Source organism: Phocoena sinus, chromosome 8, assembly GCF_008692025.1.
Source record: "Phocoena sinus isolate mPhoSin1 chromosome 8, mPhoSin1.pri, whole genome shotgun sequence".
In the NCBI taxonomy this organism is placed as follows: domain Eukaryota; kingdom Metazoa; phylum Chordata; class Mammalia; order Artiodactyla; family Phocoenidae; genus Phocoena; species Phocoena sinus.
In genome coordinates, this window is record NC_045770.1 from 87,872,602 (window position 1) to 88,016,780 (window position 144,179).

General features: G+C 40.8%; 2 protein-coding genes and 1 non-coding gene across 5 annotated transcripts; 1 reads left to right on the forward strand and 2 right to left on the reverse strand.

Moving 5' to 3' along the window:
* Positions 1 to 6,835: 6,835 nt before the first annotated feature.
* On the reverse strand, positions 6,836 to 13,661 carry RAG2 (recombination activating 2). Its single transcript, XM_032641667.1, has 2 exons — positions 13,527 to 13,661; positions 6,836 to 9,023 (listed from the first exon to the last, which is right to left on the reverse strand). Exon 2 carries the CDS (start codon positions 8,993 to 8,995, stop codon positions 7,412 to 7,414), a length of 1,584 nt encoding a protein of 527 aa, XP_032497558.1. The 5' UTR covers positions 8,996 to 9,023; positions 13,527 to 13,661; the 3' UTR covers positions 6,836 to 7,411.
* Positions 9,333 to 69,338, forward strand: IFTAP (intraflagellar transport associated protein). 3 transcript variants are annotated; one of them, XM_032641669.1, is made up of 7 exons: positions 9,333 to 9,466; positions 26,492 to 26,646; positions 47,312 to 47,466; positions 48,716 to 48,787; positions 50,085 to 50,145; positions 60,950 to 61,089; positions 69,101 to 69,338. In XM_032641669.1, exons 2-7 carry the CDS (start codon positions 26,505 to 26,507, stop codon positions 69,257 to 69,259), a joined length of 729 nt encoding a protein of 242 aa, XP_032497560.1. In that variant the 5' UTR covers positions 9,333 to 9,466; positions 26,492 to 26,504; the 3' UTR covers positions 69,260 to 69,338. The 3 variants fall into 3 exon arrangements, with proteins under 3 accessions (XP_032497560.1, XP_032497559.1, XP_032497561.1); XM_032641668.1 differs by having other exon boundaries at positions 9,343 to 9,587; XM_032641670.1 differs by lacking the exon at positions 9,333 to 9,466 and adding an exon at positions 9,859 to 9,894.
* Positions 37,165 to 37,272, reverse strand: LOC116758914. Its single transcript, XR_004351297.1, has one exon. It is a non-coding gene; the product is annotated as a U6 spliceosomal RNA (small nuclear RNA).
* Positions 69,339 to 144,179: the final 74,841 nt, after the last annotated feature.

Below are 144,179 nucleotides of genomic sequence, written 5' to 3' on the forward strand. Positions count from 1 at the left end.
TGATAGCTACCACTGACCAAACGGTGTGGTGGACACTTTGCATATGGTTTTCTCATTGGATCCTTTTGGAGTCAGTACCACTATTTTCTTCATGTTATACATGTGGTCCCTGAAGCTTATCTCAGCCAGAAAATGGCAGAACCACGTCTTGGCAATCTTCCCCCTAGTTCTGTCCATCTTACCTTCATACTAGTCTGTCATCTCCACATCATCTGTGAAATATCAAGTAACTTAGTGCCACTTTCTGGAGACTTCCAAGCTCCCTCCTACTCAGAACACAGATTTAGCCCGGCTGCTTCCATGCAACCATACCAGTTTTTTTAATATCGAAATATGTTTGTACTTGTAGGTAGGTAGCCTGTTCCCCAAAGGCCCTGTTCCTGCAGCCCCTCCCCGTCCTCCAGGAACTCAGATCCAGCAACTAACAAGTTAACTTTTGGCACAGCAGGGAGCCTTAAGGACCTGCTCCAGCACCCTCTTTTTTCACTCATTTTTTTAAAAAACTCCTATTATCCTTGCCTTGTACTATTTTTTCCCATCTTTATTGGGGTATTATTGACAAATAAAATTGTATTTATTTAAAGTGATGATTTGATATAAATATACATTGTAAAATACTTTTCGCAATCAAGTTAATTAGCTCATCCAGTGCCTCACACAGTTACCTCTTGTGCGTGCGGTGAGAACACTTAAGATCTACGCTTTTAACAAATTTTAAGTGTACAAGGCAATACAGTGTCATTCATATAGTCACCAAGCTGCACATTAGATCCTCAGAACTTACTCATAACTGAAAGTTTGTACCCTTTGACCAAGTATTGGAACATTAGCCCCTGCATTTGAGAATGAAGCATCTTCTTACACTTTAAGGTCCAGCTAATTTCTATATCATTCCCAATACCCTTTGTAACTACTTCAGCCTATTTTTAAAACAAATATTTATAGGATGTCTTCTATGAGCAGGCAACGTGTGTTTGGCACACACCGGAGATATAGTGGTGAACACAGATGGTTTCTGCTCACAAAGAACTGTGTGGAGGTAGACATTGAATCAACTATAAGCCTAACAAATGCATGACTCCACAGTCTAGTATGTGTTATGAAGGAAAAGTACTAGGTACAATCAAAGTACAGTAAGACAATGGAATTTAAACTGGGGAATCAGAGAAGTGTCTCGGAAGAAGGAACCTTTAATGGAGAGTGGTAGGATGAGTGGGGTGAGGGCAGGTGAGAGGTGATAGACCTGGGTCAACTTAGCCTCTGGGAAGACTGAGGTGGGAGAGTGATTGGAGGTGTTTAGGAACTGAAGGAAGGTCTGTGTGGCAGAAGCAGATAGAGAGCAAGAGGGTGTTGCATGAGTCTAGAGAATCAGGCAGATGCCTCAAAATGTAGGACTCTGTGGTTTGGTGAATCTTACCCCAAGTGCAAATGGAAACCATTGCAGAGTTTGAGGCAGGTAACGGTTGCAATCCATGCCACGCCAGGAGAGGGACACCAGTGAAATGCTTTTGGAAGGTATTACATGTGAAAGGATTTCCAAGATTGAGAAGGTTATGCATATAAATTTAAATGATGGAGTAGCTATTTCAAACATTTTTGACATCGGTCACACACTGCCTGCTAATTCATATGTCTCACTCCCTTAGTTAGGTGACTGTGTCCAACCCTAGGCTGAAGAAGATGCAGGGAGATTCTGCAGAATCCTCAACTTGACAGCCTCACCTGTTCATAAAGTTAGCATTTCTTCCCCTGACATTTTCCCTTCTTTTTCACGGACATTTCTTTTCCTTCCTGGCTTTCAGAATGAGGTATTAGTTCTCTTAGGAATAAGTGGGCTATATTAGATGTTTCCTGACAGAATTAGGTTTGGGAAATGGTAAATTCAAAGACAAAAAGTAATATTCTATACTGGAATGGAATTTGGTGGCATATAAATAATTTGGAATTCTTGGCACTGTGGATTAGAATGACTGCCTGTTCTATCTAAATATACCATGATATCCATTCTAATCTTGTGTGAACTCTTTTCACTAGAAAAGAGAATAATTTTAACCCAAGACCTCACCTCATCTCTTTCTGTGAATTTCACCATACTTTTTGTTCCCAAGTTCTATGAGATGTGATAGTTTGATTGATCAAGATATTTAGAACACAGATTTATTTCCATATCTCATTCTTCATTTATTAAAGACTGGAAAGATAGAAAGACAACTGCAGAAGTGAGTACATTTCAGTTCATATACAGTGAGCTTAATTCAAGAAACATTTTCAGAGCAACTATAATGTAACAGAAACCATGCTTGGTACCAAGGATACAAAGTTGCTTTCTAGGAGCCCACTGCCAAATAGAGAAGGCAGGCATATAAATATCATGTAAGTGGATAAATGCTATGAAGGCAAGCAGTGGGGAAAGTGGGATGACTTGGCCACAAACGTGAGTGCTTTGCTCTGCTTGGGCTGAAGTCTTCACTGAGAACCTCCAGATTGAATCAAATCTTGAAGGATGGTAATCATTCACCAGGGGAAAGGGTTTTCCAGATGGAAGAAGTTCAGCTTTGATGAGGAATCATGTACAAAATGGGTAAGGGGAGAGGACGGATGAGCCTAGAGAATCATCCCATATAATACTGAGGCATTTGGATCTTTTTTCCTCATGGGAGATGGGGAATCACAGGAAAGTTTTCACCAATGTAACGTCATTTTGGGATGATTTCTGTGGTCTCAGAACAGTCAGATGATTGGAGGGGCCATGGTGGAGGCAGGGAGACCAAGTCAGGAGGTTGTTTAAACCGTCTAAGCACAAGATAATACAGACAGGGGCAATGAGTCTGCAGAGCATGGAGCTTTGTTTCTACTTTAACAGGACTCTGTTAGTACCCTTCATTATAACTTCCAGGTACCTGTGACTGTTTCATCTGGTTGTTTAAATATACGCTATAGCAGGTATTGGCTTCGTGCTTACCACATCCATTTCCCTTTTCTGGGCACACAGTTAAACTATGTTTCCCATTTCCCGGCCCCTTTGCATCTAGGTGGGGACATACAACTAGTTTTTGTTTTTTTTGTTTTTTTAATCAGTGGAATGTCAGAGGAAATAATCTATCACTTGCAGGCTGAAACATTTGCACGAGGGTGTGCCTTCTCCATGTTCTTTCTTTTCCTTGTATCTGAAGTCTTCAGGATCCAAGATAAAGATGAAGATGGCAAAGTTGCCAAACAGAAAAAGCCTGATTCCCTGGGACACATCTTGGAGGAATGCCACTCAGATGGATAACTTAATAAGGGAAACCTGCATTGCAACCTGCTTGAGCGAGAAATAAACTTTGTGACAATTTACTGGTGTTTGGGATTTTTTTGGTTAGCACAGCCAGTGTCAATTATCCTGACATACTTATTTTCTTTTTCTCATATATGGGGTCATTCAGAGGTTTGTTGCTTCCATTTATTCTTACATCTCTTGCTTATTCAGTTAGTATAATTTATTCACTCTATTTTACTCTAAATATCTATATCAGTGTTAAGCTAGGCAATGAATAGGTCACTTTGACTGCCCATACTGGAATACAGATGCAACTCACTGAAGAATTTAATTCAGTTCATTTCAATGACAATTTAAGTGCCTATAATATGCCAGGCATTATGCTAAGTACTAGGTATATAGTAATTACAAAGTATCCTATACCTTGGGTTGAACTGTGGAGTTGGGAGAACAGTAGAAACCCCAGATAAGCTTGGGGAAGTCAGGAGCAGAGCGAAGGTGCACCTCACTTTCCTGATAGTGTGGAAGAAGCAAGTGACTTTCAGAGGCGAAACGGTGATGAAGTGGTTTAGCCAGAGAAACTTGGGAAGAGGTTCTGTGACCCAGTAAAGGTGAAAGAGCAGGAAGATGTGCCCAGGAGTGGTACAGAAAACAGACAAGTCCTAGATGGTCTCACAGAGAGAACTGTGGCCACGCTGGGAAAGGAAGGGGCAGAAAGATGTCCTCATCATGTGAGCCCAGAAGGGACCTGAAAGCGGCAGGGGGGGGGGGGGAGAAAGGGAGAGAAGGAGAGAAGGAGAGCGGGAGGGAGAGAGAGAGAGAGAGAGGGAGGGAGAGAGGGAGAGAGGGAGAGAGAGAGTGAGAGCATTCTAGACCTTATAATACCTTGTGGTTAAGGCTGAGGTGCAACCCAGGAGTCATCTTCCAAGCTAACGTCAGGCCAGGTGGGAGTGTGGATGTTGAGAAGCAGCTGGTGCGGCGGGACGATGACCCTAAGTACCAGATACTTCACCCTCACTCGTTCCTGCTCTTGACACCTCAGCATTATATTTCTTCTGGAACTTGGAGAAAAAGTTGGGTGAACACAGAGAGCTCTAAATTTATTAAAGCTAAATTTCCAGCGCACAGTAAAAGGGATGCATAATGTAATGTGAGTTGATTTATAGAAAAATACAGTTTTATTTCTTGTAGCTCTGAGTCTCTAAGCAGAGATTTGCAAGCATTACAGCTATTAAGAAGGTGATGGGGTTCAGAGGAGGCTTCCTGGAGGAGAAGCAGGTGTCTGAACTGGGATGTAAAGAGTGGATAGGAATGGGCCAGATGGACTAGGGTACTGGCAGGTGTTATAAAGTGCAGGAGGGAAGGTGTGTCCTGCAGAAGGAATGGGTTGCCCCAAGGCCCTGAGTACACGTGAAACAACTAGGGCTGCTCACCAGAAATGTTATCAGTTCAGCATTTTTGGAGACTGAGCACAAAGTGTGAAGAGAGTAGTAAAACAGAGAGGTAAGCAGTAGGGGACAGGTCAACATGATAGGAATGAAATTGTATGTGATTTTATTGTACTGATGAAAAACTGGGGCCCCTGCCCTGCTCACCTCTCCATGCTTATGCCACTCCTTGCTCCCCATGTTTACTACGTGCTCTCCAGACCGATGTTCTTTCAGTTCCTCAAACGTGACAAGCTTCATCTCACCCTTTAGACGAACTACTCCTTTTCCACTATGCTTTCCCTCCTCCTAACACATTGAACTCATTTGTAGTTGTAGATGAGTAGAGTCCCTTAAAATAGTCACCCTGGAAAGCCATATACTTATTTATTGATATTATTCTTGTGTAAAGCCTTTTGGGACTTACCTTTAGCACTCATTTGTGAGGCATATCAGAAAACCCATTTTGTTATCTCAGACTTCATTTTTGGGCCTAAAGTGCCAATAATACTGAGAGTTACGCCCTACTAGACTTTGGACATTTGTCTGTTTCCAGAAACCAAATCCATCTCTAACTATTGAGTATCTTCAAAGGAATGAAACATAGGCTCTAACGGTGATTGAAAAGTGAGTCCTAGAAATGTTTTCGGCAAAAGCATTACATCATTGGGATAAGTGAATACTTTTCTAATGTGGTTCATTTGAAAGTTTGCATGTGCTTAGTAGAAAAAAACCCTTATTATCTTAAAATCACATCTGGTGGACTCATTGGTGAGATGACTTAAAAGACCTATTTTTATAAAAATTTATGGTAAGTAAAACCAAAGTACTTGCTCTTGACACACACACACACACACACACACACACACACACACACACACACACACACAACAAAACAGCTATGCTAATGAGATCTGAGCTTGACTGTAGAACCCAGTGAGTTTATAACTGAATCACTCAGATTACCATATGTTGATCTCACTGATTACAAAACAAATATGGGTAATTAATTTTTAGCCACTTGGTCACTGAAGACAAGTCAAGATAAGAGAACGTATATAGTACTTGAGGGAATAACCCTTTTGAAGCCTGTGGAGGCTATCTCAGTTCCAACTTGTGCTACTTTCTACTAACAGATAAAAAATAAAACAGAGAGCTCCTGAGAAAATTAAACAGTATCATTTTGCCTGCAACTGGGTAACTACAAATGTTAATAATTGAAATAAATCAATATAAACAGAAGACATTTTCATATTTTATTAGTTTTATATAGGTGATGGAAACAACAAAAATCAAAACAATGGTACAGCAAATTATTCAAAAGGTATATTCATCAAGCAATTATTCAAAAGATATATTCATCAAGCAATATTACTGAAACAAAGTGAATATGATTTAATTTTTTCACATTAATTTCAATATCTGAAACATGGAACTATTAGCAGAAGAACTTCTGTTCCAGGATTTCATCTCCTGTATGGTTCATATTTCCCCTAAATTTGGCAATAAGAACTTATACACTGTGGACTCTTAGTGAAAACTGATGAATAAGAGGTTATGGTTTAAGCTCTTGGCTAAAGTGAAATACTTTTCCAGAAAAATATTCCAGGAGGGAAGACATTTGTATCTAAGGTCATCTAATTATCAATTGATAATGTGAAGCCTCAAAGTTAACAGTTCTTTTAATTTCAATTCTAGCAAGTATCTAATCGAAACTTAGCAAGCTCACTGATTTTGTAACTTTCATTGGCAGCAAACTCCACATATTAACTAGACTCATAAACACACATACATTTCTTTTTTCTCTTTTAAAATCATCTACCTGTTAACTTTATCAAATTCTCTAAACTTTTATTATTTGGGTAAGTAATCAATATTATTTGGGGAAATAACCTCTCCATGAGATTTATTTGGTGGTTCTTTCTTAGTGCCCTGTTTCGGAGAGCTAAGAAGCAGTGGACTGCCGTTTTCATTAAATCTCTCAAAGAATTGGTTCAAGTGCCTAGCTCTGGTTCATCATCTGTGGACCATATGATGGGGGGGGAATCCTTTGAAGAAAGTGCATGTGGATAGTTTGATAAAATGTAACAAACGATGTAGATTCTTTTTCTCTTCCTTCATGTCAATGGAGATTATTTATTTCTTCCTATCTATCTATCTACCTACCTACCTAGCTCCTCATAGCGTTTTCTGTACATGGGCATAGTCAAGTGGCCATCTTAGAGGTGTACAAAGAACATTTGTGTGGGATACAGGTGATTCAGCTTTAATTTTTGGTCAACTACCAAACTGCTATAGTTCACAAAATAATTCATTTAATTTCGTTGAGTGTTAGTTTTTTTACTGATTAAATTTGTTTTAACTGCTCTATGGATTATCTGTTATCAAAAGTCCTATAAGGGATATAAGCATAGCTCGATTATTATTACTGCTTCTGTGTTTAAGATTCCTTGAATAAAAAATTCAGGTCATAAATTCTCTTTAAGATAACTGAGTAAAATATTTTCAAAATATAGGTTATAGGTCCTGTATAGGTCTAAATACAATGACTGTAGTTAGAATTGTATTATAGGCACTTTTACCTGGCACTTCATTCATATAACTAAAAGAAAACATTAGACATTTTCAATAAACAAAAATAGGAATATAAATTTTATCATTGTTATGATTCTTTAAAATAGGTTTAAAATTTTGATGCACTTGAATCTGAAAGGCTCTTGTTGAACTAATCGAACAACCTTCTAAGAAAGGATTTCTTGGCAGGAGTAATAATTTTCCCAGAACCCTTTTTGTGGAGGGATTTCAGTGGAGGCTTTTTTAAGGGTAGAACTCTTTTGGGGGTTTGCAGTGCTCTTGCTATCTCCACATGCTCGTTGCAATAATATTTGTTGCTTCCTTCTGACAGATGGATGAGTGTGCTTTCTGCCAGATCCATACACTGGGCATGGACCCAATGCCCATCTCCATGAGAGCAGTAAATCATGGCAGGTTTGTTGAGCTCAGTTGAATAAAATGGTACCCAAGTGTTGATATCCACATCACAAGTACGGCAGCATGTAATCCAATAGCCCGTTTCAGACTCATCTTCCTCATCATCTTCATTATAGGTGTCAAATTCATCATCACCATCAAAACTATTTGCTTCTGCACTGAAACAAAATTCTTCTGAGTCTTCAAAAGGAGTGGAGTCCCCGGGGTCTTCCGTTGATGTCTGACTATTTGTGAATGTTTTCTGATCTTCATTCACATCGTCTTCAGCACATTTCAACGTATAGAAATAGAATGCTTCTGAAACAACCTGTTTATTGTCTCCTGGTATGCCGAGGAAAATAGTTCCATTTCCCATGTTGCTTCCAAACCATATCTTGCTGTGCTTAATATCTGGGGTCCAATCTGGGGTTTCCATCTCACGAATTTCCATCTTGTTGTCCTCAAAAGAGATGATGTTGCAGACCATTCTTTTTTGATTTTCAAGCTGATAGCCACCAATGATAACAAATTCATCATTGCTTATTTGAGTCAGGATTGCACTGGAGACAGAGATTCCTCCTGGCATGACTGTGCAGTTCACAGCTGGGCTACCCAGAGGGAGATCAACCCTTATTCTGTATAGGTTGGCAGGGCGGATGTTATTGGCAAGTGAATGGCCTCCTAAAATATAAATGGTATCATTTCTGGCAATGGAGACATGAAAAGATAGCCCATCCTGAAGTTCTGGAAGAACGTATGATGTAGAGCACCCAAATTCAAAATCCACCAAGAAAATATGGGGCAGGCAGTCAGCTACACTGTTCCATTTTTCTGTGGTTCTTTGGGCGGAAGGTATGTATGACCGTCCTCCAAAGAGAACACCCACACTTTTTCCGCGACTATACACCACATCAATGGAATGACCATACCTGCCTTCAGGAACATCTCCTACCAAGTCTTTCTCTGTGCAGCGAAAAGTAACTTTTTTGTTGTTCTTGCAAACAACAGACATGATATAAATCTTATCTGAAAGCTCATTGTTTGGTGTTTTCCCTCCATGGATGATGTACTGATGCTTTTCAGACTCTAAGTTGCCTTTGAATGTGCAAGTGGCTGGGTAACGAAGAGGAGGAAGGTAACAGGAGTCCTTAGAGAAAACTGCAGGCTTCAGTTTGAGATGGTTATGCTTTATATCAAAAAGGAAAACTCCAGTGGGGCAGGACCTTTTGGGCCAGCCTTTTTGGCCAAAGAAGAAAACTTGCCCATCAAAATTCATTAATGAGAAGCCTGGTTGAATTAAGGCTATGTTATTACCGACTGTTACCATTTGTAGTGACATATTTTCTGATCGTGGATAGATCTTTTACCTGAAAGAATTACAAAAATTTTTTTGCCTTACTACATCCCTTCATATAAAATCACTGTGTTTAGATCCCCTCACACGTAAGAAGCATTTTAAGAAAAGAGCTGTCCCACAAGCTCGTAGTGGCCTGAATTCGCAAAATAGCCAAAATTCAGGCAGCTAGGTAAGCAAAGAGAAGCAGAACCTTCCAGCTTAATACCATTCAAGAAGCTGGGACCCGTTTTAGACATGGACTAGCGTCCCTTAGACTTCTGGGAATTGTAGTCCTTTTCCCTTAAAGATTCGCCGCTTGCCAACAGAAAGAACGACATTTCCCAGAAATCCGTTCTCTATGGGATGTGTGGCTACGATAGTTTGTGGCTCCGCGAGAGGAGTCTGTCTGAATAAAGACGCCAAAAATGCGAAGTGACTAGATCGGAGCCAAGACGTAAAACTAGAGAAGAAGAGGTGAGAATGGCTGACGCAGACCCAGCATCCAGGTTACGGGAAAGCTTCGGCACCGGGAGCGGCGTCAGGCTACCCCCGCCCGGGTGTTGTTGGAGCGTCTCCTGGGGACTCTTATTAACAGGTGACCCAGTAGGAAGCAGGGCTGCTTGTGGCTAGAGCGGGGTTGCCTGGAAACCGCAGCCCGAGGAGACTCCCCGCCCAGGTGTTCTCTCGGACTGCTTTGGAGCTTTGGAGCTCGACCCAAAATTGCACCCCCGGGCTTCCCTGGTGGCGCAGTGGTTGAGAGTCCGCCTGCCGATTCAGGGGACGCGGGTTCGTGCCCCCGTCCGGGAGGATCCCACATGCCGCGGAGCGGCTGGGCCCGTGAGCCACGGCCGCTGAGCTAGCGCGTCCGGAGTCTGTGCTCCACAACGGGAGAGGCCACAACAGTGAGAGGCCCGCGTACCGCAAAAAAAAATTGCACCCCCGGGCCTCCTTAGGTTAATGGGGCGGCGGTGTGACAGGGGCACAGAGAATAAAAAGCTATGACTATTTTGCGGAACCGAAAGATTAGTCTCTGAATACCTGGAGTGCAGGGGAGAATTTACCTGATAATGTTTTTTTTTTACCACTCCTGTATTTAGTCATGGAAACACAGTAATGAGACTTTAGCGGGTACCCCGCCAGAGGCTATTTGTTTTCTCAGCTGCTCTTCCTTCGGTTTTTAGAGTTCTTTTAGGGATGCAGAGAAGTTTCCTAAACACCTCTCCTTCTCCCTTCCTCCCCCAGCCCCCACTCCTCCCTCTTTTTGGATAAGAAAATAGAGTTAGTGGCTGTTATTTCAAATCTCTCTTTCCAGCCCCAGAACCTTGGAAGTAATTAGTAATTCTGTTGTAAGCAGGCATTAAGCAAAGAGGTGCCAGAATTATTCAGAATGTAATATTTGTATGATTTTTAAAAACAGGTATTTACTAGATGGAGTAAGCTTGATAAGTTTTAATTTTTTTTTTTTTTGCGGTACGCGGGCCTCTCACTGTTGTGGCCTCTCCCGCTGCGGAGCACTGGCTCCGTACGCGCAGGCTCAGCGGCCATGGCTCACGGGCCCAGCCGCTCTGCGGCATATGGGATCTTCCCTGACTGGGGCACGAACCCGCGTCCCCTGCATTGGCAGGCGGACTCTCAACCACTGCGACACCAGGGGAGCCCGATAAATTTTAATTTTTAGAAAAATAATTACTTACCTTGGAGAGATGTCAGGAGCCTTAATGGGAAATGCACGCCCTGTTTGCAGAGTGAGGTCCTAGGCACTAAAGATTAAAGGAAACAAAATAGCACAGATTCCTTGACTTTTAAGAGTAAATTGTTAATATGCTTCAAAAACAGTATAAAACAGTGTCTAAGAGTATGGGCTCTGAAGGCTGACTGGCTGGATTCAAATCCTGGCTCTGTCACTTTACTGTGTGAACTTGGGCAAGTAATTTAACCTCTTTGTGTCTCAGTTTCCTCATCTGTAAAATGAAATAATGATTTTACCTACCTTACAGGTTGATGTAAGTTGTGATTAGTAAGTTAATACATGCAAAGCACTTTGGACAGGGCTTTATACACTGTAGGTCATAGCTGTGACGATTATGCTTGAACTTATAAAAAGTAAGGTGGTTAATGCAGTTACCTGCCAGTCATGGCAGATGATGTTTATAATGTTGGAGATGATTAGAAGGGCTTCAGGATCTGGGAATCTGGTTAGTGAGTGTAGACTGATAATTTTTTAGACTAGTGAGAATTGGATAAACATATACAACAGAGGAGTTGGTGGTAGGTTCAGTTTAAATAACAGGAAATATTTCATTCTTCTTGTTACCCTTTCTCTAACCCCTCATTAAATATGCAGACTCTGAAGTTGGAATGTCTGAGTCCAAATTTGGGCTCTAAAAGTTATTTGCTGTGTAACTATTTTGGGCAAGTTTTTTGTCTCTTTTTTTTATCTGCAAAATGGGGATAATATTAGTACCTATTCGTTATTTTTGAGAATAAATGGGGTGACACATGTAAATCACATAGCACATATGTGATCATATATGCTGGCACATAAGTATTGAAGAAATGTTAATTGATGCTGTAATTTATTTTTATTCCCCTTGCAAAGGTTCTTTGGACCGTGTGGAGTTTATGGTCAGTCTAATGAGATCTTGGTGGGGCTGTTTGCCTTGAAGATCAGGTGTAATTAATTGCTAATTATTCTCTTCTACTTATGTTTAGCTTACTTGGGAGACTCCTCAAGGTGTGATATTTTAATAATCATCTGTGGGTTATTAAACCAAGTGAGGAACTGGTGAATGAGAAGGATTATTACTAAGGTTATGAAAGCAAGCCTTTTTTTCCTCAGACCATGGTGGTTTGTAGGTTCAGCAACTTGCCTTGCTTATGAAATAACCTGGGCAAGTGTTTGATTTACTCATGGCCTATCCAGGTATACATGAGAGAAGGCATCTGTGCGACTAAGAAAATGCTCTCCACAGGAACTGAAAGGAAGTACTCTTGGCGCTCAGTTTGGTAAAGGAAAACCATACGCGATTACACTCAGCACGACGTGTGATGATTTTTAGAGAGTTGCTCACGTTTGGGCTGAGGGAGCACCAAAGCCTGCTTGTTGTAAACACCTGTGAAGACCGTTATTGGGATAGAAAGCAAGCTCTACAGAGGTAATGGGTCCCAGATCCCAAGGGGTGACCATACAACAAGAACACTTGCTTTTAAATGGAAAATTAAAAATAAAATGTTTTCATTGTAGCCCACTGGCTTCATTTTAAAGTTCATAGGGATTTGGGCTTCTCATAAGTGAAAACACTGTTATTGTAGATTAAACAGAAATATTTTCTTGGGCGAGACATAAGGAATACTACCCCTTTTTGTAGCTTATTTTGGGTCACCAAAGATTTCTGACCTGTTCTCCCTTTGGTGCCCTGCTATTTGGCTCACCTCATAATTTGAGGGCCCTAAAAATAGTGGTAAAATTGATTACTGTTAAGATGAATTACCTCTTCTTGTAACACAGTTCAAGAATCTGTGTATTTAATTTTTAGATTATTCATTTTAAACTATGGCCAGATTACTTATGTATTTAAAGAATGAACAAGAACATTGAAAGTGTTTTCACATTATTTTGCCGTACTTGTTTATTTTGCAGTTTTCCTTTACTAACTTAAATATGTCTTCACAGGAATAGACTATAGTATATTTTCCACGGTTTTACTATGACTCTATTCATCACATCTTGGTTTTTAAATGAGTTTTTAAAAGGTGACACTGGAACTAAAATAATCTACTGAAGTGGTTTTCTTTAAATAGGCCAGATAAACACAGGCAGATTTTGAAAAAAAAGACACTGTTCTTTGACCGAAAGAAGTGTCAAAGTCAACACATTAAAGGTTCTTTTTAAAGGTCAGAAATATAGGACCAATAACTTTATACAAGTCTCCCAACCCCATGCTAACATTCCTCAGCAGGGAGATTTTCATTTATTCACTGTGAAGCTAGGGCATAGTTGAGAATCAAAAAAGGGCTAATGATGTAAGGTCTGGGTTTGTAGTTTCCTGTGTCTGAACTGACACTCTTTTCCTTCCAAAGGAAGCTACTGTACTCAGAAGCATTAAATCTTGCTGATCAGTGTTGCCCGTTTTCCTGATTGCTCCAAAAGAGCAGGTAACCTCGTGTAACTGCAGTCTTTTCGTGTACGAATTAACACTCTCTTGCACGGTTAATCAGGTTTGAGGCATACAATGTTTGATTTTTTTGCTGGCAGTAAAACCAGGATTAGGTCTTCCTTCTGACACTTACGCCAGAGAAGCATTTATGCACTAAGAGTAAAATTTCAACACTGTTGCCACAGAAGTAAAATCCTTGCAGCAGCCTGAGACCAGAAAGCCCCTCTCTTTCCAAATTCTACATCATCCCTTCCCCATCTGGACACCCAGTCCACCTGGAACTAACATACTGCTGAAGGGGGGCATCTTTCCCTTAAAGTTGACAAACGTAGGCTCCCATATTTTAGCTCTGGTAGAAATGAAGTTATTGGACCTACCTGAAGGCCAGGGGCGCAGCTCACCCCTCTCTGAATCTTTGCCGCTAAACCAGGTATTAAATGTCAGCGCTTGGGGAAGATTCACTGACTGCTCACTCTGACCGTGGCCTGCAGAAGGATGACGGTAAAGAGAGTATGTATGTGTGCCTACAGATGTTCCAGTGAACACTGATCTAACGGGAGTAACTGACTGTGACCTTTTTTTTTTTCTTTAGATGGTTAAGGGAGATATCCAACCAGGGTGTACCCTCAAGATTTAACTGTTTCCTTACTGGTGAACAATGGAAACATAATCTATTATCTGTAAAGACCAAAAAAACCACAAAAAACTGGTAAAATCCTGATATATTAAAAACATTTTAGAATGTTTAATATGTTTATTAAATGTTTATTATTTAAACACTTAATAAACATTAATAATATAATAATGTTTATATAATTAATAAACAATAATGTTTATTATTTAAACATTAATATTTAATGTTTAAATAATTAACATTATTTAAAAAATACTGTATGATTCGAATGGGAAATTATTTTTACTAAAGCAGAGACTACTAATACGAATGTCAGTTATTTTGACCGTGAATTGCTCCTCAGTGGTCTCATTTTCTTTAATGCAAGGCTCAGAAGGAGTTCTGATTATGGGAGGCCTAGCACCAACTTTGTGTCAGGGAACTGCTGTGTAATATTGTATAGTGGAATGATTAAGAAAATGGGCTTTACAGTCAAGCTGACCTGGTTTTCTCTGCCAGCTTTGCCATTTTCCAGGTGGAGTCATCTTAATCCTTAAGCCTCTTTTTCCCACCTCTGAAATGGGGATAGAAATATTTACGTCAAAAGATTGTTGCAAAAAGACTGAATGAGATAAAGTCTTTGAAGTGCTCAGCCAAGGAAAATATTCCACAGTGGTCTTAAAAATTATGATAGTAGCCTCCCCATTCCCACTCCAAAGTTTCATAATCAAAGGAAGAATAAACCAAAAGGTTGAGAACAGATGAAAAAGCTGACTTAATTTTTTTTAATGGACCTAAGTTTTTAGAGCAGTTTTAGGTTCGCAGTAAAATTGTGTGGAAGGTACAGAGGGTTCCCATATACCTCGTGCCCCCCACTCACTCATAGCCTCCCTCATTACCAGCATCTCCCACCAGAGGTACATTTGTTACAATCGATGAACCTACATTGACACACTATTATCACCCAAAGTTACATTAACATTCACTCTTGGTGTTGTACATTCGATGGCTTTGGACAAATATATAATGGCATGTATCTACTATTATAGTATCATGCAGAATAATTTCACTGCCCTAAAAATTTTCTGTGCACCACCTGTTTGTTGCTCCCTCCCCTCAATCCATGGTAACCACTGATCTTTTTACTGTTTCCATAGTTTTGCATACTCCAGAATGTCATATAGTTTTCAGATTGGCTTCTTTCACTTAGTAATATACATATAAGTTTCCTCCTAGTCTTTTTATGACTCGATAGCTCATTTCTTTTTAGCTCTGAATAATATTCCATTGTCTGGATATTCCACAGTTTATCTATTGTATTTTCCTACTGAAGGACATCTTGGTTGCTTTCAGGTTTTGGCAATTATGAATAAAGCTGCTGTAAACATCCATGTGCAGGTTTTTGTGTGGACATAAGTTTTCAACTCCTTTGGGTAAATACCAAGGAGCACTACTGATAATTCATATGGTAAGAGGATGTTTAGTTGTGTTAGAAACCTCCAAACTGTCTTCCAAAGTGGCCGTATGATTTTGCATAACCACCACCGATGAATGAGAGTTCATGTTGCCGTACATCCTAGCCAGCAGTCGGTGTTGTCAGTGTTCTGGATTTTGGCCATTCTAATAGGTGTGTAGTAGTTATCTTGTTTTAATTTTCATTTTCCTAATGACATATGATGCGGAGCATCTTTTCATTTGCTTATTTGTCATCTCTATGTCTTCTTTAGTGAGGTGTCTAGTAAGGCGTTTGGTCCATTTTTAATCAAGTTGTTCGCCTTCTTATTATTGTATTTTAGGAGTTCTATGTATATTTTGGATAACGGTTCTTTACCAGATGTGTCTTTTGCAAGTATTCTCTGCTATCGTGTGGCTTTTCTTTTCATTCTCTTGTCAGTGTCTTTTGTTATTTTATTTTTTTATAGTTTTATTTATTTATTCAGGTGCGTTGGGTCTTCATTGCTGTGCACGGGCTTTCTCTAATTGCGGTGAGCGGGGGCTACTCTGTTGTAGCGGGCTTTTTGTGGTGGTTTCTCTTGTTGTGGAGCACGGGCTCTAGGTGTGCAGGCTTCAGTAGTTGCAGCACACAGCCTCAGTAGTTGCAGCACGCGGGCCCTAGAGCTCACGGGCTTCAGTAGTTGTCGCACGTGGGCTTCAGTAGTTGTGGCTCATGGGCTCTAGAGCACAGGCTCAGGAGTTGTGGTACACGGGCTTAGTTGCTCTGTGGCATGTGGGATCTTCCCAGACCAGGGATCGAACCCATGTCCCCTGAATTGGCAGGCAGATTCTTAACCACTGTGCCACCAGGGAAGTCCTGTTAGTGTCTTTTGGAGAGCATAAGTTTTTAATTTTTATGAAGTTCAGCTTATCAATTATTTCCTTCATGGATCGTGCCTTTACTGTTATATCTAAAACGTCATTGCCATACCCAAGGTCATCTAGGTTTTCTTCTATGTTATCTTCTAGGAGTTTTATAATTTTTGTTGTTAACACTTAGGTCTGTGATCCACTCTGAGTTAATTCTTGTGAAGGGTATAAAGTCTGTGTGTAGATTCCTGTTTTTGCATGTGGATGTCCAGTTGTTCCAGAACCCTTTGTTGAAAAGACTGTCTTTGCTCCATTGTATTGCCTTTGCTCCTTGGTCAAAGATCAGTTAGCTATACTTATGTGGGTCTATTTCTGGGTTCTCTGTTCTGTTCCATTGATCTATTTGTATATTCTTTCACCGCTACCACACTGTCTTGATTACTGTAGCTGACCTAATTTTAAACAATTCGTTAAAAACAGTTACATCAAGAAAAATATATACCATTTATTAAGCCCACTTCCTGACCATAAAACTTTTCATTTCTTTGTGCTCTATTCTAATTTTTATCCAAATGTATACATATTTTTACTTAGTTATGATAAGAATGTATTTAAATTTTATCTTTTTAATGTAACATTATTTCATATATACTATGAAATGTATATTTTATTTCCAAAATTTTTAATAGTTGCCTAAAATTCCATTAAGTAAATATATCTGGCCATTCAGTATTGTTGGTCATTTAATCAGGTTCTATGTGGCTTAGATGATAGAATGCAGGGATCAGAGGTAGACAGATTTGGAGTTGGGTCTTAGTTCTGCCACTTACTAGCTGAATGGCCTTTTTGACCTTCAATTTCCTTATCTCTAAAACAGGGACGATACCTGCCTTACTGGGAGGATTAATGGATATAAACTGTCTGTTATAAAGAGTGTACTCAGTAGATCTTGTGTAATGATGATGGTGCCATAAATATATTTGTGTAAGTGAAGGTTTTCATTTTTTGCCAAATTTTAGGATATATTTTCAGGGTTGACTTTTAAAAAACTGACAAGTAGCTCAGTTGTTTGGCTGATTCTTGGCATTTGGAATGTTGGTCCATGCCTTAAAAAAGTGTCATCATCTCTTCTGTTACTTCCATGATGACTTTTTTTTCTTTGTCTGCAAAAGAGTATTGGGTCATTTCTCTAACCTATTTATGGTGTTGTATAATGATTATGGCACTTGAAATTCCAGCATCAGTGACAGCTCTTATAAAATTGACATATTGGTTATCTCCACAGTAAATATAAAGTAAGAAATGCAACCTAGAAACCAGGGGTAGGTTTAGGTAAGTGTTTTAGCCTTTGAATTCTACTAACACCAGAAAACAGGCAGTTTTTTGCTAAATGGGTTAGTTGTCTCCTAAAGAGACTGGAAATTAGCAACATGTTTGGAAATGGATTTTTAAACCCTGAGCCCTTGCCACACATTAAGAGAGCATTAGACTCGCAGTGAGCTCCTTCAGAGCCCCCCGTCTACCAGAGTCCTCAGCACAGAAACTAAATGTGAAGCCATGAACAATATTTATTGAGTATCCACTATGTATAGAGTCATGCGGAGAATTAGGAAAAAAAAATCACAGACTCAGCTCTTGCCCTTAAGGAACACGCATGATAGCAGGATGAAGCAACTTTTTGATTGAGGATAAACATGTTTTACATTCTTTCTATGCTCACCCTTTGTTAAGAGTTCACCAAGAAATCACAGTTATAGGGACAGAGTCAAATTCCTACCGAAATATATGGATTTCTCGTGCCTTAAGTCCAAAGACTATGGACAATTAAAGAATACAAGTCAGTGTCATCACAGAGTAGAATAAGTTTTATTCCACAGAGGAGATAAAAAACTTAGTAATGGGATATACTGACATAGTAATTAAATGAAAAGGAAGCATAATTGGAGAAAAATAGAACGTCAGAGATGGAAGACAGCTTCAAGTCCAGTCCCCTTATACCTACATTCAAACTGCTTAAGGCCAGAAAAGTTAGATAACTTGAAAGGGTAACATAGCTGCAGGGGTGTGTGTACATGGTGGGTGGAGGAGGGCAGGGGAGGAGCACAGTTTTGTGAACTCATGACAGTGTTTCTTAAGAAGTGCAGTGACCTCTCAAGCATTTCCATCCCCATCGTATAAATGGAGAAAAAACTTAAATGACATTGTTGCTCAATGGGTTAGCAAGTGTTTGAAATGAGGTCAGTGGCAGCTTTTCATAGCATTCAAATAGGCATAGACAGGGCTTCCCTGGTGGCGCAGTGGTTGAGAGTCCGCCTGCCGATGCATGGGACACGGGTTCTTGCCCCGGTCCGGGAAGATCCCACATGGCGCGGAGCGGTGGGGCCTGTGAGCCATGGCCGCTGAGACTGCGCGTCCGGAGCCTGTACTCCGCAACGGGAGAGGCCCGCGTACCAAAAAAAAAAAAAAGGCATAGACAATTTTTACTTCTTTAATAAGTGGCTGATTTTTCAGGAAATAATGTAAATAGTGTGGGAAAGGGAGATGTTTGGCTTGTTGAATGAATCCCTTGATAGAAGCCACAACTGAAACTAGCCAAGAGGAGAAAAGAGGAAGGAAAAGGAAACGTATAGAAGGAAGCAATCTACAGTTAGTATGATGGGTTGTCAAGAGAAGAATGTGACAAGGGACTTGTCATTTTTTATTTAAAGTAATGAATTAAATACAGCCACCTGACCAGAATGTTCCGTGATGTAAGGTGGACACTTAGTTGTAAAACAAAATGGAGCAAAATTTCAGAGGTGTTTTACAATGTTGTACTAGAAAGAAAATGCACTTAAAATTTTTATTCTTAGAGAAGGAGGGAATTTGTGTATGTTAATTTCTACCTTTGAGTATAGAAACCATGATGGCAAAAAGAAGTTGTTTTTATGTTGGTGTGTGTGTATGTTATGTGGTGTACATCAAGGCAAAATTGCAAATAAAATGCTGAGAGAAATTGGAAGCTAGGGAAGCGCTGTATTACTTCTTAAGGCCCATTTATTATTCCATGGTCATAGGAATTTAGAATCAAAAATAGCTGAGAAATATATTTTAAAATCTTATTTCTCTTAAGATAACGTCAGATGAAAAGGTCAGCTTTATTTGCAAGATCTGGCATTTCAAAACACTTGGAAATGAATTCCTAAAAGCAGAGTTGATTTAGTTTGGCTGGTCTACACCTGCTCCTAACTAACTGTGCAGGTGTTGCTTTAAAGCAGGCTTTCTGGTTTTGTGAAAGTGCTGTGCACTGTCCATGTGGCCGACAGGCTCCGGAGCTGGAGAAAAAGGGATGATTTTAATTGAGAGTAGATGCCTTTGTGTCACAGTAGTTATGCAGTACAGATAAAATGAGCAATAATGGGACATTGCGTCCCATGGGAAGGTGGGATTACAATTGAGCTAATAAATCTTTTATGATTGAAATCTTATTGCGTGATTATAGAGCTCTAAAGTTAACTTAGAAACTCTACTGCCTTATGGATTCACAGCTTTATCAGGGGCCTTGAAAAAATGTTCACTGAAAAACACTGTTACTGTCTGTAACTCACTGAGGTAGTTGATCACATTTCTGAGGCTAGGAGATCAGTTTTGAATAAGATTGAAATGTGTGTATTGTACATTTTTCTTGATAAAATGTATTAGTCTAGAGGTCAGTTAATATGCTTGTAGGAGTTTTGTTAGGGGGTGAAGGTAGGATATTGACTTGTGATTACACGACTCTTAAATTTTTCAAAAAAGCAAATTAAGAAACAAAAAATGGTAGTGAAAAGGTATCTTTCTGCTTTCAAAAACAATGGATTTTCTGAAATTTGTCTTATGGGTATATCCTTCAGCTTCCATGTCCACAGGTAATTTGCTTTTTAAAAAAACAGTAGGGAGTGAGCAGGGAGAGGCAGTTCTGAATGCTTAACTGTTTGCATTTTTGCAAACAGTTCAACTGTGTAGTTGAAAACAGTCTAATAGTTGACCTGCCTCAGTGAGTCAATGCAGACGTTTCTGGGTTGACTTAAACAGCTTGGAGGAAGAGTATATTTTGGGGAAATAAAATTGATTTTATACAATCTGCTGATGAACAACAGGGCTTAATGAATGATAGCCTCAAGAAACCCCATTGCAGTAACTTGGATGGATGATCAGGAAAGGGGGGAAGCAAATTTTTCAAGAGGAAAGTTTCTGCTCAAACATGTAATTTCATAGATCAGTATTATTCCCATCCTCCAGAGCTTTCTGCAAGAGGAAAACAATCAACACGCCTGAGTTCCAACATTTCTTGGTAAACTTTTACTGGGTGTCTTCTCTTTCTCTTTTCCTTAAGGTGAGATCTTTTGTCAAGGAAAGAGTAAAACAAAGACATGCGTACTTCTGAGACCTCTGCACAGATGACAATACACAACTTCTGTCTTCTAAAGCTTTGTAATCTATGTTCAGCCCTAAGCCTCTCCTGCCTCCCACAAATGCTTTCCATAATATTCACTGCAGAGGCTTGTACCTAGGGGAGTTTATATGGAAGTCCAGAGGCTTATACTGTCAACTTTTTCGGTGATGATGGAGAATTCCATGCTTTTTAACGTACTAAAAAAGGCTTTTTGGGAGAAGCTTATAAATTGGAATGCTGTGTATTCTTAGATGCTAGAATGTATGTCTTTATCTCATCCTGATAAACTGTAAAGGACTTTAGATCCTCTTCTGTTTTTAAGGTGTTTTGTATTTATGCCTTCCTCTTTTCCTTTGTTTTCTTGTTCCTACTGGTAGATGTCTAAAACAATGGTATGTATGCATATGTGTCTGTGTGTGTGTGTGCTTTGTCTCAAGATGTTTTGTATGTTATTGGGGTACAGAATGTGCTTGTAGTCAGATGCATGGATACATCCAACCAGGGTGAGATTGCTGCCTGCTGTTTAAGTTCCTGATGACTTCGTGTATGCCTTACATGTCATAATCAAGAACATCTCATTACTGTTTATGACACGAGAACCACATAATACGCTCATCAGTAGAGTCATTAGTTGACAAAAACCTCACTTACAGTTTCTTTACCAGATTCCTTTATTTGTTCTCTGTGATTGGACTAGATGACCTTTAGGTTTCTCTCAACTCTGAGAATCTTTGGCAATTTCTGTCCTTGGATTTCGTACTCCTTAATATGATCTAAGCGACATAAAAAGTATTATAGGATGCAAAATAGTTGTTGTTCAGTCAAGGCAGAAGCCATCAGTTCACACCGGGTCTCTTCTATCATGTCAATAAATCTATACCCGTACAGTATAATTTGGTCTTTTGAGATTTGTCCATTTTCCAAAGTATAAAAGGAGACCTAGCCTTTGAAGTCTCAAGGTTGATGGTTTCATTCCTCAGGCTAGATGAATTCTTTTTAAAATATCCCATTTTATGTTTCACACAGCAGGAGCTTCTTATTAAGAAGAACTATGAGAATTTGAGAATGTGGGCTTTGATAGCCCCTGCACAACTCTTTAAAAATGTGTTATTATTTATTACTTTCAAGCATTAGTGGTAAACCTCACAATTTAAAAAAACACACACAAACGTTTTTGCAGACGTACACCTTTCTGTGCTGTTAGAAAGCAGGTTACGTACTTTGAGAGGACACTAGCTCAGGGTGACTTGTTTCTTAAGGCTTATCACGCTCGCCTCTGACAGTTGTGTTTTGTTTAGCTAAGTCTCATGAAGCAGGGACCTGAAGATAAGCATCAAAGATATGCTACAGAGGGCTGCCCTGGTGGGACAGTGGTTGAGAGTCCGCGTGCCGATGCAGGGGACACGGGTTCGTGCCCCGGTCCGGGAAGATCCCACATGCCGCGGAGCGGCTGGGTCCGTGAGCCATGGCCGCTGAGCCTGCGCATCCGGAGCCTGTGCTCCGCAACGGGAGAGGCCACAACAGTGAGAGGCCCACGTACCGCAAGAAAAAAAAAAAAGATATGCTACAGCAATGGTGATAATTCCACATACCAAATTTTATAATAATGTCTGTAGAGGAGCAGGTACCCTTTACAGGGACCTTCCTGGGACAGACACCCCCCTCCCCACCCCATGTCCTCTGCCTGCCTCTTGTTTGTAAAAAGGCCCTAGTCTCCTAGATCTTCACTGAGTTCCAAAGAGCAGATTCAAACAGCTACTAACTAGGGAAGTGAGGGAATGTACAAACAAAGGAAGAACAAGCCCAACTTAATTTTTTTCATGATTGTTATCTTAAACCAATTTCTTGATTTATGACCCCAAACTGTTGAGATAATGTCCTGTGGGTTCAACCAGCTGGCCCCAAGTGGACCTGAACTTGATGACACCGGAGGATCAATTAAAAACTGAAACTCCTAAACCATCACGGAGGCTCTGAGTACATAATACAATGTTGCAACCATTGCTTTTCCTCTCTCCTAGAAAAAGTTACAAAAGACAGACGTCCCTGCTATTCTATAGCAATGGAATGAAGGGTTGACAGTGGGGAATTACAGCCATGGCATCAGCTCCTGAATAAAGCAACTTTTCCGTTTGCACCAACACTTGTCTCTCAAGTATTGGTCTTTCCAGCAATGAGCAGTCAAACTTGGGTTCAGTACCAGCCTCATCTAGTTACGTGTCCTTTCAGAGAGCAGGTGACACTAACCGGCTTGAGTGGTCGTTAGTTTCGTTATTTGTTAGAAAGGGGACTCCAGGAAGGTTATGTGACTTTCTTGCTAGCTCCCAGTGACTCAGTAAGAAGAGAGCCGTGTTCCTAAGGAAGCTTGTGGTCTCCCCGTGAAGTTCAGTAGTCCAAGCAGAGCAATACATCCTCCTAGTGGTTCTTCTGGGTGCTGTGACTGTGAAAGTGTTACTTCTGATTTACCAGTGGGCGTTGTTATACATTTAGTTTTAATTATCATCACAATATGCTTTGGGTCTTTTATGTGGAGCTTTAAGCCTTAAAACAAAACACCAAACCAAAACAAAGAATCTTGTTGTCCAAGCATGTGTCTCTCTCTCTCTCTTCCTTTTTCTGTTTTAGAAAAGTACTTTATGGTAAAAACACAAACTAATGTGAAAGGTAACTGACAAAGCATTGCTTCCTTCTAGAAAACCACTAGGATTTGCATAAACCACTTGACTGTCTGGTAAATGATTATCTGCTCTGTCAGTCTCTGGGGACTTTTAACATGAGGTTATTTATATTTTTATAGATAAGGAAAGTTCTAAATTTGAAGGTGGATATCTGTTAAACTCTCTAAACAATGACAGCTTGTAAAACTGGATTTTCCAAAAGTCTTTAAAAAGTCAGTAAAAACATAACCTCTCCTGTATTCTGGTAACCACATGAATAAAATTAAAGGCATTGAAAGATTTTGAATTTGTGCTGTGTACAGCCTGTTGATTGTCTTGCCTTTTAGTAAAACTGAGATGTGTTAAGGCTAAATACTCAAAATACACCAATTTGAGAATTGCAAAGGAAGTTTAAAGGAATTTCTATTATCACCCTTAAAGCACCCACGAGAAGGCATTTATAGCTATATAAAATACAAACTGGCTGCTTCTGTTTGATATTTTGCCTGTAGAAGTAGATTACCTGAGAAGCCTTGAGAAAGAGATTGGTATAATACAGTGTTGGAATCTTGCTGGGATGCACTTCTGGAAGAGCAGGAGTTTTTGTAATTAAGTACACGTCCTACTGATAGTAAAATAATAGCCACCTTTGAATTTATCATTATTTATTATTTAGCAACTGCAAGCGTAATATATTAAACTATGGGTTGCTGAAGCCTGGCGGTATTATAGGTAAATATGCATACACTGTAACTGGTACTTTTTCCTATATCTAATTTTCAGGTACAAATAGCTTGAAACAGTTTCTTTCATTTTGGGTTGGCACATAGCTACACTTTTTTTTTTTTTTTTTTTTTTTTTTTTTTTTTGCTGTACGCGGGCCTCTCACTGTTGTGGCCTCTCCCGTTGCAGAGCACAGGCTCCGGACACGCAGGCTCAGCGGCCATGGCTCACGGGCCCAGCCGCTCCACGGCATGTGGGATCTTCCCGGACCGGGGCACGAACCCGTGTCCCCCACATCGGCAGGTAGACTCTCAACCACTGCGCCACCAGGGAAGCCCAGCTACACTTTTTAATTTCACTTGGACTTCTACAATACCATGTTTTATCTAGGGTTGTAATGCATCACGAATTCTCTGGATTGATCTTTGGGTAATATTAGTACCTTCAGAGTCAAAGGGGTCACAGTCAAAACATGTCTTCATGTAGACAAAGGACAGAATACTAAGACTGATCCATTATCATCATCATCACGGCTAACATTTCTTGAGGTCCCATGTATATTCATCTAATCCTCATAGCGATCTTGGGAGGTTCTTGTAGCTTCGCAATTCCAGTTTAAAACCCTTGGGGTCAGATGTCTTTCAGAATTCAGAAGTTTAAAAAGGTAGTCAGGGTAAATGCCACGTATTACAGAAAATCTCCAGTGGGATCAGGAAAGCACCTCAAAAGCAAGCCCATTAGTATTTTTTCAGGGAAGCATATGAATAGTTATACTATCTAAACGGAATAAATAAAAGTCATAAACACTTTCATATTAATTCAGGTCAGGTCTTGCCACTAGGTGACTTTGGGTATCATCTTATGAATACATTTTTGTTTTATTTTTTTTTTCTGAGCTTTTTGGTAAATACCAAATAAAGTTAATAACAGACACCAGATTTTCACTCTTGTTTTGGAAAAATAGAAGAACCATGGTGTCTATACAGTATCAGAGAACCCCTCCTTTTTATTATCCCCCATGAATTACACTGGGTGCTTAGGCTGTCATTATTCTTCTGCTTTGTGTAGATAGTCATTTTTTCTCAAAGCTGTGTAAGAATCATATTTCACACAGAATGAATGGAATTCAACAAGATGAAATATCACAACTAAAAACAAAGTTCAAACTCTGCAGGGATTGAGGCGTTGTGTCTTAGCTGACAAGCATTTAGTTAGCGAAGCAGTCAATGAATGAGCTGACAATGTGAAGGGGCCACTAGCATGTGAACGTGATCTTCAGGTATAAAGCAGGAGTGTAACATTTGGAACGTGAGAGTTAGTCAAATCTCAGTGTCTCCAGACGATACCTGGAGTCTTGTCTTCATTTCTGGATGGCATATTTTAAAGGGATGCAGGCACTGTGAAATCTTTTCCGGGTAGATTGATCAAAAGGGTGAAAGGACCCAAAGCCATGTCATACAAGGTACAGATATAGTGATTGGGCAGGTTTAGTTGAGTCTTTTGCCAGCTTCTAGCAATATCTGACTATAGTACCTGCTCAAATGCATAATTTTAGCTCAAGACTGATGGACTGCCAGCTCTATGCCACCTCCTAAGCTATGAAAAGACATGGACCCTGCCTTTCACGGGCTCTAAGTCTAACAGAGGACACAGAAATGTATACAACTATTTACAATACAATGTGATAAGTGGAACAGTAGACACCACTTATAGAGAGGCAGCACAGAAATTATGATTTGCTCTTCCTGTGATGATGGGAGATGGGAAGCTAAAGCTTTCAAAGAGAAACTGAATCCTGAACTGGGTTTTGAAAAAGAAATGAAGTGAATGAAATGAGAAGATTGAGAAAGGACATTATAGTCTTGTTCAAATATTTGAAAGGATATCACGGATAAAAAGGATTGAAATTATTCAGTCCCATCCAGGGACTCAGGACCAGTTGGGGTAGGGTACAGGGAGACAGATTTAGGCTCAGTCTTAGAAGGAGGCTTTAATAGAGCTGTCCAAAGGCTTCTTTGGAACATTCAGAGTTCCCAGTGTCTGGATGTCTTAGAGCACAGACAAGTCAGCTGTTCGGCAGCAATAGTACAATAGTATGGAGGGGTATGTGTGTGTCATGCAATGGTTAGAGAAACATAATGAAGTACTTAAGGGCATGGGTTCTAGGATTACACTTCTAGAACTGACACTTCTGCCTACTGGCTCTGTGATCTGAGATAGAATTGTTATGAAGTGCTCGGAATAGCACCTGTTACCTAATACATGCTCAAAAGGAACTAATAAATACTAGCCACTATTGTTGTCTTTGGAAGGGTGGTTGTTTGACATATTCTTTGAAGTTCACCTTACCTTGAAAGATTTTGGGTTTCTAATTGTGTAACTGTGATGATATTCCTGTGAATTCAGAAGATGGAAATGAGGAACTGAAGCAAAAATTGTGTTAGTTAACAGTTTAGCAGTTGAGATAGGAATAAAACTCTGGTCTCTTGAACTAGGGTTTATTGCTCTACTAACTATCTTGACTTGTCCTTTTAGGACCTTGGAATTCTTCTACCTACACATCTGGAGTATTTTTAGGAGAGGCTGGTACCGCACGACTCTCTGTAGCTCATGTTCTTCTTTGTCTTACAGAGAAAGTGGCTTCATGAATAGGAATGCCTGCCAGATACCAGAATTGGAGGTGATGGATGAAGATCGGCATATTGAAGAAGTCTTGGATAAGTTTGTGAATTGTCACGAGCAAACATACGAAGAATTTCTGAGCACTTTCACTCATCTTTCAAAAGGTAAAATGGAGAAGTAAACTTTCTATAGCAGTTGAGACAATGAATTTTATTATAGTTTTATGTCTTTGCTGTCTTTTTCAGAAAGACTATTGAATGAGCATTCATTCATTCTATCTCTTTGATCAGGTAATTCTCATCAGGGTGTTTGCAACTGCTGCATGTAAATACTAACATTTTTATCCAATCAAGAGTTGTATTATGGAGTCAGAGCCATTGAATTTGAGAACTAAAGAGGACTTGAGAAATCATTTAGTAATAATCCCTTCGTTTTATTTTTGAAGAAACACAAGTGCAAAACAGTGGAGGTTTTTAAAAGCATATTGAAAACATTGAAGAAATCTAGCATCGTGTAGGGTGTGGAGTAACACTGCACACTTTGGGATTCTGCCATAGCCACTTTCTGCCTTGGAGGGAGGTCACTGAGTAAAGAGGGGATAGTAATAGTACCTTAAAGGTTGATGAGGGTTATTTGAGATAATCCACCTAAAGCTGTTAGCGTAGCGGCTAGCACGGACTTGCTGAATGAAGGCCAGGCATTAGTAGTGTTGTTGTCGTTGTTGTGATGATGATGAGGCTATGCTTTCTGTAGAATGGAAACAACCTTTTAGACCGGAGTGATAACTAAAACCCTAAAGGCCAAACCCGTGCTGTGTGTTTCTCGTGATGTGTTTGGTTGCCTCGTGCAGTATTGTTGTTTTATTAAGCCAACAGTTATAAGTTGGAAATTTTACATAAAGAACTTGATTTGCTTTTTTATTCTGATTGAGAAGGTCGGTTACCTCTTATTTCCCTGATGGCAGTATCAGCTGGAGTTCAGGAGCCCTTGCCATGTGACCTCCCTCGTTTGACACACTCTCTGGCTCTCACACACTCGAAAAACCTGTGTATACCCTGCCTGCTTCCCTCACTTAAGTGGCTTCTGTAGGCATTGAGTTCTTGCTCTCAATCTTGGTCCTTTCTGGGTCATGGGATCCACATTCGGGAGACTGTTGACTCAGCTCTTAAGCGGGGTCCAGTGTGCATCTGGTCATGACAGTCTCAGGATACCTGACTTCATGATTTGAAGTTATAGTTCATGTATCCTTAAGAAATGTAAAAGAAGGGTAGTTATAAGGAAGAAAAGGAAAAGTGATTCCAACCTGATTCTTTTATTATGCCAGGTAGTGGGAATATCATTATCTATTTTGTTTACACTTAAGGGAAACAGGAAATTTAGGAAATTCTTGTTAACTTGGGCTGTGAATGATCTATTTTGGCATGATATGTGGATCAGATTAATCTTGATAATGGCCAAATCATCTTTTGGTCTATGCGCATGGATTTAGGAAGATGCTTGCTTTCTCTGAGCCTAATGATAGTTCCATGTTTTCCAGAGCCAAACATGGCAGTATGAATGGCTGGGGTAGGGTGTGGAAGCAAGGGTAAAACTGGCAGAATTAATGCATTTCAGTGTGCCCGTGGCATTTTGATAATCCAGATTATATCGGAAATGTATTTGTAAGGTGGACTTTATTTTTGTACTCTGAAAGACTAAGAACTCCTTGCAAGGACTTGGATATTCTAAGGAGGTTATGCTGTTTTTGTTTTTGGGATGAGGGGTCTAATTCTTTTTTCAAATTTCTGTATGCTCATTCCATGCCGAGAGAAACTGTTGCAGATATGGTGACTTCATTTTGAGTTCAGTTTTAGGCCCCAAACTGAGCTGAAATAAATGATGACACAAGTCATGTAAACTGCATCTCCAAGCACACTAGTTTTTTCCCTTTCAAAATGTCCCTAGGCGCCAGTTCACATTATAAACTAATGACCTGAAAAAATTCCTCCTACAGCAAAGGTTTGTGAGTGGAAAAATATGTCTTAAATCAGTAAGTGTCCTTTTCTCCCCCCAGAAACATTTAAATACCTTCTGAAAAGCCAAATAGTACTTAGGGTCAAGCCTAAGAGTTGAATGATAGCCAGCAGAATTGATCAGTTGGTGTGTTCTGTTAGTTCTGTTTGACGGAAGACATGAAAGCTGTTTCTTCAAAGTTTTCTCCTTCTTTCCAGCCCTTCATTTGTCTTAGTGTATTTGGTTGTTTTGCTGATATGAAGTGGAATCTTTTCTGTGTTAAACTGGCTATCACCACATATACTTATGTACATTTCTTTAGTAAGTTTAGTATCTCAAGTACATTACCATTTCCACTGATTGTTCTATTTATTTTTATAATAGTTATATGCCAGAATGTTTATGGGATTCATTTTCTTTCCAAGAGTGTTAAAGGGGTCAGTAATCCTATTAAAAATATTTCCCTGGAAAAAATTAAACTATAGCCTTATTGAAGAAGTTCACATTACTGCTTCAGATGCTTGGAAAACAGTTGGAAACTGTTAATATTGTACCATAACTGTAACTGTAGTACATTTATGTTGACCATGTTTTGCAGTTTTTTGGTTTTTTTTTTCTTTTTTCCAGTACGCGGGCCTCTCACTGTTGTGGCCTCTCCCATTGCGGAGCACAGGCTCCGGACGCGCAGGCTCAGTGGCCATGGCTCACGGGCCCAGCCGCTCCGCGGCATATGGGATCTTCCCTGACCGGGGCACGAACCCGTGTCCCCTGCATCGGCAGGCGGACTCTCAACCGCTGCACCACCAGGGAAGCCCTTGCAGTTTTTTTAAAAAGCAGCTCTGGTTTTAATAATCACAGTGCATAGTTGATGATAACTCCAGTGTTTTGTCAAAATGTTTAAAGAGACATATTACTTATTAGTTTTAAGCAGACATTTATAATTGAATTCTCAATTAGTGTCATCAGTTCAAGAAAGTAAGACCGAGTTTAAGAATTGTATTAGAAAATCAGCATGCAGATTTTGGTTTTGTTCATTATCACTGAAGACATTATATATTTTTTTTTTTGTTGGTACGCGGGCCTCTCACTGTTGTGGCCTCTCCCACTGCGGAGCACAGGCTCTGGACGCGCAGGCTCAGCGGCCATGGCTCACGGGCCTAGCCGCTCCGTGGCATGTGGGATCTTCCCAGACCGGGGCATGAACCCGTGTCCCCTGCATCGGCAGGCAGACTCTCAACCACTGCGCCACCAGGGAAGCCCAAGACATTATATTTTTGACATTATTGTGGATAATGATAAGAGGCTGACTTTCAATCTTTGGTATTTCAGTTTCTTTGTGAATATAATTAATTTATACTAGACTATTTGTCTAAAGGAAAAATGCTTCTTCCTCCTTATCTGTTATGTTTCCATCTTTTTTTAGGTTACAAAAGCACAGATATAAATAATTATACTTGATTTTCTGTTAATGCATTCATTCATTTATTCATTCAGTAATCCTCTGTGTCTTGTTATGATCTGAGTTTCTTGTTTTAGATGCTAAGGATTCAAAAACAATTAAGATATAGTTTGTGTTCTCAAGCACTCATAGTCTCACACACACACGTACACACACGTACACATACACACACACCATTATTGTTATGATTTTGTGCTTCAGGTTAAATGATTAGTTTCCATTAAGGTTGCCAATTTTACCAACTTCAGCTTAAAATGCTTTGGAAATTGAAATGAATCTACTGTGATTTTATGATTAACTCTTAAATAGGACTTCGTGTTTCATTCTTAAAATACCTAGGATCCAGATTCCCTAGAATCCAGATTTACCTGTTTCTATATTACCCCATAATAATAGCTTTTTACTCAACTGCCATATTTATCTCCTTTAACCTATTTTCTTATGTCGAGATCAAAGATCTTGTTTCTGATTTTGATGTGTAATTTTGTTTCTTGTTTTCTTTATGCCGTTCTCATTTCACTTTCAATACTTCGTGCTTTTAGCATTTTATTGTTCTTTCAACATATATTTGAAAAGAAAAAATCCTGTCATCTCAATCTCCCTTTCTCCCTTCACACCTGTTAATATTTGAATTAAATTCCCCCTTAGGTAGAACATTGTGTGTCTGAATGTTCTGGACAAATGGCTATGCCTGTGGCTTTATAATCTGGTGGTGGTCTAGTCTTTGATTGTCCCAAACTCTTAGTTTCAAAACCTCTGAATAGGTTTCAGTTTTTCTTAGGTTTTAATAATCTTAATACTCATGAGAGAGTTTGACCTTCTCTTATTGATAAGCAGCTAACATTTGTTAAGTACTAGGTATTGTGCTTAGCACTTTACCTGGGTCATCTCAATCTTTGTAATTACCTAGTGAATTTCTTTTTTACATTTTTATTTTTTATTTATTTATTTTTTTTTTAAATTTTTTTTTTATTTTTCGGTACGCGGGCCTCTCACTGCTGTGGCCTCTCCCGTTGCGGAGCACAGGCTCCGGACGCGCAGGCTCAGCGGCCATGGTTCACGGGCCTAGCCGCTCCGCGGCATGTGGGATCTTCCCGGACCGGGGCACGAACCCCCATCCCCTGCATCGGCAGGCGGACTCTCAACCACTGTGCCACCAGGGAAGCCCTACATTTTTATTTTTATTATTCTTAACTTACAGATGAGGAAACCAAGGCTTAAGGTTAAGTAAATTGCTGTTATGGACTAAATTGTGTCCCTTCAAAATTTATCTGTTGCAGCCCTAACCAGTAAGGCAACTGTATTTGGAGACAGAGCCTTTTAAGAGGTAATTAAGATTAAATGAGGTCATAAAGGTGGGGTCCTAATTCAGTATGACTGGTGTCCTCATAAGAAGAAACACCAGGGATGCCTGTCCACAGAGAAAACACCATAGGAGGACACAGTGAGAAGGCAGCCATTTGCAAGCTAAGGTGAGGGGCCTCAGGAGAAACCAGACCTGCCTACACCTTGATCTCAGACTTCTAGCCTCCAGAAGTGTGGGAAAATACATTTGTGTTGTTTCAGCCACCTAGTCTGTGGTATTTTGTTATGGCAGCCCTCACAGAATTGCTTAAGGTCATGTAACTAGTTAGTGATGACATTGGATTATGGGCCTAATCATTGTGGCTCCAGAGCCCGTACCCTGAACCATTTTGCTTTTCCACCTTCCATACAGCATCGGGCAGTTCTCAAGGTCTGGGATTCACTGCCATGTGGATAATGTGAGCCATAGGAACGGATGTGCTACCCCAAAACACGTACGCTCTGTACTTCTCCAGAGTGTAAGCTCCATGATGGCTGATTGCTTGGGGGTTTTGTTCACCATTATTATTCTAGTGTCTAAAGCAATGTTTGGTAATGTAGAATAAATCAATGCTTAATAAATATTTGTTGAATAAATGAAACAAAAAGAAAATAAGAGAATGAAGGATGTCAGAAACACAGATAGGAGGGCCTCAGACCAAACCCTTAAGAACATACACATTTAATGGCTAGGCACGGTAAGTAGAGCCCACCAAAGGATGCCCCGATGTCATGATGCCCCGAGTTTGGATTTGATATACTAGCTAACTGGGAACCATAGTAGAATTTCAACACACACACACACACACACACACACACACACACACACACATGCACACTGCAAGTGATTTTGAAAAATAGAGGCAAAGAAGGAGAGAAGCAACTAGAGTCAGGGAGACTAGCTTAGCTAGGAGGCTGAGCAGAAATGCATATATGGTTGCAACAGACTCCACTAGGGCCGTGGAGGAGGAAATGGAAAGGAGATAGGGCGGATGCAAGTGAGAGTGACAGTACTTGGTAACAGGTGACTGACAGAGGATTAGGGAAAAGAAACCAAGATAAGTCACAAGTGTTTTACCTAGAGATCCTGAGGCCCACTGAGGCCAAGTGACTTGTTCAAAGTTCTCATTTCAGGAGCCTTTTGTTTTTTCCCTTACTGAGTGTATGTTCTGTCAAGAGCTCAGGATCTTGGGCTGGGACTTGGTTTACACTTCTGGACTGATACATTTTGAGTTGTCAGTTCAGCCAAAGGAATATCACCACTCACACTTGACAACTTCTGAAAAATGTAATTAAAAATGAAACTGGTGACAGCACATAAAACAGCATGTTTCCTAAGTTGACATATCATTTTGGTCCCCAAAGCTATTTTGAATTTGAACATTAGAAATGCATCTTTAAACTTCCAAAGAGGGACAAAGAGTCTTTTCCCCATCTGAAGAATGAATTAAAAATCTGCTGTAGAAAAATACCGCAGAGAAAAATAGAGAAAGCAGCTGGCCCTCTTACCAATTTCAGAGTAGAAAAGGAATTTCAGTAGAGCATAAAAACAACTTTCTCTCATAAAGAAAACACAACAACAAAAAATAATCCTCGCTGTGCCGCCTTTTGCAGTTGTTTTCTGTCTAGTATTAGATAGAGACCAGCGGGCTTAGCATTGTTTTGACACCCTTGCGACTGGCAGATTGCCTGCTAGCGGAAGTTGGAAACGAACTGACCAGCTTTATGCTTCCAGGTGGCACTTAAGCCACATTTTCTGTGCTGTTGTTATCAGTCATTTAATTCCCTACTGAATATTGAGCGGTGTTTTTAGTTCACAGGCCATTTGCAGTGTCTTTCTGTTTCCTTTTTTACGTTAGCCACATTAAGAAAAAAAGGCAACTTGGGAAACACTTTTGCAAATGTGAGTTTAACAGTAAAGTGCATTATTGAAAATAGCACAGCAAGTAGCAGTAAACTTGCTTTAACTTAAGATATAGACCACTGGAATGTTAAATTCAAGAGAAATTTGTAGAAGGCATCATATGAGGACTTGGTAATAAAAGCAACTAGGCAATTAAAAAAAAACCCCCACCTAATTAACCTGGCGTCCCAGGGGAGAGAATAAGGAAGCAGTTATTGATTGACTTTTTTTTTTTTTGGTATTGTTGAAAAGACTAAAAGGAGAAGAGAAAAAGCTCATGGTTTTATATTGATCATACATTTAGTAGCTATCTATATGTGACTTATTTATCACAGAATAACATCAAATATCACATAGAACACTGAAGGAGAAAAAAGTATTGGAGGAAGTGAACTACTTTATAGCAGAGTCCTTTGGAAGAAGCATCATAGCTGTTTAACCTGTTCTTTCTTTTTGGAGGACCAAACTGTCCCCCAAACTGTCATTAAGCAATTTTCATTTGTTTCTCTATTTCTTTTGTCATCACTAAATCACTTCTCTTCGGGAACAAATTGACAAATTATGAAACACAGAAAACTGCTGGTTCAGTTGCAGAAGGAAATTTCCCCCTCGCAAATTATGATGGATTTTGAGCTGATCAAGCCATTTTGTTTTAGAGATATTACCATAAATCTTCAGCCGCAGTTGTTACAATTCATATTAATTTTACACATGAATATTTGGTCCATAGATAGTCATTTGTCTTCTCTGCTGTAGTTTAGGTGTAATTGGATAAGGAAAGAAAATGTATTTAAGTATTTACAACATTTTGAATTACAATCATTACATTTATTTTCGGCAGTGTTTTTAACACGTATTTTCTTGCAATAAATATCTTTTCTAGTGTGTTTTCTCAGTAAAACACACATAAGATATTACGTGAAGTTTTAAATTTGACTTATGTCCAAATAAATGAATCATTTTATTTCTCTCTTTATAACTTTTCAATACACACACATATACATATATATTATATAGTATATTTTATATGTACATATAAATTAGGTGAACTTTCTTAGGCAAATGGAATTTTGAACTTTTCCAAAACACAAGCAAAGAATTACTGGTAGCCAAAGAAACTTTTAAGATGGTTACTATCAACCTTTAAGTAGCCAATTTAAACAATATTAAGTGCATGCACATTTGTTTCATATGCATTTTTCTTTAATTTTTACTTATTGTTGTCAATATGTTGTTATACTTGATGGAAAAGAGTAAATTACTTGACTTGAAACTGAGGTGGTCATAAGATTGTGTCCTTTGATTCAGTGAATGGGTACATATTCACATCTGGATGGTTTTAGCAAAATGTTCTTTCAGCCATAGAACAATAATATTTTCTTTGAAATGGTCAGCTAAACACAAAGGGATACAAACAGGAAACTTTTTTTTAACCAAACTCATATCTTCCTTATATGAAAATCCAACCACAATCAGTCTAGTATGAGATTTTTTGGTGTCTTTTTTTCCTTCCTATTTGGATTCATTCCAGGTGGGATAGATTGAAGTGAACACTAGTTAGCTTACTCTCTTTGCAGCCCATTGCTCCCTTAGCACAGTGAGGAACCATTGTACCGTTTTCATGTTCTTTCCGGACTTAGCCTACCTTTGCATTAGTTTTTGTAGCGTGTGAATCCCTGATTAGAAAAAAGGGATTGTGAATCAAGTACCATTTTCTCTTTTTTTCCACCTTCTCCAAATTAGGCTTTGTGTGACTTATAGGCAGTCATCTAATTTCGGGGTATTGGGCTTAGTCCCTAATTGTAGTGTCAATCCAGTTCTTGCTAATGCTGAGGTCATTTCTGTATTGACTGTATTTCTGCTATAATTCAGGCATTGAGCTAGAATCTGGGAATACAAGATGAATGAGACAGAACTATGTTGTTCTTATTTATTTCTGTGTGCTGGGTGTTCCAAATGCTCTAGATGTGTGAAGGCACAATAGCAATCTATATGTCTGTAGGCTACGTACAGTTACAGGTTGATTGCTCAGGCAATGCATAAAACAGTATCTAGAATATTGCCTTTGGTTTTCGAGTCTCAATTTTAGATTGAATAAACACTTAATACGAGTTAAGAAAAGAGCAATAAGAATACTTAGAACAGTGGATTTAAAGACTTTTTCTTTTTTTTTACTTCAAGGTTTTTTTATATTCAAGGGATGTCTTGGAGCACTCTGAAAAAAACGAGGGAGTGTGAAAGACATGTATAATTTAAGTCTGTTCTTGCATTGCTCTTATATGCCAATGTACGAGTCCTATATTATTACAGATTTATATAGAAGAGGTTATTCTACCTCATAGAGTTTGAAAACTTCTAGGAAGCATTTATTTATAAAGGAGACAGAAGAAAATTACTCCAGCTTTCTCCAACCTATATGAATAAAAGAGGTTGTCTTGAGTAGATGCGTCTTTGTGTAGGCAGGCAGAAGGGCATGATCTCAAGGTGAAGGGAAATTTCTTAGGTTGGAGGAATTTAGTTTTATGAAGAATTGAGTATACTGCCCTTATATTTCTTATTTTGTTGTGGGCAGGACCAGTGTAATGGAAAGGATGCTTTTCTAATGTAGGGTTCAGAAGACCTGGTCCAGGCATTTATTAACTCTTTGAGACTGCAGTCCTGCCACTTACTCTCTCTGAATCTATAAATCAGGGATAATTCTGTCTGCTTGGTGTCTCATGGTTATGGAGAGAATCAGATGAAATATACATGAAGATACTTGATGAGTTTTAAAGATTTACTCAACTGTTATGACAATGGGGACTATTTATTATTTAAAAGAGGAACATCAAGGTTAAATATTAAAGAAATCTTGATTATACAATATAAAAAATGTAAAATACTATCTACAGTATTTTATATTTTTATAAAATTATATATATTTCAGTATAGTTTTCCACACCTCTTCATTGAAGTAGTTAAAACCAATTATGTATAGTATGTATTGTGTAGTATCTATGTATAGTGTGTATTGTATAGTGTAATACTATACAATGCAGGGAATAATCCTACACTGGCCTCTGGTGGATGGACTAAATAATATGTCTACACATAACCTTCAGGCAAAGGTATTTAGGTGCTTTGACAAAGATGAGGTATCAGAAACTTCTTTTTAATTCTAAATTTTTAGATTCTGCTCCACAGAATCTTTACTTGGGACTCTTACCTTAAGTGTATGTAAAGATCACCTGGGAGATGCTTATTAAAATGCAGCTTCCTGGGGATCAATCCCCCAATTCTGAATTACTAGTTCTAGTGTGCAGCCCAGGAAGCTTGACTTTCAGACCAGCTTTGAGAAACACCCTAAATGAGATTAAGGAGGGGCGAGGGAAGATGGATGAATTCATCAAAATTCTGTGCTTTTGTATATATAATATTTCTCTAGGAATAAGTTCCATAGCTTTCATGAAATTGTCCACACTCTTCACCCAAAGTGTAAGAACAATTATTTTACTTTAAATATAACTTTAGTTTAATGTCATTTTATATTATTTAAAAGATACTTTGACAGTGAAAAAGCATGACATGTTACAGGAATGATTTTTTAATTGAAATATAGTTGATTTACAATGTTGTGTTAATTTCTGCTATACAGCAGAGTGACTCAGTTATACACATATATACGTTCTTTTTATATTCTTTTCCATTATGGTTTATTCCCGGATATTGAGTATAGTTCCCTATGCTATACAGTAGGACCTTGTTGTTTATCCATTCTATATATAGTAGTTTGCATCTACTAACTCCAAACTCCCAGTCCATCCCTCTCCCACCCAACACCCCCTTGGCAACCACAAGTCTGTTCTCTATGTCTGTGAGTCTGTTTCTGTTTCATAGATAGGTTCATTTGTGCCATATTTTAGATTCCACGTGTAAGTGATATCATATGGTGTTTGTCTTTCTCTTTCTGACTTACTTCACTTAGTATGATAATCTCTAGTTTCAAAAAATATGGAACGTTTCACCCATTTGTGTGACATGTTTGTGCAGGGGCCATGCTAAACTTCTCTGTATTGTTCCAATTTTAGTATCTGTGTTACCAAAGCAAAGCACTACAGGAATGGTTTTACTTTGATCTTGCTAATCTCTGATACAGAGGCTAGGATATAATAGCTCACAGAATTTTAGGGTGGGCTTTGGTTCAGCATATATTCTGTCCCAAGTCTGAAGGATTATAGTGCATGTGTCTGCAGGCCAAAGTTACCCAATCACAGGGAAATCTGTCTACTTCTACTGTTGCCAGAAGAGTATCTGAGTATTTTGCCATTAGCGAGTACACAGGAAAGAGACTTGGGAGACCACCTGGGCTATGAAGGCATCTTGTTGCACGTACTTCTAGGAGATGCCCCTCCAATAATTTTGTGCTTTTGGTAACTTTTCTGCTCTGTATTTCATACATGAGGGTACTTTGTAATTTTAAAAAATGTACTCAAGTGTAAAATTTTATGATTGGGGTAACTATGATTTAAAAGAGGGACCTCAAAGTTAAATATTAAAGGAAACATGAATCCAAAATATTAAAAAATGTAAGTGTAAAATATCATATATGTATATGTATATTTTTCTTTGGTATTTCTAGGAAAGACTTCTTAAGGAGGAAGGAGATGCATGTATGTGTTCTCCCTGGGTTGAGCGTTTAAAGAAAATGCTTTTCACCTCTACAAATGAATGTTTATGTTTTTGTTCATGGTAGGAAAATTAGAAAATACAGAGAGGCACCAAAACACATGCATATACACATATACAGCAAAACAAAAAACATACTCTCTCTGCAGCAGTAAAATTTTAACTACTCTGGTCATTCAGAATGAAGATTACATTTCTCATTCTCCCTTGCAGTTGGGTATAGTCATTTGACTAAGTATGTGCCAGTAAGAAGTGAGGGGAACTGATATGTGTAACTTCTGGGTCAAATCCTTAAGAAACGTGCCCTGGACTCTTTTTTTAATTCCATTTCCCCTGGCAGGAACTAGGCAGTCATTAGAGCAACTCCTTAGACCCAAAGGTAGAAGCCATGTGCTGAGAATGGCAGAGCACCCCACCAGCCTGGATCCCTGGGTCATCTCATGGAACAGAGCCTGTCTACCTGCCCTAAACTGTTACATGAGAAATAAAATACTTATTTCAGCTGCTCTATTTTGATGCCTCCTTGATATAGTAGCTTAAACCACGCCTTCACTAGTAACAGAGGGAAATAGACATCCAGGCTTCTTTCTCTTTCTTCATACTCTTGCTTGGAGCAAGGGTGTGGTGGTACTTCATGCTGGATTATGTGGAGAAGGGTCGTGTCTTAGGAACGGCAGAGCAGAAAGATAGGAGGAGCCTGGGTTCTAGGATGACTTTGTGGAGCAGAGCAACCATATTAGCCCTGAATTATCTACACCTGTACTATTGCATGAGTGAGAAATAGACTTCCATCTTGTTTAACTGATTGTTGCTTTGGGTATCTGTTTCATGTAGGCAAACCTATATCTAATTAATAAAGCCGTAATCCCGTGTCTTAGAGATAAACCATGAGTGTATTATATATCCTTCCTGAGTTTTTCTGTTGATTAATTTGTATATATGTATACAATTATTAGTTAAGAATATAGACTCGTTGACAACCAGGATTTGAACCTAAGCTCTGCTACTTCCAAATTAGGTGGTCTTAGGAAAGTTATTTAATATCTCTGAGCTTCAGTTTTATTATCTATAAAATGGATGTAATAGGCTCTACCTCATAGGCTTATTCTTAGGATTAAATAATTATCTATAAAACACATACACATAGATGTTTGTTTATATTAATAGTACCTGAATTATAGTAAGGGCTCAACCTAATAGTTTCATTCATTTATATATTCAGCAAATTTATTATAATTACTTCATAACAGTGTGATCATACTATATACTCTTTTTGTAACTTGCTTTTTCATATAACATTATGTTATGAACATGTTTCCATGTCAATAAATTTGGTTATTTAGCAGTATTTTTCATGACTGCATTGTATGTAATCGTATGGATAGGCCATTATTTATTTAGCCATCCTTTTTGTTGAACACAGGTTATTTCGAATTTTTTGCTTCTATAAATGATGTTATATCGCACGTCCTCATTCATACAGTTAATGCTTGTTGAACACCTAGTATGTGCGAAGTGCTGTTCACATAAGTGAACAGAAGAGACAAAGATCATTATCTTCAGGGAATTTGCAGCCTGTAAGGGGGAGATGGGCAACAAACAATAAACACAACAAATAAGAAAAATATCTGTGTTAGAAAATAGTAATTTCTCTGGGAAAGAAAAAGAATACAGAGCAGAGTATGGAGGATCATGAGTGCTGGTAGCAGGGGTGTCAGGTTGCAATTTTATGTAGGGTGATTTGGTTGGGCCTTCGTGGGAAGGTACAATCTGAGTGAGGATTGGAAGGAAGAGAGGGAGTTAAGCCTGCAGAGACTTGAGGGAAAAGCATTTGAGGCCAAGGGAACAACTAGTGCAGAGGCCTAGTGACAACAGTGCCCGGCCTGGTTGGGGAATAACGAGGAGGCCAGAGTGACCAGAGTGGCCTGAGCAGGGGTGAGAGGAGGAGAAGCTGAGGTCAGGGGTTGTGGAGGTGAGGGTGGGGGATGAAGCATGGATAGCCTTGTAGGTCCTTGTAATGACTTTGGCTGTATTAGTAGTAGTATTAATTTTTGGTAGCTACATTTTTGCACCCTTCTTATTTATGGCCTTTGGATAAATTTTTACACATGGAAATGCTGGTTCAAAGATATGAAAAAATGTAAGGCCTTGATTAAGTAAAAGTTTTCAGGGGAATAGGTGAGACATTTTTGGCTTGGTAGTGAAATCTTTGCCCACATATTTAATTGTTTTTTTGGATACATTCTTAGACATGGAAATGCTGGCTGAAAGATAAGCAGAATGCTTTGCCTTTGAGTGAGTAACAGTTTTAAGGGGATAGATTCTGTTTCTCATAGGCAGAAGTCATGTCCTTTAACTTTCCCAATTCCTAATCCTCCAGCCTAGCGTGGTGCTAATCACACAGTGAGCTCACTGGGTGAAGTGTAGTGTGTCAGTCTACCTTTCAGTCTTAATCATTACATGTCCTTGGGAATGGGGAAACAACATTTTCCCTTTCAGGAATTGTGAATACGTTTCTGATGGAGAGGTCCCTATTCTCCTTAGGCTTACATTTTAGTGGGAAGAGACAGAGCACGGACAATTAAGAAAGGTAATTGCAGATGATTTCAGATACATTTGGAGAAGAAAACAGGATCATGTTTCTAAGGCTGTGACCATATGAGACAATAAGATGATCAGAGTTGTAGCTTCAATTACTATATGCATTTTTCCCCTTGCTGGGGTGTGAAAGGAAGCTGGAACTCTGTGGTTGGCCTTTGTGTTGATTTCAGCATGTCGCGGCACCGCGTGGAATTGGATTAGTGATGGTGGTCTTTGGATCCAACTCAGTATTAGAATCAAGGGGGTACCAAATGTGGAAACAATCCAAATGTCCATTAACTGGTGAATGGAAAAGCAAAATGTGGTCTATCCAGATAATGGAATAATTTTTGACAATAAAAAGGAGTGAAATACTGATATATACTACAACATGGATGACCCTCAAAGATGTCATTCTAAGTAGAGAAGTCAGGTACAAAAGACCATGTATCATATGATTGTATTTATATGGAATGTCTAGGAAAGGCATATCTTTAGCTACAAAAAGTAGATTAGTGGCTGCCTGTGTTTGGCAGTAGGAATGGGGAGTGGCTACAGATGAGTACCTGGGACTTTTGGGGGTGATGGAAATGATCTAAAAATGTAATTGTGGTGATGGTTGGACAACTCTATATATTTATTAAAAATTATTGAATTGTACACTTAAGGGAATTCTATAAATACACCTCACTAAAGCTATGGAGAGGTGGAGCTACTATTCATGGATACCTAGATCCTTACCTGAGTGCTTCACTGGGTGAGCATATGGCCTTGTGACTCCAGGTTTGGCTGAAGAACTAGGAGGATGCTGCTTGTCATAAATATTTCCTATTAAGAAAATAAACCATTTGTGCATAGCCTTGAAATTTTTAAGTAGATAAGGACAGTGATACAAAAAGAAACAAGATCCTACTTTGTGTAGACAGTGTCACCAACAGGTGTCACCCTGTTAGGCATTCTGGGAGCTCAGGGAAGCTGTGCTCAAATACGCTGCATCTGCTCCCACGCTGGACCAGCTCCCTTCTGTGGCCTTGACTAAAGCAGTTGGGAAGGTGAGTTTATCTCATGGGATGATATGTGTGGCCTCTTTGCACCAACATGTAATCCATTTGACAGGTTGCAAGCATGCTGTAATGTCTACTGCCACCATCACAGAGATTGTTTTGTTGTTGTTGTTTTTAAGTTATCTGGGGCATGCCAAATTAAACTAAAAGAATAATACAGATTGCCATGGGAAGATAAGGTGAACATTCTGAGATATCTAGAGGGAGGAAACATAACCACTTGGAGATAGTGTCTTCATTTCTGTTCTAGAAACACAAAAAGAACCCACATTGTGAGCTCTTTTCTCCTTTCTTAAATCCATCGCTGAGGCTCCCTTTACTTCTCACCTGGATTGCCACAGTAGCGCCATACTTTCTAGTATGAAAGTATCTGAACCACTCTGCCGCCTTCCATCCATTTCATCTTAGAGCACAGCTCTAGTTATGACTCCCAAGGGCCTTGGTATAGTACAGGGTTTTTGTCAAGCCCTGCAAATAGCAGCCCTTCCATGCATCGCAGAATATGTGCTCCTGCCTTCCTGGAATACATGGTGGTTCTTCCTCAGGCCCCACGTGTTCCCACCTTGGGAGCTTTGTTTGTGAGTTTTCCCTTTGTGGGATACCTCCTCACAGGGCTCACCTGCTGAAATTGTAGCCATCTTTCAAAGCCCGGCTCAGACTCCCCATTCCTATATGAAGCCTTCTGTGATTCTCCCAAACCAATTGTGATTTCACCCTTCTCTAACTTTGTGCTCCCTTATATCCTCTGCGTTAGTTGTGTTCTATTTGGGTGGTTTGCATACCTGGCTAAACTTCTTAGTTTGTAGACTCCATAAGGGCAGGGACTGGGTCTTACCCATCTTGGGTCACTTTGCACATAGTTGATGCCCATGATACAACCTGTGGGTTGAATAAGTTGCATAACTCAACTACCACTCAGCTTTTCTCCCTGAAAATAAACTTACAGCAACTTTACACTATCCTCGCTTCTTTTTTTCTCTCTGTTACGTGCCTAACACTGGACATTTCAAAATGTCAACTTACTGCTATTGTGTGCCTCGTCTTAGACTTTTGACACACTTTTTTTTTTTTTCTGAGCTAGGGTTGTGCATTTGTGTCTTGGCAGCTGGAGAGCTATGTCTGTGACTAATGAGTCAATTATCATCCAGCCTTGGGGAAAGTACAATTATTCCTGACTGGCCAGGCTAAGGTAATCCTCTCCTCCCTGTGCCCTTTCCAGTGAAGAACAATGAAACAGTTGGAATTCAGACCTCTGCAAAGGGAATTTAGACAAAACATTTGTCTGCTGAATTTAGCTTCTTTGGACTTATTCTGATTTATGATTGATTGGTTTTTAAATTGCTTATTTAATCCTAAGGACTGTCGCTCCAGGGGAGGCCATATACCAAGGAGTATGTGATCAAGAAGCAGTGGAGTGAAGTAGTTTGGCTGGGCAAATGAAGAGCAAATTTTGTCCAGAGCAACATTGCTTTAGGCTAGGAGTATGATATGAAAATCACCCCCCTGACTTTCAAAGTACCCAGTCTTGTTATAAGCATGATTGCTTAACCCCTATGCTCTTGGCAGGAGGTTTTTGGCAACTACCCAGTGTTGCACAGAATTTCCCCCCCATGAATTTTTCTTTCCTATTTAACAACATATTCAGTATCTCTTCACAACTGAGAACATGCTCTTGATTTGTATTTCTGTTGACCATGGTGCAGAAGAACACTCAGGTGTTGCTGGGAGAATTAGGTCATGAATTCTGATGTTGGTTGTGTTGATCTGTGAGAACTTTCCTGTAAAGTGTAGACTTTCTTCTAAGCTCATGGACACTAGTCTGGCCTTTGAATGGATGAATTTGAATTTTTAACCGATTCTCTGAAACTGACCGCTTTCATCTGGAAGATGTACAGTCAATTTACGATTGGTGTTTAATTTATCGAGGCGTCCATAGTTTCAACCTTTTGCAGGAGTGTAACCTTTTTCTTTGGCCTGAAATTAGACATTGTAGGTGTCGTTGGTGACCTTGTAAGGGAGATCTGTTGGAAGCTTGTCTGTTTGGTATCAAAAGAAAATTGAAATTCCATTGCTTCAGAATAATGAAACCTTTAGCAAAAAACCTTTGTTTCATGTGTATTGAAGTTTTGACTCAGAAATGCCCAAAGAAACACTCTTTCAGGTCTCAGTAACCGACTTGTTCTCTGAAATATTGCTGTTAGATTTCCAAAGTGTGTTATGTCTGGCACTTATTTCAAAGCAAGGAACATTAGGGATAAGATGAAAAGGTAGAAAAGGACTCTGATGAGAAGCAGAAACAGAAGAAGATGAAACGCCCACTTGGGTGGCGTGTTTGGATGGCCACCAGGATAACTGGGAAGCAGCATCTGGCACTCTAATCAGGCTTTAGGCCACTTCGGATTCTGGGCTGTGCCAACATCTGCCATTTTGTCATTATCATATTGAAAAAGAACTTCTTTCCTATCTTCTGCTGCCAAGAGATTTTTTTTTTTTTTTTGCTGTTTTTTTAAAAAATGATAAAAGCATTTGTAAGAAGCACTTTGGGGCCTTTGGAGTGAAATAGTACTTGCTCTTGTGAAACTGCTTTCAAGGTTTAGAAAGGAGTCTTAAACTGTAGGTTCAGTCAGAGAGGGAACAAGTTCTTTTCTGAATCTTTCCATATTTTAAAAATGAAAGCTTTATGTTTATGAAAGGACGAAGTTTTGAAAGAGTAAACAAGAAATTGTGTTAGATCTGAGACCTCAACCATCGCTGCACATCAGCATCAGAAGCTGGGACTTCATTACATTTTGCTCTTTATTTTGAAGGAGTTTCATCCGGTTATTTGTCAAATAACCTGGTGTTTTATTGGAAATGGCAGAAGAGCACACTGAGTGATGATAAGAACAAACAGAACTTGTCCTTACGGGACATCTGTTCTTCCCAGACATCACTGTGGTTTTCAAGTATGTAAATCAATAGATTATTACAGTAGTGTGCTGAGTACACCTAGTATTTTCTCGGGAAATACTAGGTTTAGCTTGTGCTAGACTTAAAGGATAAGCAAGGAGAACTGAAACTATTCCGCGTCTTATTAGAACATGGCACTGAGGAATGGCAGGGAGCCACTGGAAGTCTGCTTGCCTCTAACTTTGATGAAGTTTGGAGAACCCTTTCATTCCTCCTCACTCCTGTTTCCAAGCATCTCCATGCCTGTCTTGCTCCACGCTGCTGCCACTGCTTGTCTCTGCCCTAGGACTGATGATTTTACAGCCATGATTGTGGCTGTAAAAGAAGAAGAAGTCAGGGAGGGTAAGTCCTAAGACCATTTTGTCTTCCCTTCTGTGGCCTGGCATCGTGCTGGTTACTCCAGCAGTGTTCCTGTAACCCTCCCATCACCTTCCTTACTCAGACTCTCAGCCCCTCCACCCCCAGCAGCCAAGGCGAGTGCTTCATATCAGCGTTTGCGGGGATTTGTTGGGGCACAAGGCAGGGGTCACCCGTCCCAGTAGTAGCTAATTAGGAGTCGTGGGTGCTGGTGCAAGAGGCAGTAGAGAGAGCTGGCCTGAGCTGGTGGTGTTTGCTAATAAATCCCTTTGAAAAAAAAAGCGGTGCATTAAATATTTGTGTTTTCCCTCTCTGGCTTACTGAGCTAATGCTGTATCATAGGCTAGACTACCTTATCTCTTCTCCCCAACAGTATTTCTGTGTTAATGTACTATAGATATCCCTACAAGTCTTTTTTTTTTTTTAATGAATTTATTTGTTTATTTATTTGGCTGTGTTGGGTCTTCATTGCTGCGCGCGGGCTTTCTCTAGTTGCGGCGCGCAGGCTTCTCACTGCGGTGGCTTCTCTTGTCACAGGGCACAGGCTCTAGGCGCGTGAGCTTCAGTAGTTGTAGCTCACGGGCTCTAGGGCTCAGGCTCAGTAGATGTGGCACACGGGCTTAGTTGCTCTGCAGCATGTGGGATCTTCCTGGACCAGGGCCTGAACCCGTGCCTCCTGTTTTGGCAGACGGATTCTTAGCCACTGTGCCACCAGGGAAGTCCCCCTGCAAGTCTTAATTCTACCAATGATGAGGTATTCAGAAGCAAACGCAGGATTCTGGCTGCCTTGCACCAGGCCGAGATCATTAGAACAACAAGAATCTTTACTGATTTTGAAGCCATGCAACCAGTGGCTCAAGAGAAACAAACATGCCACTTCGGTGGGTTAGGCTGTTTTGTAACCCCTTCAGTTAGATACCTGACCAGGTTGTTCACAAATAAACCCACGTCTCCAGAATCTTTCCATGGTGGAGTATTGTAAGGGGATGGAACAGGATGCCCTAATCTGACAGTAGCTTGATTTCTGCCACTTGGCCTCTTTTGAATCCCTTAGTCACTCCTCTAGTGATCCTTGAAGTAGATTCCTGTGTTTTGCTATTGTCATTTGCAGCAAGGGAGTTCTAGTTTTAGAATGTGCCATGCTCCCTGGGTTCTTGTACTGTTGTAAACTTTTCTTCTTTGTGTCCTTTCTGGGCTTTTTAAATTTTCTTTTTTTTTCTGCTTTATTCTTCTATTCTCTAAGAGCCCCTTCCCTTCATTTACTGTACTATTCTAAGTTGCATAGCAGTGAGTGCTGGATTAGGAAGGCCTGGGTTCACATCCGCACTCTGCTACTTACCAGCTGTGTAACTTTGAACGAATTATTTAATCTCTCTGTAGGCCTTGGTTTCTTCACCTGTAAAATGGGGATACTAACAGTACTTACCTCTAGGCTTGTTGTGAGGCTTAAATGAGATTTATGAGATGCATAATAAAAGACAGTCTGACCCTCAAGTAAATGTTAACTCTTATTTATTTTAATATTGCTGCTAATATTAAAAATAATTTTATGGCTTAAACCACTGCCCCAGTGTAATCGACTACCAGCTCTTTACCTATCGCTGTGATCTCTCACCCACATTTTAGCCTACATTTGCAGCTGCCTCTGGGACATTTCCCTCACAGTTTCCACTGGCACCTCAAATGCAGCATGGACAAAGGTTAATTCATTCTCATCTGAATTTGTCCCCCACATTTCTGTTAATGGCATCATGTTATAATTTTCTCTTAATTTAGGATGAATCTTAGACTCTTTCCTTATCCTAAGGACATCATCATGAATGTGCAAAGATTTAACACAAACGTATTCATTGTTTATAGTTCTAAATAGTTGAGAATAGGAATTGGTTAAATAAACTATGTTAAATATATACAGTGGAATTCTCTATAATCATTAAAATTATGCAGAATATTTAGTATGAAAAAAATATTGCTCTCAAGTTGACTTATAATATGGTATGTACAGTACAATTCCATTTGACTTTTAGAAGTTTATGGGTGAATAGATAAAAGATGAGAAAAATAGCCACTGAAAAAATTTTGTTGCAGCTTTTCTGTCTCGTAGGATTATGAGTGATATTCTAATTTTAATCTTTTTCTTTTACAAATTTTCTAAAATCATCCGTACATTGCCTCCATATTTTTTTTTAAAAACCTCAAATTTAGAAAAAAAATGAGATCGGTAATGTCCAAGAGTCTTGCAAATACTTTATTGACCTCTTAACAATGGCTGAGAACAGTGCTGGATACAAACTTATAAATGTTTGTTGAATAGTGAATGAAATAGTGTTATCTTTCTGTGCATTTTTAGAAATAACTTTATAGGTTAAGAGTGTTTAATGCTTCAAGCATTCAGTTTGTAGATTTTTTTGAAAAGTATTTTTTTTTTGTTTGGAAGAAAGATTCTCAATAAACACAAAATAAACTAGATTGGATGTGGTGGGTGTTTTCTAATATTATGTAATTTATCATTTCAGATAATGTGACCAAAAGAGGAGCCTTTGGAACCAATTCTTCAGAAAACAATTTTCCTTCAGTAAAATTTACTCAGAGAAATGAACCAAATGATCACCATCTTAGCAATAAAGCTATCTTTCTTCGTACTTCGTCACAGTGTTCAGAAGAGGAACAGGTATTACCATAGCACATTTACAGAAACAGAGAAAAAAAACTTATCGTGAATTAATAGAAAAGAAAGAGACCATAATAAGAAACATCGGACAGCTATTGGATCAGTAACTCAGACTCCTAATTTTAGAAGGAGTGCCTTTGGGATACTTTACTGAAAATCATCATTACATTTCATGATTTCAACAGCCAACTTTTATGATAGTAACTTAATTATCCCCAATTTTTGTTAAAAACCTCTTAGGGATCTGCCATCTACAGATTTTTCTTGAAATTATGTCTATATTTTAGCTTGTCCTCTGGGACAAAAGAGTTCCTTTTTATAATTCTCTGTGTAAATGAGAGTTTCTTTTACCTGTCCTGGATTCATGTCCTTCAGACTTAAAGTAGAATATGTTATCTTGGTTCTTCCAAGATTTGGTCAATAAATAAATGTTAGATGCTCTCTTCCTAATCTTCGAGACTTCATAGACTATATTCACTTTCTCTTTAGCTATGGTTTTTAACTATCAAGGAATCCTAGTGGAAGCTGTTCTATTTTTTAAACCATTTGAGTTTCTACTTTCTATCTCATCGTGTATTCCCTGTGATATTGTGGACAGAATTGTATATGAGATTATGGTTTTATGCAAGGGAGAAAAATCTCCACGTTAGAAGTGTGTTTATATACAGCAAAGGGCTATAATTCTTTAATTCTATAACTTATTTCCAGTGAGGTGATTATGGGACAAGAACTTTTCTTTCTAGAGGATTCACTGTCTACTGGCCATCATTGGCAATTGGAATTACATTTTCTATTGAGTCTTTAACCAGTGTGTGAGAGGCAAAGAATTGTTCCACGATATTTTTTCCTAGTAACTTGAAAATGTTGTATTAGCATTCTCTGATTTGTCCTTCAGAGGCTCATTGGGATGGGATGGGACGGGGGCTGGGGTGATGAGGTGCGGAGTGTTCATATTTTACACATGAAAAACTTGGGGTTAAATAATTTACCCTAGGTTACACTGTAGATGAGTCTAGAAGACAGAAGTAGAAGTCAGACCTCCTGGAACCTATTCCCTGATGGCTGCTATGACTTAGTGAATCTGCTGTCACTAAGGTGTCATGGTTTGTCACTCATAACTAATCAACAGAAAGCAGAAAGGGAATTTTAGTGCCTGAAGGGCTACAACATCAGCTCCTTTATTTTCACTTGTTTCATCTTCCCATCAATATGTCCTCAATGTTTTTTGTTTGTTTGTTTGTTTTTCCAGATAGTGATGGATGAAGGCCAAAAAGTTGGCAGTTCCTTTCAGGGTGATCTGAATCGGGCAGGAAAGGTGAAGGTAAGGCATGATTCGATTTTATTCCATGGCCAAAACCCAGAAAGAGCATAAAAACAATAAAAACCTCACAGGACTCATTTGCTGTCTGTCATACAAATTTGGAGAATTCAGCAGATTTTGTCAATATGCTTTAAAAAAAAAAAGTGGTGTTTGATTATCTTAAACTGTCCTTGGTTGCCTGGGTTCTGGATCTTTTCTCCTCAAAGCTTTACAAATGGAAGGGGTGCTTCAATAGAGAAACGTGACTCTCGTCCTGACAATGTAACAGATTCTCAAGTTTTAGTACTGAAACCATCATATGGAAGATAAATTTTTGCTGTCCCTTGGAAGTCAAAAAATAACTGTAGTTATATACTTCCAAGTATGGAAGCTACAAGCCATGGTCTGGCGGGTAGAGAGTGGGGAAGAAAGACCCAGGCTGTGTTTTGAATTCCAATGATGAGATCTAAATTTATAATTTTACGGTATATTGTTATGTACATGTTTTAGGTCATAAGCATAAAAGGCATTTTGACATCATGCCTTTACTAGATCTGCCTTGGTGCCAGTGGTGAAATCATTTGTTTATTCACACTCTTTGATATTCACCCGAGATGAATTGGTTCATGTCTGAAGTGCTACCATTTTGTTAATCTAAAATGTCTCATTGTCAGCTTGCAGTGGAAAGCAACATTGAAATGCTGCTACTGTCTGTAAAGGTCATTTGCTCGGCTTTTTACCTTTGAAGTAATTTTCAGTTTTATTTGCTCAAAAGAGAGAACACTTGATTTTTTGCCCTGTTCACCTCTCTTGTGATTACCTGGGGCAGGATGATTTTGTCTTGAATGAACCTTCTCCCCTGCTTTCTTTAGTTTCTACTCTCTCTTTGGAGTTTAAAGCACACTGTTGTGAGAATAGCCAGACCCACCACCATCATTTGCTTGAGGAGCAAAAGCAATAAAAAAACCCCAAAAAACAGAAACATTGTTTCAGACTGTCTTGATGGTGGTATATATTCTGCGATAGAATCAGGAACAAAAACTTTTCAAAAACCTCCCAGACTGTTTTTTCCCTTTCAGTATAGAGATCTTACTGTGGTGCCTGTGAAATCCCGGCCAACTTCCAGATTTAGTGCTTCTTTCAGATGTCTCTGGGAAAGCACAGTGAACACAAAGATCTCTATCTGGGACTCAAAAGTTAATGAGAAAAGGAGATGCGTTTGCTCACTTGAGTGTTGTGGAAGTGGATCCACTGATTCTTAATTGCATATTTTTCTCTAGGTCTAATTTGCATAAAGATGATGTTAATCCTTTTCTAGGTAGACAACTTCCTTGATTTAGAAGATTTGGACTTGGATGAAGAGATTAAGCCCCAAATGAGTAAGAGTATGCTTTCTGTTTCCTTTCTACACTGCTTGACCTCTTTCTCGAAACTACAAATGAGACTTTAGACAGCTTTTCTTTTCTTTCTTTCTTTTTTTTGGGGCAATTCTTACCTCTACTTTCCCTGAAATAGGGAATACTGGAGTCCTGCAGTCTCTTTTTTGATAATAAAGATTTCAGCCGAAAGGTCATAGAAAACTTGTTGAAGGTTGTAATGCCTTTGGTCTTAAATGAAGGAAAGGTGTTCTTCCTCCCACCCCCCACCCCCATTTACCATGTGATTGATTTTTGGATAATTGTCTCAGAGTCATTTAAGTCAAACCCTTATTTCTTAGAAGCACCATGTTGTAAATGGAGATTATTTTTGAGTGCTACTTAAAATATCAGTTGATCATAAAAATCATAAAAATTATGAGAATTGATCATAAAATAAACAAAAAAATAAAATCAAAGTCTTTGCTTTTATAAATATTTATTACCAAACAATTAAAACTAAAGATATAGTGTGAATGTTTTTTCTGGGGCTTTCTCTGAGGTTTATGTAGATGAGGCCTTTTCCTTTCTTGGTTAACGTTTCTGTGTAAGACTAGGTATCCTTTGTTGCTCAAAGGGGCTTTGAAATATGTTCAAAATTTGAGTTACTTGTTTTGAAAACTCTCATTCCTAATTTAATATGTAAGAATATCTCAAAATTAGTTGAATGTTAGGGAAGGGGCAGTTTCCATGGGGTTTTGGTTGTTGGTGTTTGATTGTGTTTACAGTCCTTAGGTGGTCATAAACAGCGACTATGGTCATTATCGTTGGGGAAGGGGGCTTCTTTATAATCACACAGGAGTTAAAGTGCAGGGTGTAGTTGGTTGGGGGATGGCCACTGTCTGTAAACTGACTGTATAAGCCTCTGCTTTGGCTTCTCTGCCTGAATTTGAGAGGCTTTGGTAATTGGAAGCAATTAACATTTCTATTCTGCTTCCAAACATCACACTACTCTATTGAAGGCACTGTTACTCAAGCACTCTATTAACCAGTAGACTTCGCAGATTTTTTTCCGTACTTGCTTGGTTCAAGGGAGATCAGAGATCTAACAGAATCACAGAGGTTCTCTTAACTTTAATGCCTTAGGCAGCTCTGAATTTCTTTATTAGAGCAGTTTAGAGGCTCTGATTGGATTAGAAGGGATTGCTGAGGATTTATGAGGAAGCCAAATTTGTGGAGCAAGCACACTGTTTCTGGGTTTTGGGTGATTTGGGGAAAGGGAACAGATTCCTGGGTCCTAAGAAAGAGTCTAATTCAGAAGGTCTTTTGTGGCATCTAGTGATCTGCATCTTTAACCACTACTCCAGGGGATTCTGATATAGTTCATCTGTGGATGATACTTGGAGTCTGCACGTATACCTTTGCAACATAAAATTAATTTCATAGGAGGGCACAAAAGTGCACAGGTTGAATTTTGTGATAGTTTAAACTTCTTGCTTTCTGCTGGTAATGAGAAGGTCTGTATACTGACATAATCCTGCATAGCCAGCAAATTTGATTTTGGTTGTATCAATATTTTAAATTAGTCTTCTTACCTTTTCCATTATTTTCACATTGTTTTCTTTAAACTTTTTTTTTTTTTGGCTGCGTTGGGTCTTTCTCTAGTTGAGGTGTGCGGGGGCTACTCTTCATTGTGGTGCATGTGCTTCTCATTGTTGCGCAGCACGGGCTCTAGGTGTGCAGGCTCCAGTAGTTGCAGCACGCAGGCTCAGTAGTTGTGGCACCCAGGCCGGAGAGCACACAGGCTTCAGTAGTTGCGGCGGGCAGGCTCAGTAGTTGTGGCTCATGGGCTCTAGAGTGCAGGCTCAGTAGTTGCGGCTCATGGGCTCTAGAGCGCAGGCTCAGTAGTTGCGGCACACGGGCTTAGTTGCTCTGCAGTATGTGCGATCTTCCCTGACCAGGGATCAAACCTGTGTCCTCTGTGTTGGCAGGTGAATTCTCAACCACTGTACCACCAGGGAAGTCCCTCTTTAACCATCTTTTAAGTTTTTTTTTTTACCAGATCTGTTTCTGTTGTTTAAAAAATTGCAAAGAAATGTCTCACTAGTATGATTTTTCTGGAAATGAGATAACAGGTAGTTTTGCATTTGTGTATATAAAAGCTTACTGAGGCTGAACCAAGTCTCAGTGGACTTGGATGAGCTAGTCAGGACCTTCCCAGGTGTAAAATAATGTGAAAAGCCAAGGCTAAAAAGCAACCTAGGCTTCAGTGATCTATTCCAATTACCAAAAAGACCACCAAGCTTCACAATTTTCATAATGCACAATCTGGGTCATTTGAAAGGAAAGAAAAAAGAAATAGTTGTGCCAGGGTGAATTTTAGATTGCATCTGATTTGTATTACACTTAAGGAATGGAGCAGAAGGCAAATATTTATATCAGATGGGAAACGTGACATTTTAAACAGGCAAGTTGCTTGTATAATTTTGGCAGCTGAGGGGTTTACTGATTAGATTCTGTTGTTATTGTTTAAGCAACAGATTTGCTTGGGGCAACAAGGAAGTGAGTTGCCTATTGTTTTTCTACCACTGACTTTATTTGTTCACCTTTTTCATTTTCATAAATATTTTCCAAGATTCAGGCGCTTGTTTCTGTCCCAGTATTTGGCTTATTGTTTTGGCAGCCCAGGTGGAGACAGTTTTTCCAAGCAGACAACTCAGTGCTGTGCTATTGACCAGTTGTTAGAGGGAATCTTGGCCACAGAGTTTGGTGCCCTGTGTTTATTTGATGTCACATTAACCATTTTTTCCTCCTTTGAGATAAGATAGTTAACCTGATGGTTAGTTACTGTCATGCTCCAGACTGTTACCCGGAAAGATTATTATTTGGAATAGGTATTAGTTATTATGCTTTGGCCATTGGAGTAGGAAGAATCTTCTGGTCGTCTTTATTTTTTACCCCCTCAGTTGGCCCAGCATGTTCTCTGGATGAGTGCAGAAGGTCAAAGAGACTTTTTTGAGGCCTAGTTTTCAGAATTATACTGTCTTATACAAGTTTCTTGACCAGTGGGTATACTCATGCTATGGTTGATTGTGTTGGATGAAAATGGGCAACTGATTCCTGCACAAAGATTGGCAGCCTTATTTGATTTTCACTTTCAATCTCTCCAGTACTCCCAGTTCTAATGAAGCCATCATTTTCTCTCTCTCTCCATCTTTTTTAAAAAAATTCTTTCCTTATCTGTAACTTTAAAGCTTTATGTAGCCTATGAATGACCTGGACTCTTATTCAAAGATATTTAACAACGGTGACTGGATCCTGGAATAAAGTAAAGAATAAAACAGATCTGGTTCCTGTCCTTGGAAATTCATAGTTTATTGGAAGAATCAGACATATCACAAATATATAATTACATATGCTCTAGATCTCATGAGAGCATATGGCAGGGGAATTTAATTTGTCCATGGATCAGAGAAAGTGCTGAGAGCCTGAGATCTAAAGGATGAGTAATTATTAACTGGGTGAGGGGTGTGTAAGAGAGTATAGGAACAGCATAAGAACAGTGTGTGTAAAGGTCCTGAGCTAGGAGAAGATGGCATATTTCAGCCAACATAGAGTTCAGGCATTTCATTTACTTTCCACTTGGGACTGTTAAAAATCATTCTCTCATTACTTCAAAGATCACTAAAAGATCATTGAGAGGGAAAAATCCTTGCTTCGAAATGTTCCTCTATCCCTGTTCCTCCAATTTTTTTTTTTTAATGTGCAAACTTATCCATCTATTAAATTCAAACTTGAAAGCCATATGCTTCCACTCCATTCCTGAGAAGAGAACAGAATTGGGATGATAATTCCACCCTTTCAATAATTCCTCTATTTATGTATCCCCAAGGGTAAAGGAAGGCATTATCTAATTGGAGAGATTATGGGAAAAAACTGATGTGTATAGATGAGACATTTTGTTTCTTCTTTTGGGTTCATGCTGTTTGGAAGGTGTATGTCCTCTCTTCTGTGCCTGTGTCACCTTTCTTATAGTAGACACACTTTAAAAGGGGCCCAGGTCTGCCTTACATGGTGGTTTTCAACCTGAGAGATACACTGGAATCACTTGAGGAGCTTAAAGAAAAATGACAATACCTGGATCCTGCCTTTGGAGATCCTTTCCCAGTAGTCTGGTGTGTGTCCTGGGCATTGGCAGTACTTAAAGCTTCCCAGGCGACTCTAACATGCCTTTGAAGCTGAGAACCATCTCTAGACAAATGTCTGGAGGTATCACTCTCTGAGCCCCTACTCTAAGGGCTCTAGGGATGTGAAGAGGTTCTCCTTATACATGGCTGGATTCATGTCATCTGTGCAGACTCCCTGTCAGGCGGGGTAGTCCAAGGTCTAGACTTGGAAGGAAAGTTTGATAAGTAAGAGGGCAAATTGTGACTGCAGGACAAGCTCTATTTTCAAAGTCAGCTCTATTAGTTATAAAGCTCATATTTTGATCCCCATCTTTTTGACTCCTGTGTGGATTTTTCTTTTATTTCTGTATTTAAAGTAGAGGAATATGATTTATTATCACTGTCAAATGCCAACTTCGCCCATGAAGTAACTCTTCCCTGACCTTCCTGACCTTCCCCTTGGATGGGCAGTAATCTTCCTCTGTTTACATTTCCACTTTTATTTATTTTTCAGTTATTTTTTTTCTCAAAGTAAGTTTTCATTAATGTGTCTCTTGAAAGTGGCATATGGTTTATTCATATGCATGTACACATACACACACAAATAAAACTTCATCTTTTAATTGGTGTGTTTAATCCATTTACATTTAATGTAGCTGCTGATATATTTGGCTTTAAATTTCTTATCTTACTATTTTGTTTTCTACTTGTCCTGCAAGTTATATGTGCTTCACTCATTTTTTGCCTATTTTGGAGTAATTGAGTATTATCATATTATTGTTTCATTGCCCTCTATTTTTGCTGGGTAGAGAATTCTAGGTTTGTAATTTTTCTTTTTCAGAATTTTTAAGATGTTATTCTATTCTGTTATGGTGTTAATTTTTCCTCTATTGAAAACTGTCGAAAAACCAAGTGTCAATCTGATGGTTGCACATTGGAAGGTAATAGGTTTTTTACCTCATTTGACTACTTTTATGATTTTCTCTTTGTTTTTGTTTGTCAGTAATTTCACCATGCCCTGGCATTGTTAACTTTGTATTCTGTTTGGGGTTTGTAGATTCTTGTAAATGTTAGGAAATTCTCAGTTCTTACGTCTTCAGATATTACCTGTGCCCAGACTTTTCACCATGTCCCACATATCACTTATGCTCTTTCCTGCATTTTCCATCCTTTTTTATTTCCTTTCTTTCTTCAGTCCAAATATTTTCTACTATCTATGTTCTAGTTCAGTAATCCTTTCTTGAATTGTATCAAATATGATGTTAAAGCCATCAATATTTCAGTTATTATAGTTTTCAAGAGGTCTGGAATATCTATTTTTATAGATTTTAGTTCCCTGCCAAAATTTTCCATTTTTGTAATATATTTATTGGAATATATTAATCAATTATTTTAAAGTTCCTGTCTCATAATTCCAATAACTGAGATGTCCTGTGAGTCCATTTATATTATTAATTTTCCCTTTTGATCTGGTGTCTTTGTATACCTGGTAATTTTTGTTTGAATGCTGAACATTGTATATAAAATATTACATAGGCTCTGGATGATTATCTTAATCTTGTTTTAGAAAAGCTTCTCTTCAACATTTTGTTAGCAGTTAGAGCAGTCATAGGTCATCTTAATCCAATATGGGATTGAGCTGATTTGGTGACTGGGTTTCAGGCTTTATGACGGCTGCTCTACTTCTAGTTCTTGCTTACTGCTAGGGTGTAGCCCTTCAAGGTAAATCACAGCCCCTCCTTCTTGGAGATCCCAAACTCTGTTTTTTATCTTCACGGCACTGTGAACCTGTTGGTAGTTCTGCTAAGCTTCTCAGCCTCTTAGTCTATTTCTTCTTCACTTCTTGGTTTTTCAGCCTCTGCTTACAAATCAGTAAATGCCATAAGTTGAAAAACAGCTTAGACTCTTAGACTCACTTTCACTACTTTCCTTCTCTCCAGGATCTTGGCCCCTCAAGTTCTGGGCTTCCCTGGTAGCTCTCTAATGCCTTTAAGTAGTTGATTTTTTATCATTTATTCAGCTTTTCTAATGTTCTTGGTGGGAAGGTCAGACTCATATTAAATGTGGTCTGGGAGCTCCTTGGAAAACCCCAAGTTCTGAAGGTCAAATAAGCTGACGTTTGCACTGATGTTGCAAAAGCAATGATGGGTAAAGATGCTAGTAACTTAGTGTGAATCAAGGTAGAAGCACCAAACTATACTAGTAGTCACTGTAATCTTCACTGTCCTGAATTTGTAATTAAAGCAAATGCCAGTTTCCATTGCAAATGTCCTTGATGAAGTGGTAAAAATTATTAATTTTATTAAACCTTGATGCTTGAGTACACCTCGTCTGCTGCATACTGAAATACAACAGTTGTATTTCACATATACATGAAATACATGAAAATTTTTTCATGAAAAAATGAAAAACACTTTTTCATGAAAAAACACTTGTGCAATTGAGGGGTATGCTGAACTTTTGTTTTTTCTTTCATGGATCAACGTTTTTACTTGAAAGAATGACTGACAAAGTATAGTTCTCAAAAAAGAATGAAGTGAGCCTGTCTCTACAAGACAACAGCTGACAGTATTCATTGCCAATGATAAAATTGGCAATGGATCAAGTGAAAATTGGATTTTTGGAAAACTTAATCCAGTACTGTGAGCTTGACAGCTTCCCAATATTTAAAGCCTTTTCTGATAAAATTGGTAATGTTAACTCATGTGATTTTTATATTGCATAATGAAATATGTCAACATTTGAAAGATCTGCATAACACAGTGAACCACCATTTTCCAAATAACCAATATATGATGTTACAAAATCATACACAGGAGCGCAATCCATTCAACATGTAAGAGAGACCAATGGATTTTAACATAAGAGTATGAAAAAGTTACTGAAAGGGTTTCATATTGCACATTGAAATTATTTTTAAAAACTTTGTCATTTGTCAATATCTAGTGTGTATCAAAGAATAATATCCCCAGTTATATAAAAAGAGTATTGAAATAGTCCTCCCCTTTCCAGCTACATATCTGTGTGAGACTAGAGTTTTATTCATTTTCATCAACTGAAACAGCATATTCCAAAAATTCAATGCAGAAGCAAATATAGAATCCAGCGTTCTTCTATTTAAGACAGACATTTAAAAGATTCAGACAATGTAAAACAGTGCTTCTCTTCTATTTTCTTTGTTTTTGGAAAAGAGGTTTTTTAAATAAAAATATTTATTTTAATATATGATAGTATTATTTTAATGATTCAATAAGCAAATATTTGAAATTTTAATTTCTAATATGGTAAATATTGATAGATATCACTCCCATAAACAAAAGCTCTTTGGGGTCTTCAAAAAATTTTAAGAACAAGAACCACCTGATATAAACTATCATAGCTGGAAGCTATGTGCAGAGGAGGCCTGAGTGCATTTCTTATCTGTATCCTTTTTGGTCTTGAGGAACACCCGAAATTTCAGGAAATTTTGGCCATTTCTACATGGCAACAAAGGAATGGATTGGTTAATTTTTATAAATATGACAGGGAGACTAAATATTATTGTCTAGATTATCAGATGTCAGGTAGATGGCTTACTTTTTAATGTTGTATTAAATTACATGATTATAGCCTTTGACTTGCTGGTCATTGGCTAAATGCAGAAAGACAAATGGCACAAACACATAGTTTATAAACGTTGGACGTTCTTGTCAGGTAGTTGAGAAAGAGGTTGAAATGCTTTCAACCAGGCTTGCCATCCAACATCAAGATTCGTTTATCGAGAGGTGCCTTAACTCTACAAAGCACATCAGTCAAGATGGTGGTATTTAGCTAAGAAGGAAACTAATTGTTTTAGAAACAATAAGGTCAGATGAAGTGTTTTAAAGATAAGATTTCAGTTGGGAAAGCTTTGCAGAGAACTTCAGAAATTCCATTCCCCATCATCAATGAATACAATCATTTTCCCCCTGAGAGAATGAATATTTAAATAACCCATCAGTGATTATAAAATGGCTAAAAGATAACTTGTGTCTTCTTTATAGCTTGTGTCTTATCAGACTATTCGTGTGCATATTGGTTTCACTCTTTTATAAATCTGTCCTATTTAGAGTTAAAGCAGTTCAATTTTTGTGTTGACTATTGTCTGATTTTATGTATAAAAATCCTACTCCTGTAAAAAAAAAATTTAGTTTTTGAGGGAAAGGACTATACATATTTTGCATCATTCACAATGTCCTGTGGATAGGTAGACTCTTCATACTTGCTGTTCAGTTTAAAAGTTGAGATGCAGGAAATTAATTTCCTTTCTGCAAGTATGTGCTGAGAATTTACTACATATAAGGTGTCGTGTTAGGCTCCAACAGCTATACGTCTGTGCATTTTACCTTTACACTGGAGAAACAAATGACAGGAATGGGAAATGCAGTGGATACTGAGTCATATTGTTTTGAAAGAATTGTACCCATGGCAGTGGAATTCTTACGAAATAAACCATTTTTGTTGAAAACCCTACCTTCTTCGCAAACACATGAGGGATGTGAAGAGTTTCAGCAAAGGAATTGCAGAGTTGTCCCTCTTGGTGCACAGTACTGTCCATCAGATTTTTAAATAGCTCTGAAAGCAGGATTGATTTTGATTTCACATTCAAAGGGATGTCTGCACTGGCAGCCAATGGGTATGGTAGATATTGGTTTTCACATTAAGAGGCTTGAACCTTTCTCTTCTTGCCTCTCTTGTTGGCAGGCCCCTAACCAGTGAGGGAGGTTAGCTTTGGACTCATAAAGGAATACCTTAGAAAGCCAGTTTTTCCACCAACCTTATTGAATTTAAAAATATTACTTCTCTGGGACCTCCCTGGTGGCGCAGTGGTTAAGAATCCGCCTGCCAGTTCAGGGGACACGGGTTCGATCCCTGGTCTGGGAAGATCTCACATGCTGCGGGGCAACTAAGCCCGTGCACCACAACTACTGAGCCCACGTGCTGCAATTACTGAAGCCCACGTGCCTAGAGCCCGTGCTCCACAACAGAAGCCACTGCAATGAGAAGCCCAGGCACCACATGAAGAGTAGCCCCTGCTCCCCCACAATTAGAGAAAGCCCGCACGCAGCAGCGAAGACCCAACGCAGCCTAAATAAATAAATAAATTTTTAAAAAAATTTTAAAAGAAATATATATTAAAAAATATTACTTCTGGTTATAAAATTGTAAAATGCCCTGAACACTTACTAATCACGCTAATGTGCTATTGTAGTGACATTTCTTGGCCCTGAGTTTGGAGGTACAATCTGATAGATTTTAAATAATGTATGTGGTGAAAGTGCTTACTTAAAAGTAAGTTCATGATGTGACAGCGTGAGCTAGGAGCACGGGCTCCGCAGACAGACTGCAGCTGTGGCGCCGTGAGTGAGGTGGCTGGGGTGACTCTCGGTGTTAGAGCTCATTGCCTCTAAAAGGGGAAGTAACAGAGTTGTTGAGAGGATTGGCGGAGTTAATGCATGTAAAATGCCGGCTATTACTGTTTTTATTTCTCCTAATTAATCAGGTCATATTCTATGATTTCAATAATTAATCATAGTAGAACTTCCTTCTTCACCATCCCCCTGCCCACGTGCTCAGTTTCTAGGCTGTTTGCCATGTTCCCTGTTGCTGAAGTCTTAAGAATTTTGTAATCGTGTCTTTTGTGAAGGTGATAGCTGTAGCGGTGAGAGACGTATTTCAAATAAGTTTCAGTTTTTGAATATCAGTACCTGCTCAGTTATCTCCCCATACATGCTGCCCTTGGCAACAACCAAGGCATGCCTGTTGTTAATTAATCACTTCCACTGAGAACTTAATTAGTGTCTTAATTAGGATCATCACTGAGTAGCAGGCAGCAGCATCTTGCGCCAGCTGCAAGTTATTGGTTGCAGCCTTTCTGGTCCTGCGAAAACTTAGACGGAGGAGGGATCCTGTTGTGCTTCTGTTTGTTTTTCTCTTCAGAGAAAGCTGCGGAAGGTCATCAGTTGTCTGTGATGCATCGATGTTCTGTCACACGTGCAAAAATAAGGAAACACATCCACTTCTAATGGATCGATCAGAAAACCAAGATTGGCTTTTGAATTCTTGTGATTGTGCTAAACAAGCGGGAAACACACTGTTGTTGTTTGCATGCGTTGAGAAGTAGGCCATGCGTTCTGAGTATGACAGAGTATTTCATTTTTCTGCTGGAAGTTAAAGTTCCTTCCTTCTGGCATCATTGTTTTTTAATATGTTTTTTTGAAATATTGCCATATTGTTACAGGATGAAATCAGCACTCCATTTTCTTTCTCTTCACCCCCTCAGGAAAATATGGCAAAATGAGGCAAAAGTAGCATCTTCTTGACTTATTTTCCTGTAGAAGTAGAAATTGGGTTGAGGGTGAGAGGCGTGATCAAGTTATTCCCAAAACAACATTTCTCCCAGACCTTTTGGTTGGATTGTAACATTGCAACTATAAAATAAAAACTAACGCACTGACGACTTCTATTTTATACAAAGGAGAATCCCTTGAGTCAAGTTCCCAAGTGAGGACAGGCATTGTGAAATGGACCTACTTCACTTGAGCATATTTGCTCATTTTTTTTGACTATCATAGACTTTTAGATGACTTAGGTCAATTGTGGACTTGGTGAAGGGATCAAGTGAAATATTTTGTATTCGACAGATTTGCTGCTGCTTCCAGGAGAGGTGGAGCAGGACAGGAGCATGAGTGTTCCTTCTTACATTCCTTCCGTGGCCCAGCCTCTTACCTCTGGAGTGAAGCCAAGGCCCACTGGAAAAGGAGCAGGGGAACAAAGGGAAGAGGTACTCCACAGGGAATTCAATCCTCTTGAAATTGCCTTGATTTTGTAACTAGTCCTTTCAGAGAAATGCCACTATACCCGTGTGCTTCTGTATTTTTCTGAGATTTGGGAAGATTTACAGTTCAGGTTGCTTAATTGGGTCCCTCTCACTGCCATCTCTCTCTAATGTGTATAATCCCTTTTATACACACAGAGAGAGCAATTATGTTTTTACGTGGAAACTATGTGTCATGATGTTCGCCATGCTACAGGGACAGTGCTACTTGGGGACTCCGCAAGAGAAAGGATGGAAAGTTTTCTTATCTCTTTTAGTCTGCACTGGCCACTTTTCTTTTTATTATTGTTTCCAAGGTCCTAAAAACATTTTGCATTCGTTAAGGTAAGGCCAGGCTGCTATAGTAGGCAATCCCAACAATAAATCAGTGGCTGAAAGGAGACAGAAGTTTATTTCTCTCATGTAACAGTCTGTAGAGAGCCTTTAAAATGAGCAGGTGCTTCTGTTCCCTGGGGTTACCAGGGCCCAGGTTCCTTCTCTCTGGATCTCCACTGCACCTCAGGACATTGTCCTCATGTGCATATTCCAAGTCAGGTCGCAGTCCTACCTGCAGGGGCAAGGGATGAGAGCATGGGAGCAGCAAGTTCCCCCAAGGCTTAGGACTCAGGGCTCTTCATCTCTGCTCACATTCCATTGGCAGCCACTTAGTCTCATGTTCCTATCTGGTCACTGGGGAGGCTGGGAAATGTCATCTAGACATGCGCTTCACCAGCACAGGAGAATGGAGTCTCCCACATGTAAATGCTCCCAAATGCACAACTTGAAAGCCATCTTTCACCATCATTTGCAACTCATCAACAATTACTTAACAAGCGTGTGCCAACCAAGGCTGCTGGTGGTGCTGGGTAGTGACTTTATCACCTTTATTACTCTAGCATGAAAGGGGATCGGCACAAGAAGCTGTTAAGGGCTCTTTATTACTGCTTCCTAATAAAAACACTAGGGTGTTTCGTGATTACTTAGTTGTTTGGGTAATAGTCTTGTCACTTGATGTTATGGAAGCAGTCATTCAATCAGAAGTAATCCACACATTTCAATTTTAAATTGCCCTTTTCTCGTAGAACTTTTGTTCACTGACATCACAGAAGTCTATCTAGGATGCTTGCAGACTTATATTAAACCCCAAATTGTTTACCAGATAAACTTGCGGAGATAGCCACTTTTCAACGCGCTTTTTGAATTATAGATTGCTTTCCCTGAGTATTAAGAAACTATAATTACAAGGTGATTTCTAGCAGGAATCTGTTTCTTTTAAAGACTTGTTCATGTTCTTGACTTCCGTTGTGACCATACAAATTATTGGACCAGTCAGTGGTCAATGGCACCTAGTGCCATTATAGAAATTGTTACAAAATGGTTTTAGTTGATGGGTTAAAAAAAAAAAAAAAAAAAGAATGATTTCTGGAATCAATCATATAGCCAGTAAAATGCTAGTTAAAACCGTGTGTATGGTTGTATCTTTAAAAGGAGTATAAATTTCTTCCCAGAGAATGTGAACATTTTTCAATGTTCGAATCAAAATGATATGAACAATTTTTGTGTTGGCAAAAATGAGACATAGATGAATAATTTGCTGCTTTTTAAAGATCCAGGGTAATACTTTGGGTGGGAATTTAATTTCCAACCACTATTTGTTAGAGAAATGTTTTAGACTGTCTAGAGTCACAATACCACACCAACTCTGCCTTGGTTTAATAGTATTAATCTTATTTTAAAATACCCAATGTAGGTAAAAGAACATAATCACTTCCAGCACATGCAACGGGCTATTTTGGGTGAGAGATGGTAGTTGCTTTTTGTGATGTCAATCTCAAAAGATGAAACTTATCCTGGATGTCCTGACTTCCTCTTAATTGCCTAATGAGAATCCGTAACTTCCTGATATGGACTGGACCCATTGAGTTTTTTTCCTAATTTTATCGCTGCTTTTATACATGTGCATTTCCTCCTTACAGTCAAACGTTTTTCAAGAGCCTTCCACTTTCCCTTTGTGAATAACTTCTTGCCGTAGTTACTCTATTTTGATGAATTTTGGAAGTTTTGAACAACTTTACTGAACAAAAAGAATTCACATTAAGAAGATGAAAAATTGAGTTCTTGTCCTACTTCCCAAAATATAGAAGAGGTCATTGAAGAAACTTTTGTAGTATTTTAATGGGAGATTGCCTGTTTTTCCAATTCAAAATGGGACTCTAGGGCTTCCCTGGTGGCACAGTGGTTGAGAGTCCGCCTGCCAATGCAGGGGACACGGGTTCGTGCCCCGGTCCGAGAGGATCCCACATGCCGCGGAGCGGCTGGGCCCGTGAGCCCGTGAGCGCTGAGCCTGCGCGTCCGGAGCCTGTGCTCTGCAACGGGAGAGGCCACAGCAGTGAGAGGCCCGCATACCGCCAAAAAAAAAAAAAAAAAAAAGGGACTCTAAAATTTTTCACCTGTATAGACAGTTTATTTATCATATTACTGTGTAAGATAACCTACAGCTAAATGCTGCTGTTATTGATTTGAGCGTTAGTTCTATTTACTTTAATTTGCCTACATGGTACTGTGAATGAAAATGATTCCTTCTGTAATAGTGTCCCTCTTAGAATAAATCACGTGAGCAATTTTAAGAAAACTAGCAATTTTCTAATAGTGTACAAATTCTATTCCCTGAGAGGCTACAAAAAATTTCAATTAGATTTGAAATTAGATGCCTGAAATCCACATGTTTCTCTCAGCTCCTTAGGCAAAAGTAACAAGTTAATAACTTAATTCACAGTTGTTTTCTGTTTCGTAGCAGGGGATTTGGTGTTCCATTGCACGAATTTTGCTCTTTGAAATAAGTCAGAAGTTCAGTTTGCAATCTAAAAAACTTGGAGCCTTATATCTTAGAACCTCAAAATGACCCTAACTTGAAAGAAGAGAATTCCCAAAGTATGCCACAGTAGCCAACAGCTGAAATGTATAAATAGAACTGCAGCTGTACAGTATTTGAAAAGCTGTCATTTTGAAGATCACAGTGATGTGTTCTGAACTGCACTGTACACCAGGGTTCACTTTGAATTACATATATGCCCCTTGTCTTAGAAGACCCTACATTCACTCGTGTGTGTCTCTATAAGGTTATTTAATTAAAATGCAAAAAAGTCAGAACTAGTGCCGAATTCAGTGCTTTGCGTATAGGAGACATGCAATAAGTATTGAATGAACAAATAATCAGGAAACTTTCCTCGCTACAGGGAGTGATTTTCTGGTATAATAAGATGGTTAGGGTCCTTGTTTCTTTCCTTCTCTATTGGTTCATTGCCCTCAACATGTAAACATGTTTAAGTCTCTCCCATCCTTAACGAAATGAAAGAAAACTAAAGAAAAAACAACCTTCCCTTTACCTCGGACCCCCCTTGGCTATTGTCTGGTCTTTTTTCTCCCTTTTCATACAGACTTCAGAAACCAACAGACTCGACTCCTCTTGTTGACTCTGCTTCCTTTCCCCTCACTCTTCATTCAGTTCATTGCAAAATGCCCTTGGTCTAATCACCTGCCTGGACATATTCAGAATAAAGGTACTTTATCATTGCCAATCATCCCAATGGACAATTTTCAGCCTTTATTTTAATGGGACTGTCTACTGTGCTTTTTACCATTGATTTTCCCTGACACTCATGGTCCACTGGTTCTCTCTTCCCAGCTCTTCTCAGATTCTTTGTGTATTTCTCTGAGTGTTCTTTCCCTGCCTCCTTTGGGGGTTTTCCCTCCATGCTTCCCTTAGGAGTTGGTATTCCTCAGGGTTCCATGCTAAACCTACAGCTCTTCCCACTTGCATACTTAGATGTGTTTTCATCTATAGGTTACTACCTTTTGTGCTTATGTCTCCAAATCTGTATCTCCAGCTTCAGACCTTTTGCTGAGCTTCAGGTTTGTGGGTTCAATTGCCTGTTGACAATTCTATCTGGATTCCTTGAGGTATATTCAAATCAACATGTTAAAAACTGAGCTTCCCTTCCATATCCAAATCAGTCATCAAGTGCTGTTAATTTCACTTTCTAATATTTTAAAATATCTGCTCTCAATGCCCTGTTCTCATGATCTTGTCTGGACTGCTTCAGCAGGCTCCTGACTAGTCTCCTGACTCCCAATCTACCCTCTGTTCAGTCTTCAGAGTGACCTTTCTTGATGTACCCTCCAAGAGGGCAGGGTCTCCTCCTGTTCTCTGCACGCCTGTGTCTCATTGTAGGTGCTCAGTTAACATTTGAATGAAGGAAGGAATTTATTCGAAATGCACAGATACCAAGTATCTACCTGCTTTCAGAAAATCCTTCAGCAACTTTTCATCATCTCTGGGAAAAGTAGCATATAAGACCTGCCATGATCTGGCACCGTCTTCATCTCTTGCCACTCTCTACCTGACATTTTCTGCTCTGACAACACTGAACTACTCGCAGATACACATATGTGAAATTCTGTGTGTTTCTGACTTGGCCTGTTCATGAGACCTGCTTTTGTCTGCAAAGCTCGTCTTCCCTCAACCTTGTTAAATACTATTACCTTAGACAGCACCTCTTCCAGAAAGCCTCCTCTGAATCCTTCCCAGTGCCTTCCAACCTGGGCTGGGTTAGGTGTTCCTTCTCTGTTCCTGTCACCTTCTAACTATACCATGTGTACTTACTACATTTTACTACAATGATCTGTTGACGTGTCTATCTCATTTCTCTGTGATTTCATACAAGTCTGCATCTTTGTATCCTCAGCACCTACACAGTGCCTAGATTTTAATAAACATTTGTGGAAAGAATGGAATATATCTGAATGATTGCAGGAGACTATTCCTCTGACATTTTGATCCAGAGATGTACTGGCCACCTTGCAGTATAGAGAGACAGTGATACCCCCAAAATGTTTTAAAAGGTCTTGAGTATTATATTTTGGCATTGCAGATATGAAATTATTATTATTCTTGGTTTCTTGCTTTTATATTTCAGCATTTAATTGATTGCCTAAGGAATTAATCTAACAATGATAGCTGCTGTTAATAACTCAGTTTCTAATTGAAGACATTTATAAGTATATTTTTATATTTTTAAGTGTATTGTAAATGAATAATTATTGTGTTGGCCTCATATGTTTATTGGCTAGCTAGGAACTTATTTCTTGTTGCTGTTTCGGTTAATAACAAATGACTGATGAAGGAAACCATGCTCCACAATAGAGAAAAATTTCAGTGTATGAAAAAGAACTTAAAGGAAAATAAAAAACTTTTCACTTAAGGATAAATTTCTATATCTCTAGTTCCATACTGTTGGATATTATGGCCGAAAGGTGTATGGGGACCGTGGGGAAGGGAGAGGGGTAAGAAGGTGGTGGGTTGGACCCTATCTGGGAGAAAGGACTAACTTGGTCACAGGAGTCAGCCCTCGTCAGAGAGTCTGGAAGTTCAACATACAAGCCTTAGTCTGTCTGCGTTGCTGATAAAAGGTGGGTCCTGAGTGGGGTGATGAGTGGGGAGGTGAGTAGGATTTTCTGGAGAGTGGCCATACTCAGTTGAGGCTAAGTTAAGCTTCAGCACTTTACCCTCTGTGCTCCTTTAGCCCTTTTTGCATCCCTCTGTTGGGGAGCATGGAGCATGATAATGAAATCACTCATTTACTTCCATCTTCTCCCTGAAGTTATGAAACCTCATGGGCACAGATTTTGCTTCTTTTCATCCTTGTGTTCCCGGTATCTAATTCACATTAAGCACTCAGTGAGTGTTTACGGAGTGAACACGTAGAGGGCAGGGAGGTGGGCATGTGAGGGTTGCTCGGGCTGGGTGAGGGAGCGGGGAGGGTGGTATGATGGTCTCGCTGGGATTTTAGCTCAGCAAAGGGATTTGTCTAATTTGAACCTGCTTTCCAGCCTCAGAGGGAGCTGTGTGAAGGCAAAGTGACAGCATCTAGTGAGCGTGGCTAGTAAGGTCTAGGCAGGTTTTAGAGACCGCAGGATAGGGTTCAAAGTCCTAGTGCAATGGGCAGCCTGAAACTTGGTGGACATGTGGATGGCAGGTCTTCAACCAGGTGTCCATGGACAGTAAGAATCCCTTCAGACAGAAGCCCTGGCAGAGAGGGGGCTCTTTCTCGTCTTCTGCCAGGACCAGCCCTGCAAACCTCAGCGCTTACTGTTGGATAGAGTTAGAGACGGCGAGGATGCTTCTATTCAGGGAATGAGCATACTGTGTCCTTGTGTCCGTGTTTCTTCCTTTGAGCTGGTCTTAGCCATATTACCCCCACTGTCACTTTGTGGTGACGATAAATTTAATTTTCAGAAAGTGACCTAAATGGACAGATTAGCCACTCGGCAGACTGAGTTGCTTCCAGGGTGCAGCTGCTCTTTTAAAGATAGTCATGGTATTATGTGGATCCTCGAGTGCATTTTTTTTTCTCTTTTTTTTTTTTTTTTTGAGTGCATTTTTTTATGATAGGCTGTGAGAATTTTTTAGCTTATTTAGAAAATATCTTTTCTCCCAAAGAGCTATGACTTGGCTTAGTGAAAACTTCAAGGTCGATCTGTACTGGTGTTTTTTGTTGCTAAGGTGAAGCTTTATCTACAGGTCGCCCGGGATTCAAATCTTGCTTCTCTTCCTTACTAACTGTGTAGCCTTGGCAAGTTACTTAACCTTTCAGAGCTTTGTAAGATGGGTTGTTTGAAGATTACCGCTAATGCCTGCACGGTTCCTAGTACTGGGGCTGGCGCGTGGTGGGGACTCACTCAGTGGCAGCTCCCATCATTACCTTTGTCAGGAAAGCACACAGACACTTTCTAACAAAGAGGAAGTGAGCAAGTATCTGAAATTTGTTCTCGTGCTGGTTTTACCGAGAAAGGATGATAGATGGCTGGGTGTTTGCTATTAGCGCTGCACACCCAACTACAAGATGCAACTTGCTAAACAGATAGGAGGTATCTACTTTTCATGTTTTGGGGTGCTTTGTTTTTGTTTTTTGCACCTTTGGTAACAGTACACAGTTGCTGAGCTAGATGCTCCATTTTCAAGAACATTGCAAAAGCCACTAAATGAGATCATTTTCCATGCAAGAATATTGAAAGCTGATTATAGCTTCAGGGCATTTTTTTCATTCTTGCATAAGCCATCCTTTTCAATTATTTCAGCATCACCATACATAATAGAGAGCGACACAGAGGTGCTGGGTGATTTCACTGTATCACACACCATTTCCTTTTGGAGAGGCCTTTTAAGGGGTGATACAGTGAGATTTAAGGCATTAAATCTCTTTTGTTTATTGGAAAATATGCTTTTTTTAATCTACCTTCCTTTAGGAAGTCTTTAAAATTGACAGATTATGAATAAGTAGATACAAAAGTATTACATCTCTTTGCAGCTACTCTGAGTTGCAGATAAATTCTGTAATATTTTAAAAATTCTTGGTAGGAAGAAAGGATCCTGGATTTTTTAATTTAGGGTGCTACAATGTGTTTTAATTCCTGCTGCTATTGGCCCAAGTATTATCTGAAGAAGTAAGTATATTAAGCAGAGAGTATTTTTATCTTTGAAAATGATGTTTTATTGCTACAGGTCTTTTTTAGTAAGTGGTAAAAGTGTCCTTAAGGTTGACCAAAATCTTAAGGTATATTTTCTCACATTTGAATATAACTCTTAGTTTTTCCATATGCCTGTAGCCCTAACACTACAAATGGTAAAAATGTAATGAATGTTTGCAAGAGAGACTTTCTGATTCTTCTTGCCGTGGGCAGAATTAGTTAATGATATTCATTCAGATGCAGGATGGTACAAATGGGGCATATTAAGAGGCTTAAATTAGGTCAAATTGAATAATTGAAGTTATTCCTTTACTTAAAAACAGCTTAATCAGCTCAGAGTGCTGAACTCTAAAAAAAGTTTAATTAAATATTAATAGAGAGTTTATGTTTTCAACTTTATCTTCATTTACAATGATTATATGTTATTTTCCTCCTTTGTTACCTTTTATAGATAGTCGGAGGTGAAGTTCGGCCCTTCTCACTTGATGGAGAATTTGATTATGACGCTGTGATGCTAACCCCCAAGTTCACTCCTGCAGAGATAGATACCATCAAAGAGCTATGCAAGCAAAAGAGAAAGAGCACAGACTTAGAGAAACCCCGGGACTGATCCACCAAGACATCTTCGTGTTTATTTTTATTTTGTTCTTATTCGAGCAACATTAGAATAAAATATATACCTACTATAATCCCTTTTGTGGAAATTTGTGTGTGCGTTGATTTATCAGAGTTATTTGTCAGTAGGGAGATGAAACTTTATAGGGTTTTATGAGACTCTACCCTTACAGAGTTCTCTTCTGTCACATGGCTGCATCCATGGCTGGTAGGGGGAGATGGAGGTGGCAAATGGGGACAGGAAGCGGTGCCTACAGAAGGGTCCATCTGATGAGAGTGCGGAAACTAGGTAATGTTGGGTATCGTAACAAAGACTGGAAATTTCATCCCGCCTCCTTGGGGAGGAAGAGCAGTTGAACATGCAAAACACAAAGAACTGACTATGTGATAGGTCACTGGTCTCAGCTATCCAGAGATAGTGGTATGAATGTGAGTGCTGCGAGGTTGGGCTTCTAGGATTGATTGGGAAAAGACTTTACTGAAAAAGAAAGCGTCTGAGAATTGATTATATGTTCATACATTAAATTCTTGTACTTTGTTATTGCTGTTCAGCCATGTGTGAGGAAAGTTACAAAGTACAAGGAATGATCTCTATTTCCAGAAGTTTACAGTATCATTTGAGAAGGGAAGGCACGGATAGAGAAGACAACTAGAGAATGTAGAAACTATTAGGAAGTGCTAATTGTGTAAAATACCCACGAATGCTTTAAAGGGAGGAGAAAAAGTGGTGAAGGCACAGACGAAGGGGGAATAGTATGTATGAAGTAACTTTTATCATTGAAGGAATCAGTAACATCAAATGTACTTAGTCTTTTTTTTCTTTGACTGTATATATTTTATTTCTATTTTTTCTTTTCCATTATGGTTTATTATAGGATATTGAATATAGTTCCCTGTGCTATATAGTAGGACCTTGCTTATCCATTCTATATATCAGGGGTCCCCAACCCCCGGGCCATGGACCAGTATCCATCTGTGGCCTGTTAGGATCCGGGCCACGCAGCAGGAAGTGAGCAGTGGGCAGGTGAGCAAACAAAGCTTCATCTGTATTTACAGCCGCTCCCCATCGCTCGCATTACCGCCTGAGCCCTGCCTCCTGTCAGATCAGCGGCGGCATTAGATTCTCATAGGAGCGCGAACCCTGCTGTGAACTGCACACGCGAGGGATCTAGGTTGTGTGCTCCTTATGAGAATCTAATGCCTGATGATCTGGGGAGGAGCTGAGGCGGTGATGCCAGCACTGGGGAGCGGCTGCAAATACAGTTTATCAGTAGCAGAGAGGTCTGACTGCACAGAGACCATAACAAATCAATTGCTTGCAGACTCATATCAAAACCCTATCAGTGAGTGGCAAGTGAAAACAAGCTCAGGGCTCCCACCGGTTCTGCATCATGGTGAGTTGTATAATTATTTCATTATATATTACAGTGTAATAATAGCAGAAATAAAGTACACAATAAATGTAATGCGCTTGAATCATCCCCAAACCATCCCCTCCCATCCTACTCTGTGGAAAAATTGTCTTCCGCGAAACTGGTCCCTGGTGCCAACAGTGTTGGGGACTGCTGCTGTATCTAATAGCTTGCATCTGCTAATCCCCAACTCCCCATCCATTCCTCCCCTGCCCCCCCCCCCCAACACCCTGGCAACCACAAGTCTGTTGTCTGTGTCTGTGAGTCTGTTTCTGTTTCCTAGATAAGTTCATTTGTGTCATATATTAGATTCCACATACAAGTGATATCATATGGTTATTTGTCTTTTTCTGACTTGGTTCACTTAGTATGAGAATCTCTAGGTCCATCCATGTTGCTGCAAATGACATTACTTCATCTTTTTTTATGGCTGAATAGTATTCCATTATATATATATATATATATATACACACACACCATATCTTCTTTATTCATCTGTTGATAGACATTTAGGCTGTTTCCGTATCTTGGCTGTTGTCAATGGTGCTGCTGTGAACATTGCGATGCATGTATCCTTTTGAATTATAATTTTGTCTAGATATATGCCCAGGAGTGGGATTTCAGGATCATATGGCAACTCTATTTTTCGTTTTTTTGAGGAACCACCATACTGTTTTCCATACCAGCTGCACCAATTTCAAATGTACTTAGTCTTAATTAGTTTTCATACAGGCCTGTGCTTGTGTGTGTGTAGATATTCATAGAAACTGCCATTTATATTCCTTACAAAAAACGCTCTTGATTTAATATTGCTGTAGTCAGGTGATTTCCACATCTATTTTTCTTTGTCTAGTCAAAAGACTTTCACAAAACACCATTTATGTGCCAAGCCTGTGCTAGGCAATGGGGAGGATACAAGTAAATTAGACATGGTCTGACATAGTGGGGAAGACAAATGTATAAACAAATAATTATGGTAGAGCTGCCTATGCTAGGCAATGGGGAGGATACAAGTAAATTAGACATGGTCTGACATAGTGGGGAAGACAAATGTATAAACAAATAATTATGGTACAGCTGCCCTGTCCAACATCATAGCCACTAGCCACTAGTGTGACTGAGGAACTGATTTTTAAATGTTATTTTCATTTAAAATATAAAGTTGATATTTGATGCACTTATTATAAAACTCTCAAGCCCATTTGGAACAACTTGGGTATGTGAATCTGCTTTTTCAGTTGTAAATTTTATGACATCTAAATACAGATCATTTATTTTTGATGATAACTTAGTGTCTAAAATATGCTATAAATGTAAAATGTGCATTGGATTTCAAAGAATTAATATGAAAATTATAGACTATTTTTGTATTGATTATGTGTTGAAATTATAATATTTTGGGTCTATCTGGTTAAATAAAATATATTATTAAAAATTACCAATTTCTTTTTACCTTTCTAATGAGGCTACTAGAACATTTAAAATTACACATGTGGCTTGTGTATTTTTATTTGACAGCACTGCAGTAGAGTGTAATCAGTTTTGTAAGCGTAATGTGTACTAAGAGGTACTGGGCAAAGCAAGTTGGAGTTATTGAATTATGCCTTGGAGAGCTGGAGAATCTTCAAAGAGGAGGTGACATTTGAGGCTGGCCTGGAAGAATCAGTAGGACTTTTTGATTGGAGGCTATTAGAATAGTTTTTGTGGGAGATAAGAGCCAGAATTAAGGCAGTGTAAGTGGATGTGGAAAGTATGGATTTGGTTAGAGATTTGGATGTAGAACTAGCAAGGACTTTTGATTGATGCAATGAGGGGACAAGGGAGCAACTGTGAGGTTAAAACACGATTTTAGCATGCAATCTATACACACATGCTGACTTGAGGAGACAACTGCATTGTGACATAATTGTTCATGAGACCAGAGGATCTCTTTTGACTCAATATATATACACATAGCATTCTGGTATTTTAGATGAAGAAAGACTTCATCATTTTTAAGACATCCCAATTCTATGTACTTAAATAGTTTTATAATAGAAGAAACAAAACTAAGTATTCAAAAAGAATTACACTTTGGCGGAGTATTCCATTAACTAGGCAGGGTAGATGGCAGGCGAACGTTACTGTAGAGCATTCTATCTGTAGAGTTGGTGTATTATTGGCTTCATTCCTTTTGGAAATTTTTTTAAAATAAATTTATTTATTTTTGGATGCATTGGGTCTTCGTTGCGGTGTGCAGGCTTCTCATTGCAGTGGCTTCTCTTGTGGAGCACAGGCTTTAGGTGCGCGGGCTTCAGTAGTTGTGGCATGTGTGCTCAGTAGCTGTGGCTCGTGGGCTCTAGAGCGTAGGCTCTGTAGTTGTGCACAGGCTTAGTTGCTCCGTGGCATGTTCCCGGACCAGGGCTTGAACCCGGGTCCCCTGCATTGGCAGGCAGATTCTTCACCACTGCGCCACCAGGGAAGTCCCCCCCTTTGGAAATTTTTGATTCCTACATTATTTGGGGCAATTGTGCATTACAGCAAAAGTGACACTGGAAAATGGGTCCCTTAAGGCCTTTGAATGAAATAGTTTTGTCTCAACCGTACCATTACTCTTCCCCTAACTAGCAAATATTCCTCTATGACTTTCAGCTTTATGGGTCCCTTGAATCGATGTGAGTGGTTTATTTTACGTTGGTTGGCAAACGCTAACCAAGTGCCTTTAGAAGAAACCTGAGCTTGTATTCATAGATAATGCTTACCCGGATTAGGTAGTGGCATTGAGGATAAGAAAGAGTAGAAGATAAGGAGAAGCTCCTGCATGTATACACCAAAATGGGAGGGAAGAAAAAAAGAGTATCTTGAAATAATGTAGCAGTTACAACATGAACAAACTTGAATGGAGAAAATTTCACTCCAAGCCTGCAGTACCGGCCCTAGCTTGTTCAGCGTGGTGGTAACACCAAGCAATCTTATTCCTTCAGCATCCGTCTTATGGGGAGTTTTGCACAAGAAGGAGAAGAAATACTTAGACCTGATATTGAACTTCCTTGATTCCTTCATCAAGAAATTTCTTTTCCCTTGAATGAGGTAAAGCTGTGTCCTCATTTAAAAGAATAAATTTTCCTTATGTGCTAGGTAATTGTGTGGATGAATTAAAATATGAAAAAGACACAAAAAATTTTCATTTCATTGGCTTGTTTCTTGGAGGTCGAAGGTACCTGAGTACAATAGCATGGGAAATGACATGAAAGAGACAATCTTAGAATTTCCTAGAAAAGTATTTCTCCATATGTGGAAGAGAAATCGATACTTTTCACCCTGGCCTACCCAGCCCTTACATCCTATGGCCCCTACTTACCTCTCCAATCTCATCTTGTACCTTCTTCCTCATTTTTTATTATGTTCTAACCAGTTTGTATTCTTTTTTGTTTTTCAAGCACTCCACCTTGTTTCCACCTTAGGACCTTTGCTCTCACTCTTCTTTCTGATTGGTCTTCCCAAGTCTTGGTGTAGCTGGGTCCTTCTCATTATTCAGGTCTCAGGTGAAATGTGTCTCCCCAGTCTCTCTCTTGATCACCCTATCTAATCCCGTTCTTACAACCTTCACTCCTTCCCGGTTTATCCCATTATCTTACCTTGTCTGTGTCTTATCTGACTCTCCCATTAGATCATAAACTGCAAGAGGGCATGGACCTCCTCTGTCTTTTTATTGCTATGTCCCCAACACCTGAAAAGGACCTGCAATAAAGTAGGTGTTCAATAAATATTTACTGAAAGAATCACACCTAAAGTATGAGCTTATTAGTTTGAAGAACCCAGAGGTCCATTTCATTGATTCAGTTTAGTTAGACATGTACTGAGCACTTTTGGTATATGTTCTTACTTCTTAGACTCATGACAATACGGTGGCCCATGCAAATTTGGGAAGCCTCACCTGATTGGCTTGAACTGTTCCATCCAATCTGTTCCTTCTTTTCCTTGCCTTAACTCCACGGGAAATTGAGAGACTCTTGGTTCACATGGAAACTTGACCCACTTCTCAATTGTTCCTTTGAAACCTTGTTAATGTGGGGCCTTTAGGGACTTTCCACCCCCTCACTTGTTCCCGTAAACCAACCTCTTGCGCCACTCCTTCTCCCTATCGAAACCAATTCTTCTGCCTATCGTGCGCCACTCCTTCTCCCTATCGAAACCAATTCTTCTCCCTATCGAAACCAATTCTTGGAGTTTTTCAGTTGACGGGGACTTTCCAGCCAGCGGGTAATTTTCCAGTTGCCCGTAACAGGTATACGCCCTAACCGCCACAATGAACAAACAACTGTAACGGCCAGAAGGTGGGGCAAAAGTTCCTAAGCCAATGAATTCAAAAGTCACCACATTTACCCAATCATTGTGAGAATATACCCGCCCTATGAGTAAATAAACCTATAAAAAGTATGTGATTCCGCTTTTAGGGGTTCCCCATCGGCCTCCTGCGTGAGGTTCAGGGAACCCCGGTGCATCGGCTCCTAATAAACCTCTTGCGTGTTGCAGCGGCTCTCGACTCTTGGCGGTTCTTGGGCGAGTTGGAATCCCTCGTAGACCGTTTGGGTCTAACATTATGACTTCTTAACATTAAAAACCCTATTGAGGAGCCGTTCCTGTGATACAATACTGATATTGCCAACATTCTACATTAAAAAGTGTGGACTGACGACTGAAGGGAAAAACAAAACCGAACTTCAAGAGTGAGGTAGGAAGGAGAAAAATTCCATTTTGGTAGCTGCCTGTAAAGCAGAAGCCTTTATCCATTCATTCAAAAGTGTTAGTGTTCATAAGAGTCATCACATTTTAGAGGTGGTCTTAAAGCCTAATTCCCTCATTCTCATTATACTTTATTTATTTTGAGTGTCATGTAAGCCACAAGAGGTTTTTAATCAGAGGAGAGACATAATCTGACTTGCATTCGGGGGGAGATGGTGGAAAGGGGGTAGGGCTGTATTGTATTGGGGGAAGACTCCACTGGAGGGACGTGTGTGCCAGGTTATATTGTTCTCTCTCTGGAAGTTTCTATGATTTGGTTATCCCCAGTATTCTGAAAATTTACGATGATCTGTGTTGACACAGGTCTATTTTCATTTTTTGTCCTGGGCACTCAGTAGCCTTTTAGTCGGGAAAGCTATATCCTTAGTTCTGGGAAATTGTCTTGAGTTATTTTTTGATGACTTGCTTCCTTCCGTTTCCTCTTTTCTTTCTTTCTAGAATGTTCGCTTTTTGGATATTGAACTTCTTAGATGCTACTACAATGTTTTCGTACTCTCTTCTGTTTTCTTTCCTTTTGCTCTGTTTTCTGAGATTTTCCTCAACTTTATCTTCCACGTTTTTATTGCAAGGTGTGTATTATTTTCTTTTTTGAATTTTGTATTATTTTTAAATCTGCTAAATAGTAAAGCCAATTCCATGAAAAGCAAACACACACCAAGAAACTACATCCAGAGTAATCGGGACAGCATGCCAGAGCTGCATCAGGGCTAGACGATTAGAACTGAGAGAGTGAAGGTAGCATCTCATCCTTGATAAGGATGAGCATGGTGCCCCTTGATGGGAAGCACTTGTGTTCATGATGCTGAATGAATGAGCCATAAGAGATGGAGATTCCAAGAGGGACTTGGGTATTCCCAGCATGTTGTAGAAAGCGTCGGGTGTGAACAAGTGGAGGCTAGGTAAGCTCTAGGATCCCTAACACTGAGAGAGGGAAGTGATGCATTAGGTGCTGGGTCTTTGCCTGGGTTGCCTTTGGAATGTACGAGGCATTCATGTGTTAGGCACTCCATCCTCTAAAGCAGCTCCTTTTTCTCTTCCTGATGTTCCTGTTTTTGTTTATGGCACCACATTGGTTGCCAGAGGCTATTATTTTGGCCTCTGCGCTATCTTTTCGTTCCAATCTCTCTCCTCTGTACCCCCCTGGCCATTATTCAAGACTTCATTTTTACTTATCTCCTCCAGGAAGCCTTCCTACTTCCCAATTAGTCTCTAAATGCCTCTATTCTTTCCATCCTGGCTTGTTTTACGCATTGTTTTCATATTCATCTTAATGTTACTATCTTGTTTCAAAACTACTACTAGCTGCTCATTGCCTATTGATTATTAAAAACTTCTCAATTTAGCATCCAAGGCCCTATTCCCTTGTACCCCCACGATACAGACAAAACTGACTACACGTGGTTCCCAAATGTTGCCTCCCACCTTCATGCTTTTCTTCTTACTGTTCTTTCTTTCTGGATGGTCACCCTTCATTTCTGCCCAGTGAATTTCTCCTCATCCTTTAAGATGCACCAGGTATAATTTCATCTTCCCCAGAACCTGGATATCACTTTGTAACGCTGTTGCTACTTGTCACATTCTGCCTTGTGTACATGTTCCCCCCTCACTGGGAACCACCCCCCTCACCGACTCCAAAGGCAAACACCAAATCTCATTCATTCTTGCATCTTTAGGAAGCGCTGTCTCTTACGTATTACGCTTCTTATCTGGCTTCATTTACTTACAAAATCCAGGAAGAGTGCCACAAAAATGGATCCCATTAAGATTTATTCATTCAACTAATGTTTATGTACTGTCTGGTTCTTTTGTTACGTTTTGTTTTTAGAAACAAATAGTTAATGTCATGATTTGTTAATCCATTGAATTTATGATAAAGAAAAGAAATGCAAAATGTCTGCACGAGCTGTACCAGAATGTTGATTTATTGAGAGAACAATCAGAAAAAGTAATTCCATCCAGTACAAAAATGGGAGGGAAGAAAGGCCCAACAATATGATTCTAATGTAAGTGAATTTTGCATGAAGGAACGTATGAAGACATTTTAGTATCAAAATAATGGCAAGTCAGTAATAAAGGTTATGCTACATGATAAATAATTATAATACTTTGCATCTCTATAAAAATGTGCAGTGTTTCTAAAGAGATTTTTTTGTTGGTTCCACTTCAGATGGTAGTAGGTTATCTCCATTGTGTGCATTTAGAATATTGACATCCCTGTTAAGATTAAAAAAGTAAATCCAATAACTCTCCAAATTGTGTTAATATTGGTTATATTCTCAGAAGAAATTAGCATGGATTTTAGTTTAGGTTAAAAAGTATTTTCAAGGGATGGCTTATGTGCAAGTGGTGGTAATGGTGCACGAGTAATTAGGGTGTTTAACAACCATGCAGAAAAAACTGCTAATTCTTCTTATTTTTACCCACAAAGATGGGAAAACCTGGAAAGTATTTGAATCACAGACATATTGGGGCATTTTGGGGGAAAAAGCCATGATATCAGATGTCTTTGCAAAAATGATTTCCTAAGCCCTTTGGGTTTAAGAAGGTCATTGTCTTGAACTTATAGAGGACTTAGCTTGAAAAATAAAGGTCAGCTGATTCCCGAGGAGGCTTTAGTTTCCAGAGAGCAGTTTATGCTTTTCTTTAAATGCTTTGGTTATAGTATTATCCTGTTATTGATGTATCGACTCTAATGACTTCTGATGACTTGATGTTTTTATATCTATCTATCTATATATATGATATATATTTCATGTGTATATATATTTATATTATTTTGCAGTGAATCCAACTTATTTTCAAATGTGAATGAAATCCACAGTTTGGTTAGTCTGTGTTACCTTTTTGTTTTGCTAAAATTGAGTTTGCTAACTTTTCTCTGGGGAAAAAACCTGCAGCATTTGTTTCTTCAGCTCTATTCCTGTTTTTGTTCTGCCCTGTGAGCTTTGCTTATAGCATCGGTTTCTGCTTCCCCCCGATCCCACCGAGTATAAGTGTAACAGAGAGAGGTACATGTTGGTGGATGTTTTGTGTTTGAACAGCTGAACACCTGGCTACTGGTATGCAGGTGCCCAGAACTCTGGAGGAGGGGCCTTCATTTAAGACAAACAAGAAGAATATGTGCAAGTTGCAGATGAGGGCTTGGGTATTGGAATTGAGATGTTTCTGTGTTCAAGACAATAAGGAAATGTGAGTCCCTTGCAAGTCAGGGACTGAGTAAAGTGCTGGTCAGAGCATTTCTGGAAAATTTCTTCACTTACATAATGGCTTCTGTATTTGTTGGCCTAAATGAGTCTACTATATCCTGTTTAGTTATGGTACTCAATTTTCAAGGATCACAAAGGGTTTTATACAGATGGTGCCCAAAGTGATCACTTCTCATTATGGTGAAATGAAGCTTTAATATGCTATATATCGAACAAATAACCTGTCCAGTGCCATCACCATAGTTTAGAATGAGAAATGAATTACATTTTGCTAAAAGTGTGCTCCCATGTTCATTTTCCCCAAATTTGACAGTCATTACATTTTAAGTAATAATTAATCAAAATAGAAAGTATTAAGAAAACACTAAGCGTCAACTGAGTGTTTACCACATGTTCACCATCATATTAGATGAGATGTGGGAGAAGAAAAATGAATGGCTAAATACTTAGTAACATCACAGAGAGGCCAGTTTTGACACCGGAAAGAGAAGTCAGTGCAGTACCCTAGCTAGACTCATTGCTTCAAATAAGTTATTGACATTCCATAGCTAAGGGGAGAAGTAAATAGACCTTACTTTCTAGAAGTTGAGCCCCGTGTTCTTTTGGGGAGAGATGGCTCATCCGGATGATGTGGCATCAGTGGCACATACCAGTATCTGTATGTAGTTCCCTGCCCATCCCCCTCCCCCGTCAGACACTACACCACAGATGGCACATGTTCATCTTGCAGTGGTGAAGGGTTGACATCAAAAGCAAAGAAACCCTTGAAACCCATCCCTCGCGGCCCCCAAGAGCAGCTTCTCCCCACCACAGCGATGAAAGCCGGAGATAAGAGGGGCATTCCCACCACTGTGCTCTCTCGTGGGCCCCTGACAGTTAACGCAGGTGGGCGTAAGGGGCTGCCTGTCTTTTGAAGGTCGTCTGTTGAACTAGAAGGCCACCTCCCAGGGGTCAGTGCCCTGCTTTGGCCCAGGAGCTGCTCTGAGAGTAACCAGGTGGTGAATACCTGCCCGTATTTTCAGAAGACCAGAGGTGGCTGTCAAGAATCCCTCTATCATTCAAATGCAAGGCGGTGAGCCTTTGCGATGAGTGGCCGTCGCAGGGGCCACCTTGATTCTTGTTTTTTCAGAAGTCCAATCCGATTGCTGAGCAGCTGGCTCATCTACCTCCTCCCATCAGCTAGACGGGAGGGAGGCTGGCTCTGTTCAACTCAGGGTGAGCACAGCTAAAGTGCAGAAGAAGAGAAGCAAGCGTGAAATGAGTCTGCCATTCACCAAGCAAATGTCATTTGGCTTAAATTGGACTCTGCTCTTTTATCTTGACCCACAACCCAGCACAACTCATTGTAATACATTATCACATACAAGATAGTTGGCTCATTAATAATACCCCAGGAAGGAGACAGGAGTAAACAATGAAAACTCCCACACATCAGCACCATAATGTACTACCATATTTTTCCTTCTTTTCCTCAAAATCCTCCATGTAATTAAATCCCAAGTAAGTCAGCGAACAAATCCCTCAGCTTCTTTTATCGTACTTTTGTTTTTTGGAGTGAATTTGTGATTCTTCATACTAGGGAGCAGCTAAGCACAAGCTCCTGGATGGCTCTGAAAGTTTTCCTACAGACAATAAATATTTATCGAGTGCTTCTGTTAAGCAGGGCACTGGCACTCTGGAGTTGCCGCAGCAAAGACAGAATGCGTATTGCTGGTAACTGCTGTGATGAATGCCAACCTGGATGAAGTGAAAGAGAGCATTTGGGTGAAAAGGGAAAACCTCGTTAAGGAGGTTACAGGTAAGCTGAGACCATAGTGACAGGATGGGGCCAGGCTGGCAATGACCAGGACGAAGTGTGTTCCTTTTTGAGCCAATAGCTAGGACAAGACCCTAAAGTGGGAAAAGCTTGATGACCAGAGAAACATAAGGAAAGCCTGCGTGGCTGGAGCGTAATGAGAGAAAGCAAAGGTTGTTGGAGATGACTGAGGCAGGTAGGGTGGTCCTGAGATTGTATGATACTGGAGGTTACAGTAGGGAGTTGGATTTTAGTCTCTGTGCTGCAGGAAGCCATGGAGGTTTTATTTGAAGTCTTTGATGTGCTTTATATTTTAAGAGATCAGCTCTGCTTGCTGGTGTTGAGATGGGGTCAGGAGAAGAAGCAAGATGACCCGCTATGTGGCTGGTTTTGCAGTCATCTAAGTGGGGGGGTGACGGCGGCTTGGGTGTTAATAGCAAAGGTGGAGAGAAGTGGATGGATTCAGGACCTATAGTGGAGATGGAGTTGATGGGACTCAGTGAGGGATTACATACGGGGAGGCTGAGTGGATGAGAAGACTTGAGGCTGAATCCTAAATCTATGCCTCACAGTTTTCTCTTCCAGCCTCTGAGGGTGAAAGCTAGGATAAAGGAAAACATGTTGATGGGGGGTTGAGATGTGTCTGGAACTTCCAAACATAACACTATGATATAGTAGGAGGTTTCATTCTTTATGAAACATCCTCTTTCTGACTTGTGATACTTCTCAAGCCAAGCGCTATTTTCCCTCTTTTCCAGTTGAAACCTGTGGATTATTTAATTACACTATCACTTTGCAATAGCCCAGCCTCATTCTCATTCATCTCAGCCTCTGAAAGAGGTTTTAAGCCAGTCATCCAAATATCAGTGGTGGCCACAGCACCTAGCATAGACCTAGAAATTGCCTAATAAATGTCTGGAATTGAATTGAAAAGGGATTTAGGGCAACGCCTCTCTGTGTGGTCTGTAGTCTCACGTGGTTCTGTGAACTGTTTGTTACAAGTCCATGGCAAGAAAAGTCTGGAAAGAAGAGCAAACATTTAGAAGCTTTTATAGCAAATTGAAATTGCTGTGACATCCAAGCCGCATTTCATTTTTCCAGTAATTTACTTTTATTCTGTTTTATAAAATAGCCATCCAAGATGTACTGGAAATTATCAGACAAAAAGATGAAACTGGGTTTTCACACCCAAACAGTTTTTTTTTTTTTTTTTTTTTTTTTTTTTTTGCGGTACGCGGGCCTCTCACTGTTGTGGCCTCTCCCGTTGCGGAGCACAGGCTCCGGACGTGCAGACTCAGCGGCCGTGGCTCACGGGCCCAGCTGCTCTGCGGCATGTGGGATCTTTCCGGACCAGGGCACGAACCCGTGTCCCTTGCATCGGTAGGCGGACTCTCAACCACTGCGCCACTAGGGAAGCCCCATTTGGAGATATTTTAAATGAGATAACTAAGTGATAATCTCACTTAAAATAATAAAGTTGCCCATCCATAGTTCTCAAAGCTGATCCACATCAGAATCGCCTGAGGGAAGATTTGCAGATTCTGACTCATTAGGACTGGGGAGAAGTTTAGGAACCTGTATTTTTTAAGAAATAAAGATAATATTTTAGACTTAGGTAACAGTTTGTGCCAGACACTGTTCTAGGAGCTTTCCCCACATTAACTCATTTAATCCTTATAAAACCCTATAAGGTGGATACAGATATTATCTCTATTTTACAAATGAGGAAATCAAGCCACGGAGTAACTTCTTAAGGTCACAGAGCCAGTATTAGAAACTGATTGGGGTGTGACGGTGGTGTCTGTCTAGAGGGTAGCACTTGGGAAAAGTATCGCAGGTGCTGGTGGCCTTGGGGATGGCAGGTACGGGGATCGTATAGCCCAACTCTCTCACCCTCTGGGTGGTTATCCATTTCACTTGGACAGATTGGGCCACTGACATTTTCAGAGTTATTTCCTTATGCTAAGATGATTGCATTCTTCATTTTTTCTGGGCATAGTAATATAGTTGTCCATTTAGGGCATTTTGACTTATTTCCCCCAGTAGACTCTTCTTGCCCTTCTATTTCCTATTAGCTCTCCTCTGCCCCCTGTGAAGTGCTTGTCTTTATCAGACAAATGCTTCTATCTTGAGTCTCCAAATAAAGTGAAGGAAATGGAAATAATATGTATGTCCTAGTGACACTTTATGAATGAAGAAATAGTTATTTTTAAAGATCTAGAGTTTAAATGATTAACATTATTGTAACTAACACAGTTAGTATATTACAGATAATTTTATTTATTTTCACCTAAACTGAAGCAGAATGATGGTATTAAAGCTATGATTAATTCTATGGTGACGGCTGAATTGTGGGCCACCTGAAAACAAGATGAAATTTTAAAAGGCCTTAATGTAAAGTCCTTCACTTAGATCCAGACATCCAGGGACACAAGTTTCTAGAAGTATTTCCTGGAGTCATTTCTAGAAATAAAGCTGTTTTAAAAATTAGAGCTAGCATAAATTAGCATTTACTATTTTTCGGGCACTGTTATAAGTTCTTTAAATATCTGAGCTCATTTAGTCTCTCCAACAACCTTATGGATAGGTACTATTATTACTAGAAGTTTACAGATGAGACCATTGAGGCACAGAGAGGTTGCATAACTTGCCCAAAGTTGCACAGCTGACAAGTGGCAGAGCTGGGATTCTAACCCAGGTGTCCTGGCTCCAGAGTCTGGGTTCTGAACCACCCTTACTGGACTTTGGCTGGGATTATATCAACTCACTGTGGTAATGTCGGTAATCCGGTGCTGACCAGAATTTAAATTGTCATTTTCTGTGTCCTTCATTAATTAAAAAAAAATGGGGAACAAAGGGTTGTTAATAAGCGCTATGAGCTTATTATTAGTTATTAGCATGGTGTTTCAATACATCGACTCCATGGAGGTTCAGGGAAGGGTACGATAAAAAGGCTCCTTAATTGTGAAGATATTGGGCAAACGTGGGTGATGACTGCTCACAGGACCATAATGTTGCCCTTTTGCAATATTTCTATGTCGGAGGGGGGTTCACTGGAGGGACTCAGGAGTAAATTTAAGGGGCCATGGAAATGCGAACATAGAGATCTGGGACTGGGAGAGCTTTTACAATCCCCATTTGCAATGGAGGCATCTGTGTCTGCTGTCTCAATAAGGCTCTTACTTGACTTTCAATAGAGGGGACCAATCCTCTTTATGGAAGTGAATATTGCAGGTGAACAGTTTTGTTTTGTTTTCCCAGTGAATCCAAGACGAGCAAACATGGCCAGCAGTTTTCTCTCCATAACCCTACCTGGCCTGTTAAAATACACAGCTCCAAGCTTTACTGAAAGAACATGTTTTCATCATTTTTTTTTTTGCCCTCTTCTGACTATTCAAAGGAATTCTGGCCAAGAGTTCCAGGAACTCTGAATGTAGCTGCTGCAGGTCCATAACAAATTCACTAAGTGCCCCATTGTCCCCTGTAGCCTGGGCGCTCTTTTTGGTGGAAAGTGTAATCTCCTTTGAAGAGTTTTTTTCAAAACTCTGCTGAGTTATTTCGGAAAACCCAGTCTTTTAGAATCCTTATCTGAAACACTAAAAAAGATATGAAAATCAATTAACTTCACATATGAAAAAATTCTTCATATGGTTTATCTTCCTTTACATAGTTTCTTGATTATGTTTGGAAATAAATTGCCTTGATTATAAATTGGATGGAAAGGAATGTCTTTTAATTAATTTGAAACATGCTGTCATGATGCTGATTTGTACCATAGAATGAGAAACTGAGTTGAGAGCTATAAGTCGTTCTGATAGGAGTGAGCTGCAGTTGTATTTTTATTTTATTTTTGGCTGAGTGGTGGACTCGGAGCTCTGCTTTCTTAAAGGGACAAACTGAAAAATCTGTCCTTTATTTGGAAGTCAGGCTGAGTTTTATTGGCTTTTGGTTGCCTGAGAATTTGTGAGAGCATTTTACAAACTTCTCCTGTTTTCTTTCTTTTTTTAAAAAACGATAACAAGAAATTCCCAAGGTCATAAACTGAGACACTGGCAACTACAAAGAAGAACTTTGAATGACGGAGCTGGACAGAGCAATTATGTAACAATCTCTTATGGCTAAACTTTATTAAGGGTATTATCTCATTTAATTGTAACTCACTTTAAGCTGCGGAAACTTCTCAGAGAGGTTAAATAACTTAACCAAGGTCACTCTGTTAGTTCACAGTTCAGCCAGATCTGTTTGATTTCAAATCTATGCTCTTAATTGTTCAGGTCTTGGGATCTTAGGAATCTGGGGGCTTCTTGTATGATTAGTGGTCAATGCTAAATTGCTAACATTAATCTTAAGTGGTGTAAATAACAAAATATACCTTGTAAGATATATATGATGGTTAGTCTATAAGTCTACCTGTGAGGTTTTTTTTTTTTTTTTTAACCTGTGAGTTTTAATGCAGGGACTTAGATACCAGATAGCCTTTTGTTTGTTTGCTCATAATTATCTTAGTATGATGGTATTCAAATTTAGGGTTGATAAAAGATTTAATGCAATAGAAAGTATTATTGATCTTTATTATGAGGCCATTATTCATTGCTGTGGCATTCTATAAATTTAAGTAAAAGTATAGGAAATATTTATATCTAGGATTTAAAATACATGTGTAAAAAAAAAAGAAACTGAATATACCCAGTGACCAAATCTCTGAATATTTTGCTGATAGAAATAGAATAGATAATGTGGATAGTGTACGGGGATGAATTTACACCAATGTCAAAGACACCCATTGTTTTAAAAAAACATTTTGTATCCTTACTTTGGAAATCACTGGAAAAATCCTGAACCATTTTTGTTTTTTCTTAACAGAAGCCATAGTTTTAAAAGAAGACTTACTCCATCCAAGAAAACTTTTACAGGTGACAGGAGGGCCTGGAGGTATAGGTATGTTATCAAACCAGAGGTTTACAAACTTTGGGACATATTGAAAAGATGTTTAAACATCTTCCAAAACCTGTAATTGATTAATACATGCGTTACATAATCCTCATTTTTTAGATGGAGAAACCAAAGTCTATAATAGTTAATCAATCATGTTAAAGGTTATCCAGAATATTCCAGAATTATCCCTCCTTCCTGATGTAATTGCTATTTGGTTTTTCTTCAATTCAAGACAATTAAATAGCATTCAGATGGGTTTAATTCTTATATTAATTCCATGGTGCAACATTAAGATATTTTAAAAATCACAAATGTACTAATTATTCAATACAGAAAGTTTGGAGTATGAGAAAAAAAACACATAGGAAATACAAAACCTCCTGCCAACCCAGAAAACCTCTTCACAAAGATAGAAGAGAAAAAAACAGTTTTATTAACTGAATGAGCATTAAACAAGAACGTGATGCACATCCATTAATGCAGGCAATCCATTAAGAGATTACAAAAACAGAAAGAAATCTCACCATTTTGTATAGCCAAGCGGATACAACCTGTTCCATACACGTTCTCAAGATAAACGTTAACTAGTACTCAAGTAAGAGGACTTGACAGCACTATTTGCCACACATAGTTCGCCCTAATTTCGCCTTATAGTTGGGATAGCCATCTGTGTTTGCTAGTTGCCTTTACCCAAAGGAAAAGTAAATTTCTCATATCTTCATGACAGGAGGTAAGTTTGCAACATGAATCCCGGAAGGTAGGCTCTTGTCCTCCCAGGAAACTGAGAGATAGGGGCCCTATCTTTCTTTCTTTCTTTTTTTTTTAACATCTTTATTGGAGTATAATTGCTTTACAGTGTTGTGTTAGTTTCTGCTTTATAACAAAGTGAATCAACAATACATATACATATATCCCCATACCTCCTCCCTTTTGCGTCTCCCTCCCTCCCTCCCTATCCCACTCCTCTAGGCGGTCACAGAACACCGAGCTGATCTCCCTGTGCTATGTGGCTGCTTCCCACCAGCTGTCTATTTTATATTTGGTAGTGTATATATGTCCATGCCACTCTCTAACTTCGTCCCAGCTTACCCTTCCCCATCCCCATGTCCTCAAGTCCATTCTCTACGTCTGCATCTTTATTCCTGTCCTGCCCCTAGGTTCTTCAGAACCTTTTTTTTTTAGATTCCATGTATATATATATGTGTGTTAGCATATGGTATTTGTTTTTCTCTTTCTGACTTACTTCACTCTGTATGACAGACTCTAGGTCCATCCACCTCACTACAAATAACTCAATTTCGTTTCTTTTTATGGCTGAGTAATCGTCCATTATGTATATGTGCCACATCTTCTTTATCCATTCATCTGTTGATGGACACTTGGGTTGCTTCTATGTCCTGGCTATTGTAAATAAAGCTACAATGAACATTGTGGTATATGACTCTTTTTGAATTATGGTTTTCTCAGGGTATATCTTGCGTTCCTATACACTAATGATGAAAAATCTGAAAGAAAAATTAAGGAAACACTCTCATTTACCATTGCAACAATAAGAATAAAATACTTAGGAATAAGCCTACCTAAGGAGACAAAAGACCTGTATGCAGAAAACTATAAGACACTGAAGAAAGAAATTAAAGATGATACAAACAGATGGAGAGATATACCATGTTCTTGGATTGGAAGAATCAACATTGTAAAAATGACTCTACTACCCAAAGTAATCTACAGATTCAATGCAATCCCTATCAAACTACCACTGACATTTTTCACAGAACTAGAACAAAAAATTTCAAAATTGGTATGGAAACACAAAAGACCCCGAATAGCCAAAGCAATCTTGAGAAAGAAAAACGGAGTTGGAGGAATCAGGTTCCAGACTTCAGACTATACTACAAAGCTACAGTAATAAAGACAGTATGGTACTGGCACAAAAACAGATATATAGATCAATGGAACAGGATAGAAAGCCCAGAGATAAACCCACGCACATATGGTCACCTTATTTTTGATAAAGGAGGCAAGAATATACAATGGAGAAAAGACAGCCTCTTCAATAAGTGGTGCTGGGAAAACTGGACAGCTACATGTAAAAGAATGAAATTAGAACACTCCCTAACACCATACACAAAAATAAACTCAAAATGGATTAAAGACCTAAATGTAAAGCCAGACACTATAAAACTCTTAGAGGAAAACATAGGCAGAACATTCTATGATATAAATCACAGCTCTATCTTTCTTGATAATTACTTTTTAAAGAGATGGCTCCCTGATCCTCGAGGAAACATCCCTGGATTGTAAAATTGGCAAGAGTCTTATTTAGCTTCTAAAAAATTTACATACATTTCGAGGAGGCAGAGAAAGAGCTTACAATGATGAGTTTTAAGGTAAATGCTCAAAGAAAAAAGGGAGTTGGAGGAAGGTGTCTTTCCATTTTCTTTGCCTCAGTGTGAATTGCTTTTTTTTCTTATTTCTAATTTGTATTCACCTTTACAACACCAGTATCAGCATCGCCTAAGATTTCGATTTCTGAATGTTACTCTTTTTCATGCTCTATTTGGCTTATTAAATGTTGATGTTAATCTTAAAAGCATAAACACACACACACACACACACACACACACACATGTGATCCAGAGTAATTACTGGCAATATTTAGTTCTGTCCTTTTAAGTCTTCTCTCTATGAAAGGTGACTTTAAAAAAAATCTGTGTGTACCATTCTGTTAAGAGGTCTTACTGACCTCTTAAGAGAGAGGTCAGGTGGAGCAGACAAGTAAAAATCACTTGATGTGAGATTTCTTTTTCAGTAGACTATATTTCACATATAGAAGCCTGCACAGGAATGAGACATTTTGCATAGCATTTAATTAGTGGCTGTTTGCTTGGTCAAGCTTTATGTGACCCGTGCAGTAATCAACATAATTATGGGCACAAATTGCATATGCAAAATTGAGACCCAGTAGATGTCCTCATCTACTCCCCTGTTCCCCTGGGGAACTGATGGTTCCTGACAATAGGGTTGTCTGCAGACACTAGCATGCAGTGGTTGCTTGCTTTCTCTCTGCTTCAGTGCTTTTCTTTCAAACAGCAGATAGATTAAAAAAAAAAAAAAAAAGAAGAAGAAACTCACAATACCAGAGGAAGAAGGAAATCAGGGGTCAGGAGGGTGCCTTCTTTTTTAAAAAAAAATATATATTTATTTATTTTATTTTATCTTTGGCTGTGTCGGGTCTTAGTTGTGGCATGCAGGATCTTTTGTTGCAGCGTGCAGGCTTCTCTCTAGTTGTGGTGTGCGGGGGTTTCTCTCTCTAGTTGAAGCGCGCGGGCTTAGTTGCCCCGCAGCATGTGGGATGGGATCTTAGTTCCCCAGCCAGGGATTGAACCCACGTCCCCTGCATTGGAAGGTGGATTTTTTACCACTGGACCACCAGAGAAGTCCCGAGAGTGGCTTCTGAACTGGCAGCTGGAGCACTTTATAGCCCTCACCACCCATTTGTGAAAGTCAGGTCTTTCCTTTGATTATTTGCAAGTCTCTCTTACCATTAGACTGAAAGTTCCCTGAGGTGGCGGCCATGTCTTATGTCTCTTCTGTACTTCCTGTATCCTTTCTCAAATGCTGAGAATGTAGCAGGTATTCAGTAAGGATCTGGAGAATTTAGCCGAAGAGCTGGGGTTTATTAAACCCCAGCTGTTATTATACAACAGGGGGATATTTTGAAATGTTTTTTTATTTTACACTTCCCTCCATGTAATCATCTCCCTAGTTTACTTGAGGCATCTTCCTACCTCTTAGAAAGGTTACAACAGGGGTGCAAAGGGAAAGAAGGAGTTAATATTCCAGGTTTGGTATTTAAAGTAGTATGTTTGATTCTGCAGTAAGATAAGACATTCTTCCAGAGGGGAAAAGAAGTCTAGGGCTCCTTTCATAGGAGTTCCTCTCACTCCCAGCTTACCGAGAGGAGGCCTCAGTGGATCAAAGCATAAAGATTTTCCAAGTGTAGAGGCACCTCCTTCTGCCTAGGACAGGTAGGGCACAAGGCTTGATGTCCAGAAGGAGGATAATTTATAGAGGAAATGGAAAATCCGTGGTCTACTCCTCTGGCATAGGGGGATGGGGAGAAGAGGAGGGGAGACAGGAAGTGAAGAAGAGGTGAGATCTCCTTTCTTCTGGGCCTGAGCCCTGGGGATGGGAAGAGTGTGTGTGTGTGTGTGTGTGTGTGTGTGTGTGTGTGTGTGTGTGTGTGTGTGTAACCAGCATTAAGTTGGGATTCTGGGTGTAGATTTGTTTCTCAGGCTGCCTTTGCAGGAACCTGTGGACAGCTTCATCAGAAGACACTAGTCAGCACAACCGGGTTAGGCCTAGGAGGCCCTGCTTCTTCTGAACCAGGCTTAATTCTCAAGTGACTGAAAGGGACCTAGGATTTCCTCACGTCCGCAGGGCCGGCCACTGAATTTTGCAGAGCCTGCCTGGGGAGCCTGGGCCGCTTTGGTGGGCAGAGGAGCCAGTGTTGCTGAGGACAGCAGGGCAGTGCTTCCTGGCCAAGTCTCAGGGGTGTGTCCACTGTGCCACCAGGAACTGAGGTCAGGCGAGTCCAACAGACCCTGAGTGATGCCAGCAACAGACTCAGAGGCACCAGCAGAATGTCCAGAGCATAGGTTCATGACTCAGTGGTCTCCAGTCCAGGGGTCAACCCAGTCTGGGCCCTCCGCAGCAGATGCTGGCTGACATCTCAAGGACCCCGGCCATCTCCCCTCTGCCCCATGAGGTCACAAAGCCACACCCTTCCTTTCCGGCTCTAAGGTGCCACCGTAGGAGGAGCAGAGGAAAGGGAGGTGCAGACTCTGAAACAGCATGTATCCAAGCCATCCCAGCCGAGATGGGATACCAAACAAGACTAAATTACTAGGCTGGACAAACCTTTCATTTTCTTCTCCTGCCATCAGCCTGGTGAAGGTCTTCCAGGGAAGCAGATCAATTACAGAGGAATAAAAGGCTCTTTGTTTCTGTACATCTGAGTATACTGTAAGTGAATATTGATCCTTCTACACAGTGTGGGTGTGTTTTATGTTTCTTTAAATTCTCTGGGAATGAACATGTCCTAGCTTTCTCTGTAAGCTCCAAAGTTAGACCTCTGTTGATATAGGTGTCAGCAGGAAGCAGTGCCTCCCAAGGTGGAGGGAAGTGGGGAGGAAAGCTTCCTGGTTGCTTCAGGTGAGGTGAGAGTGAGCTGTGAGAACTAGTGCGATGGTTTGACCAAAGCTGCTGGCCAGCAGATCTGAGCAGACAAGCAAATGTGCTTATTCTCTTAGAAAATACCCCTACTCTGCCTTCACATGGTCAGCCCAAATGCCTCATTTTGCATTAAATGTCAACTCATCTCCAGGGACAAAGATAAAAAGCCACTTTGAATTTACCTATTTAAACAAGAAAACACCAAAGCTGTCAGCCATACTATGGGAGCAAAACAGATTCTTCATCACCGCTGCAAATAATGAGGTTTCCGGACAAGAACTGTGTGCGTGAGTGTGTGTGTCTGTGTATGTGTATTTAGTTTTGAAGGCAGCATTTAAAAAGAGCAAAGTTCTACTCCTCACCTGGGAATTAGCAGTAGCACGGACATGGAGGACCTAGCCAGGGCTTGGTATGCGGTAGGGCCATCAATAATAGGGGGAAACTGTAAAAATCAGGGCAACCAGATTTTTCTTCATCAGAAGTATGCTGGTTGAAAGGGGTAGAGGGCTACCACCCTGTGCCAAGAGCTTGCACATCTTTTCGTGCAATATCTCATTTAGTCCTTTTACTAGCCCCATGAACTAGAGATTTATGTATTGATTCTATTGAAAAGAGAACTTAAGCTTCAAGAGTCCTACCCAGGTCCCCAGCTGGTGGGTGAGAAGGTTTGAATTCGAACCTAGATCTGATTTAAGACTTATGCTCCTTCTGCTACCCCTTACTGCCTCCTTTTGGGAGAGGTGAGAAAATCTCTCAGGGGGAGCCAACAGTTACACTTTGTACTTCTTTATAGAACAGATCTCATCTGTAATTTTTTTTTTTTTTGAGGCACGCGGGCCTCTCACTGTTGTGGCCTCTCCCGTTGCGGAGCACAGGCTCCGGACGTGCAGACTCAGCGGCCGTGGCTCACGGGCCCAAGCTGCTCCACGGCATGTGGGATCTTCCCGGACCGGGGCATGAACCCATGTCCCCTGCATCGGCAGGCGGACTCTCAACCACTGCGCCACCAGGGAAGCCCCTGTAATTTTTAAAATTAAATGTTTTCCTTCCTGGATGGTGAGCAACATGAGAGCTGGGGCCATGTCTGTTTTGTGTATTATCAGTAACACATGACATATGCCTGGCACATAGTACATGCTCAGTTTTCGTTAGTTGATTGTAAGTAACCATACGATATTGGAACCCTAAAGGTACACTAATGCAAGTTTTAGGGATTGTTCTTTGCAAATAAGCTTCCTGAGATATATCGTTAACTTATTTAGAAAAATAATTCTTTTTTTCCCTAAAGCTACAGATGGTTTGTGAGAGTCTTTGATGTTCATACTAACTAAAAACTCCTACATGATTAATAGAGAGATAAGAAATGTCCAAGAACAGGCAAGTCAACTGCTGAAGTGATCATTGTTAGTTTTCTGAATCTCCCATCTTTTTCCTTCTCTTTCTTTTTTTCCCTCTTACAGACCAGGATGAGAGTTGGTTCCTAATGGTTGGACGTGGGCTTTGTGAAACCTAGAGAAACATAACGGGAATGGGACCTATACTTTGAGTTCAGGGGGCACCATTGAATGGCCAGCAGCTGAGACTCAGGAATGGTGTGGAAATTGATTCAGCTGCAGTCAAACAATAGCTGCTAACAAGAAAGGAACACAGTGGGGAGAGAACAGAATGAATTGAAGGAGAGGTGAATATGGGGGTTCCTAGGGTTACCTGATTACCCAGGCACTACTGCACTTTTTTTTTTTTTTTTACTACTGCACTTTCTGATTAATACTTTGTGTCCATCTGGAAGAAGGCCTTATCTCTCCTCTTCTAGCTGAATTCTAAGCTGAAAATGCAAAAGTTAAGCTTGTTGGGAGGCCCAGGAAGCAGTGCCTCTATTTCAATGAGGATGAATATGACTTCTGTCCCAGCCATTTGCGAGGCCCAGGAAGCAGTGCCTCTATTTCAATGAGGATGAATATTACTTCTGTCCCAGCCATTTGCATCTGGGAACCACATGGTGGTAGTGTTGCATCATTCCTTGTGAAAGCTTAACCCACAGCCCCATCTCGGGTAAATTCGATTGCTAAGCCATAAATTGGGAGATGCAGGATGGTGTTGGTTTAACCAGCGAACATTGTACTTGCATTTGGTACCACTGATTGTGTTTTCCGTGATAAAATATAGCACACTCTGGGAAAAGTAATACATTTTCACCCCTCGTTAGACTGCTTGCGTAACTCAAGCAAGTAACAAACGTGGACACCGTCTGAAATCCAGTCACATAGGCTCAGTTGTCCCCAAGATCAAACTAATTAGTTTTATTCTATCCAGCCAACACCTGCTTGAGAAGAACATTTAATGCCATAAAACAAACCACCCACCAAAACGTAAGTAAACTGTGAAAGGCCCACACATCAATGTCATGTCGCCAAGCTCAGCTCTGAAACAAAGCCTTACAACCTACCCTGGTGGGTTCTCTTGGAGGAAACTCTATTTTCTAATCTAAGCATCTCCATTAAGAATTATGTTCAGAGTCGTGAAATGTTCCTAAGTAGATGATATTGTTGGCCATCTTTTTCCTCTGCATTAGGAACAGTCTCTGAGGACACGCTCAGGGTTGAGTTCTTTCAGCAGATTCTTTTTTTTTTTTTTAATCGAAGTTAGTTGATTTACAATGTTGTATTAATTTCTGCTGTACAGCAAAGTGGTTCAGTTATACATATATATACATTCTTTTTTTAAAATATCCTTTTCCATTATGGTTTATCATAGGATATTGATTATAGTTCCCCATGCTATACAGTAGGACCTTGTTGTTTATACATTCTATATATAAAAGCTTACATCTGCTAACCCTAACCTCCCATTCTTTCCCTCCTGCAACCCCTCCCCTGAGACAACCACCAGTCTGTTCTCTATGTCCATGATTTTCAGCAGATTCTTGAGTCCTCAGATTTCTGAGAGTGTTTGAGGAAGAAAGATTAAAGTGAAATTATGTGGTAGAATCAGATGCCACAGGGATTGGAGTCTTGCGAAGTATGATGGACTTAGATCAAGTACTGAATACGTTTCAGTGCTTTTTCAGTGAGGGTACATGTGTTAGAATTGTTTGATCTAGAAAAGGTCCAGGTAAAAATGAGTTGTCTTGGGGGGGATGGTTAAGGGAAAGAATGCCACTAGATCAGTGAGTGGTTCTCTGATTATAGCAGGCATCAGAATCAACTGGAGCACTTATAACTCAGATTCCCGGCCCCCACCCCCAGACTGTCTGATGCAGTAGGTCCTGGGTGGCACCTGAGAACTTGTATTTCTAACAAGTATTCTCAGCTGTCTGTCCAAGTGCCACATTTTGAGAATCCCTACTCAAGACCTATTTTTCCTAAAGAACAGGCAGCTGGTTATTTCTCATTTAGGTGCTTTGCAGAGAATGTTGAGAAACATTAACTCAACAGAATGAAAGGCTTGCTTTAGGATCCAAAGATGCGAGTTCAAATACAAACACCATAACTTGGGCAGTGGATGAATAGAAGGAGTGACATAACCTCTTAGAACCTCAATTTGTCATCTAGCAAATAAGACTGTACTCAGATGTCAGGATTTGAGTCCTGGCTCCGCTAGTTACTATGTGACTTCATGCAAAATACTTAGCCATTCTGAGTCTGATTCCTTAAAAGTTAAAAAGAGAGATCTTTATTTCAGAGCTGTTTCGGGAATAAATCATTTAATGTTAAAGATTTGCTAATCCCTCGCTCCTTTTTATTTTTCCTTCCTTAGTTGATTTAGGTACCTGAAAGCACTTTATGAAATATAAGACATCATAGAAATGTTAGTTAATATTTTACAGAGAAATTGCTTTAGGAGAAGCCTTCCTGGGTCCCTTAGATGATCTGTTTTCGTTGACCAGCCTAGTGAATTCAGATAGAGTGGCTATTCTCGTTTCATGGTCTCACATTTGTTCGACTGAAATCACTGGACAAACCTAAAGTTTGCATATGTAGTTCAGGTTGCAGGAGGGAGCACTAATAACTTCTGGAATCTTCTCCAGATTGGGTTGGTCAGCCGTTTCCCTCCTTCATCTCCCATTTTAAAAGATAGGAATAAAGACTGAAGAGCTGGATGACTTAGTGCAGCTTGGCTGAGAGAATGGGGGTCAGCTGGGGGAAGAGATCTTGTTGGAGCTTTTTTCCTGTCTCAGGAGAGGTGGGTGCCCAAGCAGAATTTCCGCATTATAGCTGTGTCTAATTGAGGTCAATATGACTTGTTAGGCAGTGAAAAAAAAATTGGTCAGTTGAACGTTGGTTGAAGATGTTAAAGACCTAATTCTGTTTCTGCCTGTAACTAGTTGTGTAACCTTGGGTTAGTCATTTCCCTTCACAAAGCCTCAGTTTCCCCATGGACAAAATGACGGGTTTGCATGAGATCAGGTTTTTTAAATAGCACTCTGTAGATAGGATTCATGGACCACCCCAAACTCCAGAGCTTTTATCAGATTCCTAAAGGGGTCTACCGCACTAAAAATTTTAACCTCAGGTTTTATTGTTAACCTCAAGTCTAGCCTTGCAACTCTGCCTGTGCTGCCAAGTAACCATTATGGCTGGGTTTTTCATTGAACAAGTCAAAGTGGTCAACTAGCTCTTTTGGTATTGTATAGATACTGCCTATGAGTCAAACCATTAGGGGAAATTAACCTTTTAAGCAATGGTGAAAGAATGGAAAAAGATCAATGGCAAAGGAAAGGATGAAGCCATAGAAAGGCTTCTTGGTGCTATGTAGCAGCAGCTGTGTAAATGTACTACCGTGTAACGGGCTACAGAAACTGGGCTTATCAGTATACTTAGAATTGACCAGATTTAAAGTGATGGCTACTCACTAAGTCAATTCACCTGAGATTGATGGATAAACTAGAATGCCAATATGATTATTTACAACAAGAGAGAATTCCTGCCTGTGCCTGGATGGCCCCTTTACCAGGCATTGGCTGAGTTATCAATCAGCAGATTGTTGAATAAGGATTCAAAGCAAAAGGATGCAGATAGCTTTGAAGAATATTTCTTTTGGGTCAAGGTAAGGTTCCATTGTGCCAATATCATCGATTATGCATCAGAAAGCACTCGGTAGGCTTTTTGCTTTCTCCTGCTCCGTGTTGATTTATTTGGTTTGCTTTTCAGTGGGCACCCTTGTTCTTTGGGGGCATACTTCACTTTGTCCCCGAGGTACTGCCTAAAAAGCCAGTTAGTTTCCTTATTGAATGAAAGGATCATCTTGTGCAAACCCAGTTAAGTTGACGAGATACAGAGCACGCTTTTCTATTCACAACATCCTTTAGGTTGTTGACCCACGTTGCAAGCAAGTTGAGTGTCTAACTTCATTTACCACAATGATGCACATCATTCTTCTTGAGTTTCTAGTAACTATTTCAATGCAACCGAGGCCTTTGTTCAAATACACTTTTTGTCAGTTCTCACTATAAGAGCCCGTAGCTGAAAGAAGCCTCTTATCTAGTTCTTGGCATCTTCTCTGTTTACCAAGAGAGGAGACTGACTGCTCATTCCTTTACTAACTTGTCAGAAGAACAACCTTTTAGCAGTTTGGGGATGATCGTATTCACTTCATGCACCCCACACAGGCATAATGAGATCATCAGGGCGCTCCTGCAGGTCCTTGCCCACCTGAACAGGCATTCTGTAAATTAAATCAGTAGTTGTCACAGAGTTCTAAACATTCTGCCTTTCAGAGAGAGAGGCAAAAACACACTGTACGTGTACTTCCTCGCAAGCAAGGCTGATGTAGGAAAGCAAAGCATTTCTACAAAATAGTCAAGGCATTTTCACTGTTCCAGTTGATCTCCTCACTAATTCTCCCCTGGAATACCTACATTACGATTTGACTTGTGAAAGATTATTTACCCAGAGCTTGTCAGAAGCATATACACTGTATAAGGGGAAACACTGAGCTGGAATTCATGCTGCCTCTTTCTTGGGATGCTAGGATGCAAAATCAGTGGCAGAAAATTTCAGCGCCTCAGTCCTGTAGAATAGGATGCCAGCTACAGTCAGACTCCTCAACCTCTTATTTCCACACAATTGTCCACAATTTTATCAATGCCAAGCAGGAGGTACAGATATGAAACTTGCTTTCTCCGACCCTCCTTCCTCTTTTGCCTTGTTTTCCACCCTTGGTGGTGGACCTGCCCCAGCTACTCAGGTCGTTGCCTCCAGCTACTCTCTTTCAAGTCTCTATAAACACCAGTGCCCTAGAAAAATGGCTCCATTTATCTAGACTTATCTGAGGCGTAAATGATTGACCATAGTTTGATATGTGATCCATCCTACATGATATTTGCCTTTTAATAGGAAAAACCCAAAGGAATACATTTCTTGTCCTAAAATTTCAGATTATAACAAAATGGTAGGTCAAGTGTCAGGACGTGGTAGTGGGAGCCAAGGATGCGTTTCTTGAGTCCCAAGAAAGCACATCCCCTTAGATCAGACCTTGTGTCATATTTCTAGGCCTGAATTCTCTATCCTTGTTTCTTACTGTGCAATTGATATAAAAGCACAATGGTCACTGCCACTCCTTTGAGATCAAGCATGCATTAACCTGTGGGGTCGTTTTATAGTAATTAAGTGATAAACCCTCTCTGAGGTAGTGCGCATGTCAAAGGCTTTTGTAGTTGATTAGCAGGGGAGTGAAACTGAAGAGTTTAATCAACCACCAAAGTTGTTAGGTTCAAGTTTACGCTAGCACCACATTTGCAAATGTGTATCAAAGAAAGGAAGGAAGGGAAGGAGGGAAGGAAAGAAGGCAGGAAGGGAGGAAAAGATTTCCATCCACTGACATGTAGCACATGTGCTTTTCCGGTTTCATTGCAGGCTGGAGCAGATTTGTGCTACATTTCTCAATCCCAGCGCCGGGCTGTGCGCCAGCTGACCTCATTCAAGGCTCTGGGCTCAGCTGGGGAGTGAGTGAGCAATGCTAATAAGGAGGCCAAGATCAGAATTTCCTTAAGGGTGGAGCCGGTTGGCTTTGTCCCTAGTCAGAGGGACTGCTCTAACCTCTCTCTCAGCCATACTGTAATCATTAGTTCCAGGGTAACAAGGATGAAAATATATGGATATATCTATATGACACATCCCAGTGTTTGGAAACGTATCCAAAAGATAAAGTCTGTCGATAGCGTTGTAGTACTATTATTGCTGTATGTAAAGGATAACACCTCCCTCCTTCCTCCCTCATTCCTTCACTTGTCCAATGTTTATTATAGCTCATACCCTTTTCTGGGGTTGGTGCTGAGGGAAATACTAAGACCGATACAAGGTAATTCCTGACCTCAAAGAGTTTACAGTAAAGTGGGGTAGAAGCCTCCATACTGTTTTCCATAACAGTGGTAACATTTTACATTTCCACCAGTAGGGTACCAAGGTCCTCTTTTCCCCACATCCATGCCAACACTTGTTACCTCTTTTTTTTAAATAATATCTATCCTAACAGGTCTGAGGTTATATTTTGTTGGGGTTTTGGTTTGCATTTCCCTGATGATTAATGATGTTGAGCACCTTTTCATATTCCTTTGGCCAAGTTTATGTCATCATTGGAGAAATTCCTATTCAGGTCCTTTGCCCAGTTTTAAATTTGGCTGTGGAGTTGTAGGATTTTCTTATACTTTTACATGTTAACTATACCTCAATAAAGTGATCTAAAGAGTGAGGGGAGTCTAGAAAACTAATATTTACGGTGCTTTTTCATGTATGTTGTATTAAGGAGAGTGTAATTGATTATTTCTGGGGGGAACCATAGAAGGCTTTTAGAGGAGCTATCTGCTGAGTTGAATCATGAAAAATGGATAAGGGTTAGCCAGGTGGATTGGCGGAAATCTGGGATACTCCAGCTGGAGGTAACAACACCACACATAGGAATACTTAGAGCAGAATGGCAATAGCGTGTGGCTTTCTGTGGCTAAAGTGTAGGTGATGGGTAAGTGCAGTGATAGGAGATTAGACTGAAAAAGTGGGTAGGGGTCAGGAGGGGGTTTCTGGGCCATACAAAGAACTTTGAAATATACCTCTCTGGCAGTAGGGAGCCTTAAAATCTAATCTGGAAAAATATTTAATCTGTGGTCAAATCAAAATTTTAGAACAAGCCCTATGCCAGCACTCCAGACTGCAGATTGGAGACAAAATTGGTAGCGTGACCCAGTAGGAAAGCTGATGTCATGGTGCAGGTGAGAGATGACAGGTGCAGGTGAGGGTCCAAACTCAGACAGTTGCAGTGAGTATGGAGGGCAGGGGACAGCTTTAGAAGATAATTAGTAAATTGGCATAACCTGATTAACTATAGATGCGTGGGTGTTATTGGAGAAAGAGTAGAAAAAGCTCTTACAAAAGGAGACAGAAGACCTTGAGGATATTCTTTCCAAAGACGGGGGAACTACCTCTCTCTCAGGGAGTCAGCACTTTCAGAGAGTACGGCTGCCGTGGGAGGGAGTTCTGGGTGGGACCTGATGGGGAAGTCTGCATGAGGCCCACAGATGCTTGGGTGCTGGGGAGGAGACAATAAAAACAGGCAGGAGAGCTGGGAGCCTTGACTGAAGAATGGAGAAGAGTGCCCCTTACGTTTGTCACAGACCAACCTGAGGTGGCTCTTCAGGACAGATCTTTAACAGTAGTAATAATAATAGCAATAAACTACATAGCTCTAAGCACTTTATGTACGTTGGTTCATTAATGATCAGGAACCTGAGGTGCAGAGAGGTTGATAACTTGTCTGAGGTAGAGCTAGTAAGTAGTAGAGCTTTGAATCTAGGCAGCCTGGCTCCAGGATCCATGTGTTTATCCCTCAGCTGTCTCCCAAATGACGGGCAAGAGAGGACACGAGTCCATAAAACCCTGGATTATGTCTGTTTCCTTATCCCAGCGATTCCAAAGTGAGTCACTCCAATTTGATGTGTACTTTAAAATAGAGAGAGGGAAGGATACTGTCCTTGTGTCCTTGAATTCAGGTGAGAGTGAGTGAGGAGGGAGATCACTTTGAGTCAAAAGGTTCTGGGATGCCTACCCTCCTGGCTGGAACTTTGGAGGATGAATTGATCACATCTGAGGAAATTCTGTCATTTTAAAATTTACTAAAAAATTTTTTTTTTGGCTGTGCTGTATGGCATGTGGGATCTTAGTTCCCCGACTGGGAATCGAACCTGTGCCCCCTGCAGTGGCAGCATGGAGTCTTAACCACTGGACCGCCAGGGAAGTCCCAAGGGAATGCTGTCTTATCCGGTCTAAAGGTGATGTTATTGAACCTGTGTCTTTCCTCATCAGCCTGCTCCTGGAAGTGGTGGGCAGCTGAAGCCAAGATGACAAAGGAGAAGATTAGAGGTACCGGAGACCTAACCAAGCCATGGACCTGGAAGATGAAAAGGTGAGCCTTGTTTGAAATTGCATCTCCTGGGCCCACTTCAGTGCCTGAGCTTTCAGACAGAATTGTGGCACACACACTTTTCTTTATTTTAAAAGGTAAAACACTGATTGTTCTGGAGACAGGAAACTCACCTTAGCTGTGAACTAATGTCCCAGTTGAATGTAGGGATCACTGTCTCCATGGCTTTCTAACCCCGGGCAATGTTTTATCGCAATTACCTGTACCACCAGTTGCTATAGTTACCTATTGTCTATGCTTCAAGAGGAGAAATATCTAGCTAGGCTAGCTAGCAGGAGAGAAACAGGTACTACCGTCTGACAAAAAAAGAGTGGGACACGCAGAAAAAATATCTTTATCCACCCAGTGGCAAGTTTTAGAACATCTACCCTATTCAGAGGCCAGTGATCATGTATCTCCACCCCCCCTTTCCTATGGGAACCACCCCAGTTCACAGCGGTGAGCCCAGAAGAGTCAGGTGTGAAATAGGTGACCACATCGCCATGGTTATAACTAACTGGACCATGGTGAACACCTGACCTCAGCTGGGACCATCAGATTCTCACCCTGGAAACGGGGCCTGAAGTTTTTCTAGCCAGTCTGGATAAACAGCAGGACCTTCCTAGGGAAGCTTGGCAGTCTAGGGACCATTTTCTATCCTGTGGAATGAGAAGAAGAGAAAGGAGGTGTGTGGAGAGAGAATATGCCTGTTTGCAGAGAGAGCAGGGAGGAGAAGGAGAGTGTCTTGAGAGTTTTTCAGTTTCTGGTTCCTTCCTTCTTGAGGCGTGATTGTTTTTCTGCCTCAGAGTTTTTTCGGTTTTTTTTTTTTTTTTTTTTGCAGTACGCGGGCCTCTCACTGTTGTGGCCTCTCCCGTTGTGGAGCACAGGCTCCGGACGCGTAGGCTCAGCAGCCATGGCTCACAGGACCAGCTGCTCCGCGGCATGTGGGATCTTCCCGGACTGGGGCACGAACCCGTGTCCCCCGCATCAGCAGGTAGACTCTCAACCACTGCGCCACCAGGGAAGCCCCCGTTTTTTTCTTTTGATGATTATGATGATGATTTGCTCACACTGGCATGAATTAGTTTCTATTACTTGTCACTAAACACTTAAACTCTGCTCTAATATAGACTAACCTCAAGACCACCCTTATGGGATGAATTGTGTCCCCTCCCCTCAAACTTATATGTTGAAGTCCTAACACTCAGGACCTCAGAATGTGATAGTATTTGGAGTTAGGGTGTTTAAAGAGGTAATTAGGTTAATATGAGATCATTTGGGTGGCCCTTAATCCAATATGACTGGCATCCTTATAAGAGGAGATTAGGACACAGACAGACACTGAGGGAAGTTTATGTGGAGACACAGAGAGAGGGTGGCCATCTACAAGCCAAAGACAGAGGCCCTCAGGAGGGACCAAGCCTTCTGACACTTGGACCTTGAACTTCTAGCCACCAGAATTGTGAGAAAATAAACTTCTGTTGTTTATGCCACCCAGTCTTGGCAGTTTGTTATGGCAGCTGTAGCAAACTAATACACCCACTCTCCAAGATATGAGACTCTAATTCCTCCTCCCTTTGCCCCTGACAAAGGAAACTCAACAATGGAGAAACTGCTGGTTCTTTTTTTTTTTTTTTTTTTGCGGTATGCGGGCCTCTCACTGTTGTGGCCTCTCCCGCTGCGGAGCACAGGCTCCGGACACGCAGGCTCAGCGGCCATGGCTCACGGGCCCAGCCGCTCTGCGGCATGTGGGATCCTCCCAGACCGGGACACGAACCCGCATCCCCTGCATTGGCAGGCAGACTCTCAACCACTGCGCCACCAGGGAAGCCCAAAGCTGGTTCTTTTCTTAATGGTGACCCTCCAAGAAAGCAGCAAAAAGATCTTTTACTTTGGCTAAAAAGTAAGCCAACAACTGGCATTCAAGGACCCTGAAGGAGTACAGCTCTGAAGGAATATATCTTCTTAATGCTCTTGTTTGGCTTAAATGAAAAGTGTTCAGCTTCATGTCTTCCCAAGGAAAGGTGTCTGCTAAGCTTTAATTTTACACGGGAAAATGATTGTTTTTTACTAATTGGAATAAGTAGGAACTCTTTCTTCAATTCATTTATACTCAGGTGAAAACAAAGTGAGTCAATTTGCAGGAAGTACAAGGGCTTGCAGATTCTCCCAGTGCCCTTGAGTTCTGAGGTCAGGGTATGAAAAGGCTTTCCCATCAATTATCATTGCATTAGAGAATTATGTAGAGAAAAGTGTCCAGGTCCAGCTTTTAATCAGGAACAAGGTGTTTAGGGAAATTCTTTTGAGATTTCCAAAAAAAAAAAAAAAAAAAGCTGAAAGGAGAGGTGAAAGCCAAGAGTGAACAGAAAAAGAAAAAGATGTTGATTCAACTGAACTTCAGTGCTGTTTAAAAGGTCACCAAGCAGAGGCAAGGTGCAAAGGAAATGGGAATAGTTTGTAGACTCAGCTAACACAATACCTGCTAATAGAAATAGGCACCAAAAGAATTCTGGCATTTGTGTGTGTGCTTCAGGTCAGTTTCTCTTTTTTGGGGGGGGGTACACGGGCCTCTCACTGTTGTGGCCTCTCTGGACGCGCAGGCTCAGCGGCCATGGCTCACGGGCCCAGCCACTCCGCGGCATGTGGGATCTTCCTGGACCGGGGCACGAACCCATGTCCCCTGCATCGGCAGGCGGACTCTCAACCACTGTACCACCAGGGAAGCCCAGGGCAGTTTTTCTTGAAAGGAGGCAAAGGGAGGGACTTTGGGGCATTTTGTGATGTTCTCATGTTTCTGAGGAATAGCATTTATTCTGTGGTTACCACTAGAATAGACGTGGCAAGTAAGTTTAAACTCATTTGCAGATCTGAATATTTGGAACATTATCTCCCTGGAGGATTGTGTTGAGATAGATTCTGAGGATACATTCAGATTCAGTAGGAAAGGGTATCCGTTAGGGGTGAGTCATGAATGAATACGTGAATACTGTCCATGTGCCACCCATGAGACCAAAAGTCACAAACTGATGGTCCATGGAACACATGGGGACTGTAAGAGGTTTTTCTTGGCCCGGGTGGTCTTCTGAAAAAAAAATCTGAGCTAGACATTTAGAAGTACAGAGATTTCATTAGGGAAAAAAACCCTTACAGTTTCAGTTTCGCTTAAAAGTTGTTAACTCCAGCAATATTGGTTATTTCCACATGACAGCAGGATGGAGCTGCGCAGTGACTCAGTTTAAACATGGCCCCTACGGGCTTCCCTGGTGGCGCAGTGGTTGAGAGCCCGCCTGCCCATGCAGGGTACACGGGTTCGTGCCCCGGTCCGGGAAGATCCCACATGCTGCGGAGCGGCTGGGCCCGTGAGCTATGGCCGCTGAGCCTGCGCGTCCGGAGCCTGTGCTCTGCAACGGGAGAGGCCACAACAGTGAGAGGCCCGCGTACCACAAAAAAAAAAAACAACAAAAAACATGTCCCCTACAGACACTGGGGTGTGTGACTACAGGTTAATTAGGTCTGCTCTGGGCTCAAGTTCATGTGGCTGCAGATCAAGGAAGTGGCCAGTAGATGGCGATATAAATCAGAAAGGATTGAAATTTTAAGACCATCCCCGCCAAAGGGGCAGAGAAACGGGCAGGCAAGTGTGGCAAAGGCAGACGGTCATTTAGCAGGGTTTGTAAAAACAAGACCATGTCCCACAGCATTTCTAAAATAAGTGGGGAATGCAGTCTTTTCTGGAGGGGTTGGCAGCCTGAAGTTCTACAAGGATGGAGCTGTGACTGGTAAAAACTGAATTCTGGAGAAATCTTTCTTGCTCTACTTATGCTACTCTGGACATCACCTTTTATGAGTTGAAAAGTGAGATATTTCATCAAATTATTTTATTTAACAATTTTTTTAATGGAATCAACAGTATAGACTAAACCACTCCTCTAAACTCCAGAGCTGCATGTCCAACTGTCTACATAGAATCCTCACAGTGTCAAAAATACTTCAAACATACGTATTCAAAATGAAACTTATTTCCTCCCCAAATCTGCTCCTTTCCGTCTATCTCAGGGAATAGCACTTCCCTCCATTCAGTTATGAAAAACAGGGACTTCTTGCTCACTACCTGCTTCCTTCCCAGCCTGGCCCAAACATTATAAAGCCCTGGTAATTCTGCCCCTGAATATCTGTTGACTCTGCCCCCTTCTCTTTGGCCCTACTGCTCTCGGAGTCCTCACTTCCATCACTTTTTGCAAAAAACAATGGCAAAGGCCTCCTCACTGGTCTCTCACACCCCTCTCACCCCACTTCAAACTTTTTTTCACGGCAACCATGGTCACCCTTATAAAACTCCAAATTGATCATGTCCCCTCCCTGCGTCACATAGTCCAGAGGCTTCCTACCGTTCTCAAGACCTAAGACCCACTTCTCTGCACACACACACATCCTCACAACGTCTTGGCATTTGCTTCTTACATGCCTCACGTAGCTTGTCACCTTCCTTTCTCTTAGCAAATCCATCTTCATAGGAAAGCAGATCAGCCCAAAAAGGACTATGTGTTAACTTCATCTCTGATTTATACAACCAGCAGGTTATTTTATTTATTTATTTTTGGCAGAGAAGTAAATTTACTTTCCTTAGCTACTTAAAAAGGGATGTTACCATGTCTGTGGCTTTGAGCAGAGGTACTGGAGGGTTTCCAATTTGTACTATAATAACACATTTGGGGGAGTCACCCTGAAGAGCAGGAATCCAGCCTTTGTAGAAGTGACAATACCAACTAGGATTTCAGATACCGAAGAAGCCTAGGTCCTGGCTGGCAATTATTCTTAATAAAGATTTGTTGATGCTGATGGTGTCAGAAACTGAATTGGACACGAGGCATACAATAATTTAGACATGGTTCCTATTCCTAAGAGGCATAAAATTTAGTGGAAGAGGACTAGAGAATTTTGGAGAATTAGACTTCAGAGAAGTGACACTTAATCTAGGTGTTGATGGATGATTAGGAGTTTTCTGAGGCAAAAAAATGTTTTCTCAGAAAGGAATTTTAAGTGGAAGAAGGAGAAAGAAAAAATCACAGAGGCCCAAAGGAGTATTTGTTGATTAAATGATCAGTTGTTTGGAATGAGTAGAGCTTAGGACACACAGGGGCAAGTTTCTGGAGACGAACTTGGTGGGGTAGGCTGTGTTGAGAATGATGCTCAGAAATTTGGACCCTATTCTAGATGCTAGGGAATGACTGAAAGTGTTAGGCGAAGGGGTAGCTTGATTGGACTTGTATTTTGGAAAGATAAAGTGGAAACTATCTGGAGGGCAGATAGAGGTGGGGTGAGTCTGGACTCAGAGGGAACAGTTGATAGAAGATTCTGGATAGTTCAAGTGAGAGTGTGACAAGGGTCTGAATGTGGAGGGAGAGGATGGATTCAAGAGATATTTCAGGGAAACAATGGGCAGGACTTAGTGACCAAAAATAAAGAGCCCTGGCCCGGGAAGATCCCACATGCCACGGAGCAACTAAGCCCATGCGCCACAACTACTGAGCCTGCACTCTAGAGCCCGCCAGCCACGACTACTGAAGCCCGCGCACCTAGAGCCTGTGCTCCGCAACAGGAGAGGCCACCGCAACGGGAAGCTGGTGCACCGCAACGAAGAGTAGCTCCTGCTCACCAAAACTAGAGAAAGCCGACACGCAGCAACGAAGACTCAACGCAGCCATAAATAAATAAATTTATTTTTTAAAAAAAGAGCTCGGAAAGTAGACGATTTCAAGTTCACTTACTTGGTGGTTACTCTGTGCCAGCACTGCACTAAGCATGAGAGATTAAAAAAAAAAAAAATTAAGGAATGGTTCCCATGTTTCAGTAGCTGGAAGGAGAGGCAAGTATGATAATAAATACATACAATGCAATGTCACGCATGTAATGATAGACATGTGTATAGAAATAGTACACGGGAGGCTGCCAGGAATGATTCTAAGTTTTCTAGCTCTGGTGACTTGGTGGATGTTGATGTGTCTTTGAATGGGAGAGGAAAAATGGAAGAGGTATAGGTTTCTAGAGGTCTTCAATGCATTGGTTTTGATGTTCACGAGGCAATTGGAACTTAAGATAGTCTAGCAATTGTCAGGCATAGTCTAGCTCACCTTGGATTTGCAAGAGTTACAGAAAAAGAAAAAAATAGTAGCTGTCTATAAAAAACACTGCTGGCATGATGTTTCTCCTTTTAAATGTTTTTGTTATGAATATAAAGAAAGAGAGAGACTATTAATTGCCTCTTTACTTCCCACAGTCCTGACTTAGGTTTAAAAAATTCTTCCTACACTAATTACAAGGGCTCTGTCTATTCACCCTGAAAACTTAGTTCATTGTTATTTTTTAAAACAGAAACAGCACCAAAGGCTAAACTCATTTTTATTTTGTAGGCAAGAGGATGATATCCTAAGAGGGCCTCATAATTAGAGTTGCCTTCTAAAGGTCAGATGACCTATACTTTTACAGTGACCTATACCTGATATGGGTTCAACAGTAATTTATGGGTAGGTAGGGATTCATGCAAAATATTTCATAGTTTGCAAAGATTCATGAAACAGCCAAGTGTAATTACATTAACTTAACCAACTATCTGGAAACTAAGTTTAACAAGAGGTAGAAAAGAGGATAATACCAAGACTAACTTAAAGACTATTCTAAACTATGTAATTCTTCTTTCTTTTTTTTTTTTTTTTTTGATAGAAAAATTCTTCCAGGGAGCTCAAAGAATTTGGCCAATGCTGTTCCAGTTTTAACACTCATCTGGAGCCTGTAATATGCTAGTTCACCAGAGAACAATCGTAACATGATGTTAGGAATCAAGGATGACTTATATAGGTCTTCTGTGCAATAGTGGGAGAGATGTTTTATGCATCACTGTGTTCAGGAGGAAAGAGTGTAACTTGGAAATGAGCATAAACAGAACGAGGACATCACTTGATGTGAGCATGAAAAGGGCATCTGAGGCCACCTGTGTTAGCAAGGAACAGTGGTTCTCAGTCTTTGGAATTTCACTGACATACTGAGCGCTGGGGTTTTGGGGGAAAGTAACCTTTTTTTTTGCCAATACAAAGCCTGTTATCTACTTCTACTATTACTCTAAGTTATGAAAGTACATTAAAAAATTTTATTGGAGTATAGTTGATTTACAGTGTTGTGTTAGTTTCAGGCGTACAGCAAAGTGAATCAGTTATACATATACATATATTCACTCTTTGTTTTTTTTTTTTTTTTAGATTCTTTTCCCATATAGGCCATTACAGAGTATTGAGTAGAGTTCCCTGTGCTATACAGCAGGTTCTTATTAGTTATCTATTTCATATATAGTACTGTGTATATATCAATCTCAATCTCCCAATTTATCCCCCACCCCTATCCCCTGGTAACCATAAGTTTGTTTTCTACATCCCTGACTCTACTTCCGTTTTGCAAATAAGTTCATTTGTACCCTTTTTTTAGATTCCACATATAAGTGATATCATATGATATTTGTCTTTCTGTGTCTGACTTACTTCACTCAGTATGACAATATCTAGGTCCATCCATATTGCTGCAAATGTCATTGTTTTGTTCTTTCTTTACCAGTGAGTGCCAGGACCTGCCCTGCTGTCCCGGGAGCGCGCAAATAACTCCTCCCAATAAAAAAGAAAGGACGTTTTTAACATCCAAGGGTTGGAAGGACATTGGGGCAGTGACTGCCCTGCATTCAGCACAAGCCACAGACGGACTACAGTTCCCAGCGTACCTTGCAGTTACACACGCCCTGGGGATAGGGCGGAAGTGAGGCTCACTGCTCGCGGCCCTGGCCGGTAAAAACCCCCACAATCCTCCTCACTTTCATCCCCCACAATCCTCCTCACTCTCATCCTCCACGTGTGGAGGCAGGTGCTAAGCTTCCCACGAAAGAGCGAATTCCCAGGTAGTGGCTGAGTCACAGGGTAACAGGAGCCGGAGTGCCCACATGGCCATGTGGAAGGCCACTGTCAACCCGGAATATTTTCACTGGATTCTGAGTGAGCGAGTGTGGAGCCGTAACTCTGACTTCTGAGGAGGGGACAGTGGCCCGCAGTATGGTACTGATATCTCTGGGAGCTTGATGAGGCTCCTTCTGGGAAAGAGGAAGTAAACTGGAAACCGGAACCAACTGCTTCTAGAACTAGCAGCTGCCGCCAGGTAAGAAGTGGTGCGCAGGTGACATTGATGGGTGTAGCAAAACAAAGCAACCCACAAAAACATGAAAAAACAAGCAAAACCCCCAGACAAGCCCATGAAGGAGCACATCCCTTATTCCTCCTCCAGCCTTGAAGGCCCCTTTTGGGACCTCGTACTAGTAGAACCTTCAGGAAATAGCCATTAAAGCATAGTGTGGTTTGCTGAATTCCAGCTCCAGCGAGTATGAAAGGTGGGTTTTGAGAAGAGATACAATAGCTTAATTACCCGCACCGTAAGAAATATACTTTTACTGCAATAAACCACCAAGATATTTGTGACAGTAGCTAATCAAAACAGATCCCCAAAAGAAATTTAAATTGAACAAATTTAATTTCACAAAACCCCGTTTTTTTTTCTTTTATTTCAGTAAGGATTTGGTGAAAATCCACCTCCTGATGCTGTTCTTGGGGAGGTGTGTGGAAGCCCTGGGGTTTTGAGGGCAAGTAACCTTTTAATTTGCCAATACAAAACCTATCATGTGCTATTACTCTGATGGCTCCATCCTTTCCTCCAAGTGTTTGTTTCTGTTCTCAGATGTTCACAAAACCGTGGGTGTGAGTGTGGGTGTGGGAATAGAAGGATGAATTTTGGTTGGGGGCAAGAACAAGATGAAGTGATGGTTTAGTACCAGTTTCCTTTGGGCTCCTTGGATTGGGTTTAAATTCCTCTGGATAGAGGAGTAGGAGTAAAAACTGACTTGTTTCATGTGAGAAATCCTGTTGAGGGAGTATGTTCATCAGTTAAAAAATAATCAAGTAAACAAGACCAGGGAGTCCATCAGCAATGGCATCTACAAGGAGAGATCTAGCTTTCAGTGGCTGGAACCAGGTGGGGTTCAGGACTGTGTAACCAACCTTATACTAAGGTGTTTAGCAGGGTAACAGGGAATCTGGGTCTCTTATACTTTGGTCCAAGGGTACTTGGTATGGTAATGGGGCATCAGAGGAGAAGCTCAGACAGGAAGGGTCCAGGGATGTGTTGTGGTCCATGCGCGGTTGGAAGAAGAATTTCCAGACATGAAGTATTTTAGAAAAGAGTGAGTTTCTTGAGAACAAACAGCAGAGTTACTGAGGGGCACTGCAAACACAGCGGGGTGACTTCCTGATAGACCAGGGAGAGCCCGACCCCCTTTGTGGACTAGTAGCTAACTTTTATAGCCTTAAGACAAAGAAAACTGCTGGCAGGATGGCATTATTAGGTGATTGGTCAGGATGCTACAAAGTTGCTACATGGTGAATATTTTACCTAATATGGAGTCGGGGCGCTGTCCGGTTTAGATTAGGAGAGCCCATGGCAACAGTTGCTATGGGGGCTCGGTTAATTCCGGGGTTTTTGTCCTGTGTCCTTGATGTAGGGTGTCCTTGACGTACGGCTCCGCAGGACGCCGTGTGTCCTGAGGTTCGAGGATTGTCCTGGGAACTGGGCAGTGTAGGAGCCTCAAGCAGCTCCAGGGAAGCCTGGCGGCTGTGGTTGGACACTGCTTCCCGGGATTGGAAACCTTACTTAACTCATCGTGATGATGTCTGTAGTCCCAATAGCTTTCTTCCTTGTAATCATGGCCTGCTGGGGTTTCCAGAGTCACCTACAAAAATACAAAGAAAAAGGCATTTCGTTATAACTGGCAATTTTATTATCATCAGGAAGTCAAGGAGAGAGAGCAGCTTGATGTCTCAAGCTTTGGAGCCAGGTGGGCAGCACCCACAGGAGGGAAGACTCTTCATGTGACTTGTGACAACCACAGATAGCACCTGCAGCCTGCTCCTGCCTCAGGCCTTCCACAGGCCGGACCTGCATCACACTTGTGAGCATCAAATCGCCTAACTCATACGTACTGCAGGGAAACATGCAGGATTGTCAGGCTGTCTTCGCAGAGCTGTCTGCACTAACAGAAGGCGTAAGGCATTTGTCTGAAGACTTGTAGGGCAGTGAAATAACTGCCTCGTAACTACCAAATCCCAAGTAGAGGAAAGGATATGGATGCAATTTCAAGATTGTCCCCAAATTGCTTTATGGAGTAAGTTGTTCCTACTCACTTTATGGTTTCTGCCATTCTGTTGCACTCCTCAGCCCTCACACTCAAGGTGCCTGTCAATCATGACCCACTTCCATGTTTCTGTGGAAGCAGGGTGACACAGAGGTTAGGAGTCCTGCGTTGTGACGTTTGGACTTAGGCTCTTTAAGCCTCAGCTTTCTTGCCTGGAGAATGAATTTCATAAGAGTCTGTCTCTTATAGGGTTGTTAGTGAAATGATGCATGTAAATAGCCACGTAGTGAGCATTGGACAAATACAAACTGTTATTATCACATTCTCATCGCCCATACTGGAGTGTGTGCTCCATGAGGACAAGAGAGATTCTCAGTTATCACCAGGTCATCACCCAGTCTGTAGCACACAGCAAGTAACCAGTGATAATTCAGTGATGTACTTACCTGGACCATTTCAGGCCATACCTGTCTCTAAGCTCTCTCCTAAAGTTGGAGATTTGGAGGCCTCTCTTCAATGACAGTAGCATACATTATAAAATAAAAGTTGTGAAAATGAAACCTAACATTTTAGTACAACGTAATATTTCTTAGTGTATACTGCTCGCACAGTATGCTGAACTACTTACTGTTTTTAAGGCTCACCAATGTTTTTAATCTTAGCAATACTACAGTTGTTTTAACCTGTGTGTGAACAAGAGCCACTTGACTTGCTTGTTACAATGCAGGCTCCTGGGCTCTATCCCTGGAGGTTTTGGGTCATAGGTCTGAAGTTCTGTTTTTGTTTTTGTTTTTTTGCGGTATGCGGGCCTCTCACTGCTGCGGCCTCTTCCGTTGCGGAGCACAGGCTCCGGACACGCAGGCTCAGCGGCCATGGCTCACGGGCCCAGCCGCTCCACGGCATGTGGGATCTTTCTCTACCGGGGCACGAACTCGTGTCCCCTGCATCGGCAGGCGGACTCTCAACCACTGCGCCACCAGGGAAGCCCTGAAGTTCTGTTTTTAAAAAGCTCTTCAGGTATATCTGACATAGGAGGGTCTTGGACTAAACTTTGAGAAATACCTCTCAGTTCACTAACTTACAAGCTGAATTGTGCATATGAAAAGCCATCTCCCATCATCAGTTGGACCACTGAAATCACTGTGGGAACAAGGGGTTGAACATCCACAGTGAGCATGGGAAGAGCTGAGGAAGTGAAAGTCTGGCAGGGGAGGTCGGAGAACCAGAGAAACAGTCGCTAAACATGATAGCCTGAAGCACTGGCCCAGGCGAGCAGGCCACGGCTCGGAGGAAATCCCACAACCTGTGGGTGGCCATCTGCCCATGGGGACCTGCAGAGGGGGCTGCTAGAGTAATCTGGGGCAGCTGCTGCCTCTGGAGATAGGCTTGGGGGCCGCTCTTGTTTGGTGGGCCCTCGTTAGAGCAGCTGGAGGCTGGATCCCACCAGTCCCGCCTACATCCGTCGCATCTTCCCGCTGTGACCTGAGAATATGACTTCATTTCTTCCATAAGTTCCTCTTTTTGACAACTCTAACCCACATCTGTACATGGAAGAGGCTCCTGGAGAACAAAGTTTCCAGCTGTAGTCAAATGGACACAACACTCTGACACATCTAAATGTGCTAAAAATCACACATCCATCCATCCTCTCCATCCTGCTGCCCCAGGTCTCTGAGTGCTGGCCTTCACGCCATCTCTTGAGTTCCTGTGTATCTCAACTGCACTGTGGAGAGGATTCCGACCTCTTTATCAGGGAGAAGTTGCAGATCTGAGTATATTTGGCGTGTCGGAAGAACCTGTACTCTGAGCTTCAGCCTGGAGCCAGCCTGCGGCCTTAAAGAAATAAAAGATGATAGGTAGACGCAACATGAATGAAAGATGTTTAGATTCATATCATTAGGAAAATTAGCATTTCGGTGCTCAGCTAATCATACACGCAAACAGAAAATCATTCATGTTAGGTCTATCTCAAGACAGACATCCCAAGCAGCCTCAAAAATGGTCTCTCCAGGGCTGGTGGAATCCTGTTTGCTGGGCAAAGGTGGAGGATGCCTTTAGAAGGAGGAATCACGGCCCCTAAAATCCCAGGTCATAATCCCTGGCACCTGTAAATGTTACCTTATGGTCCACATGGAATATATTATAAAAATGTGTAATTTTTAAAGTATTTGTAAACTATTTTACAAATGGAAAATGGGTCTTTGCAGATGTGGTAAAGTTAAGGATCTTGAGATGGGGAGCTTATCCTGGATTACCGGGTGGGCTCTAAATGCCATCGTAAGTGTCCTTGTTAGAGAGAGGCAGAGGGAGATCTGGCACAGAGACAGAAAGGGAGGAGAGAGAGACTGGAGTGATGCAGCCACAAATCCAGGAATGCCAGCAGCCACCATAAGCTGAAGAGACAAGGGGCAGGTTACCCCTTAGAGCCTCAGAGGGAACATTGCCCTGCTGACACCTTGATTTTAGCCCAGTGACACTGACTTTGGAATTCTGGCCTCCAGTACTGTGAGAGAATACATTTATGTTATTTTTAAGCCACCAAGTTTGGGGTGATTTCTACAGCAGCCACAGGAAACTGATATAATATCCCTTTTCCAACTCATCTTCCCCTCCACTGCCTGTTTGCAGGGGAGCTCCCTGCTCGCAGAAATAGTGGGGTGGTGGTGGCAGGGGGAGGGTGAGACTCCTTGAGGCCATTGCAGGGGAAAGTTGGCTTTCTGGCACTTTACAATACAAGGTAAAGCTTTGAACTTATTTCTTTTGTAGAGGCAAGTTTTATAGGTAGTGTTCTCCACTATATTAGAAAAACCTTTCTCTGTTCAGTATTAAACCAAGTGTCCTTAAGTCCTCCAGTCCTAGGCTGTTTCTTTACTGGATAAATAGAATAACTCAAGCCCTTGTCTTGCATAGTTGCAGGACATGGTGCCCTCTGGAGTTTTAGGAGTGGTTCCTTGTCACCTCCCTCTGAACAGTCAGCGATGGCTCTGTTCATCTTCCATTGCTGTCTAATATCTCCTTCTGCAGGCTGCTGTCATCTTTTGTGCTTCTGGGTAAGAACCACAATCCTTCCTTCATTCCCATGGCATTTGACCAAGAATGAGGGGAAGTTTCATCCTTTTTGATAGTATTACTGCCCACATCTTCTGGGACCTTGGATTAGTTTCCTAGGACTGCCATAACAAAGTACCACAGACTGGGTGGCTTAAACAATAGAAATTTATTAAAGGTCTAGAAACTAGAAGTCTGAGATCAAGGTGTCAGCAGGGTTGGTTTCTTCTGAGGCCTCTCTCCTTGGCTTGTAAATGGCCGTCTTCTTGCTGAGTCTTCACATGGTCTTCCCTCTCTGTCTATGTCTTCGTTTCCTTTTCACCAGTCATATTGGATTAGGGCTCACCCTAATGACCCCATTTTAACTCAGATACCTCCTTAAAGACCATCTCTCCAAATACAGCCACATTCTGGGGTCCTGGGGGTTAGGGCTTCAACATATGAATTTTTTTGGGGACACAGTTCAGTCCATAATATAGCTTAACTTCCTGTACTGAGGTAATTCTTATGAAGGGCTTAGTATGGTGCTGGGCACACATAGTAAGCACTATATAAACAGGGTTACTTAATAATAGTACAGTTATTTCTGTTCTCTCATACATCTACAAAACCATCATAATTACACATATACATAATGTGTCCATTATACATGTATAAATATAAATATACACACATTTCTATGGTATCTTCCTTGGTAAAATGTTTGCGATTTCGTTCAGGTAATATTTCTGGGTGGTTTGCTTTCCAATTCTCAGAATCCTTGGGGATATCTAAAATATAGGGCAAACCCTCTTAATTTTCATTCATTCATTCAACAAAACTTTATTGAGGATGCTGTGCTGGCCTCTGGGTTATAATGTTGACTAAGATTGTGAAGTCACAATTCAGTTTAAATGTCATAGTGAGGCAAGTACAATGTACCAGGGGGAGCTGCAGGAAGGGCCCTGTGACAGAGAAAGCTTGTCCACAAATTCATTGACTTCTATGTCGTCTCCCCTTGAATCTGGACTGGTTCTGAGACTGTGCCTACTATCAGAATATGGAAAAAGTGATGCCTCACCCAAGCTTTAAAGAGGTAGCAACACCCTCTCTTGGAATGCCTGCTCTAGTGGAAGCCAGCCGCCAGGTAATGGGTCCACTGTCCTGAGACTGCCATGCTGTGAGGAAGCCCAGGATAGCTAGGTGGAGAGCCTGTGGGAAGAGGGAGGCCCATGAGCTCTGGTTATCCAGCCATTCCAGCCAGGTGCCAACATCTGAGTGAAGAAGCCATCTCAGATACTTCAACCCCAGCTTGTATAACATAGAGAAGAACCTAGGAATTCAACTGGAATTCAGAACCCAGGCCTCAGACGTGTGACCCCAGGCAAATTGTCCTAGTCAATTCCAGTTATTCAAGCCATTCCAGCTCTGGTGTGTACAGAGTTCCAACTTGCAAAATGGTGAACTTTATAAAATGGTGGCTATTGTACTAAGTTTGGAGATGCTCTGTTAGGTAGCAGAAGGGAACTGGAACAGGGCCCTAAACTAGACCTGGAGGATAATTAAGAAATCCTTTATATCACAAGTCCAACATTAAAACACAGAGCACATAAAGACACAGAATTCTCAGACAATGACTGTCTGCAAACTCCATTCTCTTCTGTCCTGTGGGAAGGCTGTAGGTGAGGCCTCTTCAGGCCTCAGGCTTCCAGGCCTTGCTCTGTTGATGAACTCCATGGAAAGTGCTGATTTTGATCCTTATATAAAAGTGCTACCTGTATGGGGCCCACTGGTCTCCTGAGGGCTGGGACTGCAGTTTTCTACGGTGGCCACCCTCCAACGGCTCCCCGGGTCATTACTGCAGGATGCTTATTCAGCCTTTCCTCCACCCATGGTTCTGTGCCATGGAATGCTACCTGATTTTGCTACCTAATCTGCTTTGCCAGAGGTCCTGCCCTTCTCTCGTCTCACTAATTATTTTTTTCTGTCCAAAGTTACCTTTTTGCATTCCTGGGTCCAAAGATCCCTTGAACCTTTATTCCTCCAACTCTCCATCATGTTACATGGCAGAAAAGCAGCATAGTAGAGAGAGATTCAGGGTGCAGGCCCTGGAGTCAGACTGCCTGTGTTTGAAGTCTGATTCTACGTCTTACAGTGTAACCTTGCAGCTTCTGTGCTTCCATTTCCTCAACTACAAAGTGAGGGAAATGGTAGTGCCTGCCTCACAGGGTCAGTGTGAGGATAAAAGAGATCACTCCTGTTAAATGCACAGAACAGTGCTTGCATGTAGCAAATGTCCAGTAAATGTTGTTGACTTTTATTATTCATAATATGCATCTTGTAGTATGGTACTCACCTGCCTGTTTTTGGGTCTGCTCACTAGATTCTAAATTCCTTGAGGACAGGTGGTGTCTTGAGCACTCTCACCTCCCTGATGCCCTGTACAATGTGTGGTGTGTTAGACCACTCTTGGATGAGTCAGTGCCACAAAAACAACCGAAAGACAGTGTTCTATCAGTGGAAGGTCAATGATATCTTCATAGGAGAAAGGCAGCAAAAGTTGGACAGCAGCTTGACTTTGTAGAACATACTCTGTATCATTCCAAGAAACAATAGGACACAAAGTTGATTGGGTGGCTACATGTGAAACAACCGTATTCTTATGTGTGGTTTGCATATTTGGTTTACCATTATTGCTGTGTGCTTAAGGTGCTTGAGAATGGAAAACAGTAACGATTGGGTACCTGAAGAAATTGGGGTGTCGGAATCTTGACCCTGAAACACCTTGATTATTTGTGGAGTGGCTGCATAAATGAATGGAGAACTATTTAGTTAAACATGGGATCCACTTGGTTTAAGAAAGGATTTAGAGTGGCATACAGAGACCCATATAATAATTCAATAAGATAAAGTGAAGTGGGGGAATTTGAGTCCTAAGGGAAACGTAGGTTAAAAGCTAGATGAAGCTGGGAGTGACGTTTGTTCCCGAAATGCTTGCTGTGCTGTCCTATACGTTTTCTAGAGGTGGGTTACAAATTTGAAGCTGCACTTTCTACTGGATTTTATGTGAAAAACATAATACAACCAATTACATGAGTCATGCTCTGGAATAATAATGCTAACAGCTAGCATTTATCAAGTGCTTACTTGGTACCAGCTGCGTCTCTAAGTGCTTTGCGTGCATTAACTCTTAATCCTCATGTTGATCCTAGAAGGTAGGTACTTAGCCCCAGTCACGCGGCTGATTCACAGTTTTGAAACAAGGCATCTTGGCTCCGTGCTTTTAAAACCTACCTTGTTTAAAACAAGAATAGCTAGATCTCATATTAAGAACTTGGAAGACATTTTTTCTGGTTGGTTCTTGAATTTTTGTGGGACTGTCATCTGAGAAATAGAGGAGACCGTCCAATCAGAAAAGGAAATTGATTGCATGCCCAGCTAAGGCAGTTCTCAAAGCTGACCCCAAATTCGCAGCATCAGCCTCACCTGGGCACTTGCGAGAAATGGGAATTCTTGGTCCTCTTCTCAGGTCTGTTGCATCAGAAGCTCTGGGGGTGGGGCTCAGAAGTGAGCATTTTAACAAGGTTTCCAGGAGCTCCTGATACGCGCTCAAGTTTGAGAACTCCTGCTCTAAGGGGAAATAAGCCTGTGGTATAGAAGATGTCTGGCTTCTTATGACCTTGGTGAAGAGCTTCAGGAGGCAGAATGGCTCATGAAAGCATCTTGTCAGCCTCGGAGACCAGACGGATTGGACTCCTATAGTCACTATTCTAGAAAACTAGGAGATACTGTAAAAACCAGTGACAATGTTTCTGACTAATCCATCAGGTCAGAGGGGAAAAAATGCAATAATCATAGTAATGCCTCCTCATACAAGCCAGCAATGCAGTTTGACAAAGGGCTTTCCTTATATTTTCTCATAAGAGTCTCACAACACCAATGTGAATTAGAGATTCTAACATTGAGATTTTACTGGTGAAGAATTAGGGGCTTGGGCTCGGGGAATTTGCTTTTCTCAAGGTCATGTGACTGATACATCTCAGAGCTGGAACTTGAGTCTAATTTCTTCTACCTCTGACTGTTTCTCAACACTTCCCTCTTCTCTCCACCTCCAGCCCTGCCCAGTGTCTTTCCCCTGGGCTATTACAGTGACTTCCTTGCTCCTGTCCCTGCGTTTACTGTTATCCCTTTCCAATCTATTCTTAAGTCATTCATTTAACGTTTTTTTGGTGGTGGTGGGGGGCGCTGGGGAGTTGGCACCTTCTGTGTGCCAGGTATTCAGTGCTGAATTAGAGCCGTGATCAAAGTCACGGAGCTGGTACTCACAGAGCTGGCATAGCAGCAACAGGGATCCTCTTAGGATTTTAATACAGATCATATTGTTTTTTTAAGAAAATATTTTATTGAAGTATAGTTGATCTACAATGTTGTGTTAATTTCTGCTGTATAGCAAAGTGACTCAGTTATACGTATATACACATTCTTTTTCATATTCTTTTCCGATACGGTTTATCACAGGATTTTGAACATAGTTCCCTGTGCTATACAGTAGGGCCTTGTTGTTTATCCATTCCATATATCATAGTTTGCATCTGCTAACTCCCAACTCCCAACCCATCCCTCTCCTACCTCTCTCCCCCCTGGCAACCACAGTCTGTTGTCTGTGTCTGTGAGTCTGTTTCTGCTTTGTAGATATGTTCATTTTTGTCACATTTTAGATTCCACATATAAGTGATATCGTATGGTGTTTGTCTTTCTCTTTCTGACTTGATTCACTTAGTATGATAATCTCTAGTTGCATCCATGTTGCTGAAAATGGCATTATTTCATTCTTTTTTAGGGCTGAGTAATATTCTACTGTATATATGTACCACGTGTTCTTTATCCATTCATCTGTCGATGGACACTTAGGTTGCTTCCATGGCTATTGTGAATAGTGCTGCTGTGAGCATAGGGTGCATGTATCTTTTTTTCATTATAGTTTTCTCCAGATATATGCCCAGGACTGGGATTTCTGGATCATATGGCAACTCTATTTTTAGTTTTTTGAGGAACCTCCATACTGGTACCTCGCTGTAGTTTTTATTTGCATTTCTCTAATAATTAGGGATGTTGAACATCTCTTCATGTGCCTCTTGGCTATCTGTATAGATCATGTTGCTTTTGTGTTTGAAATTGTTTAAGGCCTTCCCATTATACTTAGAACACAAATCAGATACCATGCCATGGCCAACGGCCTTCCTCCTGTGTCCCTGTCCTCTCGCTGGTCTAATCTTCAGCTCTCCCTCTTGCTCCCCAAGCTCCAGCCACACTGGCTGACTCTCAGCTCCTGGAACACTCCAAGGATTTCCCCAACTCTGGATCTTTGAACATTCCTTTCCACTGCCTGGATTGCTCTTCTCCTTGGTCCTTGCATATCCAAACTCTTCTCATCATTTAGGTCTTAAACTAAATGCCACCTCTTCAGAGAGGCCTTCCCCATCTGTAGTAGGTCGGTTGGGCTTCTATAACAAAATACCACAGACTGGGAAGCTTATAGGCAACAGAAATTTATTTCTTAAAATGCTGGAGGCTAGAAGTCTGAGATCCGGGTGCCAGTATGGTCTGGAGAGGGTCCTTTTCCTTGTTCATAGCTGACTCCTTCATACTGTGTCCTGACATGGCGGAAGGGATGAGAGATCTCTGTGGGGGTCTCTTTTATAAGAACACTAATCCCATGTACGAGGGCTCCACCCTCATGACCTCCTCCCCAAAGCCCCACTTCCTGATACCATCATATTGGGCACAGGATTTCAGCATATGAATTTTGGGGAGACACAAACATTCAGACCGTAGCACCGTCCAACATGAAATATTCAAGACAGCTTCTTTCCTCAGTTGTTGTCACCTGGCTGGAACAGCTGAATAACCAGAGCTCACTGGGCCTCTTCCCACAGCCTCTCCACACAGCCAGCTTGAGCTTTCTCACAGCATGGCAGCCTCAGGGACAGGCAGACCCATTACATGGCAGCTGGCTTTCCCTAGAGCATGCATTCTAGAGAAGATACTGCTACTCTTCAAAGGCTGGGTGAAGCGTCACTTTTGTCATATTCTGCTGGTCAACACAGTCTCAGAACCAGACCAGATTGAAGGGAAGAGGACATAGACATCTCTCAGTGGAGTGGGGGGCAATGTCAGAGAATTTGTGGACAAGCTTATTCTATCACAGGCTCCTTCCTACAGCCTCTACTTTCATACTGTATTTGCTTCACCATGATATTTAAACTGAACTGTAATTGCCCAGTCTTAGTCAACGTTATAACCCTAGAGGGCAACACTGCACTCCCAAAACATTTTTGTTGAATGAATGAATGAAAATTAAGAGGGTTTGCCTTACCTTTTAGATATCCGCAAGGATTCCAGGAGACAGGAAACAGGACACAAAGCTCCATGAAGGACCACGTCTGTCTTGTTCACTCTTGCTTCCTCTGCAGGTGGCAGAGGAATATTTTAGGTTTTACATGGCAATTTGTTTAATGAATGAGTGAATGCACGCGTGAGCCTAGTTCCCTTTCAGTGGCACCAGAGTCGATTGTTTGTCTTCGAACCTCAAGCCTTTTTTTCTGCATCTGCTGCAGAGCCACCTCCATCTTTGTCTTCTTAAACCTCAAGCCCCAGGGACTCAATAGAGTCACTGCCCACCGCCCCCCGCCGACCCCAGCACCGTACACCATACTTCACACACGAATCCTACGATCCTTGAAGCAGGAGTAGAATACTGTGAGTTTTAGAATTCATTCAGCTCAGAAGAAAGTGTCTTCAAAACTAAGAGGCCTCTCAGCTATAATATTTAGACTTTTGGCGCTTATTCAGCCTTTTCTCATATGGGTACATTGGAAAACAGGAAGTTGGAGCAGGATGTGGGAAAAGCTGTATATACGTGAGGTTCTTCTCTCTGTGCCCAGAAGAAATGCAAAGGGGGAATGTGAACATCACAGGAGTTACTGAGAGGCTCAGAATTAGAGTCAATTCCTGTCATGGTATTTTGCTTTTCAGCTCAACGAGATGGTTTATTGTTGAGGCTTTTTACTTTGGTGAGTTTACTTTGAGTACTTTGGATTCAGAGTTTGCTTACAGGGGACCAAGTCAATTGCCTGTAAAGTAAAGGATTCCTCTGAATCTTTATCTTTGGTTTAAACTTCCCTTCTGAGCTTCGGACCTTTATATCAGACTGCCAACCATAGATCTCACTGGATATCCCACAGCTGTTTCAAACTGCACTTGCCCAAATAGAATTTATTTTCTGTTCCCAGAAATGAGTTCTTCTTTCTGTAGATCCCAGCAGGATCAAAGGCACCACCCTCCAAGCAGTCAGTCTTGACCTGTGGACGCCATCCTCCAAGCTTCCCTAATATTGATGGTAATGGATAATGGGTAATGTTAGCTTCCTATTGCCAGGTACTGTGCTAAGTGTTTTGTGTGCTTTAACTCTCTTAGTCATCACGTTGCCTGCGACTCAGATGATGTTGTTCTCTCCATTTTACAGACGGGGAAACTGAGGTGATTGCAAAAGTATCCAGACATCCCTCTTGCCTCCTATACCTCTCCATCCTACCACATGGCAGCCTGACTCATCTTTTAAACATGTAGACCTGATTGTGTCATTCCCTTCCTTAACAAGCTTCACTGGCTCCCCACTGTCCTCAGAATACAGCCCAAATCCCTTAGTCAGGAGTACCAGGCCCTTCACGACCTGGTCACTGAGCTCCCATCCATTCCTAGCTGTTCCTACCTACCTTCCTCCCCCATGTGCTAGGCATGCTGGATACTTGCAATCTCTTGAAATACGCATAGTTTTCCTAGGCTCATTTGATTCTTCACTCATTCTACAAATACTTTCGGGGAGCCCACCTTGTGCCACGCCTCTCCTAGGCACTGGTGATGCAGCTATGAACAAAACAGATCAAACCCCTGCCCTCGCGGTTAGACAATACACACGTGAATAGCTAATACATGTATAATATCATTATCCTGAGTGCTATGTAGAGAAATAAAGCAGGGCAACAGGCTAGAGAGTGATAGGAGGGCGCTAGTGTATGTAGGACTGTCTAAGAAGACACTTCGCAAAGGCGTTTGCAAAGGAGCTTGCCTGGAAGGTTTGAAGAACATCAGGGAGGTCAGTGTGGCTGAAATGGTGAACACTGAAGGAGGGAGGTCTCTGATACAGCATGCCTCCATCATGTAAGGTCCCCAGATCGTGGCAGGGACTTTGGATTTTATTCCAGGTGTGATAGGAAGCTGCTGGAAGTTTGAGGTCAGGGAGGGATGGAATCTGACCTTTTAAAAGGATCGTGAGGACAGTTGTGTGACTGCCAGGCAGCCCACGGTGGGGCCCGAGTGGAAGCAGGGGGAACATAGGAGGCTCTCGTGTACCTAGTTCCCACACAGCCCCCTCTCCACCTTCGTCTGGTGACAACTATCCAGTTTTCTATACTCATCTGAAGGGTATCCCTACACAAAAAACATTCCTCAGTTCTCCTCTTCTCCACCCTCCTGACACAGAATCGTCTCTCTCTTTCGCAGTGCTGAATTTCACTATTTTGCAGTTATTTATGTGTATGTCTAACTTTCCTAACAGGCTGTGAACTCCTTACGGGAAGGACCTAATTTTACTTTTCCTTGTGTTTCTAGATCCCTGTCGTGGCACCTGATACTTGATAGCACTCGAAAAGGGTGTGATGAAGAAATGAACAGCTTGTTTGGCTAACACTAAACATTCAAATGCTTATTTGATTGAACAAAGGGAAGCTTTACGTCATTTTGTTCAGTCAAAATGGGCTGCGTCCATATAGGCTAGCTTTAGCGTATAATGAGCACAGATTTCAGAAATGGTTGTACAAACTGCATTTGTGGGGTCATGGAGCAGTCCCTTTGATTACAGTGCCCTCTGTTGGAAAGAGCTCAAGGCTCTTAGCTCGCTTAGCCAACCTTCGTGCACAATTTCCATCACCTCTCGCAGTGGGCTGAAATGGAGCCAGTATCAGACAGACAGAACCAGAAATCACACATTTTTGTTTCAGGTTTTCAAGTACTTCTGCAAAACTCGCTTCAGCTTCCTGAGGGTGGAGGATGTGACTTATGGCTCCTCAGAATACTCATTTGTCGAATGGCCTTCAGTTGGCTTCGTGCCTCACCTAAAATAAACCTAATATAAGAAAATCTTTTTTTTTAATACGAATGACTGAAAGCTGATTTATTTGATGAATAAATTAAATCATTATAGGATTCCTTTAACTAACAAGGTTCTTTCATGCATTTAAAATGATGCAATTTGTTAAAAAAAACCCAAACATTTACGTGCAACCTCTAAGGGTCCTTCAGCAATTAGATTTCAGCAATTCTAACTCCGACAGTTTCCATCAACAGTAGTTACTGGGTACCCGTGCTGTGGGAAGCACAAAAGAGTAGAAAAGACCGATTCTGGCTCTCAGTCTAGTCCTGCAGTGTCTGAAATGTAGCCCCTAGTCATATGTGGCTGTTGAGCTCTTGAAATGTGGCTAATGCAGCTGAAGGATGGAATTTTAAATTAAATTCAATTATAATTAATTAAAATGTAAAAAACTGATACTTGATTCGGCTACTCGAAAAGATGTAAGTATGTGTGGAACAACTTGGGTACATGGATTTGCTCTTTCAGCTATAAATTTTATGAACCCTAAGTACAGATCAAGTATGTCTGATGAAAATTTAGTGTACCGATTAAAATGTATTTTATAAACACTGATTTTGAAGACATTAGTACAAAAGGATGTAAAATTTCTCATTATTGCTTTTTTATACTGATGACGTGGAGATAATATATGGGATGCATTACGTTAAAATATGTTCAGTTGATTTCACCAGTTTATTTTACTTTTTGAATGTGACTATTCCAAACTGCATACGTGGTTCATGTTATATTTCTAGTGAACAGCGCTGACAGTCTGTGCTAGGGATGCCTGCTACCTCTACCACACATGTCCTGTTCTATGTGAAACCACACAGCCTAAATGGGGCAACCCAACGCACTAGTAACCCTGGCTTATGATCTCACTTAATTACCCAGGGGTTGAACAGCCAGGGTTAAGAACCAAGTTTTATTATTTGATTACTTGTGTGGTCCCTGGTGTAGACTCTGTCTTTATGGATATAAATAAAACATCCGAAATGCTCCACCACCCCCTTCCCTCTTTTTTTTTTTTTAACTTCTTTATTGGAGTATAATTTCTTTACAATAGTGTGCTAGTTTCCGCTTTATAACAAAGTGAATCAGCTATACATATACATATAACCCCATATCTCTTCCCTCTTGCGTCTCCCTCCCACCCTCCCTATCCCACCCCTCTAGGTGGTCACGGAGCACCAAACTGATCTCCCTGTGCTATGTGGCTGCTTCCCACTAGCTATCTGTTTTACATTTGGTAGTGTATATATGTCCATGCCACTCTCTCACTTCGTCCCAGCTTACCCTTCCCCCTCCCAGTGTCCTCAAGTCCTTTCTCTACATCTGCATCTTTATTCCTGTCCTGACCCTAGGTTCTTCAGGACCTTTTATTTAATTTTTTTTAGATTCCATATATATGTGTTAGAATAAAGTATTTGTTTTTCTGTTTCTGACTTACTTCACTCTGTATGACAGACGCTACGTCCATCCACCTCACTACAAATAGCTCAATTTGGTTTCTTTTTATGGCTCAGTAAAAATATTCCATTGTATATATGTGCCACATCCTTTTTATCCATTTATCTGTCGATGGACACTTAGGTTGCCTCTATGTCCTGGCTGTTGTAAATAGAGCTGCAATGAACATTGTGGTACATGACTCTTTTTGAATTATGGTTTTCTCAGGGTATATGCCCAGTAGTGGGATTGCTGGGTCGTATGGTAGTTCTATTTTCAGATTTTTAAGGAACCTCCATACTGTTCTCCATAGTGGCTGTATCAATTTACATTGCCACCAACAGTGCAAGAGGGTTCCCTTTTCTCCACACCCTCTCCAGCATTTATTGTTTGTAGATTTTTTGATGATGGCCATTCTGACCGGTGTGAGGTGATACCTCATTGTAGTTTTGACTTGCATTTCTCTAATGATTAGTGATGTTGAGCATCCTTTCATGTGTTTGTTGGTGATCTGCATATCTTCTTTGGAGAAATGTCTATTTAAGTCTTCTGCCCATTTTTGGATTGGGTTGTTTGTTTTTTGATATTGAGCTGCATGAGCTGCTTGTATATTTTGGAGATTAATCCTTTGTTGCTTCATTTGCAAATATTTTCTCCCATTCTGAGGGTTGCCTTTTGGTCTTGTTTATGGTTTCCTTTGCTGTGCAAAAGCTTTTAAGTTTCATTAGGTCCCATTTGTTTATTTTTGTTTTTATTTCCATTTCTCTAGGAGGTGGGTCAAAAAGGATCTTGCTGTGATTTATGTCATAGAGTATTCTGCCTATGTTTTCCTCTAAGAGTTTGATAGTGTCTGGCCTTACATTTAGGTCTTTAATCCTTTTTAAGTTTATTTTTGTGTATGGTGTTAGGAAGTGTTCTAATTTCATTCTTTTACATATAGCTGTCCAGTTTTCCCAGCACCACTCACTGAAGAGGCTGTCTTTTCTCCATTGTATATTCTTGCTGCCTTTGTCACAAATAAGGTGACCATATGTGCGTGGGTTTATCTCTGGGCTTTCTATCCTGTTCCATTGATCTCTGTTTCTGTTTTTGTGCCAGTTCCATACTGTCTTGATTACTGTAGCTTTGCAGTATAGTCTGAAGTCCAGGAGCCTGATTCCTCCAGCTTTGTTTTTCTTTCTCAAGATTGCTTTGGCTAGTTGGGGTCTTCTGTGTTTCCATACGAATTGTGAAATTTTTTGTTCTAGTTCTGTGAAAAATGCCATTGGTAGTTTGATAGGGATCGCATTGCATCTGTAGATTGCTTTGGGTAGTAGAGTCATTTTCACAGTGTTGATTCTTCCAATCCAAGAACATGGCATATCTCTCCATCTGTTGGTATCATCTTTAATTTCTTTCATCAGTGTCTTATTTTTTCTGCATACAGGTCTTTTGTCTCCTTAGGTAGGTTTATTCCTAGTTATTTTATCCTTTTAGTTGCAGTGGTAAATGGGAGTGTTTCTTTAATTTCTCTTTCCGATTTTTCATTGTTAGTGTATAGGAATGCTAGAGATTTCTGTGCATTAATTTTGTATCCTGCTACTTTAGCAAATTCATTGATTAGCTCTAGTAGTTTTCTGGTAACATCTTTAGGATTCTCTATGTATAGTATCATGCTGTCTGCAAACACTGACAGCTTTACTTCTTTTCTGATTCAGATTCCTTTTATTTCTTTTTCTTCTCTGATTGCTGTGGCTAAAACTTCCAAAACTATGTTAAATAATGGTGGTGAGAGTGGACAACCTTGTCTTTTTCCTGATCGTAGAGGAAATGGTTTCAGTTTTTCACCTTTGAGAACGATGTTGGCTGTGGGTTTGTCATATATGGCCTTTATTATGTTGAGGTAAGTTCCCTCTATGCCTACTTTCTGGAGGGTTTTTATCATAAATGGGTGTTGAATTTTGTCAAAAACTTTTTCTGCATCTATTGAGGTGATCATATGGTTTTTCTCCTTCAGTTTCTTAATATGGTTTATCACATTGATTTATTTGAGTTTATTGAAGACTCCTTGCATTCCTGGGATAAACCCCTTTTGATTATGGTGTATGATCCTTTTAATGTGCTGTTGGATTCTGTCTGCTAGTATTTTGTTGAGGATTTTTGCATCTATGTTCATCAGTGATATTGGCCTGTAGTTTTCTTTTTTGTGTGACATCTTTGTCTGGTATTGGTATCAGGGTGATGGTGGCCTCTTAGAATGAGTTTGGGAGTGTTCCTCCCTCTGCTATATTTTGGAAGAGTCTGAGAAGGATAGGTGTTAAGCTTCTTTAAATGTTTGATAGAATTCACCTATGAAGCCATCTGGTCCTGGGCTTTTGTATGTTGGAATATTTTAAATCACAGTCTCAATTTCAGTGCTTGTGATTGGTCTGTTTATGTTTTCTATTTCTTACTGGTTCAGTCTCAGAAGGTTGTGCTTTTCTAAGAATTTGTCCATTTCTTGCAGGTTGTCCATTTTATTGGCATATAGTTGCTTGTACTAATCTCTCATGATCTTTTGTATTTCTGCAGTGTCAGTTGTTACTTCTCCTTTTTCATTTCTAGTTCTATTGATTTGAGTCTTCTCCCTTTTTTTCTTGATGAGTCTGGCTAATGGTTTATCAACTTTGTTTATCTTCTCAAAGAACCAGCTTTTAGTTTTATTGATCTTTGCTATCATTTCCTTCATTTCTTTTTTATTTATTTCTGATCTGATCTTTATGATGTCTTTCCTTCTGCTAACTTTGGGGTTTTTTTTGTTCTTCTTTCTCTAATTGCTGTAGGTGTGAGGCTGGGTTGTTTATTTGAGGTTTTTCTTGTTTCTTGAGGTATGATTTTATTCCTATAAACTTCCCTCTTAGAAACGCTTTTGCCACATCCCATAGGTTTTGGGTCTGTGTGTTTTCACTATCATTTGTTTCTAGGTATTCTTTTGATTTCCTCAGTGATCTCTTGGTTATTTACTAGCGTATTATTTAGCTTCCATGTGTTTGTAGTTTTTACAGATTTTTTCCAGTAATTGATATCTAGTCTCATAGTGTTGTTGTTGGAAAAGATACTTGATATGATTTCAGTTTTCTTAAATTTACCAGGGCTTGATTTGTGACCCAAGATATGGTCTCTCCTGGAGAATGTTCCATGAGCACTTGAGAAGAAAGTGTATTCTGTTGTTTTTGGATGGAATGTCCTATAAATATCAATCAAGTCCATCTTGTTTAACATGTCATTTAAAGCTTGTGTTTCCTTATTTCTTTTCATTTTGGATGATCTGTCCATTGGTGAAAGTGGGGTGTTAAAGTCCCCTACTATGATTGCATTACTCTCGATTTCGCCTTTTATGGCTGTTAGCATTTGCCTTATTATACTGAGGTGCTCCTATGTTGGGTGCATAAATGTTAACAATTGTTATATCTTCTTCTTGTATTGATCCCTTGATCATTATGTAGTGTACTTCTTTGTCTCTTGTAATAGTCCTTAAAGTCTATTTTGTCAGATATGAGAATTGCTACTCCATTTTTCTTTTGATTTCCATTTGCATGGAATATCTTTTTCCATCCTCTCATTTTCAGTCTGTGTGTGTCCCTAGGTCTGAAGTGGGTCTCTTGTAGACAGCATACGTACGGGTCTTGTTTTGGTATCCATTCAGCCAGTGTATGTCTTTTGGTTGGAGCATTTAATCCAATTACATTTCAGGTAATTATGGATATGTATGTTCCTATTGCCATTTTCTTAATTTTTTTGGGTTTGTTTTGGTAGGCCTTTTCCTTCTCTTGTGTTTCCTGCCTAGAGAATTTCCTTTAGCATTTGTTGTAAAGTTGGTTTGGTGCTGCTGAATTCTCTTAACTTTTGCTTGTCTGTAAAGTTTTTAATTTCTCCATCGAATCTGAATGAGATCCTTGCTGGGTAGAGTAATCTTGGTTGTAGGTTTTTCCCTTTCATCACTTTAAATATGTCCTGCCACTCCCTTTTGGCTTGCAGAGTTTCTCCTGAAAGATCAGCTGTTAACCTTATGGGGATTCTCTTGTATGTTATTTTTTTTCCCTTGCTGCTTTTAGTATTTTTTCTTTGTATTTAATTTTTGGTAGTTTGATTAATATGTGTCTTGGTGTGTTTCTCCTTTGATTTATCCTGTATGGGACTCTCTGTGCTTCCTGGACTTGATTGACTATTTCCATTCCCATAATAGGGATGTTTTCAACTGTAACCTCTTCAAATATTTTTTCAACCCTTTCTTTTTTTCTTCTTCTTCTGGGACCCCTATAATTCAAATATTGGTATGTTTAATGTTGTCCCAGAGGTCTCTGAGACTGTCCTCTTTTCATTCTTTTTTCTTTTTTCTGCCCTGCGGTAGTTATTTCCACTATTTTATCTTACAGGTCACTTATCTGTTCTTCTACCTCGGTTATTCTGCTATTGATTCCTTCTAGAGAATTTTTAATTTCATTTATTGTGTTGCTCATCACTGTTTGTTTGCTCTTTAGTTCTTCTAGGTCCTTGTTAAATGTTTCTTGTAATTTCTCCATTCTATTTCCAAGATTTTGGATCATCTTTACTATCATTACACTGAATTTTTTTCAGGTAGACTGCCTATTTCCTCTTCATTTGTTTGGTCTGGTGGGTTTTTACCTTGCTCCTTCATCTGCTGTGTGTTTCTCTGTCTTCTCATTTTGCTTAAGTTACTGCGTTTGGGGTCTGCTTTTCATAGGCTGAAGGTTTGTAGTTTCCATTTTTTTTGGTGCCTGCCCCTAGTGGCTAAGGTTGGTTCAGTGGGTTTTGTAGGCTTCCTGGTGGAGGGGACTGGTGCCTGTGTTCTGGTGGATGACAGTGCGTCTTGTCTTTTTGGTGCGTAGGCTCGCGTCCAATAGTGTGTTTTGGGGTGTCTGTGACCTTATTATGATTTTAGGCAGCCTCTCTGCTAATGGATGGGGTTGTGTTCCTGTCTTGCTAGTTGTTTGGCATAGGGTGTCCAGCACTGTAGCTTGCTGGTTGTTGAGTGGAGCTGGGTCTTAGTGTTGAGATGGAGATCTCTGGGAGAGCTTTCACTGTTTGATGTGACGTGGAGCCAGGAGGTCTCTGTGGACCAATGTCCTGAAGTCGGCTCTCTCACCTCAGAGGCTCAGGCCTGACACCTGGCTGGAGCACCAAGACCGTGTCAGCCACATGGCTCAGAGGAAAAGGGAGAAAAAAAGAAAGAAAGAAAAAATAAAATAAAATAATTAAAATAAAAATATTAAAACTTATTAAAAATAAAAAAATTAAAAAATAATAAAAAAGAAAAAAGAAATAAAAAAAGAAAGAAGAGAGCACCCAAACCAAAAAACAAATCGACCAGTGATAACAAGCGCTAAAAACTATACTAAAAAAATATAAAAACAAAAAACAAAAAAAAATGGACAGACAGAACCATAGGACAAATGGTAAAACACAGCTATACAGACAAAAATCACACAAAGAAGCATATGCATAGCCACTCACAAAAAGAAAAAATAAATGTTATTTAAAGAAAAGAAAAAAGGAAGAGAGCAAGCAAATCAATAAACAAATCTACCTATGATAATAAACTCTAAATACTAAACTAAGATTAACATAAAACAGAAACAAATTAGATGCAGAAAGCAAACCCCATTTCTACAGTTGCTCCCAAAATCCACCGATTCAATTTTGGGATGATTCGTTGTCTATTCAGGTATTCCACAGATGCAGCGTACATCAGGTTGATTGTGGAGATTTAATCTGCTGCTCTTGAGGCTGCTGGGAGAAATTTCCCTTTCTCTTCTTTGTTCGCACAGCTCCTGGGGTTCAGCTTTGGATTTGGCCCTGCCTCTGCGTGTAGGCGTCTGTTTCTGCCCAGACAGGATGGGGTTAAAGGAGCAGCTGATTTGGGGGCTCTGGCTCACTCAGGCTGGGGGGAGGGAGGGGTACGGATATGGGGCGATGTTGCACCAGCCTGAGGCTCGCCGTGTGTTCTCCCGGGGAAGTTGTCCCTGGATCCCGGGACCCTGGCAGTGGCAGGCTGCACAGGCTCCCGGGAGGGGGGTGTGGAGAGTGACCTGTGCTCGCACACAGGCTTCTTGGTGGCGGCGGCAGCAGCCTTAGCGTCTCAGGCCTGTCTCTGGGGTCCGCGCTGATAGCGTGGCTTGCACCCATCTCTGGAGCTCATTTAGGCGGTGCTCTGAATCACCTCTCCTCGTGCACCCCAAAACAGTGGTCTCTTGCCTCTTCAGCAGCTCCAGACTTTTTTCCGGACTCCTTCCCGGCTGTCTGTGGCTCACTAGCCCCCTTCAGGCTGTGTTCACGCAGCCAACCCCAGTCCTCTCCCTGGGATCTGACCTCCGAAGCCCAAGCCTCAGCTCCCACCCCCACCCACCCCGGCGGGTGAGCAGACAAGCCTCTTGGGCTGGGGAGTGCTCGTCAGCAGTGATCCTCTGTGTAGGAATCTCTCTGCTTTGCCCTCTGTACCCCTGTTGCTGCGCTCTCCTCCGTGGCTCCAAAGCTTCCCCCCCAGTCACCTCCCTGTCTCCGCCCGCGAAGGGGCTTCCTAGTGTGTGGAAACCTTTCCTCCTTCACAGCTCCCTCCCACTGGTGCAGGTCCTGGCCCTATTCTTTTGTCTCTGTTTATTCTTTTTTCTTTTGCCCTACCCAGGTACGTGGGGTGTTTCTTGCCTTTTGGGCGGTCTGAGGTCTTCCTCCAGCGTTCAGTAGGTGTTTGGTAGGAGTTGTTCCACATGTAGATGTATTTCTGATGTATTTGTGGGGAGGAACGCGATCTCCATGTCTTACTCCTCCACCATCTTGAAGGTCTCTCTACACCACCCCTCTTGATAACTTCTTCATGGTTGGCCAACCAGACTTTCTCACCTAGGATTTTAGAATCAAGACTTGATAGTAAGAAGTTACCTACATGGAGCTTTAAGGTGATGCATCAGGTTACCTCATGGTAACCCGAAACTTCCTTGGGAGAGTAGGAACCTTGCAAGTGGACCCCAGTGTGAAGAGGGCAGAGCCGGCCTATGTGCAGAGCCACGGAGTCTGGGAAGAAGCACAGTGGGAACCTAGCTGTACCTCCCACACAGAGTTTTGCGAGATTCTCTTGTATCTTTACCATAAATCTCTCTTGGTTTAACCTAGCTTGAGTGGATTTCTGTTTCTTAAGGCTATTGATTTTCATACGCACACAATTAGGGAAAAAAGGTGAAGAGTCATAAAATTAAAAGTCATTGAAATATACCAACACTGAAATTAGAGAAATGAGCCTGTATGTGAAGGTGGAGGGAATGTAGGAGAAGTGGTGATGCAGAACAGGGATCCTCAAAGTGTGGTCTGTGGATCACTGCGGGACCCTGAAGACCCTTTCAAGGGGGTCTCCTTAAAGTCAAAATTATGTTCCTAGTAATACTAAGCCATTATTTGCTTTTCTTTCTCTCATTCTCTCGTGAGTGTCTGATGGAGTTTTCCAGAGACAGCATGATATGTGATAATAGCAACAGATCAAATGGAAAGGCAAGTATGAGAGCCCAGCTGTCTTCCATTAAACCATACATTAAAGAGATTTATAAAAATGTCAAACAATGTCACTCTTCTCATCAATTTTTTTGGATTCTGGAAAATAAGTTTTTTTTTTTTAAATAAACCTATATTATTTATGTTAGCAGGTAAAGAGTTTATTAAATATTTAAATTTTTTCCATTTTAATTTCTAGTGTGTTAAACATGATAGGTATAACCCACATAAACAAAAGCTCTTTGTTGTCCTCAATAATGTTTTAGAGTATAAATGGGCCTGAGCAGTAAACAGTAACATAAGTCAAAAAAGAGACCATGGAGGGAGACCTGGCTTAGAGCTGCTCTAGGATTTTATGTAATTTCTGTTCGTAATGCCCGAGTCTCAAACAAGGGCCAAGCAAACATGTGATTACAGTGGTTCTCAACCTTGACAGAAAAATCAATTTAGGGGACTAAAAATAAATACAGATTCCCAGACATTTGTGTCTAGATGTTTGTATCATAAAGTATGAGAGGAGATCCAGGAATCTGAATTTTTAAAAAGTACTTCAGGTTTGTTTTTTTTTTCCACAACATGCAAAAGGGGAGCCAAGAAAAGACATCATTTACTACAGAGAGATGGGCTACGGGGATGAAGATCAAGGGAGGGTGCCTGCCCCCGCCTGGCAGTTGCCCTTTCTCTAGCAGCTGTGGGTGCACTAGGGGGAGTGAGAGGCTGGTTAGTTGGCTCAGAGGGAGTTGGGTGCACCCAGGTGGGCCGCGCTCCCCTGCTGCCTCTCTGGTGGCCTGCCAGTGTGACCCGGGGAGCTGATGGCCAGAATTCATTCACAGGTTCTCAAGGGCACATCCTGAAACCCAGGAACCTCCCAGAGTTGAGAACTAGAAAAGAGGTGATGCTGCAAACACGAGCCAGTCCTGGGGCCGTATTTCTAGAGTTTTAGCTCTTTAAAAGATGTTCTTAGGACCCAAAGTGGCTTCTAAGGCAGAGGCTAGCTGTGTTTCAAGAGGTAGGCTAGATTTTGTCATTTCTGTAGCAGACCTGCAGCAGGTTTTCCATCGTGTGTGTGTGTGTGTGTGTGTGTGTGTATGTGTGTGTGATGTACATGTGGTGGTGTTCTTGTTTCCTTAGAGAAGAGGAGACTCCTCCTCACTGCAATACCTTGCAGACACATATCGATTTCTTCTGAGGGCTTAAAGAGTGCTGTGTTTACCCCTCACCCACCCTACCCTTGTACACAGGGAAGGTATAGGGAGGGTTGGTGTGGAATTTTCATTTCTTCTCACACTGGGATGGTATATTGAGGTGGGTTCTGGGTTTATTTTGGCACTCCATTTTTCCCTTCATTTGCTTTTTCTGAAAACAGACACTGCCCTCCTGGACTCAGGCCTATCCATTCATAATATCCTATCCTTGCGAGCAGGGCCACCATGCAGCACGCTCTACTTAAGCGCCAAATGCTACCACTGACATAGATTTCAGTGTGAAGGCTGCCCCCCGGTGTTGTGTGACAGGACAGCTTCCCCTGGAAATTGAGTGGTCTGAGGAGTGGGCGTGAGACATAGCAGGACCAATTGGACTCTATTCCTAGAATTAATCTATGGAAATTAGGAGACAAAAACTCCCTTTGCACTGCGACTGCTAAACAGGGCTGCTGGGGAATGGGGCTTTGGCGGTCCTCCTCCTGACTGCATGCAGGAAGATCTTTGATGGAGAAAATTATGCCAACATACACAACAGAAAACAGAAATGAGAGACTGGGAGAGAAAAAACCCTGATGACATAGTTTGAGCCCCTGGATCCAACTGAGGCTGAAATGAGACCCATTTTTGGACTCATCAATTCCATGAGTCAATAAATTTACTATTTTTCTGAAGCAAGTTCAAGTACTGATTAATAATGTGTTCTCAGAGAGAAATAAACGTGCAATTTGGGTGGGGTGTGGAGGTTCAGAGAAAAAAAGAAAAAAAACCTCAGCAGAACATTCGTACATATTAACTCTCCCACATTCTTTTGAAGAAGCTTCTTGCTTTGGGCCGACTGGTCCATTTTGATTTTATTAGCTGCAGGGAAGAGGTTTAATATAGAAATAATAGTGATGATAAATAGAGGAAAATAAAGCCTGGCCATCATTTGAAAGCATGATGTCAATTAGTAATAAGAATATAAGAAAATTTATATAACACTTTAGATCTTTTTTTTTTTTTTTTTTTTTTTGCGGTACGCGGGCCTCTCACTGTTGTGGCCTCTCCCGTTGCAGAGCACAGGCTCCGGATGCATAGGCTCAACGGCCATGGCTCACGGGCCCAGCCGCTCCACGGCATGTGGGATCCTCCCGGACCGGGGCACGAACCTGTGTCCCCTGCATTGGCAGGCGGACTCTCAACCACTGCGCCACCAGGGAAGCCCCTAGACCTTTGTTTTTGAAAAAAATTTCCATTTCAAAATCTATCTCACATTTTATATGCATGATCATATATACAGTACATATGTAGTATTTTACAAAAATGTTATCACTAGGCAAAACAACTTCTGTAACTTGCTGGTTTCATTTAATTTATCTCATTGTTTTTATTTTCATTTTTAAATTATTGATGTTCTGAGAATCACCTCATACATTTTTGTTGTCATTTTAATTTCTTTACCTTGAATTATCTATTGTTATGCTTTGTTCGCCACTTAGGTTAATTTATGAAGCATATTAACAATTTTCTCCTAATCTATTTCGTGACTATTTTCTCCTAAATTTTCACTTCCCTTTATGTAATATCTTTTGTTTTGCCATAGGAAAGCCTTTTTTATTTTCCACAGACTTTTCTAATAAAAACATAATATAGCTCATTGTCAAGCAGTTGAATGGTGTATGTGGTCCATTCACTACTCCTTGATGGCCTAGACCAGTGCTGCTTGGTAGAGCATGTAAATGTTCTCTCTCTCTGCTGTCCAGTGATTAACGACATAAGGCCGTAGAGCTATACAACAGAGAAGGTAAATATCTAATTCCATTCCATTTAAATTAATTAAACTTAAGTAGCCACTGGTAGCTAGTGGCCACTGTATTGTTTTGTTACTCTATTTTACCTTCTAGCCTCACTGGAAAACAGTTTCTTACTAAAGCCTGAGAGGGAAGAGGGAAGGCAGAGGCACAAGGTCAAATGGCTTGTTTGCTTGTCCGGACCGGGTGTGAGAGTCGGGAGACCCTGGTCCCAGGCCAGACGCCTTACCCGCCCCCCCCCCCCCCCCCCCCCCCGGCTCCCGTCTGAAACAGAATTCTGTTCTAACTTGGAGGCTGGAGAGCATACTCATATTTTGGTGTTAGAGGGGCTGAGCTTGAGAGCTGGCTTCACTAGGAGGTGGATCCAGGGGGCTTGCAAATTTATTTCTCATAGTCTGCTGTCCAGTGACCGTGCTGCTCTTTACTTTTCTGTCAGTTCATAGGCTACTTCCCAGGTCATAGGTTGAGAGGGATGTTAAAGTGCATTTTGTCTGGTCCAGTCCCTTCCCTCTGATGCCATAAGGCAAACAGATCCTTAATGAGTTCTCTGCTGGGGATGCTCTGGGCAGCTACCTGGGCAGTCTGTGGAATTGCATCTGGTCCCTCTGGCTTAGTGAGGAGGTGGGAGGTGGCATACTTCCTCCTAGTGCCTAAGTGACATGAGGGCTATTGGAAGTCTTAACTTGTAATGTATTATCATATTGGAGTCGCGAAAGAACCGTGTGGGATAAGCTGGCTCTGGTGTTATCATGATATGAATTTTGTTATTCACGTTTTTCAGATGAATAAAATGCCACATAGTGAGTCAGTGGAAGAGCTGAGCCTGAAAACCAGCCCCACTGACTCCGCCATGTCATGGTTGACTTCCTGCCATATCATGTGGCCACCAGCTGTGCATGTGTACACCTGTTCTGTCTCCTTGCTGAGGCTCCTGTGTGTGTGTGTGTGTGTGTGTGTGTGTGTGTGTATGTGTATTTGGGAAGAATGAGAAATAGTGGATGAAGGCTGGATCTGGAGCTATAATGTGAGAGAAGATCATAAATACAAGAAAATTGGGATTATGACATAAACCCCCTATAAATTCAGCTTAGATCAGTGTAGTAACTGGAGGCTTCAGTAAAATATTCAGCCATTTCAGTAATACTCGTCAAAGCAATTATTTCATCACATTCTAAATGTGCATGCTGGCTGTTGTTGCTCTGGGGGTCTCATTTCCCTGTTAGCCCCAGGCTGTGAGACAGATAATGGCCTATTCCTGTGAAGGGATCAGTGTGTCTATTCAGCAACCACAGAAGCTCAAAGCAGGAATGTGAGTTTTCATCTTAAGTACCAACTCTGATTGATTGGCAGTGGCTCTTTGGAGAAATGGACAGCATTGAGAAGGACTGAAGGGGCTTTGGGCCTCAGTAGGAAAGTGTGCCATTCATTGATGAGTGATGTCTGCCATGCGCACTAGATTATAGAGTCTGTTAGGGCAGGGATTGGTTTATATTGTAAACCAATATATTGTTGTATTTACTGCTGGGTTCCAGCACCTAGATGTGCCCTACACATAGCACATAAATATTTGTTAGAGGAATGAGTGGAGGAGAGGAAATGATGGCATGAAAGCCAAGCACTTGCCATCCCTGGTAAAGAGATCAAAGCAGATGAGAAACCCTAGGAAGCCCTCCGAACAGCCTCAGTTAGGCACGGGGTCTACTTCCTCTCTTTATCAAGTTGCTTCTAGGTCCCTGCCTTGTCGTCCTAAGCCAAGGGTGAATGGGCAGCTGTAGGTGGTATTGCAAAGTGCCTCAAATGCTAGTCCTTACAGGATGCTGGTGCTTTGAACATTGATGCTGAGGTTTTGTTGCTGCTCACTCACATGCTTCCTGGTTCTCTCTCTCGGCTTTTTGGATTCCTCTGCCTCTCTGGGTCTTTAACGTGGCACTTCCTCCACTCTTGTCTGATTACCTTGCTCTGACTCCCAGCCAGTCCTGCTCGCATTGCTAGAAATAATAACGATTTCTTTAATGTTTACTATTTTCTAGGCATTCTACTTTATAGGTAATATCTTATTTAATCCTCACAAGAACCTAATGGGGTAGATACTCAGTATTTGCTAGGGAGGAAATTGAAGCACATAAATATGTTAACTTGCTTAAGGTCACACCGTGAGAGTGGCAGAACTGAGATTCAGATTCAGGACTGTCTGATCTCAAAGCTTATATGCTTGACCTTATAGGACATTGTTTATGGGCTCACACTGAACTGCTTGGTTTTGACACGGGGATAGACTCAGACCTCCAAACCATCCTAAGGTCCCCCTGGTGCCAGTAGGTGGAACATTTACTCATAGCTGATGCTTCTCCTCCAGTCCACAAGCAGAAGCCAGCCAGGTCCACTGAATTCCATGCCTGTGCTAGAAACACATCTGCTGAAACCACAGGTGTCTCTGGCTCCCCAACCCTCCTGAATAGGAGTCTAATACTTGTAGCCTCTTCTTTTTTTTTTTTTTTTTTTTTTTGCGGTACGTGGGCCTCACTGTTGTGGCCTCTCCCGTTGCAGAGCACAGGCTCCGGACGCGCAGGCTCAGCGGCCACGGCTCACGGGCCCAGCCGCTCCGCGGCATGTGGGATCTTCCCGGACCGAGGCACGAACCCATTTCCCTTGCATCGACAGGCCGATTCTCAACCACTGCGCCACCAGGGAAGCCCTGTAGCCTCTTCTAACTGCACAGGGTGTCCAAGGGCATCAGTTTGCATTTCAGCAAGTCTGACTAATTCCTGTGTAATTGTTGCATTGTTGAGCACTGTCCTCCAGGAAGCCCATCAAGGGATTTTTGCACAACAATTGCTTTTGGCAATGCATTCCAATTCTTACCAACTTGGACTAGTAGCAGTTTCCTCTTTACATCTAATCCAGAGATTTCTTGGATTCATTTTGGCCCAATTCCTCCTCGTGCCGCTTTGCTAAGAGAATGAAAACTACCGATCTTTATCCCCCTTTGCATCCTTTATATAGTTGAAGGTCTCAGCTTCTTCTTCTTTACTGAATTCAGAAACTAATAGTGGCATGCTGCGTTTCACTTTATTGTGCCTTGCAGATACTGCTTTTGTTACATATTGGTTTGTGTCAACCCTGAGTCGAGCAAATCTGTTGACACCATTTTTCCAACAGCATTATTTTTAGAACTATGGTATATGCATTGGTTTTTTTCTAGACATAATGCTATTGCACACTTACTAGACTACAGTGTAGTGTAAACATAACTTGTATATGCACTGGGAAATCAAAACAAATCGTATGACTCACTTTGTTGCCCTGGTCTGTATCCAAAACCACAGTGTCTCTGAGATATGCCTGTAAATCTTTTTTTTTCAGTTAGTCTACTCTTTTAGAGTGATGTAATAGTTTTCGATGGCTGCCATAGCACATTACCACAAACTTTGTGGCTTCAAGAACATTTATTCAAAAATAAATATTTATTTTAAAATAAATAAATGTTTATTTAAAAATAAAATGTACTTTCTTACTGTGCTGGAGGTCAGAAGTCTGAAATTTATTTCACTGAGCTAGAGTCAAGGCAGCTCCCTCTGGAAGCTCTGAGAAAGAGAACCTATTTCCTGGCCTTTTTAAGCTTCTAGTGGCCACCAGCATTCCTTGACGTGTGGCGCCTTCCTCCAGCTTCAAAGCACATCACTCCGATCTCTGCTTCTATCTTTTCCTCTAACTTTGGCTCCTCCTGTGTCCCTCTTATAAAGACTCTTGTGATTATTTTGGGCCTGTCCAGATAATCCAAGAAAATCTCTCCCTCTCAAGATCCTTAATAACTTCAGCAAATTCCTTTTGCCAGGAAACGTAACATTTAGAGGTTCAAGGATTAGGATATGGACATATTTGGCAGGCATTATTCACCCTACCACAAATTCACATGTCCAGGCTGGAAGAATCTCCCTTTTGTCAGAATATCTTGTGGCAATTCTATTTTGTCAGGGGTGTAATTTTTCACTGATTACTTTATTCTTTAGAAAATTATGCTCCACAAAATTAATTCATAGTCAGTGTAGAAAGTTTAGAAAACAGAGATAATTAAGAAGACGAAAACAAATATGCGTTTAATACTATCACCCAGAGGCTAGGTAAGTTTTTGGAGGAATCCACTCACCCACATGAAGGAAACTCTGTAAGTCACTAACAGTCCATGTGAGTTTTCAGAATTTTCCTAAATGGTATCCTCATCCTTAGATCCTGTAAAGATGATCTCATCTCATTATTCCATGTTTAACATGAGGAGCAGAAAGAAATTATAAATGACTTTTTTCAAGGTCTCATAATTAGTAAGTGAAGAACTCCAGGTGAGAAATTAGATTCCCTAGTTCCTAGTTCAGTGGTCCTTATCTTCCACTTTGCAGATGTTTCCCTTAAGGGGAATTCTTCATTCATTCATTTAAACAATAGTAAGTACCTCTTCTGTGCAGGTAATTTTGCTCAGTTTTGGGAATAAGTCTAATCTCTTTGAAGACAGAGAACCCAAATGGACCCGTGTTCAGGTGATGTTTCTGTTATGTACTTGCTATGTGACCTAGGGCAATTTGCTTAGCTCCATTGAGCCTTAGTTACCTAATGTATAAAATGGGATAATAATAGCACCTGCCTACATTGATAAGGATGCTTTTGATTGCATGAAATGGAAAAATTCAAATTAAATTGTTTAAACAATAAATTCCAGGAGTAAATGTAGCTTCAGGCAAGGTTTGATCTAGCATTTTAAAGCCCTTGTTTTCTCACTCTTTATTTCTCAGCTCTGCATCTTCAGCATTGGCTCTCATCATGGAAGTACATCCCCTTACATATCCAGAATGTCTTATATCACATAATGAGACCATATGCTTCAGGTTGTTGACGTCCTACAGGGAAGAAGTACACCATATCTCCCGATCCCTGGCAAATTCCTGAGGTTTCTTCCGACTGTACTGCTCAGGTGTGGTCTGCCCTTGAACCAGTCACTGTGGCGAGGAGAGGGGGCATATACTGATGATGAAGCCAATCAAGATCTACTTTCAGAGCTGGGGCTGAAGCCAGTGCCACGAAACCACATGGGGGAAGATGATGAGGAGGCATGTTCTCTTGTGGGAAATTCAGAGCACTGTTACCAGGAGGCAGAGGGAAATGAATGCTGGGCAGCCAACAGCAGGTGTGTCCAGTCAACTTTTCTCAGTGTTGTTGGCAGGATTAAATGTGCTAATGAACGTAAAGCATTTAACACTGTGATTGGCACATCGGAAGTGCCCAGTTAATATGAGCTTGGTATTTCAGTCATTATTTTACAACCTCTCAAATCTATCTATCTATCTGTCATCTATCTATCTATCTATCTATCTATCATCTATCTATCTGTCTGTCTATCTGTCTATCTATCTGTATACACACACACACACATATTGCTGATTGGTTCAGGGATGGACAAGATCTGGGCAGGACCATCAGAAGAAACCTCAAAAATTATATATCTCTCTCCTCAAAGATATGTATATAGTGTAGAAAAAGTAGAAACTACAGATAAGCAAAGTGAGCACCCATGACAACATTCCTCTTATAGGAAGGGGAGGGATACAGGTCAGCCTTCTCGCTGACAGGAAACTGCGACCCTTAGGGAAATAAGAACTTGCTAGAAGTTCAAGTCGTGGGAGGATGGGAGCCCAGGGTCGCCTCAAACCCCAGCCCAGCTGTCTTTTCCCCTTGATTGCCCTGCTGTCATTAGCTGCTTGGTCTTCCCCAAGTGCTTCTGTAGAGCTGGACTTGGCAGACAAACTGACAATGATCTATGGCCCTGGGAGTCCCCGGGAAGTGTACTCTGGAGCCACTATGAACATACAGGTTAAAGGGAATGGCTACATCTGGAAGACTGCGGAAACTTCCATCTGAGGACGTGCTGTCTGCCACTCCGTCCCTGCGTGTCCGCTTTCTGCCGTCATAATCTGCCATAAACCTGTCATAATACGGGAAGATGCCAATTAGGGAGGCCACTTCCAGCTGTTTTGTCCTGTGCCTGCTTTGTAGCGATTCCCTCCCACTTCTCCCAAATGTTTCCATTAGGGAGGGGTCCCCATTGTAAGATTGCTCCCTGACGGCAGCAGAACACAAAACAGCCAAATTTGTGTCCAAAAGCTGAAATCAGGTATTGCTGACAACAGTAGTAATGGTGTCTCCAACACGACCTAGTTTATCGCTCAGCACCTGGTCTGAGTTGCTAAATTCATTTTGAGAGACTGACTGGTCATGTAGGCGTCCGAAGGGAAGAGTAGCAGTAGGACTGTGGTAGGTACAACTTCAGGGAGGGAGAGGGAGAAAAGGGAGGGTGGAGAGAGGGAGAGGGAGAGAGAGAGCACATTTATGCTCATTTATTACCAATACTCATGATTACCAATAATAATTGCTACCATTTATTAAGTGACAGGTACTGGGATATGTGTTTTGAACATGTTTTCTCTAACCTTCGCCACAGCTATACAAAGCAATATTATTATCCCTGTTTTAGTGATTGGAAAACCAAGGCCCAGAGAACTTAGGTAGTTCGTCCAAGGTCACACAGCTAGTAAGTGGAGAAGCCCAATTCAGACCTAGTTCTGAGTCTGATTTCAGAGCCCAAGCTCTTTACACATCCTGCTGTTTCTCGTTTATCATATTCAGCTGGTGTCTTCTGGGTCTCTCTCATGAAAGGTCTGACTTCACACACATGAACTAGTAGTGGGTTTACATTCTCATTGGATTAGTTTTGAGAAATGGGAGGTTCCTAAACCAGGAGCCTGGAGATGCCGAGGGGCAGGGTGTATGCTTGTGCTTCTGTGTGAGTCCTAACCGTGCCCATTGTGGTTGCAGTCTGTATCTGTAAGGATGTTTTGTTAACTGTGGTCCTACATCTCTGCTGGCAGCCCAGTGTAATCTGGAGGCAATAGGCTAGAAAGTGACTAATGAGAATCATTTCTTGATTGATGGGGCTGTTCTTTCTGGATTTTTGTAAAAAATGATAGTCTCATTTTCACACTATATCTTCAATATCTAGATATAAAAATCCTAAAAAAAAAAATAAGCCATTCTAGATATTTGGAGGACAGCCTTGGGAACCGGGCATTCTGTTCCGCCCCAGCTTTCAGCCAGGCTGAGCCAACAAAGCTTAAGGCGGCAGCTGTTCACAAAATCCACCAATGCCGGATGTGGCCACGGGCAGTTGTTCTGAAGTGCCTCGTCCTTTGCTTGCATGCATCGCCATCTCTAGCAAAGCACCATTTAGTAATGAAGCTCCTGGCATGTGCCCATCATTGGATCTGTCTCTCTTCATTGCAGTGGCTCAGCTTCGGGCCCCTTAGGGAAGCAGGCAGTGCAACATTGTGCGTAGAGGTTGTGGCCCAGCTCTGGGAGATGAGTTGAGGCACTGATCAAGACTTTCTGCCTTAAACATTTTTTTCCTCTTCATCAGGCATCGTGCGCAAGTGATCATCCTTAGCCATTAATTTCTTTTAACTTTGAAGAACTTAATATTTGGGAAAATCTTACAAAATTTAAATCATCCTGAGAGGACGAACACCTAGGGCACTATCATTCGTCACCGTTTTGGAAACTCCCTGAGTGTCCAGGCCCTTGGGAGTGGGATATAGATCAGGCACCTGGACTGGGAAAGGCACAGACAGGCACAGGAAGAGGAGTGGAGGAGCAAGGGCACAGAAGACGATGTCTGTATCTCCATTTTGTAGAGAGGTGGCTGCCGGTGGTTAGAGGAAAGTTCCAGAAAGGGCTCAGGATCCTGTGATACAGACACTGAACAACTGGGTGGCAAAGTAGTCCTTTTGTCAGGAAAAGGCAATGCTCTTGACAAAGGAGGTCAGGATTCCATATCCCTGTCAGAGTAGCATTTGGAAAATGCCAGCTGATAACATCCTCTACATCCGCCTTCCTTCATCTAAACAGAGCTCAGAGCAGGGTCCACAAAGGCTGGGCCGACTGTCAACCTGATGCAACAGGCAGGAAATGATCTCTTTTACAGGGTATGTGAGGATTAAATGAAATGAAGGACGAGTCATGTAGCTCTAGAAGAGCAAGAGATTCTTGACCTTGTTTTGCTCTTTCTGGTGTCTCTGAAATGATTGCCACATAGTAGGAGTTCAGTAAAGGTTTTCTGAATGCAGTGAACAAATGACAGGCTGGGAATGCAATTAAGGAGTGGAGTGTCATTCAAGGGTCATGGTTTATGAGTAGCATCTATTCTTTTTCACTGAGGTGTATTTGACATCACATTATAGTAGTTACTGGTGTACAATATAATGATTTGATATTTGTGTATATTGCAAAATGATCCATGGTAACTCTAGTTAACATCCATTGCCATACGTAGTTGCAGGTTTTTTTTCTTATGATGAGAACTTTCAAGATCCACTCTCCCAGTTACTTTCAACTGTGCAGTCCATTAATTGTGTATTAACTATAATTGTTAACTGTAGTCACCATGCTGTACACTTTATCCCCATGACTGTTTATTTTGTAATACAGGCAATTACTGATCAAAATATTATTCCTGTAAGATAAATCCTCCAGCAAGTTTTTAAAATATGTATATGGTTATTAGGGTGTTCTGTCCATTCTTTTGTTGGTCCGTGTAACCATCCGTGCATCCATGTATCTGTCCATCTATCCAGCGTTTATTGAGTGCTTGCTCTTGGCCATGTTTAGAAGCCGTGTCTAGATTTTTTTCTGAATAAGCAGCTTCTTAAGCCATGTAAAGTGCTTTGCTGCTAGCGTTGACTGTGCATGTACAAGATCCATCCATTCTTTCAACATATACTACTTGAGCACCTGTTGTATGCCAGGTATTGTGCCAGGTGATGGAGATACAGTGGAGAGCAAAACTAGACATGCCCCTGTTCTTAGGTATCTTACAGTCTGGTGAGAGTAGAATTAAATAATAACTCCAACATAAAATTATAATTGTCATAAGTGCCATATAGTACAAGTTCATGGGGCTGTAAGAAAAGATACTAGGGGAACTGACCTAGTCTGGGAGGTTAGAGGCAGTTTCTATGAGAAAGGGATACATGAGCTGAGATATGAAGGAACAGGAGGACCTGAGGGTCAGTGTTCCAGGCAGGAACAGCATGTGCTAAGGCAGGACTGCAGTCATTTCTTATGGCTGTTGTAACAGATTTCCACAAACTTAATGACTCCAAACAACACAGGCTTATTCTCTTACAGCCGTGGAGGTAAGAAGTCTGAAGTGGGTTTCATGGGGCTAATGTGAAGGTGTCTGCAGGGTTGCATTCCTTCTGGAGGTTCTAGTGGAGAGTCTGTTCCTTGTCTCTTCTGGCTCCCAGAGGCTGGCTGCATTTCTTAGCTCATAGCCCCATCTTGCAGCCCTCCACTCTCTGCTTCTATTATCACTTCTTATTACAGCCCCTCTGCTTCTGATGCTCCTGCTTCCCTTGTGATTCCATTGGGCCCACCTGAACAATCCGGGGTGCTCTCCCTGCCTCAAGGTCCTTAATTACATCCACAAATTTCCTTTCAGCATGTAAGACAACATGTGCACAGATTTCAAGGATTAGGGTGTGGACATTCTTGGGAGGGGGGATTATTCTACTATAAGGAGGCATGATGATATTTTGAGTAACTGAGAGAAGCCCATGTAGCTGGTGTGAAAAGCAGCAAGGAAGATGAAGCTGGAGTGTCAAGCAGTGGAGCAAATGGGCATGTGTCAAATTGGTAACTGTCTACCCTCACTGGTTGTCTTTC

Bases quoted from the DNA above. Each gene is read 5' to 3' on its own strand.
- RAG2 (XM_032641667.1), bottom strand. From the start codon at position 8,995: ATGTCACTACAAATGGTAACAGTCGGTAATAACATAGCCTTAATTCAA.
- IFTAP (XM_032641669.1), top strand. From the start codon at position 26,505: ATGAATAGGAATGCCTGCCAGATACCAGAATTGGAGGTGATGGATGAA. The intron at 47,467-48,715 runs GTATTACCATAG...TTGTTTTTCCAG, and splicing joins AGTGTTCAGAAGAGGAACAG to ATAGTGATGGATGAAGGCCA. The intron at 50,146-60,949 runs GTAAGAGTATGC...TGTATTCGACAG, and splicing joins AGAGATTAAGCCCCAAATGA to ATTTGCTGCTGCTTCCAGGA.